The sequence below is a fragment of the Hylobates moloch genome, unplaced genomic scaffold (assembly GCF_009828535.3).
Source record: "Hylobates moloch isolate HMO894 unplaced genomic scaffold, HMol_V3 SCAFFOLD_11, whole genome shotgun sequence".
Classification (NCBI taxonomy): Eukaryota; Metazoa; Chordata; class Mammalia; order Primates; family Hylobatidae; genus Hylobates; species Hylobates moloch.
Genome location: NW_026652286.1, coordinates 27,003,663 through 27,107,758, shown reverse-complemented (window position 1 = coordinate 27,107,758; position 104,096 = coordinate 27,003,663). Strand labels below are relative to the sequence as shown.

General features: G+C 44.3%; 2 protein-coding genes across 3 annotated transcripts in view; both read left to right on the top strand.

Moving 5' to 3' along the window:
• The first annotated feature begins 8,523 nt into the window (after positions 1 to 8,523).
• On the top strand, positions 8,524 to 68,768 carry SLC6A5 (solute carrier family 6 member 5). The gene is made up of 16 exons (XM_032168005.2): positions 8,524 to 8,591; positions 9,977 to 10,513; positions 13,120 to 13,258; positions 15,851 to 15,982; positions 16,323 to 16,496; positions 23,489 to 23,630; positions 26,546 to 26,678; positions 35,910 to 36,044; positions 37,182 to 37,285; positions 40,222 to 40,346; positions 45,359 to 45,471; positions 46,225 to 46,356; positions 47,526 to 47,625; positions 57,024 to 57,124; positions 61,799 to 61,966; positions 64,214 to 68,768. Exons 1-16 carry the CDS (start codon positions 8,589 to 8,591, stop codon positions 64,367 to 64,369), a joined length of 2,394 nt encoding a protein of 797 aa, XP_032023896.1. The 5' UTR covers positions 8,524 to 8,588; the 3' UTR covers positions 64,370 to 68,768.
• Positions 68,769 to 79,248: 10,480 nt separating this feature from the next.
• NELL1 (neural EGFL like 1) overlaps positions 79,249 to 104,096 on the top strand; it is a 934,274-nt gene continuing 909,426 nt past the window's right edge. The window contains exons 1-2 of one of the 2 annotated variants that reach the window (XM_032166405.2): positions 79,249 to 79,476; positions 87,207 to 87,335. In XM_032166405.2, coding sequence (XP_032022296.1) covers positions 79,422 to 79,476; positions 87,207 to 87,335 — 184 coding nt within the window. In that variant the 5' untranslated portion in view covers positions 79,249 to 79,421. The remainder of the gene's footprint in view (positions 79,477 to 87,206; positions 87,336 to 104,096) is intronic. The other variant, XM_032166404.2, reaches the window with a different exon arrangement.

Sequence of the window (104,096 nt, the reverse complement as noted above, 5' to 3'; positions counted from 1 at the left end):
CATCTTCATACACAGCTCCATGTCTGCGTTTTGAAGGCAGTCATCAAAAAAACTGCTCCAGATAAGATGAATCCAATTCTGAAAAATGTGCAATTCCTTTAGGGAGTAATTCCATAGTTAAGAGCCAACACTAAGAATCAAAATTAGAGACATGAGCAAAGATGTTTATAGACAGAAATATATATAATATAGTACTATTTATTTTAAAAATTAGAAATGGCTGGGTACATTGGCTCATGTCTGTAATCCTAGCACTCTGAGAGGCCAAAGAAGGAGGATTACTTGAGCCCAGGAATTAGAGGCTGCAGTGAGCCAAGATGGTGCCACTGCACACCTGCCTGGGCAACAGAGCAAGACCCTGTCTCAAAATAAAATAAAATAAAATAAAATAAAAATTAGAGACAGTTCAAATGCATAGTAATTGTTTACTACTTAAATTTTAGTATATTCATGCTATGAAAATACATGCATTAAAAATGATGATGTAAATTTTATGGCAATGAAATGGAGTGTATCAATAATATAAGTGAAAAAAGATTATAAAAGCCATATTATTTTTATAATCAGAAAAATAATACAAATGAAAACTAATAAGGTACAAAAATATGGTTTAGCAAAGACAGTAAGATGGCATATAAGAAACTAAGAGGCTATTCTATGACTTTAAGTCACTCATTCAAAAATACTACTGCATATCAGCACAAGTTGGAAAGAGGCTTAAAAAAATTCATACCTTTCTGCCTTTGAAGCATTCACAATTTAGAAGAGTAATGTCCAGTAGAATTTTCTGCAATAACAGAAATGTTCTTTGTACTGTCTAATATAAATAGCTGTTGGGCACTAAGAATATAGTTAGTGTGAGTGAAGAATGCAATTTTACATTTAATTTTATTTTAATTAATTTAAATAACAGTAGCCACATGTGGCTATTAGCTATTGTAGTTGAAAAGATGCACATGGAAATAAATAATTACAATGCACTAGTGCTAGGGAAGCACAGAGAATGGAGATATTAACTTTGTTCATAAAAAGCCTCCGAGAGGGGATACATGTTGAGCAAAGTCTTACGTATAGATAGAAATTCATTCTGGAAGGAAGAGCATTTCAGGTAGAAGGCACTGCAGTGGCAAAGGCATAGAGTTATGATGGGCTTGGCATTTTAAGGGAGGCGCAGTATAAAGAGATCGAAAAAAGAGCCCACTTCAAAAAAAGATAAAAAAAAAAACAGGCATTGCTCATTTCCCATCAAGAAAGATGGTCAGAATAAAGTCCTTAGAATGGCCTATTATTTGAAAAAACAAAGAAGAAAGGTGGGAAAAATACATAAAGATTTGGTGAACAAATCCAGGAATATTAAGACGTGTAGAAAGGAGTCATTTGGGTGCATCTCTAAGGGCATAGTGTCAGACTTCAGATAGTAACTTTCAAATCTGGTATCTCAAGGTAGAAGGAGCGCTTGCCAGGCACCATGCTAGAAGCTTTTATACACTTTATCTTATTTAATCAATCAAAAGACCTCCATTTTATTGAAAAGGAAAGTGAGGCTCTGAAGATAAGTAAATGTTAGTAGCCACACGTTGGCTATTAGCTTCCCAAGAACACATAGTTAACAAACGGCTGAACTTGGTTCAAACTCATGACTAATGTCTACTACTAAAGCCCTATTTTCACGATATAATGTTACCCTCCACCCAGGAAGATGTTTAAACTGAAATAGAAACACCCTGAAATAGAATGTAGATTCTAAGAGATTATTCTAAAAGATTTATAGATCATTTCCAAGCTCTAATGGTGACATTCCAAGGGACAACTACCATAATGATTAACTCTGGATTGTCTGCCAAAAATGGTAGGCATAGGTGGCCTCCTCCAGGCCATTGTTTGAAATGGTCTTAGAAATCTGGATGCCACAGATTGCTGGAATCAACAGTCGCAAATGGGGTGCCAATGTCCATAGTCCCCTAGACCCAATTTACAAGGGTGCTACCCAGTGACAAAATCACAAGGTCCTAAAGCTTGTTAATGCTGTCTGGCAGTTCTCTACAGGTGTAAAGTGTCTTGAATTTTCCAAATTCCGCTTCATGGATTAGCATCCTTGTCATTGTACCTTTCTGAACCTTCTTCACATTCCACCCAATAGCCTTGGTTAACTACATAAACTGCCTATTCTGTGAAGATTTCCAACATCTGTTTCACTCTACTTGTGGGAATTCCTGCTAGGTTTTCCTAACATTGAACTTAATTCCCCACCACCCACTGCCCCACCAACTAGGACAAAAAGAGAAGACCAGGGAAACATTTGAGGAAGAGAAAAAAAGAGAATCTTATTCACCGACATTGCAGACACAGTATCAATTCTCTTGTATTAGAAGTCTCCTATTTCCAATAATAAACATATTTGAGACCTGACATCTCTTACAAGACTAGTGTCTCTCATTTTGGGGTTTGGGAACTTTCAGCAGATGGATAAACACAGAAGACTCATACCTGGAAGGAGATTACTAAGTAGTTTCACCAAAAATATGCAACAAGCAAAGCATGACTACCAAAAGGATAAGAAAAGGCAGCAGAGGAAAGGGGTGAATGCACCATGCTTACTGGAAAGACATTAATGTTATCATTATGGAAGAATTACAAATCAGGAATTTTCAATTTGGTGTAATTTTCATGTAAATTACTTTATAGTTTCGTGTACATTGTAAGGATAAGGATGGGGGTAGCAGAGCAGCATCGCGTTTTCCAACACTGTGTCCTCTGAAGGTCTTAATTATGCCCTGGTTCCACCCCAGCAGAGCTAAGAGATAGAAACATGAGGACCTGAGGAAGGAGGATTAGCCAAATATTGGTAGCTGGGATCCTTAATTAACTGAACTCATTTTTCTGAGCTCTACTCTTCAGAGAAATACGATAAAATAGGTGTAGGGGTAATACTTCCTAATAAAAGTAGCCTTCTTGGTGAATGTTCTCATTAATTAAAGCAATACATTCTAGTGCTGAATTCTTTTCTTATAATTTTTTGTACATATTTTACATAAATTTATAAGTATGACTAGTAGAACTATTTTTGTTTAAGTACAATCTTTCTCGCCCTCCCTCCACTTTTTCTGCTTGGCTCTTCACTTGTCTCCTCAGCTCACATCAATGCCCACATTGTCTACCAGTAATCTTACCTACTAACTTATGTGTGTGCACCCACATTTTACTAGAACACATACACACACACACACACACACACACACACACGGGGGGAGAGAGAGAGAGGAGAGAGAGACAGACAGACATGGCCTTTTAGTTACTATTTATTTTATAAAAATAAGATTGTATTATACACACTTTAATGTATCTGGCTTTTGTCAATACATCATGAAAATCTCTCCAATCTCTGTAGGGTTCTAATTCAATCTTTTTAACAGCTACAAATCATTCCATGCTGCAGATACTCTAATGATCTAATGTGGCTATTTCCTTTTTCCTCAGGCTTTCACTTTATCAACTATGCTATAATAAATACTCTTGCACTATGGTTTTTTATTTCTCTGGGATAGATTTCTAAGAGTGAGATTGCTGGATCAAAGGATAATATAGTTCTTTTTTCTTTCTTTCTGTTTTAAAGAGATGCCACTAGACTTTGTTTCTAATTTGTCAAATGACCTTGAGTACTCACTTTTCCTCCCTGGACCTGGAACTCTGCTTTCTCACTGATAAGGCAGGCATGTGGGACTATAGATGACCTTGAACTCCTTTTCATATTGTCATGTACTTCTCTGCTTCTGCGCTAGCACCCACTGCCCTGTGTTTTGCTGCAGTGAAGTGAGAATCATCATTACTGCTGACTCAGGAACAAGCGTCCTGCCTGTCTGAGTCATGGAATTTTGGACCTACATTTTGCACAGACTGATTATTTAGCTGAACCACTGATCTCCAAGTATGAGCTCTTCTGAAATGCTATGATGAGGGATGCTTGCTTTGATTAACTTGTGTTTCCCTGACACCCCTTGGTTCAGATAACTGAACAGTGAGGCTGATTATGAAGCTCGAAGCTTCTGCCCTTTCTTTATATTGAAATTTACCTTCATCTAAACAAAAAGTGCCTTAGGAAAAACTCATAGCAGCTTCTGTATTTGAGCACTTTTCCAGGATGCTCCTAATTTTCATTTAGTAAAGGTAAATACTTGATTATTGGGCGACCAAACACTGGATGAGGAGGGAGAAATGTTGCACAATCATTACATATTTTGTAAGGTTTTCTATTCTGCGTGAGTCTACCCATATTAAACCTTCTGGCCCAGGAAGAGGGATTTGTCTTATTTGCTAATTCTGAGGGGCTTCAAACATATGTTTCCTTTAGACTGAATAATATTGTTAACAATAGCTTATTGAAAGTATGCCGGGTAGCCAATCTCAATCTAGGCACTTTACTTTGCATGCATTCTTCCGTTTAATCCTCAGGCCACCCTTAAGGTTAGGTTAATTTTGTTGTTGTTGTTGTTTTTTGAGACGGAGTCTCGCTCTGTCGCCCAGGTTGGAGTGCAGTGGCGCCATCTTGGCTCACTGCAACCTCCGCCTCCCGGGTTCAAGCTGTTCTCCTGCCTCAGCCTCCTGAGTAGCTGGGACTACAGGTGCGTGCCACCACATCCAGATAATTTTTTGTATTTTTAGTAGAGACGGGGTTTCACGGTGTTAGCCAGGATGGTCTCGATCTCCTGACCTCATGATCCGCCCGCCTCGGCCTCTCAAAGTGCTGAGATTACACGCGTGAGCCACTGCGCCGGCTGAGGTAGGTTAATTTTTATTATGCTCATTTTACTGATGGGGAGTTTTCCCCAAGGTCACAGAGCTAGGAGGTGGTGCAGTGCGTCTGCAGAGCCCACATTCTTAGCACAGAACAACACTGCAATGGATCTGGGCAGTAGTAGACAAGTGGGACAAAAATACCGCATGGCTTCTTGACTATCGGCCATGTCACCTGAAACCCACACTGAGCCCTCACGTCCATCATCTATAGAAGTTGTAGGTGTTGACGACTCCCATGTTAAAATCACATAAACATAGACACAGGCGCTCATACTCTATCCCTCATATGGTGGATGGAGAGGAGCCAAGACAGACCGGGGCTCAGAGCTAGGCTCTGCCCGCTGACCCTGGACGCGTTTCTTCGCCTGTCAGTCGCGCTGGCAGCTCTTTCTCGCATGCTGCCCTGAGGACCAGAGGAGGCTGGTGCCACAGTGCCCCGCTAACGCCAGAGCAAGCGCTCGTAAAACACCGGTACCTTTCCCTCCTCTCTCCTTCCTTGGTGCGAAGGAGGGCAGCGACTTGAATGCGCTAGGCCGTCCTCTGGGCCCTCTCCTGTCTGGGTTGCAGCTCGCCTTTCGTGTCTTGGCAGTAACACTGGCGTCAGGACTGTCACCGGATAGCCTGTTTCTCAGTAGGCTACCCCCATACAACAGAGTGGACACGAGTTTTCAAAAATATTTATTTGCTTATCTGCAAGGCAGGAGGGGAGGGAACAAAGTGATCGAGGACAAAATCAATTACTATTTTTCATCTTTGACAAAGTAATTAAGGCCGTAGTGACTGGCTAATTCAAACCGAATGGCTGCGCGGTGATGGATGCGGATTTACGGCCTCCTTGGCTGCGGCGCGCTGGGCCGGATTATCACTAGAAACAGGCGTCCGCGCAGGGCGGGGGAGGAGGCCCGCGTCGAGAGGACGTGCGGCCCGTCTTCTTCTTCTTCTCCTTTTTTTTTTTTAAATACTGCGGTTCCATCCTCTGCGCTTCGTAGGTGCTGACACACACCCATACGCACGACCTGCTGCCCCAGGGCCTGGCTTCCTGCCTCCGAATGCTCTCTCCGGCCCCTGAACCCCAACCTTCAAGCCGGGCTGGTGCCCGCCCCTCCGCCCCCGCGTTGGCCTCATAGCGACCCCTCCAGGCCTCTCAGTTCCAGACCCCTCCCTCCATTCTCCACGCAGCCCCTCCCTTCTAGAATCTTGCGGCTGAAAGTTGGGGGAGGCGGGGAGTCCTAATAGCGCCTCCGCCAAACCCCGCAGCCGTTCCTGCGCGTCACCCGCCTCTGCAGAGCCTGACGCGCGGCAGGCCCCACGCAGGAACCCAAGTGCTCACTGGGCCGAGGAGGGCCAGCGGGTGAAACGTCAGGCCTGGGGGCCGAGCAGGGGCGCTGGGCGTCACTCAGGCCCAGGGCCGCAGCTGGGGGAAGTGAGCAGGGCGGCAGGATTCCGCCACCTCTGCGCAGTTCTCCCCCTTCCTCCCGGGGCAGCCAAGTCTGTGCGCCCTGGAACGTCCGGGCGCAGCGTAGACGCTCCATTCGCACCTGGCCCTTTGCGGGGGCTGCTCAAATGCAAATTGGGAAACTGGCCAGAACCTTCCAAAGTCGTGACTGTCCCTCGGGGAAGTCGGCCGGGTAACCGCAGAGGGAGGCCTACACCGATCTTTGGGCGCGCCTCGTGGTACTGCTCCGGCCGATCGCTCTCTGAGCCCGAGCCTGCCTGCCAGGCCTGCCTTCTACAGTTCTCGCATTCGTCTTGAGCCCTCTCGGAAACTGGGGACTGTTTAGGCAGAAACACTCGTAGGTCCCCTTGGCCTCCCCCAAGATGCCAAGAGCCTGCGGGCTGCTTCTCAGCGCCAGCTAGAACTTGAGCAGGCACCCCTGCGGAATTCTCAGTCCCACCCACTCAGACGACCCTCCTCCAGCCAGAGCCCACCACGGCCCACCCTACCCTCTTAACCCTCATTCCCGACCTCGCCCTACGAGCCGGCCCCGGGGAGAGCGCGACTGACCCCAGCGACAGCCCGGCGGGAGGTGGTTGGGATCTTCTCCAGGGTTCAAAAGCGACTTTCTGAGCCCCAGCTTCCTCAGCTTTGCAATTGGTATAGTTTCTGAAAGGCTATTGCTAAATCTAACCGGGATAATTCATGGATAGCCCTTGCACAATGGTTGAGTATTGAGATCTCAATAGACGTTAGCTCAAAACTGCAATAAAAAGCGACCTGAAAACCTCAAGGCGTCTCAAAAGAAAGATCTCCTCCTTCTGCCCCCACCAAAGGCAATGCAGATCGTGTGTCCCCAGCCAGCTGCCCTTTAGAGCGGGGAGAGCCAACCAGCGGAGGCATCCAAACACTCTTGGGCTTTCCAGAGGGGCAGGAGGGTGCCCCTCAGTGCCCCCGGCGCCCGCCGCAATCTGCCACTGCAGCCTACGCCTGCGGCCGCCGCCGCCGCGACATTGTCCTCCCGCCGCGTGGGGACTGCCCAGCCGCTTGCGATGGCGCGCACCCCGAGGCAGTGGGCTGGGCTGTTGGCAGTAGGGAAGGGACAACGTGCTGTCTGTGGCTCCTCATCCTCAAGGCCAGGGGGTTCCCCGAGCTAGACCGGCAAGGAAGGAGAGAAGGGAAGCATTTTGCTGATAATCCCCTTCTAGTCTCCAAACTATACCTTCTTTGTAAAGGCGTTTTCTCCTCTTCTGATTATAGCTATTGCATTGTACCAACAAGAAAGTCCATCTTTTTATCTCCACGGCCACCCCCAATCCCATCCCCTCCACGGTACGGTTGAACATCCTGGCATGGCTTTCCAGATTGCCAGCTCTCTTCCCCCCCTTCCCCCCATTGCTGGGCATCCCGATTTGGACGGTCTCTAAGGTCCCGCGCTGCCAAATCAGGCCTGGCTCTGGTAGGATTGTATTGAAAGGACTATAAAGAAAGAACGGGTTTCCCTTGACTTTGAAAGTGACATAAGAACTAGGTCTGTGTTGGAAAAACTTCGTTTTTATTTCTCTAAAACGTCTTCAGAAAAGCTTAAACATGCAATGAAAACGGTTATACTCAGAATTTTCTCGATTGTGTTAACAGAAGTAGGAACAGAAATACTAGATCTCAATTTTTAAGCAAAAAACCCAGGATTCCTCCAAGACTGACTGACTGGAAGGGTAGTGATGTGAGAATCTGAAGTCCACGTACATGCTAAGTAGGTACACCTTGATAAATGCAGGATCCATGCCTGCTTCAGTCATCGCGGAGCTGTGGGGCTATGCGCAGACCCTCAATCTCTTTCGGATTAATATTTTCGGAATCCCTGAAGATAAGGGGAGAGAGCAATGGAATCTAGTGAAAGGGAAAGAGAAGACAGTGATTTAGCCGCCTCCCCCCCACCTCTACAGCCCGATCCACTCTGTTGGCGGCTGCGCCTTGCCTTGGGTGCAGTGGGACGTGTCCCTCCCATGTTTCCCTTAATTAGGAGGGGGCAAACTTCTGTCTTCCCCTCCTGCCCGTTTCGGTTTAGTAATCAGACCACATGAGTCACGCCAAACACGCAGCCCCCTCCCGCTGGAGTGACAACTGGCCAGCATACTCTAGGCTGTTGTCCCTTTAAAACTTGAATCCAAGGGGGTAATGATTTATCAAACTTGTATTATCAAGAAAATGTCAAACCAAGGGCACCTTGCTTTGCACTGACGCAAACCCGGCCTTTCCCAAGGAGATATAGAAAGCGCCTCTCCTGCCGAAGCCAAACCCAGTCTTGTCAATAGCGAGTTTCACCCTCCACCGGTTCAATCTGTTGCCTGTGTCAGACATGGTGAGTGTTTGCTTTTGTTCTTTCAAAAGGAAAGGGGGCTGAGGGGATAGGGAAAGCAGATTTGTTTTGGCTGTTTCTTTTGGAGATGTCTGTGCATTGGGTGGGGGGAAACGGGGCGACGAGGAGAACAATTCTCGCAGCCCCAGGTATTTGTACTTGTGAGCGTCACCTGAGGTCGCGAAGAGGTTTCCTAGGCTGTAGAGCTGAGAGGTTGGCTGTGGCTCCTAAAGACCCGATCCCGGGCACTGTCCTTGGTGCTGAAAAGCCAGATGCCGGTACAGAGGCGAGTTGCTCTGGGTCCTAGAGGCTACTGAGACAGATGCTGGCTGAAGCCGAGTTACTTAGATTTGTGCAAATTGAGGAGTTCTATTTTGCGTGTTTGTGAAAGGGGGTTAGACGAGAGGAGTGCGGTGGAGGTGAAGATAATAGGATTATTCTTACAGTGTGATAATAATTATCGGTGCTAATGTTTAGGAAGCCCTGAAAGATAACAAGAGGGGAGAAAGTGGATAGAAAAACCACGGCTGGCAGTTCTTTTCATTTGAAAGTGAATTGGGAAAAAGCGAATAAAAATTAGTCATGAGTTTTGGTACTCAAGCAAGCTAGAGTTGTGAAGGATGTTAGACTCCTGTGAATAGTTATGCAAAAAGAAAAACCCAAACAAAAGAACAAAAAAACTTTGCATATTCTTTTACATGTCTGGGAATCTGGAAGTGAATACAAGTTGTGTAAGATAACAAACCTAGTTACTACTCTGTGTCTTAAATTTAGTTTATTATCGTTGTAGGTTTTTCTGTGGTTATTTTGATCGCGATTCTTAACCTTGTCTTTGCTACCTGGCGGGAGGAGGTGGGTTGTGGAGCGCTGGGACTCGACCAATTTGGCCTCAAGGGCTCGCAGGTGCCAGGGCATCAGCTTTGTGGCCACAGCTTGTCTATGGGGGAAAAAGGCAATGTGCATTGTTGAATGACAAAGGAAATGGGGCGGAAAATTAAAGAATCTTTCGACAGTGGTGATGGGGATGCGGGCACCCACAGCTGTGATGTGAAATCCAAAGAGGGAGGGGAGCTCATGACTCTAGGGCTATTTCCACTCCCCCTTTACCCTTACAAAATTACATTTCTGCCTCTTTTCTTAGTTCATCCTCCACTAGGGAGGTAATATTAGCTTCTTTTTGTCATCTGGTTATTGATGAAGCGGGCAAATTGAGAAATACTGATTGCAGCCTTTCTTTAAAAAAAAATTCAGATTCCAATTTGCTTCCCTAGATATTGTGTCTGGACTCAGATTGTGCTTCCCCAGATATTGTGTCTCCATATGTAGATACAGGTATTTTAAAAGCTATTGTGACTTTGTTTTGCACGAACTCGACATTGTGTTTGCAGGATTGCAGTGCTTCCAAGGAAATGAATAAACAGCCAGCCAACAGCCCGGAGGCGGCGGCGGCGCAGGTCCACCCGGATGGCCCATGCGCTCCCAGGACGAGCCCGGAGCAGGAGCTTCCCGCGGCTGCCGCCCCGCCGCCGCCACGTGTGCCAAGGTCCGCTTCCACCGGCGCCCAAAGTTTCCAGTCAGCGGACGCGCGAGTCTGCGAGGCTGAGCGGCCAGGAGTGGGGTCTTGCAAACTCAGTAGCCCGCGGGCGCAGGCGGCCTCTGCAGCTCTGCGGGACTTGAGAGAGGCGCAAGGCGCGCAGGCCGCCCCCCCTCCTGGGAGCTCCCGGCCCGGCAACGCGCTGCACTGTAAGATCCCTTCTCTGCGAGGCCCGGAGGGGGATGCGAACGTGAGTGTGGGCAAGGGCACCCTGGAGCGGAACAATACCCCTGCTGTGGGCTGGGTGAACATGAGCCAGAGCACCGTGGTGCTGGGCACGGATGGAATCACGTCCGTGCTCCCGGGCAGCGTGGCCACCGTTGCCACCCAGGTAAGCAGGTTGCATTCGGCCCGCACAGTGTCCTGCTCTCCAGCTGCGCGAGAGAGGCCAGCCGGGCCGTGGCGGGTGCACGTATGCTGATGGGGAAACCGGTTGGCAGTGCCAGGTGATGGATGCGGGAGGCGGCTTTGGGGCTTCGGAAGCTCGCACTGCGCTGGGGTCGGCAGTTCAGGGCGCGAGGGCTGCAGTGACCCTGCCAGAGGGGCCACGACCTGCCCCTTCCCAGCCTTGGCGGTAGCGGGAATACAGGTCCAGATCCACGAAGCAGTTGAGGCAGATAGTTCCACCCTTTTATGCAGACAGACTCCCTCTCCTGCCAATGACTGTCTTTTCTTTTCAAAAATAATTTCTTAATTAAACAAAAAGAGGGTTAAAATTCAGAACAAAGCCAGGTGGTGGTGGCTGGGGGTGGAGGGGTAGGAGGATAATAGTATAAGTTTTGTAGCCTTTACACTGCCAGTTACGCTTATTACATGAGAACTCATTTGATGCGAGGTGGGTTTACCTGAGGCTACTGAAGCTTAAGCTTTGGGGCCTGTCCTTTGCCTGGGCCCTTCCAAAACCTGGTGTCTACTTTTGCCGTAATTTTCTATTTTTTTCCCTAAAGTAACCTCCCTCAATTGTATAAGCTTCAGGCCCCACCAATCTTAATCCCCTTTTGCATTTGATCCTTTACCACTTAATTAGAGGCGTGAAAAACCCACAGAGCAAATCCCAATCCTTGGGTTATGAATAAAGGCAGCTTTTGCTGGTGGCCTGCTATCTCATATAGGCTTTTGTTCTCTTCCATTTCCGTCTCATCTCTCTCCTTCCTTCTCTGATCTCTTCTTTCTTCTGTCCTTTTTCATCAACTTCAGCTCTTCCCTTCTCACTGCCTGCCTTTCTGCTATTTCCTCTCCTCTCCTGGCCTCAGGGGCTATGCATATATCCAGCAGTGGGGCCTGGACCAAAATTCGTGCCTGTGTGAGGTTTAGGATTTATACAGCCCTTCTATCCTTAGTCACTCTAGTGTTTGCACATACACACACACATGCGTACACATTCACACTTACCCACAGGCCCACATAGCAGGAGCTTATGGTGTCAGAACTAGAAATAAACGTAGAATTTCCCACTTGCCTTTCCTTTTGGGGTCCACATCTGGAGTGTTTTTCTATGTATATTATCTGCCTCTGACAGCATGTATCCCACAGTGTGACCCCAGGTGGAGCAGAATATTTGTTTCACTTGTCTTGCTTAACCTCTGCACTGCGGCAGAAGGAGCTGGAACTCCCACCCTTTGCAGCCCTGGAAGGATTGAAGGGTGGGATTAGGAATGGAGGTGGTCTGTGTGTGGGAGGATTAGAGGGAAGATGTTAAAGATGTTTGGTTTCTGGAAGTACTTATTTTCAACCCTGCCCATCTTTCTGATTGTGCCTTTCTGACACTCACCCTGGCCCTTTCTCCCTCCCTAAGACTTCTCCTGACAGCTGCTGCTGTGTCCTCCACAGCCTGTAGAAAAGTATGAGATCTATCAGGAGGTGAAGGGTGACTGAGGAGGTGGAAACTGTGCAGCGGCCTGAGTCCCTGGAAAGCTTTGTGCAGTGTCTAGGTGTCCTGAACATTTTCAGAGTTTATTTGGGGTTGTCTCCCCCCATTTTTCCTGCTTAGTAGTGAGGCATTCCAGGACCAGGCACTGCCCCAAGAAAGCATCTTAGTGTGAGCTTGAAGAAATGGGCCTCAAAGATTCATAGACTGCTGGAGCTGGCAAGGGCTTCAGGGAACAGTTATTCTAAGCCTCTTTTACAGATGAGACACGGAGGTTCAGAGAGAGCAAGTGGCTTGCCTGGGGTTATCCAGCTGGTTATTAGTAAAATTTAGACCAGAACTCAAGGTTGTAGATGGCTTGTCTCTTCCCATATCAACCTTTTTTGTTTGTTTGTTTTCCCTCTTGTTTCACCTTCAGATATCCCTCCTGCCCATCTCCCTTGCATTAGTCTTGAAGGATGCCTTCTTAAATTAGTTGACCAGGCATGTTCTGGCTTGGTCAAGAAAGTAAGGCAGGGGCTCCGGCTGGCTTCGGCATTGCAGCTCTCTTTCTGGTCTTGGCACACACTCTAAAGGAAGAAACGGCTGAGGAGGGGGTGTGGTGAAGGCTTTTTTTGTGGGAGAGGGTTAATTAGGAACCTGCTTGCTGGGAACTCCAGGCATGATGTTGGGGGAGCCTGCTTGCAAAATAAATTCTTGGTGAGGGGTTGGGGATGGAGGGACCTGCTTGCAATCACCTTACAGGTCCAAGGTTTGGGGAGAGCTGCTTGCTGGTGCGCCCTGACTGTATGATCTGGGAAAGAGGGGTTTTGGGTCTGTTTAAGATGGATCTTCAGATCAGAATTGAGGACCTGCTTGCTGACTGACTCTCAGTGCAGGGTTGAGGGGTGAGGTCCATGCTTGTAGATGCATCCTTTCTTTAGATTTGGGGTCCTGCTTGCCGATGCATCCTCGGTTGAAAAGTGGGAGCCTGCTTGCTGGGAAGGACCCCTAGCCGGGGGAAGGGTGGAAGGGGCCTGCTTGTGGACCTACTAGGGGCTGTTATCGACAATGTGCTTTTCCGCCCCCAGGAGGACGAGCAAGGGGATGAGAATAAGGCCCGAGGGAACTGGTCCAGCAAACTGGACTTCATCCTGTCCATGGTGGGGTACGCAGTGGGGCTGGGCAATGTCTGGAGGTTTCCCTACCTGGCCTTCCAGAACGGGGGAGGTATGGCTTTTCCGCTCTTTCCGCCTGCGGCGGGGCGGGGCGGGCACCTGAGGGTTGGGTGGGACAGGAGCCCTCAGGCAGGGCCGCCGGGCGGGGAGGCTCAGGACAGCCTCCTCATGCTCCAGCCCTACACCTCGTAGGCGTTGAGTGCATAACCAGAGGGCGGGGGCGACCATAATCCATCGGCATTAGATCCCGGAGTATCTTATCTAGAGAGGGGCGCAAGGGAGGAGTGAGGCCCCACAAACCCCCACTGACCCAGTTTTGGGGCCTAGGTCCTGAGCCACGTAAGCACGGGTGCTAGCGGTCAAGTGTTCAGAGAGCGGCGGCCCTCCGGGCATCCTACGAGGTTAGAGCCAGCAGCTGTACAGTCCTGGAGCCCTGATTCAGGATTATATCCTGTCCTCCTGGGGGACTCCTTAGGCGAGCTAGGAGGTGAGGGGGAAGCGGTTGAGGCTGTGCTGTCAAAAACCTCTCAGAAGTGCCTGCCCCCAACCCCCCCACCCGCCTTCTTCTGCTTCTTGAAGCAGAACATATTTTGATTTTAGTAAAATCGTACAGCGAAAACAGGTTTCTTTCATTTGCACTAAATTGGGGGAAGATGCTGCTTTTGAAGGAAAGCCGTTTCAGAGATGGGGAGGACTCTAGTTAGGCCTGCATCGGCTGCTGGACCACTATGCTCCCTTGTACCTCTTCTGTACCCACCGAGGAGGGACCTGGCACATTCAAGATCCCTCTGGCCCTCCCACCGTTTAGGTGCCGCGGGGCCGGCCGCTGTCTAGCAATAGGAATTTGAACCTAGAGCCCCGTCCCACATCTTCTCAACTGGACCGAAGGGACAAGCAATGCACTGCTTCACCCCATAGGTCAGGCATTTTAAGGGTTTTTGTTCTTTTGTTTTTGTCTCTTGGGTCCGCTTCAGGCGGAATTTGTTGCAGCAGAACGGACAGGTGCTGCACCACCCGACGGTTAAAGCGCAAAACGTAGGCCACTACTCCCCTCCTCTCCAGTTCCAAATTAGGACACTTTGACAAGTACTTATGAGGACCGCAGAGCGTTTGCCATCGGGGGTGCCCTGAAAACAGTCCAGGTACCGGCCACACGAATAGAGGCACCCAGATAGGTTCCCGTTTGGTTTTCCGCAGGGCGCCCTTAGGCCGGGATGCTACAACAAGGCTTCCAGTGACTAGAAGGGGAGTGGGTACTCAGGGTAGTGGATGGGGAGGGAGTTCCAGCAAAAGGATGTTGGCCCGCGCAAGTGCCCAAGCTTTGCCCGCCCGGGATCTGCGAAGAGCGGGGGAGCAGATCTCAGGCCTCCGGAGGAGCCAGGCTCTGCGATGGGAGGCAGCCTGTTCCGCACTGCGGCTCGACGCCCCACAGCCCTCGGTGCGGGGTGGAGGGCTCGCCGCTCCTTTTCAGGAGCAGAGGAGGACGGCACAATCCCTGTCTTGAGAGGATAAAGCAGGACCCCGGTTTTACTGCCCAGCAGCCCGTGGCTGCCCCTGGGCCTTCCTGGCTTGGAGAGTCCCGGGCAGGAAAGGTCCCGCCATCAAACAGGAAGTGCGGAGGGGCGGGAGCATGAAGAGTAGACGGAGAAAGATCAGTTTTCCCTCCGCTGAGGCCAGCGTTGTGCGCTCGCGCATCTCCAGTACCCACCTTGACTCTGGCCCATGCAGCAGCACGTTCTGGTCAAAACCTTCTCAAAAAATCATGACCATTCCCCAAGTCCCTCCCAAACAACCTCAAAGAATGTTGAAGGGAAAGAACCCAAGAGAAGTCTCAGCGACTCTATGGAGGCCTGCCAAGCACTATTGCCCTAGACGGGGCATTTTGAGGAATAAAGAGATGCAGCGCAAACAACATTAGGGGCTCACAGACTGAATAAGACACTTACATAAAAATTATCAAGTGATCGGTGCCTGGAGCAAGGTACTGTGGGGACACAGCAGGGAGACTTCTTGGAGGAGGAAGCATTTGAGTTAACCTTGAAGGATGGAAGGAACTTCTCACATGGAGAAGGGCGTTGAGAAGTGTGTGATGGGGATGGAGATGGGTTTAGGAAGAAGGATGGGTATCCCCCAATGGCTGTCTGGCAGAGCCTGCCCAACCCTGGTTGGCAGAAGGTGTTCAGGTAACTTACTGTAGAGGAGGGCTCCTGGAGTTTAGCTTAGAAGATTTTGGGTCCTGGGAGGGCTGAGGCTCTGATAAGATTTCACCAACCTGAATCCAGTAGTGAGTCAAAGGCATGGACTGGTTGAGCTCTGGGAGGGCTTAATTTTGGGAAATTGAAGTGCTATAATTAAAAAAAAGAAAATAATAAAACCCCATCAGCACATATCCCTAGCCATCTGCCAGTGGAGAATTGAAATAAGGAGTGTATTTGCATGGGTACCCTTATACTTTTTGGAGGAGGGCTCTTAAATATCTGTGGGTGACTGCTGCTGAGAAAGGACATCAAAGGCTTCTTCAGGAATGGAGCTAAATTGTCCTTTAGTTCTTTGAGAGGGAGCCCAGCCCCCAACCCAGAGGGTTAAGGAGGGCAGCAGCCTGCTTTTGCCTCCCAGGGCTCTCACTCCCCACTCTCTTTCCAAGGTGCCTTCCTCATCCCTTACCTGATGATGCTGGCTCTGGCTGGATTACCCATCTTCTTCTTGGAGGTGTCGCTGGGCCAGTTTGCCAGCCAGGGGCCAGTGTCTGTGTGGAAGGCCATCCCAGCTCTACAAGGTGAGTCCAGCCTGCCGCTCAGCCTCCTCAGGCCCTTTCTTACTCTGTCCCCTCTGGCACCATGCAGCCCCAGGGAGGGAGACCTGCCTTTGTGGTTAATAAGACTAACTCTTTCCTTCCTTTATATGGTCCTTCTGAATAATGGCCCAAGATCACCTCTGGCATTGTTGAGTTCCCAGCAGAATGCCTTCATATCCCTGGTAGACATACAGTCCACTCTTCTATTAGTGCATCCATTCTGTACAAGAGAGCCTAGACCTAGGTCCCCACCCTATGCCCAACTCTAAGAATTCCATAGCATTTAAGATGGAATGAACCCCTGGAATTTTTGCTTCTGCAGGCTGTGGCATCGCGATGCTGATCATCTCTGTCCTAATAGCCATATACTACAATGTGATTATTTGCTATACACTTTTCTACCTGTTTGCCTCCTTTGTGTCTGTACTACCCTGGGGCTCCTGCAACAACCCTTGGAATACGCCAGAATGCAAAGATAAAACCAAACTTTTATTAGGTAAGTTTGGAAATATCTGCTTTAGGTGTGTATATTCTAAACTATCCATTTATTCAGCAAAATAATTGAACATATATTATGCATGCTAGGACCTATACTAGGTTCCGGGAACACAGAGATTACATCAAACTATCAAATATACTTAATTCTAACATTTAAGGAGCTCCTGGCCCAGAGGAGTGCGTAATCTAATTTTTGTTTGCTTACGAATTGCTGAAATCTTTGTTAAAAATGCAGGTTCACAGGCCCACAAGATAGTCTGATTTATAGATTTGGTTGGGTTCAGAAAATTTGCATTTTAACAAGTCGTTGTAGAATCTTATTTTGTTTTATAGTGTTTCTTAGACTAGCAGCATTACCTGGATGGTGGTTAGAAGCCCCGCCCTAGCCTTTGTGAATGAGATTTGCATTTTAACTAGGTTCCCAGGTGACTTATCTGCACGGTACAATTTGAAAAGTGATGGCCTAATTCCTAGAGTCCAGGAGAGTGATCCTGGGGCCAGACTTCACAAGATACTGCTGAGTGCCTGAGGTGAATATGGGAGTGGATCCTCAGACCACTCTGATAAAAATGTAGTGTCTAGAAGAGGGCAAGCTACTGGGGAGTCAGGGAGTGTTCCTGGAAGATGTTTCAGATGTGAAATAGATTGGGACTTGAGGCCTTGGCGGAAAGTGTCAGCTTCTAGGGTCAAGGGCAAGAGAGTGAATGCGAGAAGCAGGGCAGCTATGTCAGAAAGTCTTTCTGGTCTATATCTCTGTCACTGACTGTAGGTATGTCTGGGTCAAGTAACTTCTCTCTGGATCTGTTTTCCTTCTCTAAATAATAGAAATAAAAATGTTCTTCCTCTACCTACCTTATGGGGATTGCTGTAAGGAGAAAAGAAATGAAGGGTGTGATACAGTTGCAGAAGTATATAACTCTACAAATAAAAGGTGCTAGTAGCAGTCACTTTGGAAGCTCTGGTCATTTTAAAGGGAACCTAGAAACAAGTAGTTTCTTCTTTCCCCAGTAGATCTGCTAATTCTCCTCAGCTAGGTCTGTGCCGAGACCAGCTTCCTGTGATCTCTGTATGATTGGCTCTTAGTGTTGCTCTCTGAAACCAGCTTTTTTCATGATGGAACTGGACATTATTTAACCCTTCAAGTATATTAAGGGCAAAAAGATGAATTCTTCCCTGTCGCAGACCCAGAAAGATGCCATTCTTTTCTGCATTTTCTGCCATGAACATGTGTTTATTTTATAGTCTCTCTCTCTGTCTCTCCCCCTCTCTCTCTCTCTTTCTCTCTCTGTGTGTGTGTGTGTGTGTGTGTGTATTTAAAGCAGGCTGAGCATGTTGACTGGATCAGGCACATGGGTGGAGGCGCAAGAGGCACAGAAGCCCCTGTCCCTGGCTTCCAGTCTGGCTCACCATTGCCTGGGAGACATGAAAGGCAGAGCAAAGATATGACACAGCTCAGCTTCTACTCATCTGGTATAAACCATTAAAACGATGCAAGCTCTGAGCACAAGGAAACAATGTACATTTTTCACGCTGATTGTTTCCTGCGAGTGTATGACCAGGCTGAGCAGATGCTATCTCATTCTTACCCAGTGTTTTAATTTTTTTTTTTTTTTGGTGGAAAGAAAAACAAGGTGTCAATCCACACTCTTTCTTTGTGCAGCCCCTCCATCTGTCATTCTCTGTGTTATCAGCACATGAGTGCGTTTTGTTCCTGGGGCCAGGCTATCCCTTGCAGGGGTATTGGTCCTTTGGAATTCTGGGGTGACTTAGAAAAGTTGATGGTGGCCTGACTTGCAGAGCCCCACTGCTCTGCTGACAAATCAGGAGTCTAGACAACGGATATTCCCAGGCTGTTTCCCAAATGGTCATATTGAGCAACACTTCCTTAAGAGATGGATAAACTCTTTCCCCAGCATTTCCTACCAATTGCCTTCCAGTCTCACCTTCTCTCTCACAACCCCATAACTATCCACACCCTGGGACTGCTGGGCAAAAGGACTCATCCCAGGAGAGAGGCTGAATGGCTAGCTATTGTGACCTTCATGTGCAGCTTGGAGCTGCCCCATGACACTCTCAGTGCTGCAAGGGACACATTCCACGGGGATACCAGGCAACCATACCCACTCCAGCCCCAGAGGAAAGCCCTGGATCTGTGGGTGGGGAGAGGCAGCATCTGCCACATCTTTCTCTGATGCAGGTTGTAAGAGAGGCTGCCATCCTTAGGGTGACTCAACTCTCCAAGTATCTGTAATGGAGAATGACTAGTCTGTGCCCTGTCAAGTGAGACCAGCGGCTTTACGTGAAAATAGGAGCTAGCTGGGTCGCGTAAAATAGGAACAACATAAATACCATTTCTATTTCTGGAATGGCTTCATTTTCATTACAACTTTAATTAAACGATTCCTTTTCTCCCTGGTCTTTCATGTGCTTTCATTTGTTAATAATTGCCCGAGTAAAGAGAATCCCATTCCACAGCTTCCAATTTAGCACGATCATTATCGCTGTTCTTTGTTCGGGGTTGCGGGGCCTCAGAGCTCTCTGATGAGATGGCCCCTCATTCCCTTGCTGGTGGACTCGAAGGCGCCGGGCGCTGGGAAGCATGCTCCTGCCGCCCGGTGGTGGGAGGGGATATTGCAGGAGGCTTGAGGCTGCGGAGCGAGCGAGTGGGGAGCCTGGGAGCCCTGCTGCATTGCTGCAGGAACGGTGACCTTGTGCTGCTGCGGCGGCAGTGATCTACAGACATCCAGAGACGCTCTCTAGTGAGGCTGCCTGAGTGTTTCACAACTGCAACTTGGGAAGCGAGAGATTCGGTGTTTGACCTCGTGTTAGTGATCTCTCCAGTCTTGGGTGGACGTAATGCTTGGCAGGAGGGCGAGAAATAACTTATGTGCTTATTTACAGAACAGAGATGTGGAGTGTTCTTTAATTGTCTTCATTCATGTCACTGCTGGGGGAAACAAAAGCTTTCCTGGTAAATATTTGATAATGATTAGTTGGGAATCCTCCTGAAACTCTGTTATTTGATTAAAGAAGATACTTTGAATAGGAAGATATTTTTAGGCTCTGAAGTGGAGATTCTCAACCAGGGGAGATTTTGCAGGACATTTGGCAACGTTCAGAGAAGTTTTAGATTGTTGCAGCTGGGTGGGCTCCTGGCATTTAGTAAGTGGAGGCCAGGGATTCTGCTAAATATCCTGCAATGCACAGGACGGTCCCACAGCCAAGAATTATTAAAGCTGTCCTTGCAGTGTTAACAAGAATTCTAGACAGAAGTATTGTTATAATCAGCATTAATCAGGCTGTGCTTGACTCACTTCCTTGAAACCAAAAGTTGAGTAACACTACATACATTTGCATCCCCATTGCTCCTATAGGTGAGATTTCTGATGTTACAATCATAAGGCTTTTGCTTAAGAATTGCTTAAGCAGATCCTGAATTCCAGCAAAACAGCTGATGCCAACCAGTTTAAAGACTCCTACCAGCTTTAAGCAGGGGTTCATGCCTGTAATCCCAGCACTTTGGGAAGTCAAGGTGGATGGATCACTTGAGGCCAGGAGTTCGAGACCGTCCTGGGCAACCTGGCAAAACCCTGTCTCTACTAAAAATACAAGAATTAGCTGGAAGTGTTGGCACACACCTGTAATCCCAGCTACTTTGGAGGCTGAGACATGAGAATCACTTCAACCCTGGAGGTAGAGGTTGCAGTGAGCAGAGATTGTGCCACTGCACCCCAGCCTGGGTGACACAGTGAGACTGTCTCAAAAACCAGCAAACAAACAAATGAAAAAACGTTCCCACAGAGGAACTGAATTAGTGTGAGAATACATTTCTTCATCTCTCTGTCCCAGGACTTCACCCTGCGCTCTTCAACCTACTCCAAAACCCCAGCTCCAAACTCTTTGGGGAGATGGATTTGAGGTTTCCTCCTATCTCCTTGTTCAGTGGCTCTTATGATTAAACCTCTTTCTCTGCTGCAGCGAAGGAAACTCTATTTGCTTCCTGTGAGTATATGACCAGGCTGAGCAGATCCTATCTCATTCTTACCCAGTGGTTTATTTGTTTATTTATTTTGGTGAAACCAAGGTGTCAATCCCCACTCTTTCTTTGTGCAGCCCCTCCATCTGTCATTCTCTGTGTTATCAGCACATGAGCGTGTTCTGTTCCTGGGGCCAGGCTGTCCCTTGCAGGGGTATTGGTCCTTTGGAATTCTGGGGTGACTTACAAAAGGCCCTCTTCTCTTGATTAAACCTCTTTCTCTGCTGCAACGCAGTGTCTTGGTGATGTATTGACTCACTGTGCCTGTTGGGCAATGGACCTATTGCGGTTACTTTATCTGACCCCAAATGCCATTAGTACAGCTATTGAGAAACCTTGGTCTAAAGAACTACTGAAAGGGAAGGGATTCTTATTATTATTTCCATTTTTACCCAACATTCTAAGAAACTCTGCGGTGTGTATGGGAAGCGGTAGGCAATCTATGGCAGGCAAGTGGCCTTGTGGGAGATGATGTTGAAGACTAGAGATACTCTCTCCAGAAAAAGCCATAACAATGATGATTGAGTTATGGCCAACATTTATTGAGTGCCAGCTGTGTGCCAGGCATCGTGGGAAGGTTTTTCATTTGTGATCTCTCGTGATTTAGTCCTTACTGCAACCCTGAAAAACTATGACCAGAAAATGGAGGCTTGGACAAATGGAACTCATTCAAGCTCTCGGGAGTAGTGGAACGTCTGAACTCACATTCTTGCCCACTATGCTCTTCCACAGAGAACATAAATTGGGAGTCCATGCACCAGATCAAGCCTGCTTCTTAAAATTATTTATTTATTTTAGAGAAAGGGTCTCATTCTGTTGCCCAGGCTGGAGTGCAGTGGTGCAATCACAGCTCACTGCAACCTTGAACTCCTGGGCTTAAGCAATCCTCCTCCCTCAGCCTCTTGAGTAGTTAGGACTATAGATGTGCAGTACTGCACCTGGCTAATTTTTAAAATCTTTTGTACAGATAGGGGTCTCGTTATGTTGCCTAGGCTGGTCTTGAAGTCTTGGGCTCAAGCCATCCTCCTGCCTTGGCTTCCCAAACTGTTGGGATTACAGGTGTGAGCCACCCTGCCCAGCCACTTTTTGTTATTGTTGCTCATGGTATTTAAAGACAATTTTAACACATTCTACATTTTTAAATGGAGATATTTCATGTAAGTTTAGAGATTTTCTGCATCTTTTGTCACAACATCTGGAAAAGCTTGGCATTGATTGGCTGGAGTGCTCTCTGGTTGGCCACAGTCCCCACCTCTCTCTATTATTTTCCAATTTTATGCCTTCCTTATTTGTGTCATCATCCTGGCTTCTGTAGGTGTTTGAATTTATAATCCCTGCTCCCTATTCACATTGGAGTGCCTAAAGTCATTGACTCCAAAGAGAGAGCTTGTTTACATCCTGGCTTGATGTATGACCTTGGCTAGCCACTGCATCCCTCTGTGCCCCAGTTTTCCTTATCTGTAACATAGAGATAATAACAGTACCTTCTCATAGGGGGTGACGTGAGGCTTAAATTAGTCAATGCATGTAAAGTACTTAAAACAGTGCCGTAAACGTGGTAACTGCCATATAAGTGTAAGTTGTTGTTGTTGTTATTACTATGTACTCCTTTGCAAAATAATGTCCTTTGGGATTAGTCCTGGTGGATTCTTTATTTAAGGTATTTGTCGGCTTCTCTGTATTTTTAAATCTCTTAGAGAGGCATTGTAAAATGGTCAGAAAGACTTCAGATTCTTCCTATTTAAAATGACAATAATAATATATACCTCCTGGGTTTTATGAGGATTTCATGAGATCATCATGAAAGTGTTCAACACACAGCCTGACATACTAAAACTCGCATGGTTAATTTCCTTTCTCCATCCCTGCCTACATCAGGCCTTCTCAACCTTGGTACTACTGATGTTTTGGACTAAATAATTCTTCTTCTTCTTCTTTTTTTTTTTTTTTGAAGAGACATGGTCTTGCTTCATCACCCAGGCTGGGAATGTAGTGGCATGATCATGTCTCACTGCAGCCTTGCATTTCTGGGCTCAAGCAATTCTCCTGCCTCAGCCTCCCAAGTATTTAGGACTACAGGTGTGTACCATCATGCCTGGCTTAAGGACTGAACAATTCTTTGTTGTTGGGGCTGTCCTGTGCATTGTAGGATATTTAGTATTAGCACCCCTGGCCTCTACTTATTAGATACCAGTAAGCACCAGGTCCCCAAGGTGTGACAACTAAAAATGCCTCCAGACTTGCCAACTATTTCCTGGGGAGAAAACTCATCCCCAGTTGAGCACCACGCTGTTAGGTCCTGTCGCAGGATCCGCGGTAGATGGCGTGGTTGCTGCCTCTGCTTACCCACGTGAGAGTAGAAAGTACACCGCACGTGTATCCTAGAGTACTTATTAAATGTGGTGCCAGGCTGTGGCTCCAAGGTGAACTTCTTAGAAAGCCTTCTGTAGCAGTATCCTTCAGGAGGTCTGTTTATTTTCTAATTAAATTTGTTTCAGCAATTTATTTATTTTCTGCAGAGTCAAAAGGATCTGGGTTCGAATCCTGATTCTCTTCCTCATAAGCTGTGTGGCTTCAGTAGAGTTACCTACCTTTTTAAGCCTGTTTCCTTATTTTGAAAATGGAAGACTATAGTACCTCCTGCATAGGCTGTTGTGAGGATTAAATGAGATAACGCACGCAAAATGCTTGCCCACCACATAGAGAGTGCTCTGTAAATGCCTTTGTCATCAGTACAAGGTGCAGCTGTGGGGACTGGGGGCTCTGATGGAGAAAACATAATTCTCTGGTTCTTTTGTTAATATATCTGGCTTTGCCCAGTTAATACTTTCCTGAAGTTACTCTCCAATATTTGCAAATGTTTTTGGCGTTTGTTTTTAAACTGCTGCAGAGAGACACATCTCTGTTTTCTGTACAGATTTCACTGTGTTTCTATTCTGTCCTCTCCTAAACAGATTCCTGTGTTATCAGTGACCATCCCAAAATACAGATCAAGAACTCGACTTTCTGCATGACCGCCTATCCCAACTTGACAATGGCTAATTTCACCAGCCAGGCCAATAAGACATTTGTCAGTGGAAGTGAAGAGTATTTCAAGTAAGGTGACTTTCTTTTTCCCTTTTTACCTTCTAAGAGAAACACAGTGAATTAACAAATATTCAATTTGCAGACCAGAGTTGTGGGTAGCCCAAGGGATGAGACCAGAGAGGAAGGTTTTTTTCCTGGTTTGGCTTCCAAGAGCAGATTGTCGTGTCTTGTGAGCCTGGAAAGCAGAGCTGGATGAATGACGGCAGTAGGAGCAGAATCAGTGAGGCTATAATTCATGATGCTGATGAAAAGCCCATTTCAAAACCTTGATCAAGTGTGATCTAAGTGGACTGTCAGTTAACCAGATTATTTTTTCTTCCATCTGCACTTGGCTTCAGGGAAGAGAGACAAAAAGAAAAGAAGTCATGTTCAAAGTTTTAGTGTAAATAAGAACAAATTCATTTTTTTCCTTTTTTTACAGCTTTGCCTTAGTTTTGTACTTTTTAATATCAGTATTGCTAGACATTGGAGATTGAGGTTCAGGGATACTTGAAGATCCTCAGCTACCATTGGAAGATTTAGTGAAGTTCATAAAATTATTTTTTTCTTTTCTTTCTTTCTTTTTGAAATGGAGTCTTGCTCTGTTGCCCAGGCTGCAGTGCAGCGGCGTGATCTCAGCTCACTGCAAACTCTGCCTCCAGGTTCAAGTTATTCTCCTGCCTCAGCCTCCCGAGTAGCTGGGACTACAGGCGCGTGCCACCATGCCCGGCTAATTTTTTGTATTTTTAGAAGAGACGGGGTTTCACCGTGTTAGCCAGGCTGGCCTTGATCTCCTGACCTTGTGATCTGCCCGCCTCGGCCTCCCAAAGTGCTGGGATTACAGGCATGAGCCACTGTACCCAGCCATGAAATTATATCTTAAGGGAGATAAATGTAGACAGAGTTCATCATAGGATACATAAAGAGTGTTCTCTAGCTAAACTTTAATTCAGGGGTTGTAAATTCAAATGCACTCGGGCATGGCAGGAATATAAATGAGTAAAGTGAAAATAAGTGAGATGATAGAGAGGGGTGAGGACTGTGGCAAACCAAAGAGGCTGCCTGTCACATGTAAGGGAGGCCACTGGTGCCCAGCCCCTCTGATCACTGCCTTGTGAAAATGTGGGGCAGTGCTGCCAGAGCTTCTATTTTACAATAAAAGATGGAAATAAAATCTGGATTTTTATGTGATCTCTCCTATTTTAAATGGCAGTAAAATAATTCAAATAGAACATGGGGATCAAATAAAATGCATAAATCAATGAGCCTCCAGTTTGTGGCTTTCACTTAGATGATAACAAATGGTTGCTAATACCCCGACTCTTCTCCCAACTGTGATTATTTCCTATTCCTGGTTTTCTTTCCTGTAGACTCAGAGTGTACATAGTTGTTCCCTGCAGAACAGAAGGGAGAGTTACCTAATTAATTAAATAGTCCCCTTTGACCATAACTACCATGGGGGTATTAGGGTGGGCCTTTAATTCTCCCTGAGCGCTGAGCAACTGAGTCTGACCTGGTAGTACGATGAAATCTGAAAGACCGCCAAAAGCAGGTTTGCAAATCATTTTCCAGTACACTTAATCCATGCAGTCAGTTGTACTAGAAAGTGATTTGCAAACCTGCTTTTGGTGGCCTTTACTAATCCTCTGGGGCCAGTCTTGATTTCTAAGAAGAAATGTCATTAGGAGTTTCTTGGGACTTGTTTGAGGTCCTACAATTGAAGCATGGAGCAGTTGAGATAGCTAAGTCGTGGAATCGTGGACTATATGGTTTACCTATTTTCGGGATGGGACATGGAGAAGGTCTTTTTCCTTGCTTGGCAAATATGGTCCTCAGGGTTTTGCCTTGGAACCAAGTTTAGTTCCAGCCTTGGTCTTCCCTAGTCAACTCTGAGCCCAGGTTGTGCCAGGGTTTTGGCCTGAAAGAGACTCTGTCTGCACAGAGTTGGCCATCACTGTTATCAAAAGCATGGCTATGTGTTGCCAAACAGCCTCTCAAGCCAGCCGGCTGGACCAGGAGCGGGGCTGCTGCCTGCATTTCCTTCAGCAGGTCAGAACGCTCTGGGCCATCATTCCTACAGTCCTGCAGAGCCTGGATGCTGGCTTGCCTTTCCTTTAGGTCACAGAAAAACATCAACCTACAAACACAGCAGTTTCACAGAGGATGTATGGCTAGATGGTTGTGGAGTAGAAAGAATTGTCTAAATCTGTTATCAGGCACTGTCCCTGAAGCTGCCTCCTGTCCTCAGGGGTGAGGCTGCCCTGCTAGCCATTTGGCCAGGCAGACCACGATGTCTTCATTATCTATACGAGTTGCCAGCAGCAGCTACATCTGACCAGTGGCCTCTCTGTTGGCAGCTGCTCATCTGTCTTAGAATGTTTTGCTGGAGCAAGGTCTAGGCAGCCCCGCTTTTATAATTAAGCCAACCTCAGCCTCAGGACATGCCCACACAACTTGAACTACAATCCAGGGCCACATTTTTTGCCCATTTAGCATATGCAGTTTCCACTATGTAATAATTTTTAAAATTAAAAATCACACAAATACTACCAGAATAAATTCTCATAAAAGAGTAGAGCAATACAGAAAACACACAAAAATCACCCTTGATGGTTCAGGGTTGCACTTCTCCTGGGGATGTGCTAGTGACAATGCAACTGACAGCCTTGTCCTGAAGCCTGCCCAGGGCCGTGAGCAGCCTCCCAGCACATAATCAAGGGCACAGTAAATCCAGCTGGAGTCTCTGCAGACGGCTGTGGGCAAGAGCCCAGACCAGCAAATTCCCCACAGCCTGATGTGATTAGGTTCCCGATGGAGGGGCGGGTGGAGGATGCTGGGGTTTTGTGCAAGTCTCCTGGTTCTACTGGAGGCTTCAGGCCTGCTGCCTGTCACCTCCCTCTCTCCTTCTTTCTATCACTCCCCCCATCCCTCCCTCCAATTCTCAGGTACTTTGTGCTGAAGATTTCTGCAGGGATTGAATATCCTGGCGAGATCAGGTGGCCACTAGCTTTCTGCCTCTTCCTGGCTTGGGTCATTGTGTATGCATCGTTGGCTAAAGGAATCAAGACTTCAGGAAAAGTAAGCACTTGGATTTATCTAAGTAAGAGAAAGCTGTGTGACACCGAGGGGTGGTTGCTTTGGGGAGCAGGCAGAGCACTGGAAAGAGAGTCAGGAGCTGTGGCTGCTAATTCTGACTCTGCCCTGGAGCAGCTGAGGGGCTGTGGGCAAGTGACTTCACTTTCATCTGCAAAATGGGGATAATAACACCTTTCTTGCAGGGCTGTTTTAAGGGTTAAATGAGACACATATATACAGAGCTCCCAATCGATGGTGGGGGTACTCTGATTAGGCTTTCCTTCCTTTCCTCTTGGGGGCTGCCACTCATTCAGCAGAAGGAACCTCCCTGATATCATTCAGTCACTTTCCCTAAACTCTGGAATTTGTGCTGCTGGCTTTTTGCCTCTTGGTCTGGCTGCCAAGTTAGTTATTGCTTCTGCCAAGAAGCTGGCTGAAGATCAAAACTGTGTAGTAGATTCCCTCTCCTCACTCCTGGCCACCATGTTCGTGGCCTTCCTTGCCTTTCTTTCAACTCTAAGCTTGACACTCTTCTACCCCATGTGCCCCTAGCACTAAAGGAAGATGGTCCTGCCCATGGAATTTTGGCTGAGCAGTTACTTGGTAAGGGTCACTTAGTGATCGCTTGGCTGGGCCCTTTGGAGATGGTGAAACTCTCACTCAAGCTCAGTTCCAAGCCACAGAAAGAGAGGAGCCCATCGAACCTCAAGCCACAGTGGGCATTGTTGTAGGGGTCACAGTAACATTTCTTCATCTCCTTGCAGCCTTAGAAAAACCTACTGAAGGCTGGGTGTGGTGGCTGAGGCCTGTAATCCCAGCACTTTGGGAGGCTGAGGCGGGTAGATTATTTGAAGCCTGGAGTTCGAGACCACCCTGGCCAACCTGGTGAAACCCCATCTCTAGGAAAAATACAAAAATTAGCTGGGTATGGTGGGGGGCACCTGTAGTCCCAGCTACTTGGGAGGCTGAGGCAGGAGAATCACTTGAACCCAGGAGGTGGAGATTGCGGTGAGCCAAGATGGCATCACTGCACTTCAGTCAGGGTGACAGAGTGAGACCCTGTCCCGCCTGACACACACACACACACACACACAAAAGAAAAACCTACTGAAGAGTTAACCAGTTATTCTGATAACATGCAATAATATTTAATTACCCCAAGAGGTATTTGCATGTTTTAGGATGAAACAAAAATGTCTTTAAGGCTCAAGGAATGAGGATGTAATGGGGGATTCTGAGACCATAGGTTGTGGAGTTGAGATTTGGTTTGATTATCCAGGCCAAGGATTTCTGCGATTATGTTACAATCAACCAACTTCTGAAGGATTGGTTCTCTTCGGGAGGGTAGTCAGTGCCATCTTTCACCCCCAGGCGTGCTTTGCATTCTCCATTAGGCATGCAATCTCGGCACCTATTAGCCACATAGACCAAACTGTCTTCTCCTTGGGGGACATGGACATTTTTTGATTACGGCTCTTATTAGTGCTTGCTTTTCATGTCATCTAGTTCCACAGGGACTTGAGTGGTGGATTCTGGCAGGTTTGTCAGGGTTACCTGAGGCAGGTGGTATGCCTTAAATCACAGGGTATGGGGAGAATCAGGCCAACTAGAGAGAACCAGCCCAGGAGTGAGAGACCTGGGCCCTTGTCCTTGGGGAATTCTCATGGTGTTTGCTGTGTAGGGATATCTCTACTTGGGCGGTGAAACATGGCAGAGCTTCTGATTTTGCTCTTAGCTTTAAGTTTTTTTTTTTTTTTTTGGCCAATAAATGAAAAGCACATTTTCCTAGCTATTTTAGAAGTCCTCAGTTTCCTCATTTCTAAGGTGAGGGCAATTGGACTGGGTGATGTCTAAGGTCCTCTAATTCTGAGATTATTCTGTCGGAACACTTGCTGGGTGAGCTGAAGGTTTGGGGGCACTTTTACTCTGTGACCTCAGTTTCCCCTTCTGTAAAATGAGAACTGGGATTCAGTGACCCCTGAGGAAACTGCTGGCTCTGAGTGAGTACCATGAGACTGGATTGATTGTTTTTCTAAGGTTACAGGGAGATGGGAAATGTTAACTTGACCCTTATGACAATACCCAGCATGGCCTGAGGTTTCCTGGACCCCTCACCTTCTGTGGCTTGGAGCTGAGCTTGGGTGGGAGTTTCATCATCTCCAAAGGGCCCAGCCAAGCAATTGCTCAGCAAGACTAGCCAAGTATATACTCAATCAAAATCCCATGGGCAAGACTGTCACTTACGGCTAGAAATGGAGACAAGCTGATCTCAACCATGATGTGAGTGGCCGGATAGGTGTCTAGTAGTACAGGCTGGAAGGTGAGACTGCAGGACGAGAGGTGATAGGTGAGGAGGGTGAGAACAGCACCTTTTAATGATGTGAGGAAGGATGGCCTGTGGCTCCAGAGTCAGGCCAATGTTAGTTCAAATCCTGGCTCTATCACTTTCTAGTTGTGTGACTCTGGACAAGCTATTTAACCTTTGAAACCCACTTCCTAATTTGTAAATTGGGGATAATAGTGCATAATACTTAGGATTGCTGTAAGGATTAAGTGAGATATGCATGCTACTACCTGGTGTATGGTCTGTTATTAATTAACATTATCTCCTTTCGTGTTTATTATTCTGAATGGCTGCTGTATTGACTGGGTATTGTGCCACTTTGACATCTCCAAAGCAGTGGCTTTGTTGGGGAGATGGGAAGAGAAAGAGAGCTTTGTTGAACGCTGTGTGCCAGGCACTGTGCTGGCTGCTTCACAGGCATTAGAGGCACATTGATTCCCAGTTTGTAGAGAGACTGAGGCTTGTCAAGGTGGAGTAAATTGCCTGAAGTCACAGAGCTTTTAAGTGGCAGTAGTGGGATTTGAACCCAGGTCTTATCTGGCTTTGAAGCCTAGACCTTTTTAATTTTTAAATTTTTTTAATTTTTCACTTTTTTATTGAGATGGAGTCTCGCTTTGTCACCCAGGCTGGAGTGCAGTGGTGCCATCTTGGCTCACTGCAACCTCTGCCTCCTGGGTTCAAGTGCTTGTCCTGCCTCAGACTCCCAAGTAGCTGGGATTACAGGTGCCCACCACCACGCCCGGCTAATTTTTTTGTATTTTTAGTAGAGACGGGATTTCACCATGTTGGCCAGGCTACTCTTGACCTCCTGATCTCAGGTGATCCCCCTGCCTCAGCCTCCCAAGGTGCTGAGATTACAGGTGTGAGTTATCGCGCCCAGCTGGCCTAGACTTTTTCTAATACAAGACATTCTCTCCCAAGAAGGAGTTATTAAGACTAGACAGTAAATGAGGAATTGTGGAGTCATCATTTTCTTTTTTGAGACGGAGTCTGGCTCTGTCGCCCAGGCTGGAGTGCAGTGGCGCAATCTCGGCTCACTGCAAGCTCCACCTCCCGGGTTCACGCCATTCTCCTGCCTCAGCCTCTCCGAGTAGCTGGGACTACAGGCGCCCGCCACCACGCCCGGCTAATTTTTTTGTATTTTTAGTAGAGACGGGGTTTCACCGTGGTCTCGATCTCCTGACCTCGTGATCCGCCCGCCTCAGCCTCCCAAAGTGCTGGGATTACAAGCGTGAGCCACCGCGCCCGGCTTGGAGTCATCATTTTCATATAGTGGGGAAAAAAAATCCCCCCACAGTAAATCAGAATCTGCATTTCTATCCAGTCTCTGCTGTCTTGCTGTGTGACTTTGGGCAAGTCACAGGATATATTACAGCCTCATTGTCTTCACTTGCAAAATCAAGAGTTAGAATATTCTCTAGGATTCTTTTTATCTTATTAGTCTGTGCTCTTTTGGAATGGCATTGCAGCCAGTTCTTTCCACTGATTTAGAATCTAATTCTTGGTGATAGATTTTATAGGCTTTCTGGAACAGGAAGTTTTGAGCAGATATGTTTTTCTTTTAGATCTGCCAACTTATCTCTCTGCTTCAATGAGAAAAGTTTCCAACCAGAGATTAATGATCAATTTTTATTTTAAATGAAGACCACCACCAGAAATAATGAATCACAATTTACTATCCTGTCCTGTGCTGTGCAGACATTAATCATGGAGCATTATGTGGGAGCCAAGGTGGATGCACAGCTGAAGGTGCTTTATGATGAACTTCTTTGTGATTGAAATCCCAGGAACACTGTCATTTTTATGCAAAAGAGATGTCATCCTCCTGCAGCCAGATAAACTCAGTTCCTCTTGTTTAGGGCCTTAGGAGACAGGACTGGCAGGTTGCTTCCTCTGAGACAGGTCTTCCTATTTCACTGTTGGAGACTGTTTTCCAGCAGCTAGAATTCCAGAGGCACGGGCGACCAGCAGGCAGCCTGAAGGTCAAATTCAGCCCACCTGCCCTCAGGGGCGCCTCTGCCTGAGAGTTGTGGCAAGGAAGCAAAGCTAACCTAATTAGCTCGTACAGGCCGGTGGGCCTTTACCACCTGTTCAGGGGTTCCATGGTGAGAAGGACGCCTGGAGGTGTCAGGCCAACAGGCTTAGATGGGCGAGTCAGTGTCACTCCTGCCAAGTGTAATTCATTACTGTTCAGGTTTAATTCCTCTGACAATGCAATGTGGAAACAGGTGCATTCTAAATCTCCCCTGACACAGGGGAACTAGCTGTGCAGAAAGCCTCCAATGCACACCTGACTCATATTTGAGGCATTCCCAGGATTTATAAACCAAACTGTTGGCCCTCTCAGTTCACCGTGATCACCATCTAAAAAATGAATGCATCACCTGGGTGAGGTGAGCAAGTGCCTAGAGTGCAAAATTGAGAGGCACTCACCCTCTGGTTCCTGAAGTGCAGGGCCGGCCCCTGACAGTGAATGCCTCTGTAAATTTTGCACCCTAGATGCCTCCTGTCTCACTTGCCTCCCCCTAGTCCTGGCCCTGCCATACACATTTCTCATCATGTGGCTCATAGAACGGCGTTCATGGAAAGAGGGGCTTTGGAGTGGGGAAGCTTTGGGCTTAAGTCTTGTCTCAAGACCTTGAACGAGATATTTAATCCCTTGTGAGATGCTTAACCTGAACCTCAGTTAACTTCTCTGCAAAATGGGACAAACATACCTGTCCACAGAGGGAACTCAGGAATGATGGTGTCTAAACAGCCTCCAACAGTGAAATGGGAACAGCTGTCTCTTAAACTCATGCCAGCCTTGGAGATTTCTTTCTATAAGCCACCGCTGTCTAGGTCATGTCCTCTCCCTCACCTCTTCTTTCCATGCTCATTTCCCACCAGCCCCAGGTGGTCAGGGGATGGAAAGGATACTCCTCTGTTGTCTCCCATCCCATCCCCATGCTGTTTTGGGGGCAGGAAAGTCAGGCTGCTCAGGGCCTGCCTTTGTAGCATCTCCTCTTCCCAGCCCCACCTGACAGCTGTGAGGCCAGCCCTGAGACGTCAGATGCCCTTGGATTTCCTAACATCCACGTGTGGAAGGGCTTCACTTCTCCTTAGACTTCAAGGGGAGGGAAGGAGAGAAGCAGGTTTGGTAGAAATAGAGAGGAGCTGGCTGCTGCTCCTCCCTTCCATCCCTAGCACTGCAAGTTCTTTGAGACAAGGAGGGAGGAGAGACTGCTGTTCTGTGGGGCAGGGAAAAGGTGTCCCGGTCAGCGGTGTCGCAGTGGAGAGAAAAGGAGTGCAGCCCATCTCTGGCAGCTCTGAACCTGCAGCCAGGAAGAAAGAGTTTGGCCTTGAGTAATTGGGTTGAGAGACAGAAGTAACTTCCCCATTTCAGTTCATGGCAACTCCACCCTTTCAGTTGCTGAGGCCAAAACACTTGGGAGTCACCTTGACTCTTCTCTTTCTCTCACACTCCCCATGAAGTCTGGTGGCTCCTCTTGAAAATGTATCTGGCATCTGTTTCTCACCAGCCCCATTGACAACAACCTGGTTGAGCCATCCCCATTCTTTGTCCCTTGCCTGCTGGCTGCTGCGGCCTCCTTACTGTTAACCCTGCAGTATTCTTGCTACGTAGCAACTGGGTGATTCTGTGCAAAGGTTAGATCCTGTTACCCCTCTGCCTGAGTCCCTGCCATAGCCCTGTTGCCCACAGAGTAAGAGCTCTGCCTGGCCCCACCTAGTCTGCCCCTCCCTACTCCCACCTGTGCCCCCTCTCTTGCCACACTGGCCTCTTTGCTATTCCTAGGAGCCAGGCACACTCCCTTCTTAGGGCCATGATTCCAACTGTTCCCTCCATCTAAAATGTTCTCCCAGACATCCAGTTGGCTCACGCTGACTTTCTTCCTTGACCAACTTCTCCCTGAAACCTTCCCAACCATCCTCCCCAGAGCCTACCCCACTTACCCAGCTCTAATTTTTCATTTTTTCAATCCACATATCACCTTCTAATATACCACAAATAATACTTACCATGATTATTGTTGGTTGACTGTCTCCCCAGCTGGAATGGAAGCTATTCAGGGCAGAAATCTTTGCTTTGTCTACTGTTAGGTCCTGAACGCTTAACTGGCTGCCATATACTAGTTGCTCTAAATATATATATAAGTATGTATATTGATCTGAACAAGTGGAATGACCCCAAGAGTTTTATATATATATATATATATATTTTTTTTTTTTTTTTTTTTTTTGAGACAGAGTCTCACTCTGTCACTGAGGCTGGAGTGCAGTGGCGTGATATCAGCTCACTGTAGCCTCTGCCTCCTGAGTTCAAGCAATTCACCTGCTTCAGCCTCCTGAATAGCTGGGACTACAGGCATGCACCACCATGCCCGGCTAATTTTTGTATTTTTGTAGACATGGGGTTTCATGATGTTGCCCAGGCTGGTCTTGATCTCCTGACCTCAAGTGATCTGCCTGCCTCGGCCTCCCAAAGTGCTAGATTACAGGGGTGAGCCACCATGCCTGGCCCCCAAGGGTTATTTCTTCATCTCAGCTCTAAACTTTCCCAACTCATCTCCCCTTGTGAGTCCTTGAATCCGTCCTCATCTCCTGAAATCCCACTCACTACCAGGCTGGAGCCCCTACCAGGTACTCGAGTCTGTGCAGGCAGCGTTTGGCAGGTGCCCTGTGTCCCTCTCATGGGGGCAGGTATTCCAGTTGCCCTCAGAGGGAGGACTGCAGGTGGAAATGGAGGTGGCCCTGAACCAACAGCCATCACCCCATGGATCAGAGAGCTCAGAGTGGGCCTGGTTGGGAGGTTAACACGATTAATTAATGTTAATTAATAACAGACCATACACCAGGTAGTAGCATGCATATCTCACTTAATCCTTACAGCAATCCTAAGTATTATGCACTATTATCCCCAATTTAAAGCCTTTCAAGTGTCTTTTAATGCTCTTTTTGGAATGTAGCCTACCTGTGAGCCGAGTGTTGTCAGTGTTATTAAGTTAAGGACTGATGAGTCCTAGTCCAGACTGTGAAATGGTACTTCTGTTTCCAGTGCTCTGGGCCTGTTCCACTTTGTGTGGATTGTAAATAACACTGTACTCTTCCAACAGCCCCATGAAGAATCTACTGTTGTTGCCACTTTGCAGGTGTGGACACTGAGGGTCAGAGACTCAGAGAGGTTAAGTTGCTCCCCAAGGTGACCCAGTTCGTAAGTGCTAGAGTCAGGATTTGGACCCAGGCTCGTGTGACTGCAGAGTGTGAGCTCTCACACTGCTCCTCCCACTCCTACCAAATCCTGGTCCCAAGCCCTACCTTCGCCTTGAGGTTTGATGGACAGGTATGGAAGGAAAGGTCCTCCCACCTATCACATTCAACTAACCCCCAAGTTCTGCTAATGTTACCTCCCAAATGTTTCTTTCTTTCTTTTTTTTGAGGTGGAGTTTCGCTCTTGTCACCCAGTCTGGAGTGCAATGGCGTGATCTCTGCTCACTGCAACCTCCACCTCCTGGGTTCAAGTGATTCTCCTACCTCAGCCTCTTGAGTAGCTGGGATTAACAGGCGCCCACCACCATGCCCGGCTAATTTTTGTATTTTTAGTAGAGATGGGATTTTGCCATGTTGGCCAGGCTGATCTCGAACTCCTGACCTCAGGTGATTTGCCTGCCTCAGCCTCCCAAAGTGTTGGAATTATAGGCATGAGCCGCCATGCGCGGCCTCCCAAATGTTTCTTGATGCTGGTTCCTCCCTCTCTTCCAGCATCCAGGAGTACCTTTTGGTTGGCATTCAAGGCTTCCCATGACGTGGTCTCCTCCAATGTCTCTAGCCCCCCACCCCCTGCTCTTAGCCTCAAGTTTATGCTGTGCTGATAAGGAGTGAGTAGGGCTTTGCCTCACACACCTGCCTTGCCCATGTGCTTCCTTCACCGTCCCACCTTGCCTCTCCTCCTCTAAGCTGCACTTGTCCAGCTCAGTGTCATCTCCATGAACCTCTTAGTAGACTCCCGGGTTGGACACAATGCCCTTCCCTGAACTTCCATAGTGCCCTGTGTGTAATTCCCTAGCTCATTATTCAGACATTGTCTTTGTGTCTTCTAGGTTAGGAGTCCCTTCACCTTTGTGCAGCTGATGCCTGGCATAGTGCCCAGCTCATAGGAGGCCCTCAATAAATATTTGTTGAACTTAATGGCATTTAACGACCCGCTGTTATAAATCAGGCACCATGCTAGGTCCTATCCATGCATTAGCTCATTGAATCCTCACGATTATCTGGAAGAAAGGTGCTATTATCCTTGATTTACAGATACTGAAACTAAGATTCAGAGAGCTTAATAAATTGTCTAAGGTCACACAGCTACTCAGTGCCAGAGATACAATTTCATTTGAACCTAAATGCGTCTAATTCTAAGATCATATTCTTTTGACCTTATGGGACTGCCTCACTTAGGTATGTGTATAAACAGGGATGGAAAGCTTAAGCTAATAGGATCTATCTTTAATGGTGGAATTTTGGTGCTCTACCAGGGGTGGGGTGGGAGTTGGGGAGGAGAGAGGCACTGAGCCCCCCTCCCTCCTTCCCTCTGTGGTTCCCTAAGGAGTTGTGTACTCATCAGCTGGGCTGAGTGACATCTCGCCTAGCCTTCTGGCTGTAGGCCGACTCACCCCACAGCCTTGGGTCTCTCCTAAGAGGCTTTATTTCTAGCTCTCTCTGACTCACCTTTGGTCCCAGTGCCTTCCCTGCTTCCCCAGCCCTGGCTGTGTTTGGGGAGAACTACCCTGATGTGCTCTCTGTCACGCGCAGCCCCACTCCTTCCCCTAGCAACGCTCCTTCTGCACAGGTGCACTCTGCAGGGCTGCTCCTTCCAGCCCCTCTGCCCGTGGCTTTTCTAGGTTGTATACTTCACGGCCACGTTCCCGTATGTCGTACTCGTGATCCTCCTCATCCGAGGAGTCACCCTGCCTGGAGCTGGAGCTGGGATCTGGTACTTCATCACACCCAAGTGGGAGAAACTCACAGATGCCACGGTGGGCTTCTAATTTTATTTAATACCAGCCCTGGGGGGAATGGCTCTCTGGGAGGTTTGGGCAAAAAGCGTTAGACTTCCTCCTCCAGGGAATCCCAGTGTGTGCTTTTATAAGAGCCTGATAATCTTGGTACATTATGCACTCAGGAAATATTTAATGAGAAGTGGACAACTGAGGGTTTTTAGATTCCTGGAATAGTTGTCCTACATCTGGAGTTATAGTAGAGGCCGAAAATGAAGAATGAAATCCCCTTAATAGCTTTAGGCCAACTCACACCACTTATCTGTTACTAATTATAGAGTGTCGGAAGTGTAGTTTTGCTAGTGGGAAAATAACAGCACTTAGTGTAAACCACAAGCGATTCTATTTTTTAAATATTTTTACCTGAAACCTTTAAGGGCTCAGACACGTCTGAATACTTTTGTACACCCACACAGGGCCAGCACAAGCAGAACTTTCTCTTTGCATATTCTGTACAGGCACATCTAACTCTAAAATTTCCAATTCAAAAACTACAAATGAGGGGGTTGATTGTTGAAAGGGAACTGAATTTTCTCACCTTAAAGGAAACTCTGCTTTTCCAGGGTGTGTTAAGAATGCATAGCTAGGATTGAGTTTGATTGCACATAACAGAAAGTCTCCACTTAATAGCAGGTAGGACGTGACACTATAAACTTTGCAGCAGCATAGAGGTTGCTTTACTGAGATTGGGGCTACAGAGTTTCAGAAATTTAATAGCAGTTGTAATCTGCAGAAATATCAGTTAAAAAGGGTTTTGATTTTGCATCCGTTATTATATTTTTCTGTTGTAAATTATTATTTTCTGAGAGTGTATTGACCCAAAGGAAGGACCCCCTTTCCGTTTAGCTTTACAGAAGAGAACATATGAGCATGGTATGTAGTGTAGTTTATTGAATTCCTCACCTTTGATAGAGGAAGTTAAAATCTCCCAGGTAATTTACTATGCCTTTGGTTTCCAGCACGAGTGATTTATGTTCTCATTGATGTTGATGTCAGGAGTCATCTTGTCCCTGATGTTTCCCCTGGAAACATGATATGGCACTGGGTGTGTGACTCCTCTCCCCTGGGGCCAGTCTCCTTCATGGATCTTGAATCTCTTTCCCTTTTGCCTCTCAGGTGTGGAAAGATGCTGCCACGCAGATTTTCTTCTCTTTATCTGCTGCATGGGGAGGCCTGATCACTCTCTCTTCTTACAACAAATTCCACAACAACTGCTACAGGTATGTAGAGGTACTACAAGATCTGGGCATAGCTGGTGAGTGGGACAGAAGAATGGACTGAGTTATCAGACACCTGAGGCCACATCCTCACATTTCATCTTAGGGAGAGCTAAAGATTTGCCTCTGGCCTAGGAGAAACCACCTGCTAAGGCCTAGGCACTACCTTCTGAAGGCCTGGACCCTCACTTACACACCTGGCTCTGACACATGGTGGAGGCTCAGTGGCTATTTATAGGATGGAAGCAAGTTTCTCTGCAGGTCACTGTGCAGTCAGCTGTGCTCTGTGATAGTCATTTGTGAGCTACCTAGTCTGTGGATACAATGGACTGTGCCTTCAGATGGTCTTCCCTCTGTGTGGGGCTGTGACCTAATCTCCTCTTCTTATAAAGACCCCAGTCATATCAGTCACATTGGATCAGGGACCACTCTAATGACTTCATTTGACTTAATTACCTCTTTAAAGACCCTATCTCCAAATACAGTCACATTCTGAGATACTAGGGATTAGGATGACAAAATATGAATTTGGTAGGGGTAGGGGAGTGGTAGGAAGACACAATTCAGTTCAAAATGACCTTGAGTAACAGACTATGGTATTTAAACTTCTTTAGTCACAACTGCTCATTAACCATTGACCCAAATTATTCTGAACACCATTAAAGGGTGAAGCATTGCTATCTTCTTTATTAGAAATGAGGCTGTGTGGTGTGGCAGAAATAACCCAGGCTGAGAGCTTGAAAATCTAGATTCATATCCTGGCCCACACTATTAATTAGTCCATTACCTTCCCCTGGGCCTCAGTTTCCTCATCAGTAAACTGAGGGGCCAGACAAGGTGGATCATTTGCTGCACACTTGCTCTGTGCTAGGCTGTGCATAGTACAGGTATCATCTCATTCTGTCCGGGCAACAGCCTGTGACAGATAGACTCATTGCTGCCATTTCAAATCAGAGTGGAAAGGAAGTGGATTGCTCAAGGTCATGCCACTAAAAGGCAGGAGAACCAGGATTTCAGTGTAGCCCTGGGTTACAGTGTAGCCCATCTAGCTGTGACCTCACATTTGAATCTACGATGACTGAAGGTAGGCTGGGAAACCCTGGCTGTCTTACCAGCAGCAGGCTCTGCGATGAAGGTAGAGACACTGGGCTCTCTTTCCTCCCCTGCCCCTTTGTCCTTCTCAACCCTGTGTGTCCTGACTCCAGGCTACCCTCACATTTTAGGGTCATTTGACTTTCCCACTGCCTTCTCTTCCCTCACACATAGTTCCTGTCCTGGAGCCGACCAAGGCCCTGTCTCCTCAATTTCTGTTCTGATGGACAGATTTACCTCTGCCCCTGGAATAATGTCTTAGTTTGTTCAGATTGAGCTAACGAAATGCCATAGACTAAGTAATATGCTTTTTTTCTTTATACATTTTTTGCTTTTATTATTTTTAAATGACACATAGTAATTATGCATATTTATGGAGTACAGTGTGATATTTCAGTACATGTATACAATGTGTAATGATCAAATCAGGATAATTAGCATATCTATCACCTCAAACATTTATCATTTCTTTGTGTTGGGAACACTGAAAATTCATTCTTCTAGCTGTTTGAAAACATATAATAAATTGTTGTTAATATAGTCATCTCATAGTGCTATAGGATGATTTTTTTTTTTTTTTTTGAGACGGAGTCTTACTCTGTCACCCAGGCTGGAGTGCAGTGGCGCGATCTCGGCTCACTGCAACTCTGCCTCCAGGGTTCACGCCATTCTCCTGTCTCAGCCTCCCGAGTAGCTGGGACTACAGGTGCCCACCACTGCGCCCAGCTAATTTTTTGTATTTTTAGTAGAGATGGGGTTTCACCATGTTAACCAGGATGGTCTCGATCTCCTGACCTCGTGATCCACCTGCCTCGGCCTCCCAAAGTTCTGGGGTTACAGGCGTGAGCCACCGCGCCTGGCCTTTCTTTTTTTTGAGGTGGAGCTTCGCTCTTGTTGCCCAGGCTGGAGTGCAATGGCCAATCTCAGCTCACTGCAACCTCCACCTCCCAGGTTCAAGTGATTCGCCTGCCTCAGCCTCCCAAGTAGCTGGGATTGCAGGCATGTGCCACCATGCCCTGCTAATTTTTTTTTGTGTGTGTGTGTGTGTGTGTGTATTTAGTAGAGATGGGGTTTCACCACGTTGGTGAGGCTGGTCTCGAACTCCTGACCTCAGGTGATCCACCTGCCTTGGCCTCCCAAAGTGCTGGGATTACAGGCGTGAGCCACCATGCCTAGCTGGGATGGTTGTTAATATAATCATCCTATAGTGCTATAGAGCACTAGAATTTATTTCTCCTATCTAGCTATACTTTTGTATCTTTAACTGACTTTTGGCTATAAACAACAGAAATTTATTGCTCACAGTTCTGGAGGCTGGGAAATCCAAGTTCAAGGTGCCAGAATATTCAGTGTCTGGAGGGCTGCTGTCTGTTTCAAAGATGGCACCTTGTTGCTGTGTCCTCATATGGTGGAAGCGGCAGACACACTCTCTTCAGTCTGTTTTATAAGGGCACTAATCCCATGAGTTGGCTCTGTCTTCATGACTTAATCACTTTTCTGAAGCCCCCACCTCTTAATACTATCAAATTGTGGATTACATTTCAGCCAGTGAATTTGAGATGGGGGGTGTTCAGACGATACCAGATGAGTTGAGACCCATTTATATAGATTGTGGAGTCAGAGCTTTGGCCAAGAGGCCCTGAATCAGGGCTATTAGGGGATATCTTTTGAGCCTTTTGGTGGTTTTTAAATGAGCCCAAGGGAGCCTGTGGTTAGGACATGAACATACATGTATGTGCCTACACATGTCCAGACAAACATATGGGCACACAGTTGTGTGTCCTTTCCCTTGTCCCTTTCCACTCACCAAGCACACCTAATGGAAAACTCTGGTCTCTTCCTTCCAGGGACACTCTAATTGTAACCTGCACCAACAGTGCCACAAGCATCTTTGCCGGCTTCGTCATCTTCTCTGTTATCGGCTTCATGGCCAATGAACGCAAAGTCAACATTGAGAATGTGGCAGACCAAGGTACAGGACAGTTGTTACCCTGCTGTTGCAGGGCAGGTCCCAGGCTCATGTCACAAGCTCCTAATTTATACTATGCTGGGAAATTGGCCTTCTGGAACAGGATAGAGGGTGGAGGAGCCCAGGTCCTTCTTTACAGAGGGACCAAGGCAGGCTCAAGTAGGAAGCGCACTGCAGAGTCAGAACTGGCTGGTCTCTAACTAGAGGGATTGCTTTAAAAGCCCTCTTTCCTTCTCCTCTCCTCTCCTTCCTCTTACCTTGCCCCTCTTAATTTAGCTCCAGCCTATAGAAGTAAGGGTTATACCTGTTAGGTATGAGTAGAGAATTTATTAGGCAAACCATTGCCTCAGGAGCTGATGTGGGCACAGGCTGCTGTAGGATGACATTCCTTGCAGAGGGCCGTGTCGAAACCAAGGCTTAGTGAGAGAACTGACTTCAGAGGAGCATTTTCCTTGCAAAGCACTTTTCTGATTGTTAGGTCAAATGTGCTTTCAGGGCCTTCTGCTTAAGTTAGCAATGCAGACCTGCAGTTTTTTTTCCCAGTGGGTAGAAACGTTGGATCGTGCTGGGTGGGTTGAGAGGCATGTGGAATAAATGTTTACTGTGTACCCAAATGATGTTTTTATTAATGGCTAACATTTGTATGGTGTTTTCAAGTTGACAAAGAGCTTTCATTTTTATTTCATTTAATCTATGTTACTAGGACAGCATTTTGCAGAGAGAGCATTCAAGATTTTAGTTTAACTCTTCATTTTCACCCAGCCTGGTTCCACAAAGGATTTGTATATTTAGCAGATTTCAGTGATCAAAGGATTTCATTGTGTCTGTTGTTTACCATTATGATCTCATTCTCAATTCAGACATTTATGGGATGCCTAGTGTGTTGGTGCTGTGCCTCATGCTGTGGGGCATGACTGTGGCCCTGGACAACCAAGGGGTGTACCTGTGAGAGGCTTCTCTGGGCAGTTATCTTCCTTCAAGGAGCTGACTGCAATTCTCAGATAATGGCTCAGATGTGCTGAGAGAACTAAGCCCTGGAAATGTCACCTTTTTGGATACTAAGATTTCTTCTGGCTCCCCGAGGATAATTCATTACTGTGCCAATTCACACTGATGGTGCACCAGGGGCCTCAAAGAGTTAAAGAGCCAGCACTTTCCAGGGGTGCAATTATCTCTCCCTGGAGAGAGTGTGAAACCCTGAGGGGTGTTTGGTTCCGCAGCAATGCACTAATTTAAAGGGCCCCAGGAGATGAGCAATGGCTCTCCCTGGTTGAGAATTCTCAGATACCCTAGGAGGCAGGGAAGGAAAGTGAGAGGGTAAATGGGTTTTGTCTTTAGAGGTACTGGAGCCACTTCCAGCTGTCCTGTAACCTCATTTCCTCCTAGCAGAGTGGTTGGAGCAGATGGTTGTGTCCCATTTTCTAGAAGATCTTAGGCATTTTACTTTTTGTGACATTACTGAGTTCTTTTGGAACCAGTGGCCAACCTGCTAGAGACTGTGAATCCTGAGATGTGGGCCAGGTTAGTAAACGATTCTGAACTCTTTTCTGCTCCAGGAAATGGATTTCTGGGGAGATATTGCAAAAACTCAAACAGAATGTTGTTTATCTGGTATGTAAAATGCAGCCAACGAATTGCCCATGTTTTCCTCTGAAATTTCTCCTTTCCAGTGTTTTTTCACTTCCTTTGATTTGAACAAGGATGAGGGCACTTCTAACGGGTTCTAACCTGTTGTGTTAATACTTGTCTCTGGCATAGGGACGGTGGGCCTCATCTCCCACAGGAGAGGGCCCGTGAGATCTCCCAGACCCACTGGGGAAGCTTTCCTGCTCATCTGAACCTGGATGTATTTTTATATGTGCTTTACAGGCTTGTCTTACTTGCCTTGATATAATGGAGGCTCTGCAGAATACAGGACAGAGATTTGGGGTCAGGCCTGCATTAAACCCGAGCCCCACTTCCTCCTTGCTGGGTAACACTGGCATATAGACATTCATGACATTTTTGCTGACCCAACTTTGGTAACTAAGTTTTGATCTTTAGTCAAATAGAGGTTCTCCTTAATAACCTAACACTATTCGATTTAGTTTACCACTCCCTTCTAAAAAAGGCATTTCTACCAAAATGATCATCTTAAATCTTGGTCTTATCAAAATTTTGAGGGGCTGAGGATGGGATTGGTGAACAGACCAAGCTGTCTTTTGCTTTTATGATAGGCATAGGGAAGGGGGCATGTTCTTGGGGAAATGCTCTAGAAAAGCAGCTTCCAGGAAAGTTAGCCCTTCAGAGCCATCTCGCCACCATATGCATTGCCATCTATGGAGCGGTGACTCATGTTCAGAATCTATCCTGAAGCCAAACAAAGATGCTTATCCAATAGCAGAAAGACTGAGTTAGACCAGAGTAGATAAGCAGAAATGTGCATATTTATTTAGCATTCCCAGGTGTAGGTAACTCTCAGTTAACCGGAGCACTAGAAATACTACCTTGGTTCTCTTGCCCCTTAATAGTTCAGATACCTTACTAATCAAAATGAGCATTCTCAAACAGCACTGACGTCCCACTTCCATGCAGCCATCTGTCTATCACCTGTATCCCAATCCTTCTGCCCAAAGGCACAGAAGTCCAGGTGGCATATCCTCAGAGAGCTCATTCAGTTTGTAATAGTTATCACAGCAGAGTGGCTACCCAAGCTGTGCTATGGGCCTTGATGCGTTGCACTGACCAGAGCTCCTTGCTTTGTCTTTAGTGGCACTCTAGGATAAAGGAGGCTCTCATGGTAGGATCTCTGGGGACTCTGCTCAAGTTACTGAAATGCAGAACCCCTTTGATCCCTTCTCACAAGAAGACTAACAATGGTCTATGTTTTCTGAGTTCCTAGTATGTCCAGGCATTGTTCTAAGCTTTTTACTTGTGTTGATGCATTTAATTCTCACAGAAGCTCTGTAAAGGTAGGTACTATTACTATTTCCATTGTGTGGATAAAGAAACTAAAGTTTGTGTAGAAAGAACGAGTGACTCCCCTAAGTCCTCGGTTGGTAAGAGGTGCAGCCAGTTTTTTTGTTTTTTTTTGAGATGGAGTCTTGCTTTGTCACCCAGGCTGGAGTGCAGTGGTGCCATCTTGGCTCACTGCAACTTCTGCCTCCCGGGTTCACACCATTCTCCTGCCTCAGCCTCCTGAGTAGCTGGGACTACTGGCGCCCGCCACCACACCTGGCTAATTTTTGTATTTTTAGTAGAGACTGGGTTTCATCATATTGGCCAGGCTGGTCTTGAACTCCTGACCTTGTGATCCGCCCAATTTGGCTTCCCAAAGTGTGGGGATTACAGGCATGAGCCATGCACCTGGCCGCCAGTTTGTTAATCTATGAGGAAGACAGCCTGTACTCCAGCCACTGGGCTCTACTGCCTCCCGGTGGGAGAGGAGAGAGGCAGAACTTGGCCTCCATCAGTCTGGCCATATACTCTTTTAAACATCTGACGATGTTATTCTCTAGATGACTCCGCTCCCCATCTGCCTTGGGTAAGTGGAGTCTGCTGTAATTTAGCTTGCAAATAATGCCTTCACCTGGGTGCTTTAGGAAGGCAGCTGAAATGGAAGCAGGCTGAATATTTTGAAATCACTTCCCTCCTCTAAAAAAGATATAAAGCCCAAAGGGTAGAATCCTGTTAAAGTAAGCAGCTGAGGACCTCTGGTAGTGGCCATTCAAGACCTTGTCGGCTTTATGGGCCTGACTGTCACCAGAACATTAAACTGACTTCCTTGTTGTTCTGCATTTGAGACTTATTTTGAACTTTAGTTTAATACAGACTTTTATGGTTCACATAGGGAGCCTTCAGAGGCTGGCTCTACAGTCTGTTCAATAAATGCATAAAGCGGGGATATCTCAGGCATTTGAGGCTTTATATTTATATTTTCTCATTTGTTCATTGTAACCACCTTGTGAGGTCCTATTTTTGTCCCCATTTTACAGATGGACAAAATTGAGGCTTACAGAAATTAAATAACTTGTCTAGGGTTGCACAGATGGTAAGTCATGGAATCTGAATTTGGACCAGATCTGACCCTTAGAGACCGAACCCTCTTAACCCTTACATGATGTTTCATACACCGCCCCTGCCAACCCAACTAACTACTGGGACTGATGTAGCCCCATATATACCAATAGTGCAAGATCCTGAAAGTGTTAGATTCATATTTTATGTGAATGTTTTCTCCTGGAGGACTCAGTCGGAGGAAGGGTAGTTAAAAAAAGAAATACTAATGCATGCCAGACTTAATACTTAGGTGATGGGGCGATCTGTGCAGCAGACCACCATGGCGCACGTTTACCTATGTAACCTGTACATCCTGCACATGCACCCCAGAATTTAATAAAATAAAGGAAGAAATAATGTCATTCTGGTCATGTTCCAAGTTTTAGAGCAGGGATTCTCAAACCTCAGCACTATTGACATTTGAGACAGGATAATACCTTGTTGGCAAGAAGCTCTCTTGTGCATTGTAAGATGCTTAGCAGTATCCCTTGCCTCCACCCACTAGATGCCAGTAGTTATCCTACCCCTACCCCCAGCTCACCCATGAGAATAAAAAATGTCTGCAGACATTGCCAAATATCCCAAATATTGCAAAATCACTGCTGGTTGAGAACTACTGCTGTAAAGGGTAATTAATTACATTTTCCTTTAATTCATCCAATACAAAGATCCTATGAACATGGTACACAGCCTAGCCGTGGAGTCCAGTAGAGTTGCCTCTGAGTCTCTGCTTAGACACTATTTTTAGGTCTCTCCTGAGTTCTCCTAGCTGTTGACCTAATTCCCTTGGTCTTTCTCTTCAAGGAGCCTATGGTCTAATTGAGGAAATGGATAGAGATGAGTAAAAAAAACCAACAGTGGAAGCAGCATATAAGAAGTAATAAATGAAGATCTCAGCAGAGAGAAGGCCCTCTGGGCTCTGGGAAGAGGGGCCTTGAGTAGGGCCTGCCTGCAATCATCTGTCTTGTTCCTTCCAGGGCCAGGCATTGCATTTGTGGTTTACCCGGAAGCCTTAACCAGGCTGCCTCTCTCTCCATTCTGGGCCATCATCTTTTTCCTGATGCTCCTCACTCTTGGACTTGACACTATGGTGAGCCCCCTTCCCATCAGTCTCTATCCCAGGCTCCTCTTGAAGACTCCCCCTCTCCTAGGTCCTGTGTTCACCCTTCAGGAGAGGGGTAGGCTTAGGGGTGTCTGAATGCTTCTCCCAAGAGATCTAGAGATGCTGAAGTGCCTGTGTAGGGCTCAGGAACACCTTGTATTTTGGGTGCTCATGTAATGGTACAAGAGAGTCTTCCTCTCTCCTTCATTCTCCCTCTGTTCTATGTGGCAACTTTTAGCCTGTGTACTTCCTGCCTTTGTGTCGTTTTGCCAAAGAAAATTCTGTAGGCTGGATAAAGAATAATGTGAAGTCAATTTTAGGGAAATTGCTGTGGGGCTGAGACAACCATAGATCATGCTGACAGGTGCTCAGAGTTTAGTCCTTGGGTGCAAAGAGGGTTTTTCCTCAAGTAGAAGAGCAAATGCAAGGTAAACTGGAGGAGAGGAATTTACATCTTAGGAATACAAAGTGAAACTTAAAATGTCCTAATGGATGAATATGAATGCAAGTCTCTGGGGGTTGGAAGTGCAATTTTTAAAGCTCACATCCTGCTTGGGTTCTCTCGGCTGCCCTTGTGTTTTGGACCCCAAGGAGCCTTTTTAGACCCATTGAGGGAATGCCATCCTAAAAACCAAACCTAACACAAATACAGCTTTCCTGGATGGGACATTCAAAGGGCTTGGGGGTACCCTCTGGGTGGTACAATTTGACTCAGATGTTCATTTCCTGACACGGTTCCAGTTTGCCACCATCGAGACGATAGTGACCTCCATCTCGGACGAGTTTCCCAAGTACCTGCGCACACACAAGCCGGTGTTTACTCTGGGCTGCTGCATTTGTTTCTTCATCATGGGTTTTCCAATGATCACTCAGGTAAGCTGCCTCCTAGGCACAGGCTTGGGGTGGGGGCAAGTGGGTGGGGGGCCAATGGCTATCTGTCCTTCAACCCTTAGCTCTCAGACCTTATAATCAAAGGCAAATCACTGCCATTTCCATGTAGATGGCACCAGTTCATTAGGGATTCTGACTGCAGAGGGAAATATGTCATCTTGGCTACCAGTGATGCTTCTAGTGTCTTCATAATTGAGATGTAGCATTATTGAGCCAACAAGGCAGGTGTGTCCTACTTTAAGAAAATAGAATACATGGCTTGGTGCAATGGCGCCTGTCTCTAGTCCCAGCTACTCGGGAGGCTGAGGCAGAAGGATTGCTTGAGGCCAGGAGTTCAAGGTTGCAGTGTGCTCTGATTGCATCTGTAAATAGCCACTATACTCCTGCCTGGGCAACGTCGTGGGACCCCGCCTCTAAAAAGTAAATAAAAAACTAGGAAAAAGAAAACAGAATACATAAAAATCTTTATTTACCAATCAGGTACAATTTCTGATGATTACTGTCATGTATGAGTCAACAGCCACTTCAGTTTCTTCTAGTCCTGAGTGTCTTGGTAAATTGTGTTAGCTCACTCAGTACATATTTTGCTTTTGTTGTCTCTGTGGCCTTGAGCAAGTTAACTACTCAGGGCTTTAATTTCTTCTTCTGTAAAATAACAGATTGGAATGTGAAGGTCTCTACACCTTATTTATTGTAGGGAGACTTAAAGATTGAGGTAGAGATACATGGGGGTGTATGAGAAATACCCAGAGACACCTAAAGGTCATTGGAGGGTCAATTGAATGCAGATACATAGGTGGAAATGATCAACTGCTTAAAGCAAAAATAAAGCAATCTGGCTGCTTTCACATATACTTCTTCAGACGTTGAGCTTTGCCTTCCAAGAATAAGATGTTAAATCGCTTTTTTTTGGGTGCTTGTTATATTGATTAGCTCGGAGCCTGTTGAGGAACTGCTTTGCTGACACAGCAAGGCCTCCAGCTTACATGCTGGGCCAGGTGTAGGTTACTGCTACTGAGAGGAGGGGAGATGCATGGACTCCTGTTTGCACCTGACTCTTCTTAGGATTGAGAGAACTGGCTGTTAAACGAGGGAAGAGACAGCCTGGCTTCAGGACGCATTTGATATTGGTTGTTTCTCTCTCCTGTTAGGGTGGAATTTACATGTTTCAGCTTGTGGACACCTATGCTGCCTCCTATGCCCTTGTCATCATTGCCATTTTTGAGCTCGTGGGGATCTCTTATGTGTATGGTAAGGAAATCACTGTGCCTGTTGCTGAAGTAGAGCTTGAGTATCGGTAAGGCATTCATGGCAAGCAGATTTTCCATACTTAAGAAGACAATACAGGGCTTAAATTGCAACTATTTAGGAAACCTAAGAGAGCTGCACTTTTGTTTCCAAACTTGCCTCACGACCACTGTGATCCAAATTTAATAGGGAAACAAGAAGTGGCTGAAGGTGAAACTTAAAAATCTCTGTATCAGAAATTCCTAGGACTTGGACACCCCTTTGGGTATGGTCTGGCATGTGAACAGTTAATGCTTTTGAACAATGGCCAGATCAGGAAGGAGGAGGCTACTTTGCAGGCGTGAAATTATTTCCTGGTATTCAATACCCATGCAGCTTGAATTGAGGGGTAACTTTGTAGCTGGTCCCTGGATACTGTAGTGAGAACAGAGACCACTCAGCTCACAGATCCTTAGGAAACTTTATTAGCATCATAGGAGCCTGTGATACAATATCTCAATCTCAGATTTTTCCAGGAATAAACTTCCAGTTGACAATAGCAACCGGCATGCCGTATCAGTGGGGCCATTATCAAGAACAGAAATCACCTATCAGATGCCATCTTTGCCCTTTGTGTGGAGGTGTTTGTCCTTGGGGTTTCAAGGGTATCTCCTGGTCCCTTGTATGCACTGTCGGTCAGTTCAAGAAAGTCCTATTTGATTCAAGGCCCTACTGACTTCTTTCTGCTTGGAAGCCTGCTCAGAACTGTTCCGAGGCCTCACTAATGCATATATAAGGCCACCATAGCAAATATCAGGAAGGCGAACATTTCCAGTTCAGACTATCTAACTGTACTTCAGATCCCAAAAGAGACAGCAACATAGTCTAAGCTAAAAGGAAGTGCAAGATATTATTTGGAATGCAGGATATGCTCGAGGGACAAATGTAGCATCTGGAGCCCAAAGGAAGAGGGGTCTAGGCCAGAGGGGTCTGCAGAGCTCTGGTCTTTAAACTGGGGGCCCAGCAAAGCTCACCCTAACCTCCAGGTATCTCCGTTATTAGCATCTTAATTTTAATGTAATTGTTAGCCTCCACCCAATAGGTGCTTAACAGCTTCTTGCTTTTCTGAAAAACTCATTAGGGAGTGGAGTGGGAATCAAGATGGAAAAAAGAAACCTCCTGTGTAAACCTCCTGGTACTCCAGAAACAGGATGATACCTGCAGTCAATTTGGGGCATTGGTAGAAGGGGAATTTGTTTCAGACTAGACATCACATCCCCACTGGAGGGAGAGTTTAGTTCCTGGCAAGAGAGGTGGGCAGGCATGCCAGCTGTCCTGATGAGATCAGAGACCAAGCTGCCAGCACTTTTGGCTGATAAGACAGCCTAGATCCTACAGTGATTGAAGACCTGCTGTCGGAGTTAGGGTGAGGCTTCAAAGTGCTTTTTACCTGAGCAGAGAGTGATAGAAACCCAGTGAAATCCACCACAGCGAATCTTAACTTTGTGCCCAGAAACCAAAGACCTTGCCAGGAGAGGCAAGAAAAAGCCTCCAAGGTCCTTCTTTGGCAACTCAGCCCCTCATGGGTCCACATGTAAGCTGAGGTCACTAGACAATCAGTTGGCAAAGTCGGGAAAGCACTTTATTTGCAGCACTGGCCCAAGTGCAAGTAACTATCTCATTTACATCTTCTGTTACCTGTACCCTAACTGCTGATTGCCACAAAGGGCAAGTTTGCACAGTTCTTCCCTATAAAACAGGACTGTTCAGGACGGTTTAAAACATCATTAAAATAGAAACCTCTTAATATTTCTGTTTTTAGGAATTAAATAAATTGCCTCCCCACCATCCCCATACAAATCTAGTTATAGTTTTCTGAGTTCTGAAGGAAAAAATAAATCCTGAGTGCTTTAGTCCCTGGGCTATGTTAATTTTCCTTGGGACCACCCAGGGAATCCCCTGGTTTCTAAGTAAGAGTGCTGGTGTTGGGCTTGCCTCCAGAATCAGGTTGACTCTGTGCTGGGCTCAGGTTGAACCTGACTTGTACAGTGTCGAATGTGGGTGTGCGCCTCTGATTTGGATCTGGATGGAATTCTAAGAAGTGAATCTCAGGAAGAAAAATAAGGTAACATGACTGAGGTGAAAAAAAAAAAAAAAAAAAAGAAAAAGCCTGCACAAATTTGTAACTTATATCCCAGAAGACAGTGTATTCTTTATTGAGATGATGAGGCCCCAAACCAGTGCAGGGTTCATTTAAAATAGTAGAACATAAACCTGTGAAGGGTTAAAATGAACCTGACTCACTTGATGTACTACCTTCCTAGCCAGAATTAAAAAAAAATAAGCCAGTGAATTGAAGAGATTTGTGTTTTCTTCTTGTTTCTAATAATCTCTAGATTCTAGAGGATATCATCCAAACATTTGAAATATAGTAGGGACAATTTTCAAGTTTTATTTATTAGATTGAAATAGTTGTTTGACGTTCTCAAGTCAACATGCCTCAATGGCCAATAGCTGGCTTCGAGGTATCCAGGTTTAAAAGTATAACTCCCTGAGTTTTGTGTAGAAGTGGTCCCTTTAGCAGACTTTTATCTAAGAGTCATTTTGAAAAAATGATTTGCATTTTTTCTGGAGCCAGTACAGGGCCCTTTTGGCTGGAGGAACAACGTGACAAGGTCTCCTGCTTGCTAACTGCCTGGCTCTCCATTGTGTATTTCCCCAACCTCAATGTGGAGCGGTCTTGATCTGTTTTCCATGTCAGTCAGTTACTTGTTTCACATCCCACCTCCCAGATGGCCTCTCTCCACATTCTTGTGAGAAATGTTAGATTCAGAGCAGGCAATGGCTTTTGCTTGATGGACTATCTGTCTTCAGTTCTTGCCCATCCTGATGGCTGAACTCAGCAAGACTTTTTAAAGTACAAAAAAAAAAAAAAAGAACCCAAAAAACAACAAAACAACAAAAATAAAGTGTCCCCCTGAAATCTACAAATTCAAGCTTAATTTATTTCTCTATGAGCCCCCTCCCTGAGCTCCATTTTCCCTCATGTTTTTATCTGAAATGTCATGGTATACACCACCAATTTCAGGGTGAAGTGTTCCCTAACTCCATTTGCTGGTACTCAGTAAACTTCAGGAATGACAGGCTTTAGCTCATTAATAACTCATACAGGTAAATGTGTGTGAGTATGTCATGTGGGCTCTTAAGAATGTGGAGAGGGTGGGATAATGTCTATATTCATGGAACTTGCCAACTAGCTCCCAAGGAAGAACACACACACTTAAGACACTGAGGAGAAGGACAGTGCTAACTGTGCATCCCTGGCTGTGAGCCCTTTTGCTGCCCAGAGATAATGGAGGGTCAGAGTAGTCAGAAAATCCTTGGAGGTGGCATCTCAGAGAAAAAATAATATAAAATAAATAAACACTGGGACCTAGGGAGTGTTAAGCTGAGGGCCCTTCACATTAACTACAGAAGAATAACTTAGGGATTTACTTGTCCAAAAGTATACACAAGACTGGAGACATAATTTGTGGGACATAGTACTAAATGAAAATATAGAGTCCCTTGTTAAAAAAAATATGAACACAGAGATCTGTGTGCTCAGAGAGGAACCACACCTGGCCACCCAGAAGGGAGAGCAGCCCCCATGAACAATATCCAGACCAAGGGCACAGGTGTGGTTTGGAGAGGCAAAAGCCACAAAGGTACATGGGGGAAATTGATTGACTGGTTGAAGCAAGTCCTTGACATCTCAGTTCAGGATCTTTTGGTCATATGCAGTTTGTCATGGACTGATTTCTGAGCCTCATATCTGTTTGAGTCTAAAATAATAGCCATGAGTTCACCACCTTTTTTTCCCCCTGCTGTTCTTCTGCTAATTCAGACTCTTTTTTGAGAATCAGCTGCTCAGAGCCCTTTTGGGGCCTGACTACTTGCTCTCTTACCCCTCCAGGCTTGAGGTCATGCAGCAGGCAAGGCCCTCTTGCCCATGCTCAAGGCTCCATGAACAGTTCCTTTATCATGATTTAGGCCTTGACGGCAAGATGGATGTGGATTAGGGGAAAGGAGAAAGCAGGCAGAGGAAGCCATATAAACAGAGGCCTGAGATGAAAATAGCTGTTGACTCAGTGAAGGACTCAGGTGGGGACTTGGATGTGGGCCAAGGCCTGGGTGCTGGGAGTGAGGCAGAGGCTGGAGGAACTGGAGAGCTTGACTCAGGAATGGGCACGGTGCAGGAGGGTTGCGTAATGGGGGAAATGTCTTTCCAGGGTCCAAACTGGCCCTGGAACCCAAGTCTTTTCACTCTTGGTCCCAGGACTGCTCCTCTTCATTAAGTTGTCTCTTGCTGAAAACTGAGCACCCATGATCCACCCCTTCCTACAGCTTGGGGTCCAGCTCTTTATCCCCTCTCGGGGAGCTTGAGCACTTTTACCATGACCCCCTCCTCTTACAGGATGCTGCTTATGTGTATTCCTTAGGTCTAACCTTGAGCCCTATCATATCGGTGTCCCCAGTCAAGCCACATGCCACCATCTCTTGGGGATGGTTTCATGAAGGGGAACAACATGGCAACAGGATTGATGCTAATAATAGAAATTTCTAGAATCTCTTTTTTTTTTTTTTTTTTAGAAAAAGAACTGAGGCCTGCTGTTGGTGCTTTATATATATTTTTGAGGGCCTCAGCTTTGACTTCTATTTATTTTATTCTCTCCCCTCACTTATGCTCAGAAGGCCTAGTGTTCAGAGGCCACTCATTTGAAGGTGTGTAATAAAAACTAAAGGAGACTAACAAATCCAAAGATGATCGGGTCAGCTGCTCAAAGCATGCAGTTCTTGCCTGTAGACCCAAGAAAGCAACCTGGAGTGTCCTTGTGTCATGGATTGACCTCTCCGGAAAAGCTTTAAGAGCTCATTCGGCTCAGTCTCCCCAGTAAACAACAGCTTGGGCAGAGAGACTGTTTCACCTAAGGTCACACAGTGAGTCAGTAGCAGAACTGGGGATCAACTCTTGGACCTTAACTCCCAGTCCAGTGCTCTTTCCACTGTACCATGTTTGTGACTGACTGCTGTCAGACTTGCCTTAAAGTAGAGCAGGAAGCTCAGCTGCAACCTAAGGCATTTTTGAGTGAGCTGGGAAAAGTTTCTTGGATGAGTCCTCATGCTGTTCCCAGCACAGGCTCCCTCCTCTACAGCAGCCCTGAGGCTTGGCGGCCCTCCATGATGGCTGTTGTTAGGGGTCTGGAGACTCGCTGTCCATGAGGGGTGGCTGACATTCTCAGTCTGAGCTTGGTAGGAAGTAAAAGCAAATGTCAGGAACGGAGGGCTGTGAAGGGTCTCAGGATCCATTATTTTGATAGTGGTGTCTGCAGTGGAGTTTTTTGGGTTAATTTTAAGATTGAAGTACAATGTACATACATGACATATTTTTCATTTATGTATTTTTTATTAGATACTGACAAGTTATAATGGTATATATTTACGAGGTACAAAAGTGATGCTATAATATGTGTTATACAATGTGGAACGATTGAATCAAGCTAATTGACATTTCTATCACCTCAAATACTTATTATTTATTCCTCCTAAGAGAAACACTGTGTCCTTGACCAACATCTCCCCATTTTCCCCATTCCCCAACCTCTGGTAACTACCATTCTGCTGTCTCCTTCTATGTGTTCAATTTTTTTTTAAGATTCCACACATAAGTGAGAATGTGCAGTGTTTGTCTTTCTGTGCCTGGCTTATTTTACTTCGCATAATGTCCTCCAGGTGCATCCATGTTATCACTTATGACATCATTTCCTCTCTTTTAAAAGGCTGAATGGTACGCCATTGTGTATGTACACCACATCTTTATCCATTCATCAGTTGATGCAAACTTATGTTGATTCCATTGATGCTGCAATAAACATGAGCGCAGATATCTTTTAGACATACTGATGTCACATCCTTTGGATATACGCCCAGTAGTTGGATTGTTGGATCATATAGTAATGCTATTTTTAGTTTTCAGAGGAACATCCATAATGTTTTCCATAGTGGCTGTACTAATTTACATTCCTACCAACAGTGTACTAGGGTTCCCTTTTCTGCACAAGAGCGTACAGCTCAATGAATTTTCACCCCAATGTAACCAGCACCCAAATCAAGATATAGAACATTAGTAGGGCCCTTTTTTTTCTTTTTCTTTTTCTTTTGAGACAGAGTTTCACTTTGGTTGCCCAGGCTGGAGTGCAGTGGTGCGATCTTGGCTCACTGCAACCTCCGCCTCCGGGGTTCAAACGATTCTCCTGCCTCGGGCTCCCAAGTAGCTGGAATTACAGGCATGCGTCACCATGCCCAGCCCAGCTGATTTCAATATGGCCTCAGCTTAAAAACTGCCGCCCGGTCTGGGAAGAAGTGAGGAGCGCCTCTGCCCAGCTACCCCGTCTGGGAAGTGAGAAGCACCTCTGCCTGGCCGCCCATCGTCTGGGAAGTGAGGAGTGCCTCTGCCCGGCCGCCCCGTCTGGGAAGTGAGGAGTGCCTCTGCCCGGCCGCCCCATCTAGGAAGTGAGGAGCGTCTCTGCCCGGCCGCCCCGTCTGGGAAGTGAGCCTCTGCCCGGCCACCCCGTCTGGGAAGTGAGGAGCGTCTCTGCCCGGCTGCCCATCGTCTCGGATGTGAGGAGCGCCTCTGCCCGGCCACCCCGTCTGTGAAGAAGTGAGGAGCGTCTCTGCCCGGCCGCCCCCTCTGGGAAGTGAGGAGCGCCTCTGCCCGGCCGCCCATCGTCTGGGATGTGAGGAGCGCCTCTGCCTGGCCGCCCATCGTCTGGGAAGTGAGCCTCTGCCCGGCCACCCCGTCTGGGATGTGAGGAGCACCTCTGCCCGGCTGCCCCGTCTGGGAGGTCTACCACGGACGCCAGACGCAATGTGGGGGCTGGACGTGGTGGCTCACGCCTGTAGTCCCAGCACTCTGGGAGGCCGAGGTGGGTTGATCACTTGAGGCTAGGAGTTCGAGACCAGCCTGGCCAACATTGCGAAACATGTGAAAAATACAACAGACAAACCAACTAACCAACCCAGCAACAACAAAACAGGTCTACCCTGGAATCATACTCTAATTTTTTCTATTTTCCTCCCTTTCTGATCCTTTATCCCACTTGCTTTTTCTTCCTCTTCCTTCTCCTTCTTCTTTGTCAAATAGAGGATTGAGTTATTATCATTGATCCATACAAAGTCCCTCTCTCATTTATTTTCTTTAATTCCCACCCGCCATTTCTATTCCCTGTCTTCCCATGTGCAAGCTTCCTAATATGTTTGATATGCATCTTTTTGTTTGTATGTATTTTTAGAAAATGTTTATTGTTTTTGTGTGCAAAAAAAAATTAATAAAATTCCTTCTAGTCCTATAAAAAACAAACAAACAAACAAAAAATCATCATTCCGGCCGGGCGCGGTGGCTCACGCCTGTAATCCCAGCACTTTGGGAGGCCGAGGTGGATGGATCACGAGGTCAGGAGATCGAGACCATCCTGTCTAACACGGTGAAACCCCGTCTCTACTAAAAATACAAAACCCTGGGCGTCGTGGCAGGCACCTGTAGTCCCAGCTACTCGGGAGTAGAGATGGGGTTTCACCAAGTTGGCCAGGCTGATCTCGAACTTATGCCCTCAAGTGATCCACCCGCCTCGGCCTCCCAAAATGCTGGGATTACAGGCTAGAGCCAACATGCCCGGCCCAGCGGGGCCATTTTTTAAGGGACTGAATTGAACTATTCCATTCTGCAGAGGGAAAACTCCAGTCTCTGCTTTCTAGCCCAGCAAGAGATTGTCTTCTCGCATCACATCCATCCTTCCCCACTTCCAAGTAGCAGAGGGCAGGCACTGAAAATACAGGACCAGGAAGGATAAGTGGGGACTGAGGTGGGGGTGGTGGGGACACTGATCAGATGAGGGCAGCTAGTACAGGTGGTGGCCAGGGAGGTGATGGCAGAAGGGGGAGAGGTGGCCAGTGAGGGCGGGAAGAGGAGCACCCAGAGACTGAATTCACCTGCTCTCGTGGAGCTCAGGGCAAAAGACCCAGAAATCTGAGGAGGCTGGGAAATCCTGAGAACAGGAGGAGCAAGGGACCAAGGTCTAGAAAGAAGGCCTGAAAATGTGCAAGGAGTATTCTTGATGGGAGGAGTTGTTGGTAAGTCCCTCTTGTCCTGCAGGTACCCACTTTTCACAAAAATGATGGAGGATGAAGGAATGATGAGGTTTTTTTTTTTGAGACGGAGTCTCGCTCTGCCGCCCAGGCTGGAGTGCAGTGGCGCTATCTCGGCTCACTAGAAGCTCTGCCTCCGGGGTTCACGCCATTCTGCCTCAGCCTCCCGAGTAGCTGGGACTACAGGCGCCCGCCACGACGCCCAGCGTTTTTGTATTTTTAGTAGAGACGGGGTTTCACCGTGTTAGACAGGATGGTCTCGATCTCCTGACCTCATGATCCGCCCACCTCGGCCTCCCAAAGTGCTGGGATTACAGGCGTGAGCCACCGTGCCCGGCCGGAATGATGAGTTTTTAAGCTGAGGCCATATTGAAATCAGAGCTGCTGACCATGAAGGAGCTTGAACTTGGAGACCATGCAGGTCCATTCAACATCTTAGTCCCACAGTTCCGGGAAGGCCACACTTCTGATGAGGTCGGGAAAGAATGCAAGAAACTGCCCAATTCTAAAATATTTCTCAATGCCTTTTTCTTTCGAGGAGTGGTTTTAAAAACCTTCCTAAACCAAGAGGGTGCAGGGATGGCGGTTGTCTAGGGCCATGAGAGTAACCATCTCCTCTGTTTTTACTTTAGTGAGGTTGATGAATGACCAAGAAGACAGCAGTCCTTTGAGTTCCAACAAAGTGGGTGATGGACACTTGGAATTTACGTTGGTTTTTGTGTGCTATTATCATCTTGCACGGCACAAAGATAAATGACTCATCAGAAGAACGTCCTTGGGAGGGTGGGGGATAAAAACCAGTGTGTAGTGATTTTCTCTCTAAATTCCAAGGCTTTCAGAATATGCTCTGCTTATTGACCACAATCTTCACCGGTTTTGCCAGAGTTGTCACTGAGCACCTCAGAAAACAGCTGCACATGTGAGATGTCAGGTTGTGGCAATGCTGAGAGCCTGGGCCAGGCTGGAACTGAGCTTTTTAGATGTCACCGTGGGCTGACATTTTTGAACCTCACCACAGAGCATATTTAATATCTATTTAAGTGTTCAATTTGCCTTAATCTTCCTGGCAGCGAGTCATTTGTCTGATGCTTCCCTGCATAATAGAGGTCATGTTGAAACCGGGCTGGGGCCAGCCCTAGCCAATGGTGCTTGAGTGAGGGGCTCTAGTGCCTGCCCTGCCCCCACCTCACCTTCCTCCTACTGTGCCTTATACCTGTTCTCTGCTTGTCTATTTGCAGGCTTGCAAAGATTCTGTGAAGATATAGAGATGATGATTGGATTCCAGCCTAACATCTTCTGGAAAGTCTGCTGGGCATTTGTAACCCCAACCATTTTAACCGTAAGGATTTTGCATGTTTTCTCGTGTAGATAGCACCTTGCATACGTATGTGGTGTTTTGCATTTGAACAGTGCGTGCCTGTGTGTGAGCCTGGGAGCTGGTAGGTTGGGCGGTGGTCTTGTCTTTCAAATGAGAAAAGTGAAGTTCAGAGAGTTGAAAAGACTTGCCTAAAGGTGCCTAGCTGGTCAGGTGCTGAGCTGGGACTCATGCACAGGCCTTTGGAGAACCCTATGGCACATTTCCCATTGTATCAGTCTGCTTTATGTACTAATAATGGATTACAATACAGCCACGTTTTCCACGTGCTAACCACGCTGTAGGCTTTGTTCACAGTGCTTCCTATGTGTAGCCTCATCTCTCCCTCACAGCAGCTCCTCAAGGTTGGCATTATAGTTATCTCCACGTTACAGATGAGGAAACGGAAGCCCAGAGTTGATGTGGCTTGCCTTGCCTTGTACATCTAATAATTATCAACAGCTTGGATTTGAACTGAGGCGGTCTGGCTCTAGAATTCATGCTCTTAATCACTGTTCAACACAGCTGCTCTACAACTAATATAGCATTAAACTTTTATGCTAATTTTTATTGCTTTTGAGAACTACCTTGTCATCTTCAAGCGGGATGATGACATTTTGGGATCATCTGACATTCACCTTCTTAAAGATCAGAGCCTTTCACGTTTCAGAAAATCTGCAGTTCAGGGACTTACATTCTCATTTTGTCACCTTTGTTACTGTGCTATAAGCTGCCAGCTTTGCCCCACTTCGCACTGCAAACACAGCAATTGACAGAGATCCTTCCCCATCTTCCTCTGTGGCTTGTACAGGTGGAATTTTGGGAACGCTGGAGGATGTTGGCTGTAATTCCCACAGAGTCCAGTAGATGGCACTAGAAACCAGATTAAGGCCTTTGTTTTACTATTACACATGGTCCCAGTTTTGCTAAAGGAAAGCAAGACAGGATGAAAGTATAATTGCAAAGGGAATGCATTTTTTTCTTTCTTTCTTCTTTCCTTCCCTCCCTCTCTCCCCTTCCTTCATAAAATGAGTTTTAATCAAAACATCTCAATTTCTTTCTGAAAAGCTAGAAATGTAGACAGAAAAATCGTTCAGCATTGATCTCCCTCTGTGTTGACGCGAACATCATACTGAGGCTGACACCTGTACCTATATTTTAGAGTCTGAAATTTGTCTGAAAAGGCCCACCAGATTCGGGGCATGAGAGTTGAAAAGGGTAGGCTTTCTATCTCTTGAATTCAGGACTGGAATGTATATGAAGAACTCGAATTTACCTAATCGGTGGGAAGAGAAAATCCGCGAACAGACAGACTCGCAGGCCTCCGGTGTTCCCATCTCTACTGTGCTTGCCCTCTTCCCTGGATCTCACGATTTATGCTTGGCTAAAATCAAAGTTAGAACCTGTTCTAGATTCTCTCTTGCTTTTCTTCCCACCCCAAAAGATAGTGTACTTCAGAGGATTTTATTATACTCTGGAACAACATTTCACATAGTAATAATCAGCGCTGCCATTTGTTGTGGTCTATATGAGGCAGGCACTTTATAAGCATGTTTCTAAAGCTTAGGACCACTTCACCTGCTGGGTGATTCCTCTCTCATTTTACACACGTGTGCACTGAGGCTTGGAGAGGTCAAGGATCTTGCCCAAGGCCACTAGATTTGGAGGTGACAAGGCCAAGAATTGAATCCAGGGCTGTCTAAGCTTCAAGCCAATACCTATATATTATTTCTAAAAACCTAGTACTTTCATCGATTAGAGTTTGGCCAGTTTGGATTAAAATAGTTCTAATCATTTTTGTGAGCAGAATGTCAGAGAAGAGGAATTTTAGGGACTTGCTGTTTTTTGAGAAAGTTCCTCAACTATGTTGTGCTTCACTTAGTTTCTAATATAAATCTTATGCCAAAAAGTTGTGGAGAGGTCCCAGAAAATATCCTGAACCAGATTCCCCTTCTGTGTTGGCTGGGAACTAGGGACAATGAGAAGGGGTCAATTCCATCATCATTGTCAACTGATGAGTCTCCCTCCAGCACCTTCTTTGGCTGCCATCACAAAAAGATCAAGGTGTACCCAACTCAGTGGCTAAATTATTATCTCTCATGGCCAGTCCCAGCCAAGGACAGGGTTTTGTCAAAGTTAACTTGGCAGATGGAAATTTATGGCAAAGGACAAATTTGCACAGGTAAGTTTGATATGATATTTGTGCAACTGGAAATGAGTGTTGGAGGACCAAGCCCAATACTTATTTTTTGCCATTTGCCCTTCTATAAAATGGATACTTGTGGTGTGCTGGAATAGGCTAAGATTATGGGTTTAAATTACTTTGGAGCCCCTAAAATGAAATTGATCGTTTTTATATATGCCTTCATTGGATTTATAGAGCTATAAATATTCTCCATGCAATTATTGTATACATAGTCAGATCACGTTACTGAGTTATGCATGCACATAAGCAGATGTATTGCTATTTATATAGTAAATGAAATGGAGCAGCTTACCATAATTACATTAGGCCATACTGCCAATACTCTGGTTAATAAAGCTTATAACTCTAGGGACAAATGTTTAAAAAGGGGCCTAGAGTAGACATCTCTTTCCATAGAAGGCTTTTTTCCAACAGTTGTCTTTGGGCTCATGTTGCTTTGAATCAATATATTGAATTATTGTTGTACTGAAATAATCACTTGCCCCAGCTGCTTGGGCTTCGCAGCAATAATACAGATGCCTTGCATCCATCTAGCACTTCACACTTTTCTAAAACACTTTCATACATTATCTTTCCTGGCAAAATTCCTTCCAATCACTTTTGGGCAGTTATTTTGTTGTTTAAATTAGGAAGAGAGGGGTGGGGAGAGGAGGAGAGAACTTACATGGGTACATTATTCTAGGCTGCTGTTGCTACAGGCAGGGCGAATACAGGGAGCCATACACTTTTCAGGGAAATTTTCCACCAAAGGCTTGAGTAGAAAAATTAGAACCTTGGCTCCACTTTTTAAAGATGCCTCTATTTTCAGCACTTGAATTCCTTTCTTTCTCTTTAGCTGCACTAGCCAAGTCTTCAGAGGGTTCTCATGGCTGTTGCTAGCCCAAGTGTGCAGTGATAGGAGTTAATGGGCAGAAAACACATCATGACCTCTCTTAAAATCAAGGGGGGACTCATGAATAAATACCAAACTATCATTTCCAGAAAACCCCTGGGTGGTATACACAGAGTGAGATATATCCATTTTATAGCAGGAAAGTCTGTGACATAAAGGTCCCTCAGCTAATTAGTGGTTGGGCCAAGATTAGCCTGCTGGTCTCTGGGCTCACAGCTCACCACTTGGTGATGACGCCTGTTCTCCTTGAGTCATTTAAGAGGAGCTGTGCATCCCTTCTGTTTGTCCCACAGCTTATTATAGGACCAAGCTTCCAGCTTAGTCACTGCCTAGGGACCACTCTGGGTCTCACTCAGCCAGCATTAGAGGCAGCTCCTGGATGTGGGCCATTCCTCATTCCAGAAGAAAGCAAAGTAGATTCAATTTTTTAAAAGTAAAAATACATAAACGTAATGGGTTTCCCCTCCCCTCCCCTTCCCTTCCCTCCCCTCCACCCCCCACCCCTCTTGCCCTCTCCCCTCCCCTCCTCTCCCCCTCCCCTTCTATGCCCTTCCCTTTTTCTTGAGACCGAGACTCGCCCTATTGCCCAGGCTGGGGTGCAGTGGCATGATCTCGGCTCACTGCAGCCTCTGCCTCCCAGGTTCAAGCAATTCTCCTGCCTCAGCCTCCCAAGTAGCTGGGATTACAGGCGTGTGCCACCATGCCTGGCTAATTTTTATATTTTTAGTCGAGATGGGGTTTGACCATGCTGGCTAGGCTGGTCTCAAACTCCTGACCTCAGGTGATCCACCGCCTCAGCCTCCCTAAGTGCTGGGATTACAGGCGTGAGCCACTGCACCTGGCATGGGTTTCTTTCTTATAACAAAAGCTTGATTATTACCTATTATAGAAAATATAGGCTGGGCGCGGTGGCTCACACATGTAATCCCAGTACTTTAGGAGGCTGAGGTGGGCAGATCACCTGAGGTCAGGAGTTTGAGATCAGCCTGGCCAACATGGTGAAATACTGTCTCTACTAAAAATACAAAAATTAGCTGGGTATGGTGGCATACGCCTGTAATCCCAGCTATTCAGGAGGCTGGGGCAGGAGAATCGCTTGCATCTGGGAGGGGGAGGTTGCAGTAGCCGAGATCACGCCATTGCACTCCAGCCTGGGTGACCCAGTGAGACTCTGTCTCAAAAAGAAAAAAAAGAGAAAAAGAAAATACAGACAACTCCTTAAAAACACCCACTATCACCCCTGCCCACCTCTGCCTACTTGTCACCTTGGTATATATCCTTTAAACTTGTCTTCTCTGCCTGTCTGTATGTATACACATGCACACATATTGCTCCGCTCCCATGGTTTGGCAAATGCAGAGTCAGCAGCTCAGAATATATCATTTCCATCTCTTTGAAATTTAGTTTCTTCATTTGGAAAATGGATTAATACTACTACTCTTTCGTGGATATAAAATAATAGAGATGAAAGCATCAGACTCATACCAGAGGTTTAATAGTGTTGAGTGCTTGAATAATTCATGCCACCACCCTAACACGTGTGTCACTTTTCTCTTTCCAGTTTATCCTTTGCTTCAGCTTTTACCAGTGGGAGCCCATGACCTATGGCTCTTACCGCTATCCTAACTGGTCCATGGTGCTCGGATGGCTAATGCTCGCCTGTTCCGTCATCTGGATCCCGATTATGTTTGTGATAAAAATGCATCTGGCCCCTGGAAGATTTATTGAGGTAATTCTGTCTACTTCTTTCCCTCCCAATTCCTCCCAAGGGAAAGCCCATAAAAGCTCTGCATGTTAAAAAACAAAAGATTCGGTAAACTTATTCAAGAGGGAGACTTGGTGATGAAGCGATTACGGTTGCCACCGTTTCTGTTAAACCCATTTTTATTATGTATGATTCCGCTAATGGAGGGGCTCAGCCAATCTGCAAGCAGAACTGTTATTATGCTAGTACTCAGTGTGGTGACAGCTCTGGGAAATAAATGATCGGAGGGTCTCCTCTTTACTGGAGTTTCCTCCTCCTCTCCTCTCATCCACAGTTTAAATCTCAGTGTTGTGTTTTTAACCACACATCAGATTCTCCCTTCACTGATGCTCCTCTCTGTCTAAGCCTTCTTCTTCCCAAACATCTATTACCATTAAACTTAAAATCACTACCCCCTCCTGTTGTGCCTCTGTGAGGGATGGTTGAGGGGTTTCAGCTGATTAAAATGTCACTGTTCCCATAGAATGTAGTGAAAATTTCAGGACGTGGCTGGTATGAGGTGAGACTTGTCTTTCTTTGTCAATTGATCCCTTGCTGGACCCAATTCCCATCTCTAATGTGGATAAACTAATGTTCCACTGTCACTCCTGAGTGAATGGGAAGGGGACTGCCTCTTGTGCCACCGGTGAAGTGTGGTCAGGCTTTTGTTATTTATGAGGAGTCACTCGCTCAGGTGTGCTAGGAATCACTCAGCCTTGCCTCGGTCTTGAGGATCCAGGAATCTGGCATTTTGGACTAAATCAGGGCTACTTAGGTTTGCTCCAGTGACCAGCAGCATCCTTCTCACCTGAGAACTTGTTGGAAATTCACATGATCAGAAGACACCTACTGAACCAGAGTCTTGGAGAAATGGGACCCTGGCATCTACAGTTTAACAAGCCCCCTTGTTAGCGAAGCATTGGACTAGACTCAGGTGATAGAAGGCAGAGAACAGTTTGGGCTTTGCTGTTGGTCTGATGGGTTGAAAAAGGAATGAAGAAGGAACAGGCCTCTGGGTTATCCCATTGAGGCTCTGGAGGGGAGACAGAGGATGGGAATCAGGCATGTGGTACGTGCACAACACAAAAGTCCACTGGGTGGGGAGGTAGCTTTTGTCTTCATTGGACTAACGGTGGAGACAGAATTAGCAAAAGGAGGTATAGGAGTCTTTTTATTGCAGCTGTATTCTAGTTTCCAACCTCAGGAAATTCTGTTACTCCTTTGAGGTAAATGAGGTAAGTGACTGGCCCCATGGGCTTCCAGAGATGGTTCACTCCTGCCCCACATAAGCCTCCCCACCAACTGACCCAGAAATCTCTTTCCCTCTGAATAGAACCTGGTTTAGCCTCTGCTACTTTTGTCTTAGGCTAAAATTCTCTAAACTGATTGAGTTGGCTGTATAAATTTATTAGGGTGGATTTGGGACACAAAGGTTGCAAACTGATGATTAAGGAGAGATTAAACTAACAGCTCTAAGTACCAGCTTCACTTTAAAAGGTAATAAACATATAATTGTTCCCTCTTAGTCAGAAATATATTTTCTTTCCTTTTTCTAGAAAATGTTCCAGTCAAGTTATGTTTTCCATAAAAATTTCAGCTGAAGGATTAGAGACATTCCTGTTATTTTTAGCTTGCCTGCAAGAACCCACACTGCTGAACCAAGTCAGAAGCGTGTATTTTGTCAACAGATAATTAAAATCTTTGTTCACTCTTGGCGATGTATCTTTGGGGTTGGATTTTTTTTTTCCTCCGGTCATTTATATCCTTCTGGGAAATATGCTAAACAAAATCCAATTATTTAGATGTAGCAATCCACTGTTGAGACTACAGAACAAAAGTAATCAAGCACATGTCTTTTGCAGACTGTGTTTGGCAGTGAAGAGAGAAGCTTGTGGATTCTCTTCATTTGGAGGGAAAAATGTATAATTAAAATCTGGGCCCTTTATCCTCTATTAATCTTGTCCAAGGCAAACACAGAGCAATTGCAATATTGCTTGCAGGGTGATGTAAATAATTTCAAGTGAACCAGACTAAGTGTCCTCTTTAATGTCTCTGGCCTAGTTAATTAATGAACGCTTATCTTCCTAACTACCTCTCTTGGTAGAAGGCCTCTTGGCTCAAGCAAGGATTCTGGTCAAAGTGGTCATCAGCAGTTTGGGGATGGGTGGGTCGTCCCCAGGTGAGGAAGGTGCATTACTTCTGTGACCATGTCTGTCTCTGGCTTCTTTGCAGAGGCTGAAGTTGGTGTGCTCGCCACAGCCGGACTGGGGCCCATTCTTAGCTCAACACCGTGGGGAGCGTTACAAGAACATGATTGACCCCTTGGGAACCTCTTCCTTGGGACTCAAACTGCCAGTGAAGGATTTGGAACTGGGCACTCAGTGCTAGTCCAGTGGTGTGGGATGGTCCAGACTTGATCCTGTTTTTCCTCTCTGCCTCCTCCTAATGTTTTCCATAGCTCTCCTTCCATCTTTCTTCATCTTTCTTCCTGCATCTTGGTTCACATCCATGCATGAGAGTGATTATGAAGAAAAGTAGGCATAGTGTTGCATGCTGTAGTAAAGAGCTACGCAGACCACCTGAAGCACTGTTTGCCTGTGCCCATGGTGACTGTTTCTGGTCAGGTTGGTCCCTTGGCCACACGTTTTACCCCACAGAGGAGGATCAGTTAGGTGAGCGCTGGTAGGTATGCGTGGTTTGGTCAATAGAGAGGTATCCACTGTGTGATGGCATGGGGTGGTGCCAGTAAGGCATATATAGAATGGCCGAATTACAAGACTTAATTTGGACTTGAACAGAACTGAGCAATGTAGTGATCTTGTTCAGACACACAAAGTTCACGACAGGTTTTTTTTTTTTCCCGGAGAGTCAGCAGTGGTCAGAAAATGTTTTGGATGTAAGACAAGACCATTCAATTTGGACACCACTGAGGTGGTTAAGTTTATATTTCCAGTCACCACTGGGGATCTGTTTCCTTCATTTGGATCAGCAATCTCCAGTTACCACTAACTCAGACGCTACAGTCTGCACATTGTGACTTTGATTGAACTGTCAGTTTTCTTCCCTCAACTATCTTTTTTTGTTTTAAATAACCACATTTGTGAGTTCTTTTGGTCATTTCCTCCACCTCTGCCCAAGAAGCCATCATATAAGTTGTGCCTCATTTTGTACGTTCATAGTAGGGCTCCATGCTAGTTTCTACATGATATTTAGCACCATGGTTCAATGTCACGATCCTGTGTTTCTTCTCTCAATGTCTTTCTATAAGCTGTAGACACCTTGTCTTTTGACCTCTGGGAAAACAAGACTTACCCTGGTTCTGTCTATATATTATATATATAGGACACAAGCTCTTAAAAGACAGATAACTTCTTAATTTTTACTCTTTTTCATTTACAGTAAATGCCAATTGTGGTCATAGAGAAATCAAAGAAATGGAGAGTTTAATAGAAAGCAACCACAATATTTACTGCACTGGTAGTACATTTTAGGACATGGTATTTATAGAACTTTCTGATAAATACAGCTTAGGTAAGTAGCGAGTGAGCCAATTAAGACTATAGCATTTAAGACTACATTCAGCCGATTCAATTTTAAGAGTTCCCTATTCACAGTACTCATTTTAACTGCACTCTAATGAGAGCGGATCATATGTCTGCAGAAATTGGCGAAGTGTAAACTTTATTATCTTCTTGTATCCTAAACATGCATATATGAAATTTTTAAAATGTGACATGTGTTCATGTAGTGTGTACTTATAGTGGTGATTTCTGTCCTTATAAATATCTTATGAATTCTGTAGAGATGGTGAATTTAGTATAGTGTAGTCTGGGGATTTTATTTTCCCTTACAGTAATAATATCTAAACCTAAAATTGTTTCCTTTAGGGGAGAATCATTTCGATCATTTTCTTCATTTATCTTCATAGTACAGGGTCTCAGACAAAGTTTTCAGTTCAAATCTTGTATATTGTTGTGACATTTTCATCCTGTTTAATAGCAATGAAACCCAACAACAGACTTTAATGTACATTTTTTTTTTTTAAAAGATTTCATTTGTTAAAAAAAGTCTCAACTCACTTTACTGAGCTCTTCCTTTTCTAGGGCAAGTATCATTGCCATTTGCCAACATCAGTATGAACTTCCAGTTTTTAAGAGTAGCTTGTGAAAGGTTTTAGAAAAGGAAACAAAGATGGGTTTTGAACTTTAGATTTTCATGTCTTTTGTCTGCAGTGTATATTTGTTCTCCCCTCTCCTTCTCCTCCTGTCCCCCCTTGTCTCCCAAAGCTCGAACTTGCTTGAGTCTATCACAGAGACTAAACCCTGAGCTGCCCCTAAACTTAGCTTTAGGAAGCTGAACTGTGGCCTCACCTGTCTGCCGTGAACACAGGTTTCTCTAAGAAAGCCATATTGATGAGAAGCCCCCAATTACTGCAGCAGATGTCGCACAATGATACCAAAAATCAGCCTCTCCAACTGATACCTGGTAGAGTGAGAGGAGCCCGGAGGAATAACTTAGGCCTGGAAATTATCTGTAGGCTTTCCAATTTGAAGGTTGAGAAAAAGAGCTTAAATCAATTAGCATTCTCTCATGGGACTGGTATGTTTGTGTCAGGATGAATGGTTTTTGGCTCTCCTTTTGCCTCTTGGCTAAAACTTGAGTCTGATGCTGGACGCCAATCCAATTTCTGCTAATTATTGCTTTTGTGATTAAAAGAAGGTAGGGGTGGGGGGCTTCCATAGATGCTGCCAGGTTTGTTTTGTACAAACTGAAAGTTAATTGTGAGAACGGAGACCTTGTCACTAGCTGCATGTTTTGGATTTGGGGGCGTTTACATTTGTGTTAATTATGATTTGTCCAGGTAAGACGCAGTAGCTGCTCCCTGAGCAGCTATTTCCCCCCCCACCCCACTTCACTATAGTTTCCAAGAGTTATTTCCCTTTGTTTAAAGGGACATGCTTAGGTGAAAGGTTCCAAATTTACCTGGAAATGGTTACCTTGTAAATTTAGCTTGTCTAATGGATTGTTTCCATGATATTAAAATGTACAGTCAATTGGAATAAAAAAATGAATGGATAAAAATAAAATGAATAACATTGTTAGAAACTGGCACCTGAAAACTTCCCTTCAAAGTGGGGAAAAAACCAAGTAGCTGAGGAAAGACTTTCATTGGTTCACTGTGTAGAATGGTGGAGCATTTTCCACTTGTGAGATTATTTCATAACACCAACAAATGCCAGAAACTCATTCAGAGAAAAAAAGCCATATGTGAAAAACAGTAATCCTGTCATATCCTTAGAGGAGAAAAAATGTATATTTCTTAACAATCGGTGTTGTGACTTCTTATGCAAATGTCTTGCATATTAGTAACTTTTATTATCTTTAGGACTGTGCTTATCAGGTACAAATGTGTCTAGTTCTGTTTTATTGTTTCTTTTTCCTTTATATTTATGTATTGCATGAGGTCTGTGGTCAATGCAAAATCATTATGACCTCAATGTCTTTGAAATTTCCAATGTGTTTTTAATATGTAAGAAATGTAATCAACTTGTATTTCAGTAAGCAGCACTTTAAAAAGAGTTTAACACGATGACCTTTAAATGGATAGGACTTGGGTTGTTTTTATGGTAATGTTGCATTGGAGTTGAGTTTTCCTTTAATTAAGTTCTTGTTTCCTCATCTATGTGTCTCTCAGTGTTTCCTGTCCACCTTTGCTATCAGCATGGCTTTCCCATGCCTAAAAGTAAGATTTTCTTTTCTCTTTGTTCCCTTGGCCATAGGTTATTGTCCTCTTCCCAGAGTCTAGCACAATAACTGTTGCTCAGCGTAAGGTGAGATGGCAAGATCATACTACTGTTGTTGCACCTGGATTTGAGTTGGGACATGCTTCTTTGAGGCAGATGACTCGAGAGAGGACGTGCTGTGTGGCAGGGTGTTTTGCAGAACCAAAAGGCCAAGGCCAACAGAGGAGCATTTCCTTCTCTTTCACACTGGGTATCAAGCAGAAAACGTCCAGGCTGGGAGCAAAGGTGTGGGTGATTCTGCCTTGATACTCCTTTCCCCACAAAGTGGCCCTAGGATTTGTGAAAGTGAAGCTTCCTATCTTTCCCAGATTTTGCTATAATTGCCCAGAAAGGCCAAGTAGTTTTGAAATGTGGTCTTTGCTCAGGTCACCTCTGAGTAGCCTGCAGCCAAAGAGAAAGTGTTTTCAGATTGGGTATTCGTCACTTCTGAAAAGCAAGCGGTGGTTTGACTTGCCTGCCATGGATTAAATACATCTTCAGGTAACCATTTGCCTTATAGGTGTATTTTACTGTTAGGATGATTCTTAGTAATTGACTAAAAACTGTTTTGTCTCTCATTTGTTCGTGTTTTTTTGCACTTTATTATGGACCTGTAGAGGAATAGGTTAATTCTCACATTATGTACTTGGCTAACATCCTAAATGCAGGCATCTTTTGTGGGTACTGTTGCCCATGAATAAATATATGTTCCCTAATCAGGTCCTTATATTTTTTCATTAACTATACATGAAGAAAATATATTATGTTACAAATGATGCATCATATATATATATATCTCTTATAGATTACATATTATATACTGCACATTATTCATTTAAGAAGTCATTATTCTTGAGGCCCTACCTCAAATTTTGTATTTATGTATAAAAATGCAATTTATTGTATTATATATTTGCCTATTATGAACTGATATAAATTAGAATTTATCCTAATAATGTATGAGTTCACAAAACCCTAAATAAATGTCAGTGTTTAAAACATGATTATAGTATTGTGTCTCTTACAAAGCCATTACCCATCATCTTTATTTCTTAATAAACAGCCTTATAGGTATCCCCAAGATTGATCAATTTTGTTGTGCAAAACCTGGAACAGCCATGGAAAACTGCCCTCCTGGGAAAACGAGATACTGTGATGCTGCAGAAACAATTAAGTTATTATATTTTTAACCATCAGAATACATTATTGTTTGCTGAGTTATTAATCACCCCATGGGGGGAGAGAGAGAGGTTGGAGTAGGAGAAAGAAGGAGGAAAAAGGGAATCTGAGTAGATCTGAGATCTGAACAGAAAGACAGGACAAGTTAAAACATTGTGTCTGTTTTCATGATCATTTTGTCAGTCTTCAACTATATTTCAATTTAGCAAACATTTTATGTAGTTCCTGCATTGTGCTAGGCCTCAGGCAAAATGGAATAAAACGGTCTCAAATCTTAAGGAACTCAAATTATAGTAGAAGGAAAACCTATTTCTAAAAAACAAAGAAATGCCATTTCTCTCCTTTTGAGTGGGTGGAGCCCTCATGTTCCTTACTCAGAGTTGGGGCCCCAGGGTTCAGTGTCATGTTCTCTGCTGTCTGATCAGGTCAACCCAGGGGCTTGACTCTGTACTCCTCAAATGAGCACAACATACTCATGCTCTGCCTCCATCTTCAGCTTCAGTGTTGGAAGGCTACAGAGATGATCCAGGCTATCCTCACTGGGAAAGAAATGCCCTCACAAGCTGATGCTGAAATCCACATGCCAAGTGCACAGGTGTCCAGCCTGCAGTCAAGCTCCAGGCTGCGAAAAGTCTATGATAATAAGAGCTCCATATCATACATTCAGGACTGGCCTTAAAACTACTTTGGCAGGTGCACAGCGCTGTGAACACTAAACTCAGCGTAATGTCTTATCTTCCCAGCAACAGTGCTCCTGAAAGGGCAAGAAGTGCACTCTGTGGGATCAGAGCTTGGTGCTGACTCATCATCTTCTATCTCCTTCCTGAGATTCCTTTGATCATTGTGGGTGTGTGTGTGTGTTTAACTTTTTATCTTGAAAAATTTCAGGTATACATAAAGTTGGAGAGAACAGAATAATGAACTCCTATGTCCACATCACGCAGTTTCAACAATTACCAACTCATGTCCAAGTTTATTTCATGATCCGTCTCCCCACCCTGAAACTGTTTCCTTAGAGTATTTCAAAGCAGATCCCAGATACCATGGAATTTCAGTTAGAAATGCTCTATTATGTTTTTATAAACCTTCTAAATATGTTTTTCCTTAATTGGGGATAAGGAGAAATAGGGGAAACTTAAGAGTTAATTTTTTATTTTTAGAAGAAGAGTCACCAGTCTGGTACTCCAGTCTCACTGGTGACTCTTCTCCCAGGATTTGTCATGTGATTTGCTGGATCATGGCGAAGTCTGGGAGTCCAGGGGGGAAGCTGGGCTATATGGGGTCTTGGACGTGGGCTCAGGGGCCTCAGGATAGCCCAGGTATTTTTATTCCATAACTTGATTCCTCTTGCCTCCTCCTTTCAATCAGGAAACAGAGGCAGAGGCATTCTGCAATTATGTGGTATATTCACTTGTATGATTTGCCTCCAGGCTTCCGGCCGTCTCCATCATGTGGCACTCACTGCCAGTGTTCAGGAAAGATGCACAGAGAGAAGTTTGTGTCTTACCTGCTAAAGTGGCATGAATTTGATCTTTCCGGGCTTAGGGCTTTGAGATAAAACATATTAAAAAAAAATCACTCTGTCTCACCTACTCAAAAGTGGAGAGCACTGGTAAGCACAGGCCCATGACAATCTCACTGTGAACCTTTTTTTTTTTTGCCTTCTTTTGAGTGCTTATTTCTATACACAGCCTTGAGGTGAGGTCAAGAATGACAGAGAACTTGCACTAGGCCAATACTGATATTTTGCAAAGTTGGTACAATGTGAGGGAGTGTAGGGGAGAAACTGGTAACTGCCTTTGAATTTCTATTCTTCCCTTTTTTAGTAACATCTCTGACTTTCGCCAGGCTTGTTGCCACTCAGCCAAAGCATGATGTTTCCTGGTTCCCTTGCTGCAAAGTACAGTAGATTGACCCGGCTTCACTTCTTTATGCCCCGCCCCACCTCCCCCCACCCCCGCCCCTGCCTCCGTGAACCACACCCTTGCTGTGTCCTCCTTGTGGGTGGATTGTACTTCTTGCCCTTGACTTGGGGCTTGGTAATGCATCTGTGCTTTGGCTAATAGCATGTGAACAGACGTGGCAGTGTGCCATTTTGAGTCTAGACCTTAAGAGGCCTCACCTGTTTCTATCTGCTCTTTGGTGTCTCTTTGGGCCATGAGGAACAGATGTGGCTAGCCCATCAACCCAAGGAAGATGAAAGGCACATGTCATTCAACTGAAACACAGACCTGCAGTGAGAAATGGAATCAGCCCAGCCACTGTAACCTGAAGCAGAACTGCCTGTCTGAGACCAGCATGGATGAACTGAACCCTAGCCGACCTGCAGATATGTGTTTAGTGTTGTATGACATGGAAATTTTGTGGTTGTTATGTAGCAATAGCTAACAGATACATATGGAGTGGCCTTGTGACTAGGTTCTGCCCAAATATATATGGAAATAATACATGGGACTCCTAGGCATGCTCTTCTTCTCTTCCTTCTCTTCCATATTTTGCTGTCTGGAATGTGGCTGTAATGGCTGGAGTACCAGCAGCTATATTTAACCATGAGGACAAGAACTACATTCTAGGGATGGTGGACTCTCCAACTTTAGAATTCTTTTACTGAAGAGAGTATTAAAGACCTAAGTTATTTAAGTTACTATGGTTTGGGAGTTTTCCTGTTATATGAAGCCAGATAGAATCTTTACTGATACAGGAAATAAAATAAACACTCTTGGCCTTTTATCCCACTCCCTGTTCTCCCATCCTTTGTGGAGGAAGGTGCCAGCCACTGGTCCTCATTTCTCAATGGGGCCTCCTTAGCTTTCTCTTTTCATCCAGATCGGTGGGAGCAGATGGCTGTGGCAAGGTCCAGCCTGCAGGGAAGGCAGATGGCCAGTCTATTTTGGCTTTCACATAGGCTACGCCCTTCCAGCATTGTCTCTACGTTAATAAAAGTGATGTTTTAGCCTCCTGCTGTTATCTTATTTCTCAATTGGTTCAGAACTCAGGCAGGAAATTGGGCTGTTATGAAACTGACTTCGCAGGCTTCATCCCAGGAGAAACAGTAAAGTTCATATGGCCTGGGTTTGAGTCTCACTCAGCCACTTAACTTGGTCAATGGCTCACTTTCCACATTTGTAAGATAGGTATAATAATGCTACCTACCTAATTGGGTTGTTTTGAAGAATAAATGGGTTAATCCTTGGACAGTACTTACAGCAGTAACCACTCATAGTTACACTTAAGAAATGTAGCCAATACCATTCTGGCCAGGGCTGGGGTGGAGCCTGTTTCTAGGGCCTCTTTGAAGATAGTGTGCCAAATTTTTAATGGTCTATTGGAATGGACATGTGATTACTTAACATTTAATAAAGCCTAGATATGAGCACACCTTGGTTCTTGTCATCAGAAACTTGAAACTTTTCCAAGATTATTGATGTTATGGATTAGAATGGTTTCATCCAAAGAATCATGAGATGCCTTTTTCTATATGTCTATACATTTTTCTACCTATTTTCCTACAGATCTATACCCAGCTTTGTTCTAAAACATGTCTGAAGACATGAGACGAGGACACTAGTTAATTTAGCAAAATATGGATCCCTCTAATTTGGATACCATTGAAGTGGACTGTGGTAATTAGAGAACGAAGTTTTCATATAGAGTTTATATATCCATATAGAAAGAGGTTCACACATAAATACATTCATTCAGCCTCTTTTTATAAGTGCATGTGCATTTCAGGAAATGAAAATATCCACCCAAGTTAGGCTTGCACAGTTGCAGAGAGTATTGAGGCTGTTAGGTTTGTGAAGGAAACTTGGGTGCTTTCGTACTTTCCTTGACTCTGGCAGCAAATTGGCACTTGTGTTAGTTTCCTACTGCTGCCATAACAAAGCACTACAAACTGAAAGATGTAAGACAACAGAAATTTAATCTCTCACAGTTCTGGAGATTAGAAATCTGAAATCAAGGGCTGGCAGGACAAGTCTTTAGGGGATAATCCTTCCTTGCCTCTTCCAGCCTCTGAAAGACACCCCTTGGCTTGTAGCTTATCTTCATTTTCTGTTGCTTTTTTTTTTTTTTGAGATGGAGTCTCACTCTGTTGCCCAGGCTGGAGTGCAGTGGAGCAATCTTGGCTCACTGTAACCTCCACCTCCCGGGTTCAAGCAATCCCCCTACCTCAGCCTCCCAAGTAGCTGGGACTACAGGCGCATGCTGCTATGCCCGGCTAATTTTTTGTATTTTAGTAGTGATGGGGTTTCACCATGTTGCCCAGGCAGGTTGCGAACTCCTGAGCTCAGGCAATCTGCCCGCCTCGGCCTCCCAAAGTGCTGGGATTACAGGCGTGAGCCATGGCGCCTGGCCTTCTGTTGCTTTTAACAGAATACCTGAAACTGCATAATTTTTAAAGAAAAAAACCTATTTCTTACAGTTATGGAGATTGAAAGGTCCCAGGTCCAGGGTCTGCATCTGGTGAGAACCTTCTTGCTAGTGGGGACTCTAGAACAGAGTGGCACAGGATGTCATGGTGAGGGGGCTGAGCATGCTAACATGTTCACTCAGGTCCTTCTTCCTCTTGTTGTAAAGCCACCAGTTCCCCTCCCATGATAATCCATTAATCCATTAACCCATTAATTTCTGCCCTCATGATCTTATCACCTCTTAGAGGCTCTTTCAATACTGCCACATGGGAGTTAAACTTCAACATAATTTTTGCAGGGGACAAATAGTCAAACCATAGCACAGCTACTACAACACTTTAATCTCTGCATCCATGGTCACATGGCATTCTCCCTGTGTCTCTGTCTTCCCATGGTATTTTTCTCTTATAAGGATATCAGTCATACTGCATTAGGGTCTACACTAATTACCTCATCTTAAGTTATTACATCTGCAAAAACCCAATTTCCAAATAAGCTCACATTCACAGGTACCAGGGGTTAGGACTTCAACTTATTCTTTAGAGTAGAGGGAAGGTATAGAATCCAATCTGTCACAGTGCTACTTTCTCATTTTCTCGTTTTATAAACTTCTTATGTGTATAATAAGTTTTATAAACTTCTTATGTGTCCACAATGTGAAGGTAGCTGTGAAGATAGTTGAAAGGCTGCTTGGACAAAGAAGAGTGGCTTCGGGAGGGGAATTCATAAGGCAGTAAATATAATAGAGGGTTTCTCATGCTTGGAACTGCTTTTAGCTTGCACGTTTAGTTTGGATACTAAAAAGGAGTCCTTCTTACTCTTCCTCTATGGGATCTGCTGCCCCACATAGAGTCAGCAGTGGAGCAACTCGGGGGGACAGAGAGACAAGGCCTTCTGACTGTTGCCATGCTGACAGCCAATGAGAAGAGTTCATTCTCCATGCTGCTTCCTGGCAGAACATGCATTGATTCATTCATTCAACAACATTTGGCCGGGCGCGGTGGCTCACGCTTGTAATCCCAGCACTTTGGGAGGCCGAGGCGGGCAGGTCACGAGGTCAGGAGATCGAGACCATGGTGAAACCCCGTCTCTACTAAAAAATAAAAAAAATTAGCCGGGCGTGGTGGCGGGCGCCTGTAGTCCCAGCTACTCGGAGAGGCTGAGGCAGGAGAACGGCGTGAACCCGGGAGGCGGAGCTTGCAGTGAGCCGAGATTGCGCCACTGCACTCCAGCCTGGGCGACAGTGCGAGACTCCGTCTCAAAACAAAACAAACAAACAAACAAAAAAACCCCACAACATTTAATGAGCTCCTAAAATGTGCTAGGCACTGTTCTAGGTGGAAATATACGTTGGTGAACAAGAAAGACAAAATTCCTATTCTTGTGGAGCTTGCATTATATTGTGGGGGGGGGGGACAGAACAAATAAGTAAACATATAAATCGTATTGTTTTAGACAATAACAAGCACTCTAAAAAATAAAGCAGGGTAAGGAGGCAGAGAATGTTGGGAGTAAAGTGAGAAGCTTCTTTAGGCAAGGTCTCCTCAAAGAGCTGACATTGAGACGAGATTCGAGTCAGTTAAAAGTGAACCTTCCAGGTAGAGGGGACAGCAAGTGCAAAGATCATGAGGATGGTATGAACTGGGAATGTTTAAGGAATAAGAAAGTCCACCTGGAGTGAGTTAGGGGGAGAATGGGGGAGAGAGGGACCTGGGAAGAGAAGCAGGGGTGATATAAGATGTTTGGATTTTACTAAAATATGATGGAAAACTCCAGGAGGAGTTTTGAGCAAGGCAGTGTGATACGATACATGTTACAAAACACAGACTATGACTGCTGAAGGTGGAGGTGACTGAATTATACGGGGCAAGAATGGAGGCAGAGAGAAGCATTGAGAGTCTATAGCTGTAGCCTATGGGAGAGACAATGATGGGTTGGAGGAAGGTAGGAGGAGACCTGGTGAGAAGAGAAATTTGACTGGGGATTTTTCTTTAAGGTATACTGACAGGGCTTGATGCCTTGTGTGTGGGGGCTAAGGGAAAGCAAGTCAAGGATGACCCTGGGTTATACAGTTGGAGCACTTGGTGAAGGCTCCTGCCATGTCCTTAGAAGTCAGCAGTGAGAAATTTAAGAGAAGGGAAAAGTCAAAAGTCCCCATTTGGCCATATTACAATTTTTTGTCATGATTAAAATATTTTAAAAAACAGCTTGAGATATAATTCACATATCATACAATCCACCCATTTAAAGTATACAATTCAATGGTTTTTACTATATTGTGAATGTCTGTGAGTTTTACATCCATCATCACAAATTTAGAGCCTTTTGATTATCTCAAAAATAGCCCCTACACTTTTTAGCCATAACCCCCTAATCCTACCTCCTTAACCCCAAGCCCTAGACAACCACTAATCAGATGTTTTGTCTCTATAGATTTGCCTATTCCTGACTTTTCATACAAACGAAACTGTATAATATATGGTCCTTTGTGACAGGCTTTTTTCACTTCGTATGAGGTTTTCAAGGTCAATGTTGTAGTATGTGTCAATGCTTCATGTCTTTTTATTGCTGAATAATATTCCATTATATAGGCATACCACATTTTATTTATCCACTTATTTGTCAGTGGACATTTAGGTTGTTTCTACTTTTTGGCTATTTTGAATAATGCTCTAAATATTTATGTACAAGGTAGTATATGGACATATGTTTTCATTTACCTTGTGTGGATATTAGGGATAGAGCTGCTGTACAGCAACTCTATGTTTAACTGTTTAACACTTTACATTCTAACTAGCAGTATATGAGTTCCAATTTCTCCACATCCTCACCAACATTTATTATCTATTTTATTCTGGCCATCCTAGTGGATGTGAAGTGATATCTCACTGTAGTTTTGACTTGCATTTCCCAGATGGCTAATGATGTTGAACATCTTCTCATGTCTTTATTGGCCGCTTGTATATATACTTTGGAGTAATATCTATTCAGATACTTTGCCCATTTGCAAATTGGACCTTTTATTGTCTTGTATTATCTAGTTGTAATAGTTTTTTAGTAGATACAAGTTCCAATCAGATATGTCTTGCAAAGATACTTTTTCATTGGTTGTTTTTTTACTTCATTGATAGTGTACTTTGAAGTGCAAATGTTTTTAATTTTGATGATGTGGCCATATTATATTCAAGATGGCTAATAGGTAGTTAGATATGCAAGCCTGGGGTTCAAAATAGAGGCTGGGGATAGAGATGCATATTTGAGAGTCATCCCTGTATAGATATTATTTAAATCCATGAGGTGGGATGAGCTTAATAGGGAGGCAGTGTGGCTGGAAGGGAAGGGTTGAGGAGTGAGTCCTGGGGCTCTCCAACATTTAGAGGTCAGGAAGAAGAGGCAGAGGGATAATGAAAGACAACTACTGGCTCCTGAAGAACCACGGAGGTAGGCCATCCTGAAGGGGAGGGTGGGCTCGGGATCTGGCATCAGGTAAGATGTTTCAGTGTGGCTTCCACTGAACACAGGTCTCACTGTAACATTCCACCATCAAGTACATACATAGCCATGTGTCCCTTCATTGTCACCACAGAAACTTGCTGAGCCCATTCTATGAAGGTCACCTTAGCTTAACAGGCCTACACACTCAAAATCCCCACTCAAGGGTTGCACTTATAGGAGGAGATTGCAGTACTTAGTTATCTAGAAAAGATTTATGACCTTGTTGAGATTAACTCTTGTTACTGTTAATGGAAGTTATGCTGGAAAGCTATGACAGAACATATGTCTTGCTTTATTTTTTTAATGGAACAAGCTAAAAGTCCTATCCCACAGGACCAGCTAATTACACAGAGACTTTAAAGATAGAGAGCTCTGCAGATCTTACCCAGACCACCTTTTCCCCTTGCTGGGGTCACTGTACTTTTAAGGATTCTGGGCTTTCTGAAATCAATAAAAGGGCCTTGGAAACAACAGTCCAAAGCAACTCAAGGCTGTTCCTGCTGAGGTGTACTTAAAGACTGCAGAGGAGAGACAGGAAATGGCTCTTATAATACAACATGGTGTATGGTGTCCTTGTCCACAAGGCCCATCAAGACTTGGGAAATCCTATTCTCTTCCAAGATGTGTGATTTTAACGTTAGTTTTAAATGCAACACGCTCCAGGTGGAAGGTAAAACACGTGGACTCTGTTAGTGAAAATAGAGTCAAGGCAGACCGATTTCCTTTGGGCCTTAGCCGAATCTGAGTTGGAGTCAGCTGACATCAGTTTACCTCTTAATCATTCAGCTCAACTTCTGGATTGCACAGTAAACTTCTTGAGCTGGAATTTACCTGCTTGTTCACTTTCTTTTCCATCTGCCAAAGGACCACAACATAAAGGGCCAAATGGGACAGTGGCTTGCACACAGAAATATCCAGAAAAATAGGGCAGAGACCAGAAGAGCATGCTAGTAAAGCCTTCTCTCTTAATAAGCTGCGCTAATTTGGTGAACTTCACTGGGGCTCCTGGGGTCAAAGTTGTGTAGAGGTTAAGGATATAGGAAGTGAAAGCCGGTGCAAGAAGTGAGAAGGGCACGTTCTTATTAGTGAAGAGGATTCTGAAACGTTGGAATTGGTTTCCAGGTAATGAGGGACGGCTGTTCTGAGGTTTCCTTGGACTCCTCCGGGATCCCTGTTGTGAGTATCAAAGGGATACTGGCGGTAAGGGGGAGCGGGGGGTTCAGAGAGAGTGGGAAGACTGAGCAAGCTAGGTGGAGTTCATTTGGTATAAATCAGAGGCTGTCATTTCAGATTTCATGACTGTACATATCCAGTTATAAATAATATTCCTAGGTGTTAGTAGGACAAATAGGAAGTGGGACAGAAGTCTCAAATTTGGGGGATCTTCACAGGGAAGGTCAGGTCCTGAAAGGGTCGCATAGAGGGGAGAGAACCCATTCTCTTCTTGCCGGCAAGTAGAAAACAAAGCCCAGCCCAGCTTTTCTCTCCAGAGAATGTTGTGGTGGTGGGGGAGGGAAAAGAAGGTGGAGGTCCCGGAGGAATTGCAAATGGGGCCAAAATGTGACTATGAAAGAAAAGTGGGCTTTTGATAATACCATTAAGAAAATCACGCAAGGAAAAAAAAGATGGTTAGGAATTACCCCTATGTGGCAGCATCTGCCCTGCAGAATGAGAAGGTTTGCAAATAGACTTCCCAAACCCCAACCACAGCTCGCTCCGCGTCGAGGACCCCTTTTCTGCACCCCCCCACCTCAGCGCTCTCTTTCTGCACCCACAAAGAGCGTACTCAGTCATAGGGGTTCACCAGGAGAGAGGAGACAGAAGGTACAGGCGGTGAGCAGGGACTCAGCCATCAGCCCCCTCAGGTCCCTCCCCACCTAGTTGACAGAGCGAATCCCGAGTAATTGTTTTCCGAGGGGGTCCGTGCGCGCTCGGGGGCGCCGCCTTGGTCTGGGTTCCCCCGAGGAAAAATACCCACCAGCGAGGGCTCGGAGGCTTTTCGACTCGGCGGTGATGAACTGTGGCAACTTCGGCAGCCCCCACCGCGGTGCGGAAGCAGAGAGGGCAGCATTGGCGACTGCGGCTCGGAGGGGCTAGAGCGCGTGAAGCCGTGGGGGCGCCGTGCACCTCCCGCTCTCTGGTTTCGGCCGCGGGTCCTGGGACTCCGACTTCGGTGCTCCGGGTGGTAGCGGCGCCTGCAGTCCAGATCCTCTCAGTTCTGCGGGCGAAGGAGGCGAACGGAATCGGCCCCCAGTGGGGAGCGCAACAAGCCACAGTAGCCAAGCCCCGCGCTCCTGCCCGGGCTCCCAGGCGAACGCAGCCGCAGCGGGGGCCAGGCCCGGAGCCCCACGCCGCCGCCGCCGCGCGCGGTTGGGGGCGGGCTGGGGGCGGGGCGGCCGGGGCTGCCTTCCCTGGCGCATATCCCAGCGCAGCACCCGGCGCTGCCGAGCCACCTCCCCCGCCACCCGCTAGCAAGTTTGGCGGCTCCAAGCCAGGCGCGCCTCAGGATCCAGGCTCATTTGCTTCCACCTAGCTTCGGTGCGCCCTGCTAGGCGGGGACCCTCGGGAGCGATGCCGATGGATGTGATTTTAGTTGTGTGGTTCTGTGTGTGCACTACCAGGACAGGTAAGCATGACTGTGGCGGTTAGAGGGATCGGGAAATGGGGGTGCCCACAGCCCACGGCGGCGTGGGGAGACCTGGAGCCGAGCTTTGCGCTGGTCTGGGGAACGGCGGTAGCGTGGATCGGTTCCTGGGATCTCTTGGCCCTGCTCGGAGTGACAGGGTGAAAAGAGAGACTCACGGACTTGAAGATGTCCCCGTTGAGTGCCCCTTCTCAGGGCACCCGGCCTCAGGGGCGCAGGAGTGAGGGGCGCGGCCGAGCGGGCGCACCCTCTTGCTGCTAGTAACCAGCTTTCGGTCCCAGGGACTCGAAACCCGCAGCAGGGCGGGCCCGCGTGCCCCGTGTTCCCGAACTTGAAAGGTGTTGTGGAAACCACTCTCGCCGACCCCCGTCAGGCTGGGAAGGGGTAGCTGCGGGAGTCGCACCCGTAGAGGGAGCGCTTCCAGCTGGAGGGCGCGGCCGGGGCCCGGGAGGGCCAGGTGCGGCGAGGTGAGAGAGCTGCGGGAGAAGCCTGGGATCCCGCGATCTCCTCCTGTCCCTTCCTGACTACCCAGGAGAACTCCAGGAGTATTCTCCTCTGCCCCTCTTTGCTCCCAAGGGCTGGGCGAACAATTATCTGAGGGAAATATAGCAGTGGAGACAATCTGGGGAAATTTTCTCAGGCTCAAACCAGTTTTCTCTTGCCATAATCGCAGGGTTCGGGGTGGAGAGGGGGAGCAAGGATGACGCGTGATTGTCTGAAGTCCCCACTTCGTTCTGCCTCCGGAGACGCAGTTGTGAGGACTCTCAGCGCATCTTCTTCCTTCTGCTTCCACCGGCTCCCTTGCCCAAAAGTCCCCTGGGGTTCGGAGACTGGCTTGCAGCCTCCTTCTTAAAGAGCTAGCAGTGGATGCGGGGAGACTGGGGTGAGGTGAGGTGGGGTGAGATGTAGGAAATTGGCAAAAATAGGGCCTGTCAGCTGGGGGGAGTGTGGGAGGTTTGCAATCCTACCCAGCCATCCTCCGTACGCGCTGCACCCCAGAATCTGTGTGGTCATTCCCTTTCCCTTTATTCTCCCCCCTTTACCATCCTTATTTCCTTCTCTAGAGGCGTGGCCTTCTCTCTAGGCCAAAGAGCAAGTTCATCTGGAGAGGGCTAAGAAGGGGCGTCTGTCCTTGGTTGGCTCAAAAGTTCCTTCCGCTTACGCCCAGGCGCCCCTCTTTGGCAGTTAGCCCGCTAGAAGAGCTAGCGTCTAGGAGCTTTCAGAGCGCCCTTCCCACTTCCCCAGGACTGAGCAGGCAGCGGCTTTCGTCTGATTAAGAACGCTGAGTATGGATTTCTCCAGGGACAAAAGAAACCTCCCATTCCGTTCCTTGCCTCTATCCGAGCTTCCCAGGCTGCGGAGACGCCAAGGCTCAGTCTAGCTTAGAATAGTTGCTTCTTGAATTCAGCCCTATCCGGATGGGTTAGTCTTTTAAAAGCAGAACACGCTGAAGGAGTGCGCGCATCCTAGGAAGATCAGGACAGGCAAGACTAGTGCAGAGCGTGGGCTACGGGCTCTGAGCGCGAGAGTCTGGTGCTCGTGGACATCTTTCAGAGGAATCGCAGACAGGAAGAAGCTAGATAGGGAGGGGGCAACCCGTTAGTGAGTTCACATCCCTAAGTGCACATCACTACGGAATATGCCTAAATCCTTTGTTCTCATTACTCCTTTGACAAGTCGCCAAAGTACCCTTATCACGGAATGGAAGGTGTTTCGGTGTTCATTGCTTGTGGAGGGGATCTTTAAGAACAGGTATTTTCCCTCTTTCCACTTCCAATCCCCTTTAAATCTTGTAAAAATTTCGTTGTAGGGGAAGATTCATTCATGTATTTATTCATTCAACAAACGATGTCTTGCTGGGTGCCAGGATTTCTTATGCAAAGAGGAAATGACTTAGTCCTTGACTTCTAGGAACTTACAGCTTAGCTGGGAATCTAGATAGAAACTGGCAGACATTTTAATTTTACAGATTGACGGGGGGTGGTGGAGAGGTAGGAGTGTAAGTTTGTATTAAGGAAATGTGGAGGAGGGACAGTTTGAATTAATTCTAGGGAGGAGTGGTGGTCAGAGATTTGAGAGTTGTGCCTTCAAGGCTTTCTAGGGAGTTTTCCAGGTGGACAAAGTGGGAAGGCATTCTTGGCAGAGGGAGCAGATTGAGCAAAGGCAGGGAAGCATGGAAGGATCTGACCCATTGGTTGTGGCTGTTGCCTAGGGAGCTTGGGTTCTCAATGTCACTTGGCACTATTTGAACACTAGAGGCCACATATTTCTTCTACACACATTATCAGAAGAATCAGAGAGACGGGGGAATTACCTCTCAATTTGTACGCTTAAAATATCTTGTAGCTTGAGAGGGTATAAGAGTAGCTTTCTGGAGGCAGCCCTCTGATTCTGTGCGGGAATCACCATTTCCACATCATCCATCCACCCTCTTCTTAGGTAGCAAAGGCTGGCTTGTGATTAGTTTATCAGCATCCAAACAGCTGCGTTGAAAGTTTCTTTGTCAAGTGGGACAATTGTTGTCTGGGCTGTTAACAGTCCTAAATGAAATAAACATGTGGTTCACTTAGTGAGCTGCTCAGATATCACCGGCTTTCAATGGAACTGAGTAGATGATATCAGGCACATTTTAATTAAAGCAAGACTGTAGTGCAGACACAGTAGCATATGAAAAGATCTAATGATAGGTGTCATGAGGAGCTGCTTAAATCTGCCTTGTTCAGAGAACTTGTTTTAGAGTGCAAAGTGGAGTCAAGACGGGAGGTGCCATTCTCCAGTTCTTATTATTTCTGGTTGGGAAATAATTCAGAGATTTTCAGGTACATCACTAATAATGAAAATTTAGAAGGCTACAATAATAGCAGTAATAACACACTGTCTCTATGAGTTTTCGCCAATGCTTAGGCAGTGTGAATAATTGAAAACTCAATAATTATTCCCACATTGCTTTCCAGTTTGTTTTGGTCACCAGGGTAGAAGGTGAAGGGAGTACCTACACCTTCAAGCCCTACTTACTAAGTGAGTGAATGTCTTTTGCTGCCACCTGCTGGAAAGGAGATTTTTTTTTTTTTTTTTTTTTGAGATGGAGTTTTGCTCTTGTTGCCCAGGCTGGAGTGCAACGACATGATCTGGGCTCACCACAACCTCCGCCTCCTGGGTTTAAGTGATTCTCCTGCCTCAGCCCCTCCCCTCCCCCAGTAGCTGGGATTACAGGCATGCACCACTACGCCTGGCTAATTTTGTATTTTTAGTAGAGATGGAGTTTCTTCATGTTGGTCAGGCTGGTCTCGAACTCCTGACCTCAGGTGATCTGTCCTCCTCGGCTTCCCAAAGTGCTGAAATTACAGGTGTGAGCCACTGCGCCTGGCCGATAGATTTTCTTTTGGAAAGAACTCTCAGGTGGATCATTAATTATGAATTGAATAATGGAACTGTGGACATGAGCCCCCAGCCTCCAAGGATCATGGAAAATACTGGCCAGCTTGGAACAGGCGTAGAGCATCTTCTTCAAGAAAATTGCTTTTGGGGTATTAAGGACCTTTGTAGGGGCCCAGGGGCCCAAACCTGATTAAGTGTTTGTGAAATTCTGTGGTTAAAGGAGCTCTTGGAGCATCATTCTAGCATTATTTTAGTCTGCATGATCCAGAGGAAAACAGCTTCCACCATGGACAATGTGCAGGAGTGAATTTGAAGTCAGCAAGACCCAGGAGGATTTCCTGGAAAGCCTATGTCTGGGACCCCAAAGGTGAATTGAGTGGGCTGTGGGCCCGAGCATTCCCTGGGTGGGGGTGAGGCGCAGCCAATAGCAGCAGCAGGTATCTTTGTTAGGGTGGAGGTTCTGAATCCTAGTCAGGCCTCAAATGCCTCTGTGACATTGACATGCTGCCTTCCAGGTTTTTAAAATATTTCTTCCCCAGGAGCTTTTTATCTTGCTTAATTGTAATTCCCAATTTCAGCCATTTGTAGAGCCGTTATGTCCAAAGTAGAGAACTTTAATAGAGTTTCCTAGGAAAGGGCAAGAGCTCCATGCTTGGACAAGAAGCAGAAATGTTAATTTTTTTTTATGAGACCACACTCACACTACACAAGGTTCAAGAGAGCCCGTGTAAATGCTGCCTTATTAATAGGTTTTCTGTTCCCTAGGCAGTATGCAAAGTGCTATCCTTTACACAGCCTGCTATGGGCAGGAGGCATTTTCATCCTGGTGGGGACCAATTAAAGGGAGAGAAGAAAACTATCCAGAAGCCTAACTGATTTCTGTTTTTTGGCTCTGTTTTTATGAGGTTTTTTCATAATAAAAAGCAATACATTTATCTTAAAGCCAGAGAAGCTCCTTCTGAGTTGTGGGCAGGGAGTTGGGGAGCGAATATAGATTTCATATATGGATTTTACAAGCAAACCCAGGGTGAGAGGCCCTTCTAGATCAACTGGGCAACTGGGCATGGAGAGGGGCTGGGAGGAAAGGGGCCATCTGTACCTTTTGTATGATTCCAGTGGAGTTGAGGACCAGGGAGCTGGAGTGGTCTGGAGAACTGGTCTTATTAAAGACAGATGAAACAACCCCCAGCTGGGCAGCACCTATGTGCCAGATTGAGCTGTTGAAGTGTGAATATAGTTTCCCCTGAGGCCCCATGAGTCTGGTGTAGCAGGTACCAGTATCTTTTTACACATGGTAACCCAAAACATGAAATTTCCTGTAGCAGAAGATATGAAGCCACCCGTGTTATCGCTGATATGGAGTACTAGAGTTCTGAAGTCTCTGCTTCAGCAATCCCTTCAGGGAGGCAGGTATTAACATTCCTATTTTATGGATGAGGAAACTGAGGCTTAATAAATGAATGCTTTTTTTAAGGGTACAGAGTTAGTAGAGGGAAGAGACTGGACTGAAACTGGCTCTCAGTTTAGTGTTGCTTCCACAGTACTTTCTGGATTGAGGGCACTGTGTTCTCATTTGGGGGTGGGGATTCAAGGACACCACTGGGGTATCCTGCTAGTACTACAGAGTTTGTTTGGGTATTTGAAGGCTTGCCCAATTAATTGCAGGGCTCTTAGTCTGGGAGATTTGAGCATCTTAAGGATGCCATCATAGAAGGTCTTTAGTCCCTGCATCGGTCAATATTGTCATAATACTTTTGTATAACAAATAACCCCAAACTCAGTGGCTTGAAGCAAACTATTCATTTTGGTTCACATATCTGTGAATTGTGTTTGGGGTTGGCTTATCTAGGCTGCATTTGGCTGGGCTTGGTTTCAAACTCAGGTAGGCTGCCCACTCCACACATCTAGGTCTCCTTGGACCAGTGGACCAGCAGGGACATGTTCTTTTCATGATGTGGAAGTAGACGAGAACAAACCCCACTGCACAAGTCTCTGCCTGCATAAATTTAATTTCTGCCCTTAAACATAAACCTTAGAACCCTTCAATTATATCTCAGAATTAGAATAACATCCAAGCTCCTTTTGGGTCACAGGGCTTGTATGATCTGGCCCTTTTCTCTCTCCCCCTTTGGCCTCTCTTCTTTTTTCTTTTCTTTTTTTTTTTTTTGATACAGAGTTTCACTCTGGCACCCAGGCTGGAGTGCAGTGGTGCTGCAGGATCTGCTTCCTGGGTGCAGGCGATCCTCCTAAGTAGCTGGGACCATAGGTGTATGCCACCATGCCCGGCTAATTTTTTGATCTTTTTGTAGAGACATGGTCTCCCTATGTTGCCCAGGCTGGCCTCAAACTCCTGAGCTCAAACAATCCTCCTGCCTCAGCCTCCCAAAGTGTTAGAATTACAGGTGTGAGCCACCATGCCTGGTTGGCCTCATTTTCTACTTCTCTACCCCTGGCCCATTCAATTTCAGCCATGCTGGCCTTTCTTCTGTTCTTAGGACACTCCCAGTTTGTTCCTCGTTTGCATGCACCCTTCTCTGCATGTGGAAAGCTTCGTCCCATCTTGCCTTTTCTAGTCATTCAAGTTTCAGCTCAAAAGAACCTTTTCAACCCCCCTTTCTAACTTAGGACCCCCATCCAAGTTGCTTTCTATCCCATTACTCTATTTTCTTCATGGCATTTATTGCCATCTCAGATTATCTTATTCATTTGTTTATTTTTTGCCCTCCCCCACCTAACCCACAGGAATGCGAGCTCCATGAGCACATCACCAGTGCCTAGCAATGTGTGTGCTATATAGTAAGCACTCAGTAATACCTGTTGAAAAAATTATGAAATGAATGAATGCAGAGTGAATGGAAGGAAGACATCTTTGGGTCAACTGGAAGGGGAAAACTTAAATCTTCAGTCCAGGGGACAAGGGGAAGCCTGATAGAAACTGAGAAGGCAGTTATAGACACTTTGTCTGCCTTGGCAATAACAGGTTTCAGCTCTAAAGAGGCCTTCCTGACCAACCGTCTGTTGACAGAAGCCTAGCAGGTCCTGTTTCCTAACAGGAAAAGAGTAAGGAAAGAGTAGATTTCCTTCTCCAAGGCTGTAGGACCAGGGGTTAAGGTGGGAGGACAGGTGAGGTGGTGACAGCTTATGATGTCCCAGTGAACACTCACCCAGTGGGTGCAAGCCCTCCAAATCTTGTCTCAGTGACTGCATTACCATCAGATGAGAGTTGACAGCTGTTGCTGATTAAAACATTTCCAACAGCACAGTCAAAATTGCACTGTTGAGATGATAAGTGTAGATAGACACAGCCTTTATGAATGGCTTAAACACAGCCCCTTAAAGTGATCACTATCCTTATTAATACATATAGTTGGAAATCACTTTGCAATCATGAATGAATCATTGCTCAGAGCACCCCCTGGGTGAGAGGCATCTTTAGGGATTTGTCTTTCTCAGACAAGGGAAAGAGGAGGCTCAGGGCTGTATTTCTCTGCATTAAGGTTCTCTAAAAAGAGTTATCAGGGTATCTGGCTTTCCGTCCAGGAATCCCCTTGGATGGAAATATATATCCATTATTCCAGGGATTCTCCTTCCTGGCCAGTCCCTCTGCCACTCTTCTTCAACAGGGACAGGGTCCTTTTCCACTTTTTTCCTCCTTAGCACAGGCGATTGTGTCTGATTAATTAGGGAACACTTTATGGAGGTGTTTACTCGTGGTGGTGGGTCAGATTTTGCTACTGCATCTGTCTCTGAGGCAGGTGGATCAGGGCCACAATCTTGTATCCGCAGTCACCACCTCTATAAAGCTTGGAAACCCCGTTTCTTCATAACTCACCTGACAGCAAAACCTATCCTGAGTTGAACTCATTTCATGGCAAGACTTTATCTAAACTGATATCAACCTATTTATAATCTTTATTTATTCCAATTAGAGAAGTATGTCATACTTTTTCCTTCAGAAATGTTGTATTTGATTATGGGGTTCTGAGTTAGACTTTGCTAAAAATGTTACATAAAATGTAGTATATAGGCCATATTACCTTTCTAACATATGGCACCTTCTGAATTCTGAACTATATTTAACCCCAGGAGTTTTGGGTAAGAAATTCTCAATCTATAACTGGGGGTGGGGTTGGGGGAAGGAATAAAGAAACTACAGTATTAGCGGGGTAAAGGAGCAAAGATTTGCTTTTCTTTTCCCTCCATAGACAAAGACTCTCCAAGCACTCATCATTGGCTTCCTTGTATTCCCTGCCACTCCCTGACTCTAACCTCTGCTCTATAATGCTACTAACACTCTGCATTTTAAGCCCAAACAACTCTTTGTTTCTTTCCAGTGGTGGGCTTTGGGATGGACCCTGACCTTCAGATGGATATCATCACTGAGCTTGACCTTGTGAACACTACCCTTGGAGTTGCTCAGGTGTCTGGAATGCACAATGCCAGCAAAGCATTTTTATTTCAAGGTAAAGGTACCTCCTTTCTTGCACGGTGGCAGAGGTGGGGGAGGAGGGTCTGTCTGGGGAGTGCTCATTTGTTGTGTGTTTGTCTGGAGATCGCCTTTGCTATTTCTCTTGTGTTGCTGTCCTGAGTGTTTAGATATGCAGGGGATATTATTCTGAGGGCAGGAGGGAGGCATTAGAGATCATGAAGGTGAAATATTTGGTTTGGCAGTAAAATATTTCCTTGATATTGGTGAAGATCTAAAGTGGGATGAATTCATAAAATACTTGAAAGACATTGACCAGCCATATTATTGTTACAGGATATTTCTCTAGCTGTTATCAATATCTTTGCCTGTACTTACACCTACACCTATATTTACATCTTTCATCTAGTGGATAGGCCATAAGAACAGAGGAAAACTTATGGCTGCATTCTCCTTGGGGTAGAGCTTACTCACTTCTGCCCACTATAAGCTGGACTACGATTCATTAAAACATTCAGCAAGCATTTATAGAGAAAACATGGTGTGGTTCTTAGAAGCATGGTGTTTTTCACAATTTTGGAGGCTGTGAAGTCCAAGGATAAGGCATCAGCAGATTTGGTACTTAGTGGGGGCTGGCTCTGTCTGCTTCCAAGATAATGCCTTGTTACTGTGTCCTGTGGAGTGCTGTGTCCTCAAATGGTGGAAGGGATGGCAAGGCAGAAAAATAACTAGCTAGTTTCCTTCCCAAAGACACTAATCCGTTCACGAGGGCAAAGACCTCATAATTTAATCACTGCCTGAAGGCCCCACCTCTTACTACTAATGCACTAGGGATTAAGTTTTAATATGAATTTTGGTGGGACACAAATATTCAAATCAGCAAAGTGATATGTCAACAGATACTTAAAAAATGGATAGAAAGCCTGGTATAAGAAGGGGTGGGGTCTCAGAGCATTCTGAATAGAGGAAATAGTATGTATAAAGGTAAGGCAAAAGCCAACAAAAAGACTTTCACATGGTGGAAGGGTGGTGAATGTCTGGAGGGTTAGACAGAGACTAGATTACATGGGACCCTGTTGGCAGAGCTGATATTCTGCTGATATGTGTGGGTTTGGGTGTACTGATGATTTATGGCTGGTGTCCATTTTGATAGGTGGGACGCCATGTACTTTTTATTACCTGTTTTAAGTATTACCCTTGCCCATAGGCCAGTTAATGGCTTTGTGCTTTACTCTCAGAGAAGTGGGGCCTTTGTAGAGGTTTAAACAGGGAAATGAACTGACCAGATACCATAGTAAGGCAGCCTGGATATTGCTCTACGAATATGTCTGGCAGGGTTCTTTTAACTCAGCCTTTTATGATGATAACAAAAGGATTATTATAGCATGGCTGAACCAACATAATAGAATGAGATTTACATATTTACAGTGCAGATAACTTAAGACTTGTTAATGATATATAGCAAATCTACAGTTATTATGTAATGATATATAACAAGACTATGGACATACTAATTTTCACTTACTCCTTACTAACGAATTGGTGAAGTATGTAAGCTGGGTATGGTTAAAAGACTAGACTGAATTACTTTGTTTTTGCATTTTGTGAGATCTGCCCAGTCACTGTTGAGAGTCCATACCTTTCTTGATCTGAGCAAGGCTGCTGACACTTTATAAACAAAGTTGCTATGAAAACCTGGCTGGTCTGTAAGCTTCAAGAGCGCAGGAGTCCTGCTGATCTAGATACTCCTAGATCCTCAGGGCCAACTATTGTGCATGAAACATAGTAGGTGATTAATAAACATTTTGGAAGGAATTAAAATTTCTTTTGTACTATGTACCTTATAGAAAGCTTACTGCTTGCTTTAGTCACTACTATTCATTCCACAAGCGTAGGTCCCCTGGGCTGGGGCTCTACTCTCTAATCTGTGTATTCTCTGTTTTGGCAACCGTCTCTGTGATGTCTGCCCAGCTACAACAACTGGGAGGGATTTTCAGCTTCTTTGGTGGGAAGAGTAACTTCTTTATGGAACTTTGACTGAGAAGGCCTTTCTCTTATAGCCCCTGTGATTATATTCGGCTTACGTAGAAAATTCAGGATAGTCTCCCCCATCTCAAGATCAGTAACTTAATCACATTTGCAAATCCCTTCTGTCAGGTAAGTTAACATAATCATAGATTCTGTCAATTAGCACCTGGACATTTTTGGGGAGCCATTATTTTGTTTACCACAAAGTCTGCCCTCTAGATCCCAAAGATTCATGTCTGTCCCACATGCAAAATGCATTCACCCCATCCCAGTATCTCAAAAAGTCTTAATCCATCATAGCAACAACTCAAAGATTGAAATCTCCCCTAATCTCAGCTGAAAAATTCTACATCTCATTAAGTAATCTAAATCAGATATGGGTGAGACAGTTGGTATAATCCATTTTGGGGGAAAAATTTCTCTCTATTGTGGTCTTATGAAACTGGAAAACAGGTAATCTGCTTCCAAAATACAATGGCGGGACAGGCATAAGATACCAGTTATAGATATTTCTGTTCCAAAGGAAGGAAATGGAAAGAAGAAAGGAGTTACTGGTCCCAGACAATTGTGAAATTCAGCATTGCAAACTCCATTGGGTTCAAGTCTTAGAAATAATCCCCTTTGGTTTTGGCTCTGTCTTCTGGCTTGTGGCTCATTCCTCTGAGACATCGTTCATTTTTCATGAAGGATAGCATTTGTTTGCAGTTGAGTAGTTTTATCAGCTTGTTTCCTGCCTGTAAAGTTTTGGGGGTTTGTCAGACATCTTTCATTGTGTCCTCTCTCAGTCTTCTTCAGTCCAAATTGGCAGGGTTTCTGTTGGTATAATATTCTCAAGAACCTTGAAGGTCTCCTGTCCACTAGACAAGCAGCTTATCCACAGATCTGTCCTAGATAATGCTGTCTCTATTCCTGACTACTTCTGAGATGGCTGAAGGGAATCCTTGACTCACATACTGATCTCTACAAAGAGGCCTCTAGGTGATTGAATATTTTGATCTTTTGATCCTTCCAAGGCACTATCAAAAAGTTGTTTAGCCACAAATTGGCTCTAGAGGAGGCTTTCCTGATAGAGTGTCTCCTTTTATCGTGTTTGCAATCTGGATAGGCTGAGAACTCCCTGAATTATCAAGTCCTGACTCCTTTTTGTTTAACGACTCTTCTCTCAATCCCTTACTTTTCTCTCACATTTTGCCATAAACAGCAAGAAGAAATCAGACTGTAACTTCAACACTTTGCTTGGAAATCTCCTCACCTAAATATCCAAGTTTATTTTACTTTCCACATAACTATAGGACAAAATGCAGATAAGCTTTCTGGCATCATGTAACAAGGATCCCCCATCTTTGGGTATTCATTCAGTAATATGTCCCTCATTTCCTTTTAAGCCTTTGCTGGGATCACTTTTAACATCTATAGTTATTTTTAACTCCCTGTTGAAGGCAATTGGCCTTTTCTACCATGCTCCTTAAAAATTTTCCAAGCTCTACCTATTACCTAATGCCAAAGCCTCTTCCACATTTTTAGGTATTTGTTATAGCAGCACCCCACTTCCAGTTACCTAACGTTTGCAGTGGTTTCTTACTGGTGCTATAACAAATTACTACAAATTTAGTGACTTAAAATAAATTTATTATCTTATACTTCTAGAGGTCATAAGTTCACAAAGAGATTTATGGGGCTAAAACCAAGGTGTTAGTAGAGCTGTGTTCTTTCTGGAAGCTCTACTGAATATTCATTCAGTTCATTGCCTGTTGCAGTTTCCAGAAATTGCCACATTCCTTGGCTCACGGCTGCATCAGTCCAAGGTTGGCTTCTGTTGTCACATTTCCTTCTCTCTGATTCTGTCATCATATTTTCTTCTCTGATACTGACCTTCTGCCTTCCATTTTCCCTTATAAGAAATCTTGTGATTATGTTGGAACCACCCAGGTAATCTAAGTATTCTCATCTCAAGATTCATAACTTAATCACATCTGCAAAATCTTTTTTTGCCATGTAAGATGACATATTTACAGGTTCTGGGTATTAAAATATGAATATCTTTTGGGGCCCATTATTCTGTCATAGAATGGCTAAGCATTGTTGGGCATAAATGTGAACATAATGATGTTTCCTGAGTACTACAATCAAATCTTCCTTTTTTTCTAGTGCAGTACTGTCCAATCAAAATGTATTGTGAGCTGCATCTTTAATTTTAAAATCTGTAAGAGCCACATTAAAAAAGTAAAAAGAAACAGGTAAAATTAATTATATATTTTATTTAGCCGAACATATAAAAAATATTATTTCAACATATGGTCAACCCAAAAATATATTAATAAGATATTTTACTTTTTTTTAAAAAAACAAAGCCTTCAAAATTAATTGGTATTTTACACTTAAAACACATTCTGATTTGCATGCTAAATTTTTAATCTGTAGTAATTGATATGTATTTTGATTTCATAAAATTTAAAGTTAAAAAAGTAGATTCATCAAATTATTCTGTACAGACAATTATTAGATTAAAAAATTAAGCAGGTTTATTGAGGTATAATTATATTATAACAAACTGTATATTCAAAACATACAACTCGGTAACTTTAATATACAAATATAACTGTGCAACCATCAGCACAATCAAAAATGAACATAGTTATCACCCAAAAAGTTTACCTTTTTTCTTTTATAATTCCTCCCACCTACCTCTCCCAACCTCCACTTCTAGACAATTATTGATCTGATTTCTGCATTTTCTAATTTGCATTAGAAAATGCAGACATTCACCACCCTTCCAGCATGCGAAAGTCTTTTTGTTGGCTTTTGCCTTACCTTTATACATACTATTTCCTCTATTCAGAATGCTCTGAGTCCCCACCCCTTCTTATACCAGGCTTTCTATCCATTTTTTAAGTATCTGTTGACATATCACTTTGCTGATTTGAATATTTGTGTCCCACCAAAATTCACTAATTTGCATTTTCTAGAATTTTATATAAATCAAATCATACAATATGTGCTTTTTTGGTCTGGATTCTTTTACTCATTATGGGTATTTTGAGATTTATACATATTGCAATGTGTAAAGTGCTTTTCTTACAGGCAATATCTAGTTGGGGGCTTAACTTTTTTTTTAAACCAATAAAATAATTTGTGTTTTTTCATCAGGGCATTTAGACTATTTACATTTAATGTGATTATTGACATGATTATATTTAAATTTATCTTCTCGTTATTTGTTTCCTACCTGTTCCATGTATTCTTTGTTCCCTTTCCCCTCTTTATGTCTTCTTTCAGATTAATTGAATATTTTTTACAATTTTGTTTTATCTTCTTTGTTGGCTTATTAGCTATAACTCTTTGTTTTGCTATGTAGTTTATAAACTCCTGAGTACGTTGTTATTTTTATTTAATGAGTCAATTATCTTTTAAACAGATTTAGATAATAGAATCAATTATACATTTAACTCACGTAGTTTCTTTTTTTTCCCAACTTTTGTTTTAGGTTCAGGGGGTACCTGCCCAGATTTGTTATATGGGTAAATTACGTGTTGCTGAGGGGTTTGGTATACAAATGATCCCATCACCCAGGTAGTGAGCATAATTCCCTATACGTAGTGTTTCAGCCCACAAACTCCCTCCCACTGTCTCACTCAAAGTAGTCCCCAGTTTCTATTTTTCCCATCTGTGTCTGTACTCTTGCAGTTTCTGTTTTCTGTGTTCTTCATTCTTTTGTATAACTTTATATTTCCACCTGATATTATTTTTATCCTGCCTGAAGGACTTTCTTTAACATTTAACATTTCCTTCTTCACTAATATTTCTTATAGTGTAGGTCTGCTGGTGATGAATTCTTTTAGATTTTGTATGTCTGCAAAAGTCTTTATTTTGCTTTTATATTTGAAATATGTCTTTGCTAAGTATAAAATTCTGGGTCGATAGGTTTTTGTCCCCATTCTTTAAAGATGTCTTTTCACTTATATTGTTTCCAATGAGAAGTCTGTTGTTATCATATTTTTGTTCCTCTGGAGACAAGTATTCCCTGCTTTTAAGACTTTCTCTTTGTCACTGATTTTGAGCAATTTTATTATGATGTCCCTGATGTGGTTTTTGTCATGTTTCTTGCATATGAGATCTATTTTTTTTTTTTTTTTTTTTGAGACAGAGTCTCACTTTGTCACCCAGGCTGGAGTGCAGTGGTGCAATCTCAGCTCACTGCAAGCTCCGCTTCCCGGGTTCATGCCATTCTCCTGCCTCAGCCTCCCGAGTAGCTGAGACTACAGGCGCCTGCCACCATGCCTGGCTAATTTTTTTGTATTTTTAGTAGAGACGGGGTTTCACCATGTTAGCTGGGATGGTCTCGATTTCCTGACCTCATGATCAGCCCGCCTTGGCCTCCCAATGTGCTGGGATTACAGGCGTGAGCCACCGTGCCCTGCCGCACATGAGATCTATTGAACTTGGGAAAAATTTGGCCATTATGTCTTCAAATATTTTTTCTGTTCCTTTTTTTTTTTTCTGTAGGGACTACAATTACATGTATATATCTGACCGCTTAAAGTTGTTCCATAACTAATTGATATTATATTTATTTAAAATATTTACTTAAGCCAGGTATGAGGGCTCACACCTGTAGTCCCAACACTTTGGGAGGTTGAGGCAGGAGGATTGCTTAAGCCCAGGAATTCAAGACCAGCCTGGGCAACATAGTGAGACCCCCATCTCTACAAAAAATAAATCAAAAATTATTTTAAAAAGACTAAAAATTAAATTAAAAAATTTAAAACATTATTATTTTTTCTCTCTGTGTATAATTTTTGATCATTTCCATTGTTATGCCTTCAAGGTTACTAAACTGTATTCTCTGTCATTAGTATCACTCAGTGTATTTTTTACCTCATATATTGTAGTTTTAACTCTAAGTTCAGTTTGACTGTGTAAAAAATCTTCCATGTCTCTACCTAACTCTTTGAATACATGAAATACAGTTGTAATAACTGTTTTAATGTTGTTAATTGAAAATTCTAATAATTGTATCAGTGCTGGGCCAATTTTGATTGACTGATTTTTCTCCTCATTACTTCTTCCTTGCGTGCCTCTTAATTTTTGATTAACGGCCAGTCATTGTGAATTTTACCTTCTTTGGTACTGAGCTTTTGTGTATTCTTATAAATACCTTTGAGTTTTGTTCTAGTTACTGGGAAACAATTCAATTCTTTTAGATCCTACTTTAAAAGTTTTTTAGGTGGGCCCAGAGAAGTGCTAGTGCTAATAGCTGGGGTAGAACTAATTATTTACCATCACTGAGGCAAGATCCTTCAACGTACTCTACCCAATGACTCATAAGTCATGGGATTTTCCATTTTGACGGCTGGAAATAGGTACTATTTCTGTCCCTCGTGTATGCTGGATACTGTTGCCTTTTGGGTGGGTCTTTCCTGTCCTTGGGTAATTTTCTAACATGCATGCACAGGTTAGTACTCAGCTGAGTGCTGATTTTGGGTAGATCTGTGTTTCTGTCTTTGTGCTGCTATCTTCTCTCGTGTATACTGTCCTGTGAAATCTAGGTGCCTTGGTCTCCCCAGACTCTCAGCTTTCTCTCCTCAACTCAAAGATTGCCTGAGTTCTGCCTTCCTATGCTACGCCTGGAAACTCCCTCAGAGCAGTCAGCTATGGTAATTATAGGGCTCATCTCTTTTGTATCCCGTCTCTGAAGGATCACTGCCCTTCATTGACTGATGGCTAGTGTCTTGAAAAGTGTAGTTTCATCAAATATTCACTATAAATCTAAATTAAAATTAATTAAAATTATGCAAAATTGAAAATTCATTTCCTCAGCCACACTAGCCATATTTCATGTGCTCAATTGCTTTATGTGGCTAGGGGTTACCATATTAGACACTACAGATCTGGAGATGCTCAGAAATTTTACTGTTTCACCACAGCTCTGTTAATATAGGCAGGCTTCAAAAATCCTGTATTTTAAGGTTAATGTATAATAGCAACTATCAAGCTACTTAAGTTCTCTATCTCAAAATACTTCCATTTACTCACTGATAACGTGGAGGTAATAATAGTACCTACTATATATGGTTGTAGTGAGGGTGAAATAATACATATAAAGTGCTCGAACAGTACTTGGTGGTGAGCTCTCATTAAACTTGAGTCTATACATTTTAAAGTAATAGGTTATAGCTTTGGCTATTTTTCCTTCATGTGTATCATCTGCCTTATGTGTTATTGATGTCAGATTTTAACCCAGAGCTAGATTAGGATAGTGGAAAGGGCAGAAGATTAAAATTAGCATTTTTTGTTTTAATTTATTTCATCCTCACTACGATGATATAAAATAGTTACTATTATTACCCCCTTTTATCAGTGAGTAAATGGAAGTATTTTGAGGCAGTATTTAAGGGTGCCAGTGGATATGTCTTTTAATGTCTTCAAGCCTCAGTTTCCTTGTCTAGAAATGGGACGAATAAAGAGACTGATAAGAATTTAATGACTGCATATGGGAAAGCACTTTCAAAAGTGCAAAGTGTAAAAAAACCAGTTCATTATCCTTTCCTTCATTTATTTTTATTTCTCCTAATATTTCACCATCTAATGTCCAGCTGTGAATTGTGTGTTCAGAGAATGAAAACCTTCATTTCAATGCTAGCCTATTAATAATATCGATACATTTAAATAGAAACCTCACTTAACTGGGAACATTTCTACAGTACCAATTTCAAAGCCTGGTAGGATTTATTTTGGGGCTAGCCAGCTTTTGTGTTATCTTTGTTACTGCTGTCTTTGTAGAGCCCAAAGAATTGAGTAAGTTTTTTATTTTCTTCTTGCTTGAAATACAATTTTTTTAGGGTGTTAAAAGAAAAACTTAAGACAAATTAAATTTAACAGAATTTAATTGAGCAAAGAATGATTCGTGAATCAGGCAGCCCCCGGAACCAGAATAGGTTCAGAGAGACTGTCACTGCCGCGTGGTTGGAGAGGATTTATGGACAGAAAAGGGAAAGTGATGTACAAAAAATGGAAGGAAGTGTGGTACAGAAACAACTGAATTTGTTATAGCTTGGCATTTGCCTTGTTCGCACATTTGGCCACTGTGGCTGAAACTCGGTGATCAATATGAGTAGGTTACAGTCTGTTTACACACCCAGTTAGGTTACAGTTCACTATGTATGGAGAAACTTTCAGGTGGAATTTACAAGGAGGAAGCTTTAGGCTAAACTTAATTTAACAATTCTCCCCTTTCAGTGCCCTCTCCAAATTGAGAAGCTGACCAAAACTCTAGGCATTGAAGTGACTCTGTCATTATTGTAAATATATTTAGTTGGTCTCAAATATCACTGGGAAATAGTAGAACATGTGGGTATAGGGGCTTCAGTTTTTTTTTTTTTATAGAGGTTAGAGTAGAGGGGTCCCTTTTATGTTGGAATCTCTTGTTTTCAGGAGAGAAGAAAACACCTGGTCTGTTTTGGGATCTCTCTCTCTCTCTCTTTTTTTTTTTAATTTTTAGCTTGATTATGTTATATTTAGTATGAGTGACTTCATTTTGGTTTGATCTGATCTGGTCTGTTGGGGACTAGTATATGAGTTTCGTCTAAAAGAAGGGCTCTCATAATTTTGTTTAATTCTTTTAGTAAGATTTTTTCTTACTATTTAATTCTTATGAGTACATTATTACATATGGTATTGAATATTTTGATACAGGCATACAATGTATAATAATCGTCAGATATTAATGTAGATGAGTGTGACCAAAACTTAGGACTTTAGTGCTATTTTTAGTTATTATTTTGAATTTTTGGTCTCAGTATGTCATTTGTAGGTTATGGTGTCTTTATGACTATGTATTTTTGTTTTTTGATTTTTTGTAGTTTCAGTAGAAGACTATTTGACATTTTATGAATGGCTATGTATAAATATTTACAATTTTTGGGAGAATGTAGTATGCCAGGGAGACTAGTATTATGAATATTAGGAAGATAATGTTAAGAATATGGAGTATGTTTTTTAGTTAGGGTCTTTATGAACTAAATTTCATTTTATTTTATTTTTTTGAGACAGTCTCGCTCTGTCGTCCAGGTTGTAGTGCAGTGGCACAGTCTCTGCTAACTGCAACCTCCGCCTCCTGGGTTCAAGCGATTCTCCCACCTCAGCCTCTCACCACGCCCAGCTAATTTTTTGTGTTTTTAGTAGAGATGGGGTTTCACCATGTTGGCCAGGCTGGTCTCGAACTCCTCACCTCAACTGATCTGTCCACTTTGGCCTCCCAAAGTGCTGGGATTACAGGCATGAACCACCATGCCCGACCTACTGTAACTAAAAGTTAAATAGGTCAAAGAATGAGTTAGACAGACTATTTGTTTTAACTAAGTAGTCTATTTTATTAATCTCATATAATTGAATCTCTATAATGCTCAATGTATTTTCTGATGTGTAACAAGAAGTGTCACTGACCATATAGATTTTTTCCTGTTTAATTAGTATGCAATTTAAAGTAAATTATTTGTTTTATTTAGTATACTTTTAGTAAGAGAATTTAAAGAAGTCTGTTGAGTAACCATAGTTTTCATAGTAGAATTTGTTATAGAGGCTATTATGAGAGACAACATTTTTTAATTTTTTAAATTAAAAAAGTTTTGTTTTGTCTTTGCTTTTAAAAATAATTTCAACTTTTATTTTAGATTCAGAGGGTACATGTGCAGATTTGTTACTTGGGTATATTGTGTGATGCCGAGGTTTGGTGTATAATTGATCTGGTTACCTGGGTAGTAAGCATAGTTCCCAGTGGTTTTTCAACCCTTACCCATCAATGTCTTCCCCTTCTAGTAGTCCCCAGTGTCTGTTGCTGCCATCCTTATGTTCATGTTTATCCAATGTTTAGCTCCCACTTATAAATGAGAACATGCAGTATTTGATTTTATTTCTGCATTAATTTGTTTAGGATAATGGCCTCCAGCTGCATCTACGTTGCTGCAAAGAACATGATTTCATTCTTTTTTTATGGCTGTGTGATATTCCATGGTATATACATGTATACCACATTTTCTTTATCCAATCCAACATTAATGGGCACCTAGATTGATTCCATGTCTTTGCTATTGTGAATAGTGCTGCCACAAACACATGAGTGCATGTGCTTGTTGGTAGAATGATTTATTTGCTTTTGGATATATATGTTATATACCCAGTGATGGGATTGGTGAGTCAATGGTAGTTCTGTTTCAGTTCTTTGAGAAATCTCCAAACTGCTTTCCAGAGCTGCACTCATTTACATTCCCATCAACAGTGTATAAGTGTTTCCTTTTCTCTGCAGCCTCATGAACATCTGTTGTATTTTGACTGTTTTGAACATCTGTTGTATTTTGACTCTTTAGTAATAGCCTTTCTGACAGGTGTGGGATGGTATCTCTTTGTGGTTTGGATTTGCATCTCTCTAATGATGAGTGATGTGGAATGTTTTTTCATATGCTTATTGGCTGCTTATGTGTCTTCTTTCTTCTTTTGAAAAGTGTTTGTTCATGTCCTTTGCTCACTTTTTAATATTGTTATTTGGTTTTTGCTTGTTCAGTTGTTTAAGTTCCTTATAGATTCTGGATCTTAGACCTTTGTTGGATGCATAGTTTGCAAATATTTTCTCTCATTGTATATGCTGTCTGTTTACTCTGTTGATAGTTTTTTTTTTTTTTGCTATGCAGAAGCTCTTTAATTAAGTCCCACTTATTAATTTTTGTTTTTGTTGTGATTGCTTTTGAAGTATTAGCCATAAATTCTTTGTCAAGGCTGATGTCCAGAATGGTATTTTCTAGGTTTTCTTCTAGGATTTTTATAGTTCAAGGTCTTAAATTTAAATCTTTAATCCATCTTGAGTTAATGTTTGTATATGGTGAAAGATAGGAGTCTATTTTCATTTTTCTGTATATGGCTAATCAGTTATCCCAGCACCATTTATTGAAGAGGGAGTCCTTTCCCCATCACTTATCTTTGTCCACTTAGTAAAGATCAGATGGTTGTAGGTGTGTGGTTTTATTTCTGGATTCTCTATTCTGTTCTATTGATCTATGTGCTTGTTTTTGTACTAATACCATGCTGTTTACTGTAGGTTACTGTAGTCTTATAGTATAGTTTGGTAACAGAAAATATAGAAGTGGGGTAATGTGATGTTTCTGTGGGGTAATGCTCTTTCTGCTTAAGATTGTTTTGGTTATGTCAGCTCTTTTTTGGATCCATACACGTTTTAGTGTAGGTTTTTTTAAATTCTGTGAAAAATGACGGTGGTGGTTTTATAGGAATTTTATTGAATCCACAGATTGCTTTGGATTGTGTGGTCATTTTAATGATAGTGATTCTTCTAATCCATAAACATGGAATGTTTTTTCATTTGTTTGTGTCACCTATAATTTCTTTAGCAGTGTTTTATAGTTCTTGTGGAGAGCTTTCACCTCCATTGTTAGGTGTATTTCTAGGTATTTTATTTTTGTGTGTGTATATTATAAATGAGAATGTGTTCTTGACTTGGCTCTCAGCTTGAACGTTATTGTTATATAAAAATGTTACTGATTTTTATACATTGATTTTCTATCCTGAAAGTTTACTGAAGTCGTTTATCAGTTCCAGGAACCTTTTGGCATAGTCTTCAGGGTTTTCTAGGTATAGAATCATATCATCAGTGAAGAGGGATATTTTGACTTTTTCTTTTCCTGTTTGGATGCCTTTAATGTCTTTCTCTTGCCTAATTGGTCTGACTAGCACTTCCAGTACCGTGTTGAATAGGAGTGGTGAAAGTAGACATCTTTGCCTGTTCCAGTGCTCAAGGGGAATGCTCCCAGGTTTTGCCTGTCCGGTATGATGGTGGCTGTGGGTTTGCATAGATGGCGTTTATTATTTTGAGGTATGTTCCTTTGATGTCTAGTTTCTTGAGGGTTTTTATCATAAAGAGATGTTGGATTTTATCAAGCTTTTTCTGTGCCTATTTGGATGGTCATATGGTTTCTGTTTTAGTTTATGTGGTGAATCAGATTTATTGATTTGTGTATGTTGATTGCATCCCTACTTGATCATGATGAATTAACTTTTTGATGTGCTACTGGATTCTGTTTGCCAGTATTTTGTGGAAGAATTTTGTGTCTATGTTCATTAGGGTAGGGATATTAGCCTCTAGTTTCAGTTTTTTATTGTGTCTGTTTTTGATAACAGAGTGATGCTGACTTCATAGAATGAGTTAGGAAGGAGTCCTCCCTTGATTTTTTGGAATAGTTTCAGTGGAATTGGTACCAGCTTTTCTTTGTACATGTGGTAGGATTTGGCTGTGAATCCATCTGGCCTGGGCTTTTTTTTGGTAGACAGGATTTTTTAAAATTACTTATTCAATCTCAGAACTTGATATTGGTTTGTTCAGGGGTTCAATTCCTTCTTGGTTCAATCATGAGAAGTTACGTGTTTCCAGGAATTTATCCATTTCTAGATAGATTTTCTGGTTGGCATGTATAGAGATGTGTATAGTAGTCTCTGAGGATCTTTTGTATTTCTGGGGGATTTGTTGAAATGTCACCTTTGTTTTTTCTGATTGTGCTTTTTTGGATATTCTTTTTCCTTTGTTAATCTAGCTAGTGCTCTATTGATCTTGTTTATACTTTCAAATACCCAACTTCTGGTTTCACTGATTCTTTGGGTGGACTTTTGGGTCTTAATTTCTTTCAGTTCTGCTCTTTAGTTATTTATTTTCTTCTGCTAGGTTTGGGGTTAGTTTTTTCTTGTTTTTCTAGGTGTGAAAAACACTAGCTTTGGGGTCATTTTTTTCTTGTTTCTCTGGGTGTGATGTTAGATCATTGATGTGAGATCTTTCTAACTTTTTGAGGTAGGCCTTTAGTGCTATAAACCTTCCTCTTAACACTGCTTTTGCTGCAGAGGGATGTATTTAACATTATTGCCACATTTATTTTAAACTATGCCAAAAGGGACCTAATAAATGATGTCTATCTAGAAGAGGGAAAGCCTTTGGTAACGTTTTTCATTTTTTAACCTATTATAGGTTGTAAGGAGTGGACTAATGTTTTGTTTGTGCCTGATTATGAAGTAATAAAAACACTATTCAGTTTTTTTGGTCCACATCTCACCATTTATTTTTTATTGTCTGACACTGTCACAGTAACTTCAGAAAAACTACATTTAACAAAGTTTAAGCAAAGAATAATTTGTGAATTGAACAGCCACCCTCCCCAACTCCAAACAACCAGAATAAGTGTAGTACTGTCACGTGATTGGAGAGGATTTACAGACAGAAAAAAGAAAGTGACCAACATAAAACAAAAGTGAGGTATGGAAATAGCTGAATTGTTTATAGCTTGGCATTTGCTTTATTTAAACACTGTTTAAACAGTTGGCTGCCTTTGGTTGGCTAAAACTCAATGATTGGTGTAAGAGTATGTTACAGTCTGTTTACACATCCAGTTAGGTTTCAGTTCACTATGTATAGAAAAACCTCTAGGCCAAACTTACAAGGAGGCAACTTTAGACCAAATTTAGCAACAAATTGGCGATGGTGCCGGGAAAAGAATGAGTGTCTATGGGTAAGGCTGGCACAGATATTTAAGCTGAAAACCATCCTAAATACCAGCATTAGATTTTCAAAAATCATTTTGTAATACCTCTGCTTTGCTTTGAGTGGTACTCGGAGGAGATCTGAGAGTTTGAAACTATACTTCTCCTTGACTGACAGTGTCTTAGTGTTAAGTAGTTGGGAGGATGTGTCATTGGTGGTTCATTTATAAAAGTGAATTAGAATATGCATGAGTGCAAATTCTTTAATATGTTGCCTTTTTTTTTTTTTTCTGCCAGGAAAGTGCTACCTTTCAGGAGTTCTGCTTCAAAAGAGTTTCTAAAGGAAGAATAGATTGTATCTTTCAAGTAGCTTGTTTTATGTGACAAGATAGAACAAAGGCTAATGTAGCTGCTTCCAGGGGAAGATTCAGGAATTTAGCACCTATTTGCATGCTGGGCTTTGAGCTACATGTTGTGGAAAACCTAGATGAATAAGGTAAAGATCTCAGCCTCAACTAGGTTACAGTTGAGAAGGGCAAATATGACCTCTGGCACCCTAATTCAGAATAAAAGAGAACTGGCTTGCCATCAAGTTTGGATAAAGTCTTAAGAATGTTCAAGAAAGAAACTTCTTACTGGATAACCTGGGAAATGGTCTTTGGGGGAGGTGGCACCTGAACAGACCTTGGAAGATGTACAGGAGTTAAATATGTGGTTTCTTTTTCATAGGAACATTGCCCATGTGTAATCATTTTCACAAAACGGTGCTTGATGCTTGAGCTATAGCTGTTAATGCTCAGAAAATCTGAGTAAGATGGAATTACCCAAAGGGTTTGTTTAATGCCGATCTCCAGATTTCCTGCCACCCACTGTTGCCCAAGTCTGAATTGTTTTTTCTGTTGATTGGATGAGCCTAGTCACTAATTACCTCAGGGAGCATTTACTAGTCAACCTCACTTTGAGTGGAGTGATTTAGTATAACTTTGCATTTCATCAATTAGCCGAGTGATTCAATTCACATACCAGTGTCTCCCAAATATAGGTGTTTTTGCTCTTGCCAAATAAAAGCTCAAGCTAGCTGTGAGAGTGGAGTGGTTTTTCAAATCCCTCTCTGGGGCAAATTAACACCTGCACTGGCTTATTCTGGAAGATCATTAAATGGCTTTGTGATTATCGTAGAGCAAATAAACTGTGTTTATTCTCCAAATCTGTCCACTTCTACCATCTGCACTAAAATCTATTCTCTCAGTCATGCTCCTTCTGCCATCAAATAGTACATTAAGGAAAGCAGAGATGGAGAGAGACAGCAGAGAATGCAAAATCTTAAGAATTAGTTTAGAAACTATTTAGCTATATGGGCCAATTTCATCTGAACAAATTAACCTTGGGCAAATTGCTTTATCTCTTAAATGTGTTGCCTCTTCAGACATTGAATAATAATGATAATGTCCAAGGTAGAAGATATTTTTAAGGATTAATTTAGATAACTTAAATTCATGGTGTGAGAAAAAGACATTTATATTAAAATTTCTTTCAATAGTTTTTGGGGAACAGGTGGTTTTTCGTTACATGGATAAGTTATTTAGTGGTGCTTTCTGAGATTTTGGTGCACTCATGACCTGGGCAGTGTACACTGTACCTAATGTGTAGTTTTTTTTATCCCTCACCCCATTCCTACCCTTCCCCACAAGTCTCCAAAGTCTATTATATTATTCTTTTCCTTTGCATTCTCATAGCATAGCTCCCACTTATAAGTTATACAATATTTGGTTTTCCATTCCTGAGTTACTTCATTTAGAATAATGGTTTCCAAGCTGGGCGTGGTGGCTCATGCCTGTAATCCCAGTACTTTGGGAGGCCAAGGTGGGCAGATCACCTGAGGTCAGGAGTTTGAGACCAGCCTGGCCAACATGGTGAAACCCTGTCTCTACTAAAAATACAAAAATTAGCTGGGCATGGTGGTGCACATCTGTAGCCCTAGCTACTTGGGAGGTTGAGGCAGGAGAATTGCTTGAAACCCGGAGGTGGAGATTGTAGTTAGTGGAGATCATACCACTGTACTCCAGCCTGGGCAACAGAGCAAGACTCTGTCTCAAAAACAAAACAAAACAAAAAACAAAAAAGAATAATGGTTTCCAACTCCATCCATGTTGCTGTGAATGCCATTATTTCTTTGTTCTTTATGGTTGAGAAGTATTCCGTGGTGTGTATATATATATACGTGTATGTATATATATACACGTAT

Coding starts and splice junctions, on each gene's coding strand:
- SLC6A5 (XM_032168005.2), top strand. Junction 37,286..40,221: donor TTCCACAACAACTGCTACAG/GTATGTAGAGGT, acceptor TCTTCCTTCCAG/GGACACTCTAATTGTAACCT. Junction 46,357..47,525: donor GTTTTCCAATGATCACTCAG/GTAAGCTGCCTC, acceptor CTCTCCTGTTAG/GGTGGAATTTACATGTTTCA.